We start from the raw sequence: 144,179 nt of genomic DNA on the forward strand, positions 1-144,179 counted from the left end.
TTGAATACTTTACTTCAGTATTCACCATGAGAAAGGATCTTGGTGATTGTAGTGATGACTTGCAGCAGACTGACAAGCTTGAGCATGTAGATATTAAGAAAGTCACCGGGACCAGTTAAGATGTACCCCAGGTGACTGGGAGGCAAGGAAGGAGATTGCCGAGCCTCTGGCGATGATCTTTGCATCATCAATGGGAACGGGAGAGGTTCCAGAGGATTGGAGGGTTGCGAATGTTTTTCCTTTATTCAAGAAAGGGAGCAGAGGTAGCCTGGGAAATTATAGACCTGTGAGTCTTAACTCAGTAATAGGTAAGTTGATGGAGAAGATCCTGAGAGGCAAGATTTATCAACATCTGGAGAGGAATAATATGATTAGGAGTGGTCAGCATGGCTTTGTCAAGGGCAGGTCGTGTCTTATGAACCTGATTAATTTTTTTGAGGATGTTGCTAAACACATTGATGAAAGAAGAGCAGTAGATGAATTGTATATGGATTTCAGCAAGGCATTTGATAAGGTACCCAATGCAAGGCTTATTGAGAAAGTAAAGAGGCATGGGATCCAAGGGGACATTGCTTTGTGGATCCAGAACTGGATTGCCCACAGAGGGCAAATGGTGGTTGTAGACGGGTCATATACTGCATGCAGGTCGGTCACCATTGGTGTGTCTCCGCAATCTGTTCTGGGATCCTTACTCTTCTAGATTTTCATAGATGACCTGGATGAGGAAGTGGAGGGATGGCTTAGTAAGTTTGCTGATGACACAAAGTTTGGAGGTGTTGTGCATAGTGTGGAGGGCTGTTAGAGGTTACAGCGGGACATTGATAGGATGCAAAACTGGGCTGAGAAGTGGCAGATGGAGTTCAACCCAGATAAGTCTTAAGTGGTTCATTTGATAGATCAAATATGACGGCAGAATATAGTATTGATGGTAGGACTCTTGGTAGTGTGGTGGATCAGAGGGTTCTTGGGTTCCGAGTCCATTGGACTCTCAAAACAGCTGCACAGGTTGACTCTGTGGTTAAGAAGGCGTACGGTCCATTGGCCTTCGTCAGTCGTGGAACTGTAATTTAGGAACCAAGAGGTAATGTTGCAGCTATATAGTACCCCGTTCAGACCCCATTTAGAATACTGTGCACAGTTCTGATCACCTCAGTACAGGAAGGATATGGAAGCCATAGAAAAGGTGCAGAGGAGATTTACAAGGATGATGCCTGGATTTGGATAGGTTGAGTGAACTCGGCCTTTTCTCTTTGGAGCGACGGAGAATGAGAGGTCAACCGATAGAGGTGTATTAGAAGATGAGAGGCAATGATTGTGTGGATAGAACCATAGAAGCGTAGAACTTTACAGCATTGAAACAGGCCTTTTGGCCCTTCTTGGCTGTGCCGAACAATTTTTCTGCCTGGTCCCACTGACCTGAACCTGGGCCATTTCCCTCCAGACACCTCTCATCCGTTAGCCTGTCCAAGTTTTTCTTAAATGTTAAAAGTGAGCCCGCATTTACCACTTCATCTGGCAGCTCATTCCACACTCCCACCGCTATATTCCCTTAATTAGTATTCCCTTTAAACTTTTCCCCCTTCACCCTTAACCCATGTCCTCTGATTATTTTTCTCCCCTCGCCTCAGTGGCAAAAGCCTGCTTGCATTCTCTGTATCTATACCCATCATAATTTTATATACCTCTATCAAATCTCCGCTCATTCTTCCATCCTGCGGTGAATAAAGTCTTAACCTATTCAACCATCTCTGCACTCTTTCAACCTTATTAATGTTCTTCCTGTAATTTTGTGACCAAAACTGCAGACAATACTCCACATTCAACCTCACCAATGCCCTATACAACCTCACCATACATTCCAACTCTTACACTCAATACTTTGATTTATAAAGGCCAGTGTACCAAAAGCTCGGTTTACTACCCTATCTAACTGAGATGCCAATTCTAGGGAATTTTTTATCTGTATTCCCGGATCCTTCTGTTCTACTTCACTCCTCATTGCCCCACCATTTAACTTAGTCACAGGCTTTTTAAAGGGCTGAAATCGTTACCACAATAGAACACACGTTTTAGGTGCTGGGGAGTAGGTACAGAGGCGATGTCAGCGGTAAGTTTTTTTTTACTCAGAGTTGTGAGTGCGTGGAATGGGCTGCCGGCAGCGGTGGTGGAGGCAAATACAATAGGGTATTTTAAGAGACTTTTAGTTAGGTACATGGAGCTTAGTAAAATAGAGCACTATATGTAAGCCTAGTAAATTCTAAGGTAGGGACATGTTTGACACGAAATTTTAATCTACTTCTGCCATTACCGATGCCCAAATGTATTAAGGAACCAGGGTTTCAAGCTGGCAGTGGGTAGTGCAAGATGCATACTCAGCAGAATCATCACAATCCAACATTATAGCTGAGGTAGATTACTCAGTAGCTGACTGACGGACAGGAAGAACAAGGTCTGCCTGGCAGAATTTTCCAAATATTGTGACTTAGTGTTCATTTTCTTGCTGCTCTGTAAAGATGGCAGGTCGCATCTCTGCAAAGATTCTTTCAGAAAATCTCGAGGGGCCAGGAATTAGGTATTGGTCTTTGCAGGTCTTTTCGTCCTGCCGAGCTGGAATTCTCTGACAGGGCATACAGTGGAAATCAGGATCCAAGCAGCACAGGAAGTGCAACCATTTGCATTACCCAGATAAATCAGTCACAATTGCAATGGGGTTGACTTCGAAGGCACAAAATTACAGTGCCATGTCAAAAACCTTTGGGCCCACTTTGTGAAAGAAATCATTGAAATAGAACTAGAGGTAAAAACATTTTAACAAAGGTGAAGGTCTCACTCTATGTAAGAACTGAAACTCAATTGCAGGCAAGGTGTGACAGCAGAAACCTGATTGAATAAGGATTAACCAATCAAGAGGGAGGGCACTGGGGGTTTATACACCACCAGACTAGACATACCAAGGCATCATCCCTGATGGAGATGGCAGAGTTTGTCATCAATACCTGTACCCGGCTGGAAGCCCATGAAGTGTTTATTTATCGTATACGCCGGTGTGGATTAAAATTAAATTTTGAATTAATTTTTGTTGTCAAACTTGAATAGCTGAGTATTGTTCAAAACTGGGTCATGAGAGTGACAGGATAAGGTGCACATGTTGCTTTTCTTCTGCTTGCTAAAAATAGCTGACAGTAGGTTCTTGATTGGACAAGGCATCAACAGTTACGGGGAGAAGGCTGGCAACTGGGGTTGAGGAGGGAAAAAAAGATTCATCAATGATTGCATGGCGGAGCAGACTTGCTGGTCCAAATGGCTTTATTCTTCTCCTATGTCTTATGGTCTTATTATACCAGTCGTGCGGTATTGTCAACATTTGCCTGTCTAGTTGATTTTATGTATCAAGCAGGAACAGATATGATCTGCCTGATACCTAAAAAATGCTTCTCAAAGTCACAGACAAAGCATGTTTAGCGTTTGACTATTGCCCCAAATTTTCTGTCTACATATAAAATGAAACCTGACATTGATGCAGTTGCAAGGCACGGGACTCTAAATGAACCCAACCGTGAGACCTGCTTGAAAGATAAAAGTCAAGACTGAAATGGAGTGAGCCCATTCTTCAGACTGGCTCAAGGTAGAGGTGTCGACACCAGACATGGGTGCCGGAGCTGTCCCAATCTGGCTGGTGACAACCCATGAGTTGGAGTAAAGGACCAAGAGGGGCATTGGAAGAAGGGACACTAAGAGTTCTTGGAGAGTAAATTTAGACTATTTGTAAGAGAGGAGACCTCAGTGTAATGTAGATGTTTGGCCCATTGGGAAGAAGATAATGTAAATATTACCTGTAAAAAGTATTAGATCTCGTACAGTTGTCAAACGATTCTCTCAATATTGACTGGAAGATGAAAATTGGTAATTCTAACAGTACTTTTCAAACATAGAAACATAGAAAACAACAGCAGAATACAAGCGCTGCGGCCCTCAAAGTTGTGTTGAACATGTCCCTATTTTGGAATTTACTAGGGTTACCCATAGCCCTCCATTTTTCTAAGCTCCATGTACCTGTTGAAAAGAATATTAAAAGACTCTAGCGTATCCGCCTTCACCACTATTGCTGGCAGCCATTCCATGCACTCATCACTCTCTGAGTAAAAAACTTACCCCTGACATGTCCTCTGTACGTATTCCCCAGCACCTTAAACCTGTCCCTTCTTGTGGCAATCATTTCAGTCCTGGGAAAAACCCCCTGACTCTCCACATGATCAACGCCTCTCATCACCTTATAACATCTTTTGTCACCTTCAACATGAGAATCAAGGTAAAGGACACGGGGTGAATCATCTCCTCAATCGCAGCCCGCCAATCCTCTGACAAGGGCGCCGATGAATTAGAATACACAAAAGGTGGTCGGAAGGTATAAGAAAATGAAGCAGCTCTTTGGTGGCCCGTTGGTTCCCCTGCAAATTACGTTTGGTTGGAAACAGGAGGTAGCAGGTACTTTTTTCATGATATGTAGTGGTGGCGTTCTGTGGATTGGCTTTATAAACCATATAAGAAATACAGCAGAGAAACAGGCCATCTCGGCCCTTCTAGTCCGTGCCGAACGCTTACTCTCACCTAGTCCTACTGACCCGCACTCAGCCCATAACCCTCCATTCCTTTCTTGCCCAGATACTTAACCAATTTTTCTTCAAATGACAATACTGCCTTTACCACTTCTATTCGAAGCTCGATCCACACAGCTACCACTCTCTGAGTAAAGAAATTCCCCCTCGTGTTACCCTTAAACCTGTTGCCCCCTAACTCTCAACTCATTTCCTCTTGGTTGAATCTCCCCTACTCTCAATGGAAAAAAGCGTATCCACGTAAACTCTATCTATCCCCCTCATAATGGTAGATTTTTATGGTAGATCCTTTGATCTAAAAAGACTCCGTATTGGCAAAATCAATCAAAAGCTGGGAACAGAGATTCTAATTGGGATTTTGAAGATATGAAGTGGCGCTTGTACAAGTTGGAAGAGGCTAAACGGCACTAGCCTCTGAAGGCTAAACCTAAAAATGTGGAAGAACAAATTACATAGAAGGCCGAGGTGCCCTGGTCAGGATTCTTCGCTCCGACCGCCTCACGCAGTGGTCTATATCCTAGAATAGCACCACCTCTCCGTTCTCTACAATATCTGGATAATATGGAAATTGCTGTTGCGGTGTCACAGCATTGTGATAGCTCTTAAACACCAACAACCGCCGAGGAGAGGCTGATGAATAGTTCAGACTCTCTGTTCCAGGCTCCTCAGATAATGGTAGGGAATGTACTGATATAAAAACCCTGGACCCCGGCTGAGGTACCCAGCATGATTAATGAGAAATACCAGTAGCCTTCTGTATTTAGTTAGTCCAGATTTGCCAAGTATTTTATCCATTACATGGAGACATCCAGGCTTTGCTCAAGGTAGCCTGTGGAGCTTCCTTTCTAGGAGTTGAAACAGGATTTCCCAATGCTCCCCCAGACGACTGAGCCCCACCATTGGGGAATGACGGGAATGGTGATGTGAGTCCTACTGATGGAATGAATGGTTGGTTGAACAGGATAAATGATGCCACCCTCAAAGGAACCAGACAATACAGTGACTTTGGAGAAGTAACTAAACGTCAGGATAAAAAAAGGGTAGACGATTACTGATTTTATTGCCCACTTTAAAGATAATTGGAAATCTACCACAGCGATACCTGTTATCGCCTGGTCCGGAGGCCGCGTTCCGGGTCTTGATCCGGTCCGCGGACTCCGGGCTCCGGGTCTTGTAGCCGTCTCTCCTTTCTCCCTTGAGCCAATTAGTCACTGCTGTGGATCATCGTGGCTTGTTTGGACTCAAGGAGGAGCACCTGATGCCCATCGGCTGGCAAGTGTATATAAGGGGCTCGGGACTGAGTCTATTTGGGGGTTAGTTCTGTTTGTTTTCTACGTGTTATTCCGTCCGGTTCGCCTTGCTCGCGCTGTTTGCTGTCAATCCCGTTCCGACCTGGTCGTCCTGTTTGCGCTGGTCGCACTATTTACCCGGTTTTGACCTGTTCATCATGTTTGCCCTACTTGCACTGTTCGCCCGGTTTCGTTCTGTTCGTCCTGTTCGACCCGACTTGGAGTGCCCAACGCTAATCAACTAGTTCTGAGTCAATCTCGGAGTCACCTTGGACCTAGTCCCCTTCCTATCCCTTGCCTCCGTCGGGTACCAAGCCAGATTGCCGTTGCCCGGTGGAGGACTCTGCCTTTTTCCTACCCCTGGCTTTCGACGGGTTGTACTCCGCAACCTGCCCAGGTGCCTTGCTACCTGTCAAGGAGTTATGCGGGCCGTTCAGAGGGCATTGCCCCTTCCCTACCCCTCTCTTCCGACGGATTGTGCCCCGCAACCTGCCCAGGCCCCTGTATTCCTGCCTGGGAGGCCGGGCCCTGCCCAGTAGTTATGCGGCCCGCCCATGGGGCTATTCTCCCAGCATTCCTTGTCCCATAGACCCATCCTCTAGCCTAGCCAAGCTGCTGCCGCCTCGCCCTGAACTCCGGGATCCTCCTGCCTTGCCTGAACTGTCTCTGAACGCCAGGATCACCTTTGAATGACACGTCTGTCACGCACGCCACGGTCTCCCCATCTTGTTCTATCCTTTAGTTGTTCCTGTCCTGCCCCTGGTACTTCAGTGTCTGCGTCCTGCATTTGGGTCCAGTCTCTATGTCCCCCGTATCCAATTATCCAATCTGAAGTGGCATTACCAAAAGGCAGAAAAAGTATTAGGACTTGTAGGAATAGCCAGAGTTCACTCGAAAGGGTAAAGATGGGGACAGTTTGATTGATCAAACTTTTGTTTCTGCAGAGAACTCACCTCTTAATTTGATTGAACAGCAAGTATCAACTTAGTGCTGTTACTGGTTGTACTTCCGACTGATTGTATCTTGAAATCCCTGGGAATAAATTACCTGAGCTCCACACTATAATGCTGCATGAAGCTGAACAAACAGAATGTTTAGTTGTTCTCCACAGCCGGCAAATCGGGCGAATTCCTGGGAAGACTGGCTGTGGCAGCAAATAGAAATCTTCATTAAAGTGGGGAAATCTTGGATGATTTTATCAGACCTTGATTAGATGGAGCCTGGTGCTGAGACCGGCTGAGGATCGGTGACGTCTCAGTCTCGCTGGTTGGGTGGGCAGGGATGTGTTTTCCTTAGACTAACGCAGCCAAGGAAACGAGAGGGGATTCGGGTGAAGAATTCTGAGCTCTGCTCAGAGGGAGGCTGGTAATGGAATCAGAGGCTCTTAGCACCAACTACTGAGAGACAAAGCAGTCATGCAAGATTCCAAGACCAGGCCCAGCAACGTTAGTAGAACCTGGCTGGACTACCAGAAAGCATGCGAGTCAATGCCCCACACATGGATCCCAGAATGTCTGTCTCTGTACAAGGTCAGCTCAACACTATGGATGTTCATCGTCACCTCAGCGAGCTGTTGGAGGACAATCTTAAATGTTAACTTAAAGGCAATAGCACAAATGCCCAACCGAAGTGGAATATTCCCCTCAGAAAATAATAAGTTTTATGAAGAGATTAAAAGCGTGGATACGAAAAGAATAGCTCTCATTAGAGCTTAGCAGCACTATTTGCTCTTTAGTTGCGCATGTGCATGGGCACGTAGTAACTTCAATGCTCCAGCGCACAGCGTCTTTCTTTTGTTTAATGTTATTTTTTTTTACATAATGTTCATACAAATTACCACGCAGTTGTCAGGCTGTGAAAAATCTTTCTGTCTCTGAGCAATAGCTTGGCCAGGCGGCTGTAATTAAAACTGAAAATTAGAGGGACCATTGATTTGAAGGACGCTTTAAGCCTTGAAATACAGATGACGAACTGGACCTATAAGGTATTTTAGAGAACGATCATTGTTATCGTAGATTTCAAGGGAATCATTATTAGTTAGGGAAGCGGGCTGTGGAGGAACAAATAGCATTATCAGACTATGCCACAGATTTCTGTGTGATGCCCTGCCATTTCTGCTCCCACTATATAAGCAAAGTTAGCTCAGCAGAGGAATATATAAAATTGAAGACAAGAACAGCAAACGACCCATCAAAATGTCAGGGAAGCTGTCCGATGATCTACGGAGACACAAAGACTTCATTCTCTAAAATGCAGGTCAGGCAGCCTCTCTGAGGGAAGCTCAGCCACTCAACAATTGTAATCACACAGAAAAAGAATGGTGGGGGGGGGGGGGTAAACAGCTGTATCTCAGACTTCAGCTGGAGAAGCCGACAAACACATCCATCGCTTTTTACCAATATCTCTATGCAGATTGGAAAAGTCACCCCGAAGTGGCAGGAGGCGAGTAGCTCTCAGGTGAAATGGAAATGTGAATAGGCAGTTAGCGCTGAGCACTCCTGCAGCCATTCCCATCAAAATTAAGTATACAATATTGGATACTATTGTGGGGGATGCCATGGAGAGCAGGCTACAGGGTCTGAGTATGGGGACTCGATATTCAGAGGAACAGAGAGGAGATATTGTGGGCATGAACGGGACACCCGGATGGTATGTTGCCTCCCAGGTACCAGGGTCATAGACGTGTTGAATCGCATCCACAGCATTTTAAAGAGAGGGAATGCAGTCTGACGTCTTGGTACATATTGCTACCAATGACACAGTAAGGAAAAGAAATGAAGTATTGAAAAGAGATCTTAGAGAACTAAGCAGAAAGCTGAGAAGCAGGATCTCCTTAATAACAATTTGTGGATTCCTACTTGTGCCACATGCTAGTGAGAGTAGAGCTAGGATTATTTGGCAGATACAAGTGTGGCTGTGAAGCTGGTGCTAGGGGCAGGGCTTCAGGCTCTTGGATCATTGGGATCTCTTCTAGGGGGCGGGGTGGTACTACCTGTACAAAAGGAATGGGTTTCACCTGAAACAGAGGGGGTTCAATATTTTCGAGGACAGGTTTGTTAGAGTTGTTCGGGAAGGTTTAAATGAATTTGGCACGGGACCGGAAACATAATGAAGGGACTAGGATAGGATGAATGGCGAGAAAGCAAGGATAGCGTGCAGTCAGACTGTCAGGCAGACAGATGATAGGACGACATTGCAGCCAGCAAAATGTGTATCAGTGCACGAGGGATTCAAAATCAAAAAGAGTTGCAAATACAACACTCTAAGTGTTAAATCTCCATGCTCAGGGTTTAAGAAATAAGATGGATGATCTTGTTGAACTATTACAGATTGTCAGGCATGCTGTTGTGGCAATCAGTGAAACATGGCTGAAGGATGGTTGTAGTTGGGAGCTGAATGTCCAACATTGCACATGGTATTGGAGAGATAGGAAGTTAGGCGGGGGAGGCGTTGGCATGGCTCTGCTGGAAAGAATGGCATCAAATCAGTGGAAAGATGCGTCAAAGGATCAGAAGGTATTGAATTATTGTGGGTTGAGTTAAGAAACTGCAAAGGTATATGGACCCTGATGGCAGTCATATACAAGCCTCCCAACAGCAGCTGGGAGGTGGACCACTAATTACGACAGGAAATAGAAAAGGCCTGTTAAAAGGGTAATGTTATGATAGAGGAGAAAAAAAAAAAATCCCTTATCTCCGAGTGGAGTCATCGGGACACCATCATGAGGGCGTTTCTTTAGCAGGCTTTCTTGGTCTTACGAGGTCAAGTTGCTAGTTCAATGCTCAACCCTACACGGATGGAAAGCTCCAAAGTCCGGCTCTGATGATACTACACCGTCAGCCAGCCATGTTATGATAGTCATGGGAGATTTTAACAAGCAGGTTGATTGGGGAAAATCAGGTTCGTAATGCATCTTAACAGAGTGAGCTTGTTGAATGCCTATGAGATGGCTTTTTAAGAGCAGTTTGCCATTGAGCCTAATAGGGGATCAGCTGGATTGGATGTTAAGTCGTGAACCGGAGGCAATTCGGGAGCTCGAGGTAAAAGAGCCTTTTTCAGCCAGTGATCACAATATGATTGAGTTCAACTTTGGATTTGATAGGTAAAAAGTAAGGTCTGACATAGCAGTATTTCAGTGGAGTAAAAGTAATTACAGTGGTATGGAGAAGGAGATGGCCAAAGTAAATTGGGAGGAGCTGCTGGCAGGTATGACAGCAATGAAGCATTGGCGTCAGTTTCTGTGAAAAATGAAGAAGATGCAGAATAGATGTATTCCAATAATGAAAGAAGTACTCAAATGGCAATATAGTACAAGCATGGCTGAAAAGGAAATTCAGAGCTAATGTAAAAAAAACACTAAAGAATGGTCATACAACAAAACAAAGAATAGTGGGAAGGCAGAGGATTGAAAAACGTTTAAAAACCTATAGAGAGCAACTAAAACAATCATTAGAAAGGAAAAGGTGAAATATGAATGGAAGTGAGCAAACAATATTGAATGGAGATTGAAAGTTGTTTCAAGAATGTAAAAAAAATAACAGATATGAGAGTGGATATAAGACCGAGTGGGTATAGCAGTTGAGACGGTCCACAGGCGGTTCACAGGGATGATTCCAGGAATGAAGGTTAATATATGAAGAAAGTTTGATGGCTCTGGGTCAGTACTTACTGAATTTAGAAGGATGAGGGGGGATCTCATTGAAACCTTTTTACTGTTGAAAGGCCTGGACAGAGTAAATGTGGAAAACATGTTTGCAGTGTTGGGGAATCTGGGATAAAAGGGCACAGCCCTCAGGATAGAGTGGTGTCTATTTAAAACAGAACTGTGGAGAAACTTCTTTGGCCAGAGGATGGTGAATTACCACAGGCAGCTGTGCAGGCCATGTCGTTGGGCGCATTTAAGACTCTTGCACTGTCTCTATGCATCCTCTAGAGGGAGGGGTTGTGTTGACTTGGACTTTACTCTCTGGAACATAGAAGACTGAGGTGTGAACTGATAGAAGTATTCAAGATCTTCTGGGGCATACACAGGGTAAAAGTGCATAGTCTAGTTTCCAGGGTAGGTGCGCAAATAGCAAGAGATTATTAGCTTCTGATCAGAGTTGAGAGATAGTAAAGAGACTTCTGAGGCAGCAGTTTCTTCATAAAAAGGCTTCTGTTTGTTTGGAATGAGCTGCCAGAAACAATGTTTGAGGCAGGCACAAGAGCAACATTTTAAAAACCGTCGAGATAAGTAGATAGAAAGTGGAGTTTAGACGCTGTGGGCCAAACTGTAACAAGTGGTATAGCTCTTTCCTCCGCACCATTCAGAAACTGAATGAGCACTTACAGGTGAGGCTTAGATCGTCCACCTGACTGTTTCTCTGGCTCTGGCCAATTTGAGAAGCGCGACTCGTCCATGAGCTGATGTGTTTCCACAAAGAACCAGAAATTCCTGAAGTCAGTCGTGGAGCAATTAATTTACATTCTGCATGTACAGAATCGGAGTAGTCATGCTGGGAATCCGTGTTCATACAGAGATTTGTAATCGATTTATTTTGTAGACTTTATTTATTGTTTTGGCCGATTTTTCAAATTTCAGTATTTTTGGTGATTGACAGTTATTTTCCACGCTTCTCTTATTGCCGCTGATCATTGGAGAACCGAACAGCTCGCTGATTGGGTTATTCCAGATAACCAATCTTAGTAAACGTCGCACCACCAATCGTAAGTATCCTTCCTCATTCCCACAGGAGCTAGATAAACGGCGAATCCGGAAGCTTTTCCCATTCTTTGTGAAGGGCTTTGCAAGAATGTGTGGACGAGGGAAAACCGGTGGTAAGGCTAACAGCAAGCCTGTCTTGTTCCTCCCGGACAGGACTGCAGTTCCCGGTGGGCAGTGTTCATAGGTTCCTGAGAAAGGGAAATTAAAGAGGAAATTCTCTTGGGCTCACCCCAGTATTTTCTGGAGCAAAGAAGAGCGGTGAAGTCAGCGAACGGACCGATTCACCAATGAATAGGTAAGAAAAAGAAATTCTCCAAACAAACTTCAGTCCCCACAATATGTAAATGTCGCCAAGATGATAATTGTATCCATTAATCAAAAATAAACATAGATGTGTGAACAGGATTTCACCGTTGAAGTCCCCACTCATTTACGGTAGAAACCGTGTGTGGATTCATCACATAGGAGAAGTTTAATGTTGCTCCACTTCCCAAATCCACTTGTAATCTGTTGGAATAAACTTCTGTTTCACAGAGTGCAACCAGGTTAGTCCACTATGTAGAACGCATCAGCTTCAAACGATTTATAATATAGAGGTGTATTCACAGCAGCCAAATAACCTCAGCAACTGCTAACACCTTCAGCTCAATCCATTCTATGTGTAAAGCTTTGTGTGTGAAAATCGCGGCAAACTGACGGAAGTGAGTGAGCAAAATGTCCTTGTTAGACCAGTGGGCGCGAACGGCGACAACGGGATTGTACGGAGCAATGAAAGGATAATCAGCATAAAAAATAAATAGATTTACCTCTAATGACAAGCTTGTATCGATCCAATATCGAATCATTAGTACAGCTCTTCAATGGAAACTGTGAGTGGCTCTTAAAAGAGCCTTTGGGTTTGTCTTGGCACTCTGCTTCTTCACTAGGAACTAGTTCACTTGGTCACCCCTTTGGTCCTTACCGACACAGCGTGCTTGGCCAGTTCCCCGGGCAACAGCAGGCTCACGGCTGTCTGGATCTCCCGGGAAGTGATGGTCGATCGCTTGTTATAATGGGACAGGCAGGAATTTCGCCAGTGATGCGCTCGAAAATATCGTTCACGAATGAGTCCATGATGCTCATTGCCTTGGAGGAAATGCCCCCATTACTCCCACTCTTGAGACGTTCTCCGATTATTTTTATGCAGAGGATGGTCGGTGCAAGAAAGGAAGTGCAGTAGCAATGCCTGGGGAGCATATCCACTGTTGCCTCTCTTTTACTCTTTATACATCTGAAAAAGATTTTGGTATCCTTTTTTATATTATAGGCTACCTTTGCTTCATATTTCATCTTTTCTCCCCTCATTGCGTTTTGGGTGCCATCTGTTAGTTTTTAAAAGTTTCACAAACCTCTACTTTCCCATATATTTTTGTTATGTTGTATGCTGTCCCGTTTGCTTTAATGTTGTCTTTGACTTCCATTGTCGGCCAAGGCAGTGTCATCCTCCCTTAGTATACTTGTTCTCCTTTGGACCCGCGCCTTCCGAATTGCTCCCTGAAAATCCAACCCTTGATGTTCTGCCGGTCATTCCTTTTAATGACCCCTTCCAATGAACTTTGGCCTGTTCCTTCCACAGGCCTCCGTAGATCCCTTATTCCATTGTAGCATAGATACATCTGATTTTAGCTTAATTCAATTGTACTGCAGGACGAATATTATGAACACATCTTCCCTTGCCTTAAGCTCCGAACCAAATCTATTACAGAAAATAAAATCCAAACCAGAATTGTCTTTTCCCAGGTTGGTTCAATCACAACCTACTCCAAAAACCATCTGACAAATTTCTTCTCTGGGATCAACACAAGCCTGATTTTTCACATTTTACCTGCATATCAGTAGTCTTTTAAGAGACCCCTGGATGGCTACATCGAGCTTAGAAAAATAGAGGGCTATGGGTAAAGACTAAATAGTTCTAAGGTAGGGGCATGTTCCGCACAGCTTTGTGGGCCAAAGGACCTGTATTGTCCTGTATGGTTTCTATGTTTCTATAACAATGTGCACATTTTGGACAGAGATGACAGGTGGTTTTAAAGAAAGGTTAAAGAAGCCATCTCTGTCAAACTGAAAAACCCGTCCTTGAACAGAGGGGATGGGGGTACGACACCACCTATCAGCTAATTGCAATGCAGTCCTAACATCTCTACCCGTGTCTCAACAACAGTTCACACCTCCATTAATAGAAAGATAAGACTAATGACCCCCTTATTACTACTATGACTCTAAAAGTCTCCCGTATGTTTGCAATACCTTTAAACACCTCACAGATTTTATAATCTGGAAAACTATGCACCATGGATAGAACTGACGAAGCCTCTCAGATGAGTGGCAAAATGTCTGCTAGACAACGCAGCAAGTTCAATTGTGTTGATTTACTACTGCTGAATATCACGGTAATAGCAATGTCTGGAATTCCTAAGTGCCCAGGGTGTATTTCAGGCCCAACCTTCTTTGTTGGATCATCGTGGTTCCTGGGCGGGTAAAACTCAGAAGTGATAATTATAGCAAAGACAGAGACAATAATTCACATGGAATAAATTGGATATAGTTTCAGAAGCTAGTCAATTTATTTATAGAAATTTAGAAACATAGAAAAACTACAGCACAATACAGGCCCTTTGGCCCACCAAGGTGTGCCAAACATGTCCTTACCTTAGAAATTACCCATGGTTACTCATAGCCCTCTATTTTTTCGAAGCTCCATCTACCTATCCAGGAGTCTCTTGAAAGACCCTATAGTACGCACCTCCACCAGCTGCCTTCATCAATGTGTTTAGCCACATCCTGAAAAAACCCAATCAGGCTCGTAAGGCACGACCTGACTTTTAGAAAGCCATGCTGACAATTCCTAATCATATTCTCCTTCTCCAAATGTTCATAAATCCTGCCACTCAGGATCTTCTCCATCAACTTACCAGCTACTGAATTAAGACTAACCGGTCAATAATTTCCTGGGCTATCTCTACTCCCTTTCTTGAATAAGGGAACAGCACCCCCAACCCTCCAAGCTTCCGGAACCTCTCCCGTCCCCAATGATGATACAGTGGCTCAGCAATTTCCTCCCTCGCTTCCCACAGTAGAGTGGGGTACATCCTGTACAGCTCCAGTTCATTATCCAACTTGATGCTTTCCAAAAGCTCCAGCACATCCCCTTCCTTAATATCTACGTGCTCAATCTTTTCAGTCCACTGTCAGTCATCCTTACGTGCCAAATTCCTCTTCCGTAGTGAATACTGAAGCAAAGTATAAAGTACCTTTGCTCTCTCCCACGGTTCCACACTCAATTTTCCACTGTCATGCTGGATTGGTCCTATTCTCTGACGTCTCCTCCTTTTGCTCTTCATATACATGTAGAATGACGTGGGGTTTTCCGGAATCCTGTTCATAAAGGCATTCTCATGGCCCCTTCTGGCTCTCCTAATTTCATTCTTAAACTCCTTCCTGCTGTCCTTATTATCTTCTAGATCTTTATAATTACCCAGTTAATTGAACCTTTCGTAAGCTGTTCTTTTTCTTCTAGACTAAACTTACAACAGCCTTTGTACATTATGGTTCAGGTACCCTACCATACTTCCACTGTCTCACTGGAATGTGGCTCTGCAGAACCCCACACAAATATCCCCTGAACATTTGCCACATTTCTTCCGTACGCTTCCCGGAGAACACCTGTTTCCCATTTAGCCTTCCTTCCGTTCTTTATCTATCAATTTTATGTATTTGTTTATCCATCTATTTATCTATTCATCCATCCATTATCCATTTATTTATTTATTTATCTATCTATCTATCTGTGTCTGTCTATCTGTCCATATGTCTATCTCTCTGTATAGATATTTATCCATGAATCTGCATATTGTTCATTAATGTATTGAAATACAGTGCGGAATAGGCACTTCCTACCCTTCCAGCCGCGCAGCCCAACCATGCCCCGTTTCAATCCGAACCGAATGACGAGACCACTTACAACGACCAATTAAGCTACCAACCCGTGTGACTGTGGGAGGAAACCAAAGTACCTTGAGGAAGCGGGGGAAATGCACATTTTTTTTTACAGGCAGGGCGGGATTTGAACCCGGGCCGCTGGTACTGTAAAGTGTTTTTGTAGGCGCTACAGTACCCTGGCGCCCCAATTGATACGCATGTTGATAAAGACAATGAGTCAAATGAACTTGATTAATTATATGCATTTCATAATCACTTGAAGCAAAAATCAAACAGAAAATCCTCCCGAAAGACATAACAATCAATAGATGTGTAAATGTCAGAATAACATTTCCATTAACTCTAAAATCAGGGTCACAGTCAATCAGCCCCTAAAACCAATTGGTTCCTGGACCAAAATGTAGACCCAAGGTTTAGCAACACTGTAACAACATTTATCACGTTTCTCTGGATGTTTTTGTTCCACTTGTGGTCGTTCTTAAACACATTGTGTATAATTTATGTTTATATTTTATTTTCTTGTGAATGATGCTTATATCTTGCCCTGGGCGTGTGATGCTCCTGCATGTAAGTTGATCATTGCACCTGCGCATATATGGACTTGTGCAGTTGAGTATAAACTGAACTTAGCCATTGACTCTTCCTCAACAGGTTGTAAACATCTGAGTATCATACAAGTAATCAGTTATGTTCAGTTGTCATCAATTTAATTATTATTGTATCTGAAAATCGTTACATGTGCACCTGGCTTTTATCTCGATTTTGACTTGGAACTGCTTTTGGAATAAGTTTCTACACAACTGTGGGTGTCGAATCGAAAAACATACAATGAAGTCCAGTCATTTGGATTTCGGGTCGACAGTAGTTGTACCCAGTGATATTGCATTAGCACGAACAGGTGGCGCTGAAGGAAATGAACAGCCATGATCCTGATCAGTGATTGGCCTGGCACCATGATGTAATTTGACTGCTTCCGTTACCATATTTCATTACAAAACACTTAGATCTGAATTCAAATTCTGGGACTGAACCACTGTGTTGGCTCTTAACGGAAGCGGCATACTTCACTGTATGTTTAAGTTTATAGTGCTATAAATAAATTACTGTGAACCTGAATCTTAATATGAAACTGAATCAGGCTCCATGGCCTGTTCCTGATGCAACGGACTTGGATCAGAGTCCAAATGAGGTGCACAGAAGGTATGAGAGATAGTAATGGTTCAATTTAATAACAGAGAACGTATTCAGTATACAACCTGAAATTCTTACTCTTTACAGGCATCTACAAAACTGCAAAAACCCAAATAATGAATGACAGAAAAGTTCCCCACCCACCCACGCTAAAGCAGCAGCAAAATATTCAGTATTTCTCGCCCTCCCCTAGCTTCGCTTGCTACAGCATAAAAAAATCAACCCTCCATCACCCGCCATGAAAGCAATAGTAAAGCTTCCAGAGACCATGATCTAAAGTCCATTAAAAGCTATTGTCCATTCTAACATTTCGACATCACAGACAGTCTCTGTGTGTCTCACTCTCTCACAAGTGTGGGTGACAGGGAGTCATTGCTTCTGCCAGATGAGAGTGGACACCAATAGCTCGCAGTTTTGATGTTACAATTTCAATGGTCGTTCATCCAGGCCCCCGACTCGAAGACCATCAGACTCTCACAGGAGAGAAAATGACACAGAGAGAGAGATCAATCTAATGGGCGTGTGTGAGAGAATGCGTGTGTGTGTGTGTGTGTGGGGGGGGGGGGGAAGGAGAAGAGCGAGAGAGGTAAAGACAGTGTATTTATGGACGTGTGCAAGAGAGAGAGGCAAGGAGTGCGGGCAGAGACAAAGTATATGGGTGTGTGTGTGAGAGAACGTGTGTGTGCATTTGTGCGGGGGCAGGAGGAGAGTGAGAGCGGCAGAGACGGTATTTATGGACGTGTGTGAGTGAGAGGCAGGGAGTGCGGGCAGAGACAAAGTATATGGGTGTGTGTGTCAGAGAACGAGTGTGTGCGTGGGAGGGGAGAGAGAGTGTGAGAGTGACTGACGGAGAGGCAGAAACAGTGTATATTTGGGTGTCCATGTGTGTGAGAGAGTATGTGCATATGGGGATGTATCTGTGTGTGTGAGAGAGAGAGCGCGAGAGAGATTTTTCGATTGCAGGGACCTCGGATGGCTACGCACACCACCCGCTGTCTCGGTGTTTCAATCTCCTGCGACGCTTCCATCGACGACATCGGCGAGGAATCTTGTCGTCCTCAGGGTCATATCGCAAAGATGCGCACAAAACATCGAAACATGGAGACATCGAAACATCAGGATCGCTCGGCCATTTCGGAAAGCAAGAACCCAACAGCCATGTAGAACCGTAGTTTGAGCTGCATCTGCAAATTATGGTCTCCAACAGGACCCCAGCCATCTTGAAAAGGAAAAAAAAGAGACACGAGTAGAGAAAAAATATAAACCGTGTCGGTCAGATCCGGAAAAACCTCTGGCGTCATCTTTAGTTCCTCCCACTCCTATTGCGGTGGAGATGGCAAAAGGTAATTCAAATATGGGATTATCTATGGCAGTCAAGAGAAAATCTGCAGATGCTGGAAGTCTGAGCAACAGACACACAATGCTGGAGGAACTGAGCAGGCCAGGCAACATCCTGATTTCCTCCAGTATTTTGTATGTTTATCTGGCAGTGTTAAATGGTGGGACAGAAATCCAGGAGTTCGAATAATTAACTTTTTCCCCCATTCTCTTTTATTTTCTATCAACCGAGAACACATACGTCACATCCCTTGAGAAAAAAAAAATGAATGAAACGATGAATCAGCCGGTGACCAGATCGCAAGGCACATAGGTTTGTCTTTGTGCTATGTTTTCAATGGATTGTCAGAACGTTAAGATGAATTTGCCTACTTCACACATTTCAAAATTGTTTGCAACTAGTAAATATTCGTGGGTAATATGGAGCAGTCTAAATTCCACTTGATCATTGTCTTGATCAGCACCTTACCTCTTGGTGAATATCGAGAAGCCTGTTGTCCCTTCTACAGCTTGATGTCTGCATAGACCGTGCTGTCATCGGCGTGGGTTTCAAAGCGTTCTTTCTTGCCCTGAATGTCGAAATTCGTTAGTGAATCATTTGGACGTATCTTTATCTGTTAACGGCTGAAAACCATTCTATGGACAGATCAGCGGTTACAAGTGGCATCAACAAATTGCTTATCGTGGCACAATGATAGCGCAGCGGTTAGTGTGACGTTTTTACAGTTCAAGGTATCCCCAGAGATCGAATTCAATTTCCTGCGCCGTCTTTTAGGAGTTTATACGTACACCCCGAGGACCTGGCGCATTTTTCCTAGAGGTTTCTTCCATCAGTCAAAAGGTGTATCGGTTAGTAGGTTAATTGGTCATTGTAATTGTCCTGTGATTGACCTCGGGTTAAATTAGTGTGTTGCTGGGCAGCGCGGCTTGTTATCCTGGAAGGGGCTGTTCCACGCTACATCGCAAAATAAATAAAATATTAAATAACAAAAAGTCTAAGCGCTGTCAATCACAGAGGTAGTCGGTTAACCCAGTGCAAGGTTGTCCTGGTAAGACCAAAGTGGGATCAGTTTCTTTCACGAGCATATGAATATGACCCCAATAAAATGATCAATCCTCAGCTGTTGGTCTCACAGCCTTAACGAAACAGATGCACTAATTCTTAGTCCGAAGAGCTTTGAAAAAGTTAATATTTGGAATAGGACAGAGATAACCCAAGTAACTATTGCAAAAGAGTGTTTCAGTCAGTGAAAGCATATAATTGTGCCGTTTACTGGAGATTATCCTGCGCGTTAGGATAACGTGTTCCAGATAGTAAGGATAGTCTGGTTGCAAATACAGAGACTTATCTGCACTTTAACCCCGGGTGGCCTGTTACCCTCCAAAAAAATCTTGCAGATCAATTCCTACTGATGACGCAATATTACAAGTCAGCGAATAAGCGTCGCTCACAATCGAGTCACGTATAGATTGTGAAATGACGCATGTGCCTCCACGTAATTCACTTCTCCATGTTAGTATGATGTTCCATCCAAATGTCTTCATTAAATAAAAACAAAATGCATGCATTTTCAAACATAATACTGGAAGAAACCTACTGGGCAGCCCGAAGATGAATAGACAACTCTCTCAAAGAAAGGACATAAATCATAAATTATAACAAAAGGAGGATTTTCAACTCACTTTTTGTTTCTTTGTTCGCGCTGTTAACTTAAGATCAGCATCTGTACAAAATTAAAATCATGGCATCAATGCTTAAAATACTACATTCAACATCTATTGAAATGTGGTTAGGTGCAGCCCTGTTGCAGTTTCCAGTTAAACTATAAACCTACACGCGTATTTTTTGCAGGAGGAAAGAAATGGGATCACCCTAAAGAAAGGACGTGCAAACTAGATGCAGATAGCGCCGGAGGTCAGGACTGAACTGTGAACAAAAGTTGAGGCATCTGCGTTCCCGACATCATGAACGGCTATCTGGTCTATTTGGGAACCTCTGCGAGCTGTTTGGCGGAGGTTACATACACATTTGCCTTAAGGCATATGAGCAGAACAAGGCTATTTTGCCACTCTCAGTGCGATTCGTTTATGGTTGATTTATTTTTCCTCCCCATCCCTTTCTTCCTCCACTCTGTAACCTTTGACGTTCATCCTAATGAGCAACCTTCCAAGCTTCGCGTTAGCTGTAGCCAATCACTTCATCTGTGCAGCTGTCCTTGGCAAAGAATTGCACGGAATCACCGTCCCATGCATAACAAAATCCCGTCTCATCTCAGTTTTATGCACTTCCCTGCACTGCATTCTCTCTGTTACATCTTTGCCCATTCTCCTAATCTGTCAAAATCCTCCTGAAGACTCCTTATTTCCACACACTGCCTGCCCTTCCACCACTCTTAGTATGACCTCTACCCCTTGTCCTATTTGGCAAAGGTGAGCCAAAGCATAAAGTGCTGACTCCAGCCAACATAGGTCTTTGGGTCATTGAGGCACACAAGCCTCCAAATCCTACAACAAGGTTGTAGTGCTCTTGGAGGAGTCAACCAGAAAGCCACCCCCATTCTAACACTTTGCCTCCGGCCAGTCAGCCAACATTTAAGTATTTATTTTATTCAGCATTGCAATGCGCAGTAGTACCCTTTGATCATGCTATCCTTTCCTATATTGCCATGGACCTTACGTTCAGACCTTGTCAACGGCCTTCAGAACATTCACCGATTCTCATTTCCTTGAGAATTCCTCAAAGAATTCCTGCAGGCTGGTCACGCAAGATTTCCCCTGAAAGAAACTATGTTGAGTTCGGCCTACATAATAATTAATGTGCTTCCAAGGGAGTAAGGAAATGACTAACGATATCAGCCCACTTGGGTGGATTTTGCACCTACTTATTCCAGACAACACAGGCAAGAGTTTCTTTTTCAGCATTTCTACCTCGTCAAACCTTCTGAGGACAACACTTCAGTGTAGCAGTTAGCATGCGACTTTGGAGCCCCAACGACCAGGGTGCATTTCCCACCGCTGTCTGTAAGGAGTTTATACGTTCTGTCCATAACCATGTGGTTTTCCTTCCACAATACAAAGAAATACGGTTGAGGAGGTTTAATTGCTGACGTGAGTGTAATGGGACGGTGTAGGCTTATTGTGGCAGAAGAGGCTGTAATGGTGCTGACTGTCTAAATAAATAAAATAAAAATAAAAAAAGAAGTCATCTCAGAGTAGAGTAAAGAGTAGAGACTCAGATGATGTTGGATCAAAGTCTACCTATCCCAGAAACCGCTCTGATGAGGAATCACTACAATCTCTCTCAGGAGTAAATATATAGGTTGATTCAAGGAACAACATCTGCATGTTATATTTTCAGAAAGGACACATATAAATCTAGTTAAGAATGAACGGGCCTCGCTTAATCAGAGGAGCAGTTTTTGTGGGACAACTCTTAAAGAACAAAAGCTAATTGAGAGAATTGTCAGTATCCCTTTGCCGCAATTCTGCAAAAAGCAGAGGGGTCATAAATACTCAGCAGCCCAGTCAGTAAGCACAGAAATGACAAGAAGGTCAACATTTCAGGTCAGATTCATTTCCCCAGGTGCTGACGGACCTCCTGAGCTAATCCAGCATTTTCCATATACTTTCTTCCACATTAAATGCGATCGGCTTCTTTCGTTCCCTCAAGTTGCTAATTGAGCGCCAGGCATAAAATTTGTGGCGTATGCTGCGCTTTTTGCTGAGAGGGCAAAATGCCAATTCCAGGTACTGGATCCTTAACACAGTTCATTGCGTACTCACAAGATGTCAAGCACGTTGTAATGTCACTTGTATTCTGATAACACCACCCGCTCGCTGTACTTAATAAAACAACAAACAAAATAAAATTAAAATCTCATGAAAATCTAGCTGTCACGCAATACTTACATACGACATTGACATTGCTATTGGGACTGTCATTAGGTGGAGGAACGGCCCTGAAAGGAACATACATTTACAAGTCAACTTACTTTAATTGGGCAATACTGCAAAGATACTGATGGTGGCTGGAAAGAAATTGCAGGAGATCTATCTGGTTGATATGTGACTGCGCGATTAGTGATCTGTCCCTAACGGGGACAGATGTGATTAAACGAGAATAAAGTGCAATTGTGAATGCTAGCGGGAGAACGAAAGCGTGGTGCACTTTACAAACGGCGGAAGACTTAAGTGTGTCAATGCTGGGCGCGCCCAAGGGTCCCCTGTGATTATGATGCAATGCAAAGAATTAGAATACAGATATTATCCGGACAAACATGACGGATGGGAGGAGCAAAAGTATGGCAGTCCCTGTCACCAGACAGATCTCATAATGTATGAAGCACCAGTTAGTGATATACTGTTTACATTGTTAACTTGTGTAGTAAATGCATCTTATTATTTGCTAATTTATTTGCGGTAATATGCAATTTATGTGTGTTGTGGGCGAGTTAAAGTATACGTACTCTACTGCGCGCCTTGATCTGGAAGAACATTGTCTCTTTTGGCGGTATATATGTACATGGTTAAAATGACAATAAACTTGATGTTCAACTTGACTTGAACTTGGGATGACTCAGGGAATATTCTCAATATTAGCATGTAACGCTCGGGCAATTCTGACTTAGGTCAATCGATGTAAGACCTTTACTGCTTTCAAAAACTACAATCGGATAACGGCAAGAGGTGTACCATACGAGATCGAGGCGGGAAGAGGACATGGAAAGATTGTGGCTTGAAAAGTGGAGCGAGAGAGAGGTGAGTGGAAGAGGTCAAAATGGTATTAAGAGGAAAGCGAATAAAATTGCGTTAAGAGCAAAATAAATGATAAACAAATGGAGAAAGCACACTAAGATCCCACAAAGGAGTGAAAAATCAAAAACTGGGAATGTAAGTTATGAGGAAAGTCAGCAAGAACTAATTATGAACCATATCAGATCGATTAAGATAATGTAGTGAGTGCGTATGCGGACTATCAATTGCCCGGTCAATCGATTGGGCCTCCTACATGCGGGAAGCATTTTCTTTTGCAGAAGTGTGCATGTCTTTCGTTTCAGTGGGCGCGGTTCCTGGATCTCATACCGTGTGGTGTCCATCGTGTACCATCATTAGCATACACAATATAAGCGCTGAACCATACTGCTCCGTTGCTGTTCTTACTCTGCGGAAACACTACAAGAGGAGTCAATGTGATCTATTTGGAGAGACTCTTTCGGGAGCTGCCACTGGGGTCAATGATCTAAAGCGAATTCAGTTGCGCCATGACACCACTCTACAATTGTCACCCCTGAATACTGGGTCAAAGCATTTTGAGGTGACGCTCTGAATTCTAAAACTTTACCCAAATTTGAATATGAATGTCATATACATTTAGTTCTGCCAAAATCATGTTCTCACCTGAATTCTTCGCGGCCTCTGGACTTCCCTGTAAATGATAGGGAGATTTAAAAGAAGTTTATAAGAAGCATCAAAGAGCCATACAGAGAACAGCAGGCTTGTGTGAAGATTAGCAATTCCTACTTCTTCCCACAGAATAAAATCCTGACTAAATCCACAAATGTTTCAAAAATACAAACGTGGCCCCTAATGTGAGAATGAGATTGAAATTAAATCGACTAACAGAAAATAAAAAGAAAATAGATAAACATCACTTAGATGCTGGGACTTTGCCGTTAGATTTCAAGTAGAAAACTCATCGTCAGAACTGGATTATTGTGGTGATCATTAACACGATTTTGTGCTGTGTCGTATTGCAAGTGCGATCACGGTCTATCCATGGTCATAGTTGTCGGAACATTTATCCATCTCAGTGGTTTGCCATTGCCTTCTTCTGGACAGTGCCTTCACAAGATGGGTGACCCTAGCCATAATCAATATCCTTCTGAGATTGTTTGCCTGGCGTCAGTGCTCGCATAACCAGGACTTGTGATCTGTACCTGCTGCTCTTACGACTATCCACCACCACTCCCATGGCTTCAGATGAACTGATTCGGGGGGGGGGGAGGGGAGGGGTTGGGGGTCTAGGCAGGTGGAGCACCTTGCCCAAAGGTAACCTGTAGGCTAGCGAAAGGAAGGAGTCACCCCATCAACAACCTGTCAGAAATACTGGGGCATAATCGGACTCAGGACTTGATGAACTGGGCTTTGAAGATCTGCATGATGACCAGGGCGCACTGTTACCTTTCAATGTTATAATGTTCATACTTTTCTTACAGTTGTTTACACAAGGGAGTTAGGGTGGGGAGAGAGGAAGAGAGGGAGAGGGAGTGGGAGAAAGAGAGAGGCAGACAGAGAGGAGAAGACAGAGTATATTGTGTTTGTCAGAGATGGAGTCAGAGACAGTCAAACAGACAGAGACAAGAAGATAGAGAGAGTATATAGAGAGAGATTGATTACAGTCTTATGTCGATCAAGTACGTAATGAAGATGGAATATATTAAATAGTGAACTGCCAATGCCATAGATACTCAAAAACGAAAACGGGGCCAAGGTATGCATCTACCGGACAAGGTTGTGACAAGTGTGAAACCCTGAGACAATCGACTAAGGTGCCTACCACATTCGGAAGATACTTAGAGCCATCTTATGAAAAGATAATGTCGGTAGTATTAAACCTGATTCTGACTCTGAAATTTGCCCTTAAACTGAACGAGTGGTCCATTTAATTGTTATCCCTACATTAAATCTCCTGTAAATTCAGCTTTTTGTATTTCGCATGGTAATCTATAATCTTTTGTCATTTATGGCCCACGTTTAGGCGATGAGAGGCAGGCCAGTGCAAGAGGGCCTCAACACCAGCTTCATAGCAAAGAAAGCCCAGTGGCGTCTCTACTTTCTGCAAAGGCTGAGGAAAATCCATCTGCCACCCCCTATCCTCATCATATTCTACAGGAGTTGTATTGAGGGCATCCTGAGCAGCTGCTTCACTGCCTGCTTCGGAAATGGCACCATCTGGGATTGCAAGACCCTGCAGTGGAGAGTGAGGTCAGCTGAGAAGATCATCGGGGTCTCTCCTCACGCCATTACGGACATTTATGCTACACGCTGCATCCGTAAAGTAAACAGAATTATGAAGGACCCCACACACCGCTCCTACAAACTCTTCTCCCACCAGTCATCTGGAAAAGGCACCGGAGCATTCGGGCTCTGATGACCAGACTATGTAACAGTTTCTTCCCCCAAGCTCTCAGAGTCCTCAATGCCCAGAGCCAGAACTGACATGAACTTACTGCCCTCTTCTGTGCCTGTTGTCTTATTTATTATTTATTGTAATGCCTGCTCTGTTTTGTGCACTTCATGCAGTCCTGGGTAGGTCTGTGGTTTAGTGTAGTTTTTTCTGTGTTTTTTTAAAAAAGTAGTTCAGTGTAGTTTTTATACTTATTCATGTAGCACCATGGTCCTGAAAAACACTGTCTCATTTTTACTGTGTACTGTACCAGCAGTTATGGGCGAAATGACAATAAAAAGTGACTTGACTTGAAGTGAGAAAACTATCTTCTTCCTGCTTTCTGTACAATTGGTTCTTATTCGTTGGCATTGCCTACCTTTTTTCCAGCAGTAAACACCCAATACTCCAAACATTAACACCAGGGCCACGACAGGTAAAGCTGGAATCCATGGCTGAAAGGACTTTGCTAAAACAGATAAATAGGCGAGATTAGGTCAGGGTTGGTGTTTTGCGACAGATGCTTTCGGCAAGAAAGCAGAATAAGGTGAGGCATCTGTTGAAGAAAATTCAAAATTGTCTACATTCTGTCTGAAGTTGACTGTTAGTCTCACTTCACAGGGTTCTGTAGTTTTCAAAGAATATGCTGAAATATTTAACATGCAAAAGATAAACTTCTACTTTTTGGATTATAGTTCATTCCCAAAGGAGGCAAAGTCTTAGCCCATTTCATTATGGCTCATATGTGTCCAGTCGTTTCTTTAATGTGTTTTTGTTTACTAAAAGGAATACAGGTAGAAATGTTTGGTAACACATTCTAGACTGCTGACACGCTTGTCGGTATCAAGTGCACCTTGATGGACAAGGAACTTCGTTATAACAGCGCATCAGAGCAAAAGCGCATGAAGCACGTGGTCGGTCGAAATTAGATACACGAGCATCTTGTTACATTATATAGATATACAGCGTGGAATAGGCCCCTTCGGCCCCTTGAGCTTCACCATCCAGCAAACCCCCGACAACCCCAATTAAACCCTAACCTGATCACGGGAAATAGTACACGGTACACCTTTGCACTGTGAGAGGAAACTGGAGGACCCTGGGAAACCTACACATTCTATGGGGAGTACCTAGAGATCCTCCTTACAGACGACGCCGGTAATGAATTCTGAACTCCGGGGCAATGCCGTCGCAATAAACGCTATGCTCCTATGCCGAGAACAGGGAGAAAGAATGGCGGGGATGGATAGCAGATGGAAAAGAGAGAAGCAGTTGTAGTTGTAGGTTGAAAGCCATCTAACCCCATGAAGTGTTAACTTCCTAGTAAATTGAAGACGCATAATTTCAAGAAGATGACAGAGTATTCACTGAGATAGACCAATGGAACTATTGTCATTCATGGACATACCTGCAGTATGTTTTGACTCATGTCAGTGGAGTAAAATAATTCACATTCAACAAGAAATTGAAAAATAAATTTTGAAAATCTATGCTTTTCGGGAAGATGAATTTGCAAGTTTGGTTTGAATGTACTTACCGTGTACAGAGAGAAACACAGCATCACTGGGCGCCGACATTAGATTCCTGGGTCCTTTCAACAGTTGATAGACACATGTGTAATTTCCACTATTTCCTGGTTCTACATTCTGGATGGTGAAAGTAGCTGATTTGTTCTGTGCATCTGCACTCTGGGGAACCGTGTCATTCAATTGAACGCCGTTCTTGTAGAAGTAGAATGTTCCGACCGAGGTGCTTTTTGTGAATGTGCAGTTAAACGTAACGTCTTCACCTTGAGAAACATGACTGGGGACTTGTGATATGTTTGGTCTGGGCAGATCTATCAATGGAAAACAAAACACAGGGGTTCCAAACTTAAATTCAAAGATCAAAGTATATTTATTATCAAAGTATGTATATATTATACAACCTTGGGATTTGTCTTTTAATAGGGAGCCAGAAAACAAGAAACCCGAAAGATCCCATTAAAAATAAAAAAAATGTCAACCACGCAATGGGCAGAGAGAAAAAAATCATGCAGTCAATAACGGAAGCAAATAGCTGCGGCACACGACTATTTCGATGAAGCTAGATACAAGAACATGATATAGTAGTAAAATGAGATCTTTTGGAACATAAATCTACTCCGCCACTCCTGATCTATTATCCCTCTCATCCCGATTCTCCTGCTTTTCTACCACCATCTTTGACTTCTATACTAATCAAGAACCTACCAAGTTCCCATTTAAACATACCCAAATGACTTGGCCTCCACTGACGACTATAGAAATGAATACCACAGATTCATCACTCTCTGGGAGAAGAAATACCTTCTCTTCTCTGTTCAATGGGACAATCCTTCTACTATGAGGCTGTGCCCGCAGGTACAAGACTCTCCGACTTTGGGAAGGTCCTCTCCACATCCACTCTGCGTAGGCCTTTCAAATTCAAAACCTTTCAATGAGATCGCACACGCCTCATTCTTTAAAACTCTAGCCAGTGGGGCCCAGAGGCTCAACCACTGCGTTTACGTTAACTCTTTTATTTGCTGAATCTGTCACGTGAAACACTATTGGATTGTCTCCAATACCAGCAAATCATTTCTGATATTTGCCCTCCAGTCCCAGACCCTCCATATATAATTTACCAGAAAGTGCATGTAATTTTATCGATTACAAAACAAATCGGATTTAGTGTGATTTGTGATGCAGGAAAATGACTTTCGCAAGGACAGAAACACTGAGCAGACAATTGCAGATGGGAGTGAAACCTGACATTGAAGAACGTTAGATTTAAATTCGGAGCATGAGGGAGATTAAATATGAATACTCTATAAAGCAACTCAAGAATAGTGATAGGACCTTTTTTAAAATACTTTGAACAAACCAGGAAATTAGCTCAAAGTGACACTGCCGGAAAATATAGAGAAGGCTTGACTCAAAAGCAGAGCAGAGAAAACAGGTTAACAACAAACAAAATCATTAGTAATGTACAAGCCACCGGGGGGAGTTAACAGGAGACAACAGAAACAAAACACAACAGGTAACAGAGTAAACTTTAGGCTGGAAGAGTGAAGATGAGGAACAACTGGTTGAAGTTGGATAGTTTAATGAGTGAAAAAGGTCCTCCTCCTCCCAGAAATTTAAATGATCCACCCCTTTCTAATTCTATCCCATGCATCCTTAACTTCTCTCCTACCTCAAATTTTTCCTGGTGAAACACACAGTTTGAGATTTTTCTACTGAAAATCTACATCCCCAATCATAACCCCAATCCACCGCTTCATCAATTGCTCCTTGTATCTTCCTGATTATATGCTCCATGTTCCTACCTCTTTTCCACAAGGCACCATCATCCGCAAACAGTGACCTACCTATATTCAATGGTACCTTTGTGAAGACATCACTGATCATAACGATGAAAAGTAACGGGCTAATCACACTACCTTGAGGTGTGCCATTTTCGACTATGCACTGATTTGATAATTCTGACCCAATTCGAACTTGAATTTACCTCCCGAACAGAAAATATTTTATTCAATTAAAAACTCCTCCACCAACCCCCATCTTGAGCAGTTTAATTAACAGTCCTTCCTTCCACATCATGTCATGAGCTTTTTCTATGTCAAAAAACACTGCAACTACTGATTCTTTATTTGCCTGGGTCTTTCTTATTTCAGTCTCTAGCTTTATCACTGAGTCCATGGAATTCCTTCCCTTCCTAAAACCACTCTGATAACTTGCCAACATTCCCCTCTTCTCAAGATCATACGATGACTTTTCTGTTATCATCCTTTCCATTATCTTGCATATATTTGATGTTAATGCTATTGGCCTGTAGCTAGTGGGTTTTGACAGATTCTTGCCAGTTTTCCTTATTGGAACTACTACTGCTTCTTTCCATGCACTTGGTAATCTTCCCCCTCCCACACTCTGTTGTAAAGATGCAGCAACTTCAAGAGCGCTCCTTCCCCTGGAATTTTTAGCATTATATAGCACATCAGATCTGTCCCTGGGGAGGTTAGTCTCGATATCTTTATTGCTCTCACCATCTCTGCCAACGTCATCAATTATATCATCAGTTTCTTCCCTCCTGTTTAACACAACTGGGAGTTGACTCATTGTTCTTTCCCTTCTCCTTCTCCACTCTTTAGTCAAATGTTTTTGAACTATGTATCTTTACAGATGACATGGCCATGATTTCAGCCTTATCCCTACTGGAGACTGCTGTTTCCTCCTCAGATATCATTACTGGATATTCCCATTCCCTTCTATCTCCTCTTAATCATTCCCCATACCTCTCCCACAGGTGTCATCCGTCCTATTTTGTTGCAAAAACTCCTCCAACTTGCCCTTTTAACTTGATGTATAGTTCTTCTCATCACTGCCTGCACCTTCTTATATTGAATCAAATGCTGCATATTATGGGTTCTTTTAACTAGTCTGAACACTCTATTTCTGTTTTTTTTTTATATACAGCCTGACAACATTACTCTGTTCACCATGGTCCCAGTTTTCTATTCATCTTATTTTTACTCCTGGGTATAGATCTTTCTGCTGCCATAATAATTGCTGAAGTCACATGACTTTTTAATTCATCTATATTTCCAGAAATGTCAATCCTTGTCAATGCTTGTTCACTCAACTTCTGGAACTTACTCCAATCTGCTTTTCCAAACACCCACTTTGGGATTCCACCACCTGATCTTACACCCATTGATCATGAAACTGGGTAGTGATCGCTGCCTACTGTTGAAGCAGTGCAAACTCCCCAGTTACTAACTCCAGCCAAGGTATTAAACACTAATGTCATATTTAATACTGACTTAGTTCCTGTTGTTATGTTTATCCTTGTTCCTCGACCATCATTCATACATACTAAATCCTTTTCTTCCATCAAATCTGCAATTACCTTTCCATTTGAATCTGTAAATTAATCCCCCTATATTGTGCTGTGAGCATTGAAATCTGCAAACATCACTACTATATGTCTGTTTTAACCTTGTATCCTCACTAGGCTGTCCAAATCCAACCTTTTACATGAATTGTATTAGTTAACTATAACCACTTACTCCTCTTTCTCCCACACTTCCACCACTATGTATTCCTGATCATCTCCCTTTTTGAGTACCCTATATGGTATACCTTGTTCGACTAATATAGCACAACGCCCTCCTCTCCCTAGATTTCTATATTTTCTTATCATTGTATATCCATATACTGCAAAGTCTAAAGTTGGTTTCAACCAAGTCTCCTGAATACACACTGCATCCGGTTTTATAACGATTTCTTTAATAAACTGCTTGAACTCCTGACTATTGGTCAGTAAGTTCCTTGCATTCCATTGCAAAAGAATCACCATAATTAGTATTAACCAATCCATGACAATTCCTGGTTTGACTGATAAGTGATGTTCTCCATCACTTCTTCCCATGTCAATCCTACTAACCCTAAATGGTTCATTGCTGGTTTGACAACCAGGTGAATTTTTCACTTTTTGACTTTACCTCCTCTGTACTATTAATCACTCCTGCAATGAATGTTACTAGAGCCTTTTTGTCAACATAAATCCCATCATTTGTTCTTTGTTGCATCTCTCACATCCCTCTTGCTCACTGTTCATTACAAGCATTATTCTGTTCTCTTGACATACTTACAGCTTCTGCATAAGTGATCTGTCTTTTCACTCATACTTCTTGAATTTTATTCTCCCGTCTCTTAACCTCACACCCACTATATGCCACATTATGAGCTCCTCCACAATTACAGCATTTTGGTTGCACTCCTGTTCCACACTTTCCATATTCATGATCACCCCCATATCCAGCACGTCTCCTCTGCCTACTACAGTTTTTAGCTATGTGTTCAAACCTTTGACAATTATAGCACCTCAATGGATTTGACACATACACGCTTACTGGGTAACCCCTGAAACCCAGGAACACTTTCCCTGGCACTCTTTCTTCAAATCCAATCAACACCGATTCACTTTCCTTGTTCAACTCCCTCCTTTGTTGTTTTCAGTCTTTGAGCATTCATTACTTTTCCTCCTTTGATATTCCTCTTCAACTCCTCCATATTTATACTCATTGGTACTCCCCGTGATCACTTCTTTACATCCACCACCATTTCGTGCTCCCATCCTGTGTATTCCACCTTACGTTTTCCTATCTCTCTTAATTTGAGTGCTTTCTAAAGTTGTTCCTTATTCGCATATCTTACCAATAGGTTGCCATCATTAAGGACTTTTGCAAATACTATTTCCACTATCTTATTTGCCAGTGTTGTTGTTAGCACCAACAGGTTAATTTTTTGCATGTTTCCTTAAGCCTTCTCATTAAATCTTATTATGACAACACCTTCACTCTGATCTCGTTCATCTTCCTCACTTTCAGAGCGCTTTCCACTACCATTTTTATTCTTTTACTCCCTTTGTCTCGGTTTTCATTCATCCGTCCCCTCACTATCTCCTCATTCCCTTTACTTCTCCCTTCACAACCACCCATTTCTCCCCAGCTGCCAACCTCTGATCGGCTCACCCCTCAGTAGTTCAGCAACAAATCCTCAAGCTCCCCCAGGGCACTGCTCTCGGTTCCAACTAATACAGCACCTCTAGGCTCCAGCACAGCGCCCCAACCTCTATGGTCTGGGACACATCGCCGACTGCTCTCCTGCCCACCAAGGCCCCTGTGAAGACCCAGAACCAACACCCACCTCCAAGTCGTGAAAAAGAGCTGGAGGTGATAAGGGAATAAATAGGCTGTAGGTGATGAACCTGGAATAAGTGGCAGAAGACTGCCATTAGCTGCATGGAGACTGGGCGGGGTATGTATTTGTAGGCTGGGGAATGGGAGTGGGAGATGACGTAATAGTTATGGCATGGAAACACGTGGAAATAGCCGGTAGAAACATTTAACTGCCTTGGATTTTTATCACAGTCCAGAAAAATATACCACGAGATACATGATGAAACTTGGGAGAAGATCTTACAGAATTTCCCATGGGAAATCCTCTTCCATATCAATAAACGCAGCGAGAAATCAATAAAGGTTAAGAGGTGTGGTTCTCTTAAGTAACTACATAGTTATTCTAATATGCGCCCAATTTGGATAGCGGAGCAACAGATCCACATCAGAGGCCATGTCATTGGCTCTTCACGCAACCCAAGAACATCTGAACAACACATTTGCACACATAAGGATATTCTTTTCGACTACAACTCCGCCCTCGATACCATCACCAGCACAAAAGTAATCAAGACCTTGGCCTCGTTGTGCAATTGTATCCTCCATTTCTTCACTTGTACTTCCAAATTCAAATTGGCAGCAATATCTCCTCCTCGATTTCCATCAACGGCTATTTTGTGCAGGACATTTTAGAGGGGGCAACTAAGCTCAACAAACCAAATAGATGTACAGAAGGGATAAGCGGAGCGACCATTGTTGGGAGTGGGCCAGTGATGAGAGTAGAAGCAACAGGCTTTTTCTCATCGAGGTTTCGGAGAAAGGGGGCTTTGACAAGGTAAGTGAGTAAGTGGACTTCGTTTTTGGTTTTTCTTTGCATTTTTTGGAGGAACAGAAAGTATGAAGGTAGGATTAATACTTTGCTCTGGGTAACGGATGTGGAAATCCAGGGAATCTTCCAGTCTCCCAGATAGCACCATCTGCGCCAGCTGCGCCGAGATGCAGCTCCTGAGAGACTCTGTTAGGGATCTGGAGCTGCTGTTCAATGACCTAAAGTTAATTAGGGAGAGTGAACTGGAGAGAGAGAAGAGCTACAGGGAGTTCATCACCCCGAGGCTGCAGGAGTTAGATAAGTGAGTGACGGTTAGGGAAGCAAGGGAAAAGAGCTCAGATAGTAGAGAGCACCCCTGTGGCCACCCTCTCAGTAATTGTTATCTTCTGTTAGATGCTGTTCGGGGGATGACCTGATAAATGACAACTGCAGCCATCGGATCTCTGGCACTGAGCCTGGATCCGTGATGCAGAATGGGAAGAGGAATGCAGTAGTCACAGGGGATTCTAGAGTGAGGGGAACAGACAGGAGTTCTGTCAGCCTGATAGAGATACTGCATGGTGTGTTGCCTCCCACGTGCCATGTTATAGGATGTCTCGGACTGGCTGAAGGGAGCTGGTGACCAGCCAGATGTCTTGGTACATGTTGATAACAACGACATATGTAGAAAAAGGAGGAGGTCGTAAAGAGACAATTCAGGGAGTTAGTTAGGAAGCTGAAAGGCAGAACCTCTGGGGTAGTAATCTCAGGATTGCTGCCTATGCCACGTGTTAGTGAGCCATGACTCGCATGATCAGGTGTATTAATGTGTGGCAGGTAGTCTGCTGTAGGGGGCAGGGCTTTAGATTCCTGGATCACTGGGGCCTCTTCTGGGGGAAGAGCAACCTGTACAAAAAGGACGGGTTACACCTGAAACAAAAGGAGTCCAATATCCTTGCGGGCACATTGAAGAGAGCTGTTAGGGAGTGTTTAAACTAATTTGGCAGGGGATGGGAAGCGGAGTGATGGGGCTGAGGAAGGAGAAAACTAAAATAATCAAAGATAGCGTGCAACATAAATTATAGAAAGAATAGGCAGGATATGAGGCTTAACCAAAACCAGTGTCATGAGTTACAGGGCAATCGAGGCATGGTACAGTTAAAAGAAGAGAAAGCAACACATACTGGACTGAAAGTGTTGTATTTGAATGCAGGCAGCATACGGAATAAAACAGACGATCATGAAATTCAGCTCCAGACTGGCAAACATGGCCTTGTGGCCCTCTGACTAACTGAAAACTGACTGTCATTGGAAGCTGAACGTCTGAGGATATATGATCTATCGAAAAGATAGGTTAGTAGGCAGAGGAGGTGTGTGTTCTGTGTTTTAATTTTAAATCATTGGAAAGAGATGACATAGGATTTGAAGGTGTAGAGTCTCTATGGGTTGAGTTAAGAAATAGCAAGGGGAAAATAACTCCAGTGGCAGTTGTATACAGGCCTCGAAACAGCAACCGGGATGTGGATTACAAATTGCAGCAGGAGATAAAAATGGTGTCTCACAAAGGCAATATCATGATAAGAATTGGGGATTTTAACATGTAAGTGGATTGGGAAAACCATATCAGTACTGGACATCAAGAGACAGAATCGGCAGAATGTCTAAGGGATATCTTTTTAGAACAACTTGTTGTTGACCCCATGAGGGGATCGGCTATGTTGGATTGGGTGTTGTGCAATTATCCTGAGGTAATAAGACAGCTTAAGGTTAATGATCACCTAGGAAATAGTGATCACAATATGAACGCGTTGACACAGAAATTTGAGAGGGAAAAATAAAATCAAATGTGTGTATTTTAGTGGAATAAAGGAACTTACAATGACATGAAAGAGGAGTTGGCCGAAATTAACTGGAAAGGGACATTTGCAGGAAGGACAGCAGAGCAGCAGTGGCTCAGTTTCTGTGAAAAATGAGGGAAGCGCAAGACAGATCTATCTGAAATAAGAAGAATGTTTCAAAGGGAAGAAGAATACTACCATGGCTGAAGTCAGAGCCAAAGTAAAAGCAAAGAAAGAGCAGACAAGGAATCCAGAGCTAGATGGAAGATAGAGGATTGGAGAGCTTTTAAAAACTTGCAGAAGGTCATTTGGAAGGAGAAAATGAATTATGAAAGGAAGCTGGTGACTAATATCAAAGATACTAAAAGCGTTTTAAAGTACATAAAGGGTAAAAGAGAGTCAAGGGCAGATATAGGACCAATACAAAATGAAGCTGGAGATACTGTAATGAGAGATGCAGAGGTGGCAGAGGAACTGAATGCGTATTTTGTATCAGTTTTCACAGAGGAAGACATCTGCAGTATACCGGACATTTGAGAGTGTCAGGGAAGTGAAGTTTGCGCACCGTAAATTACGACTGAGAAGGTGCTCAGGAAGCTTAATGGTCTGAGGGTGGATAAATCTCCTGGAACTGATGGAATGCACCCTTGGGTTCTGAAGGAAGTAGCTGGAGAGATTGTGGAGGCATTAACGTTAATCTTTCAAGAACCAATAGATTTTCACATTGTACTGGATAACTGGAAAATTGCAAATGTTACTCCAGTATTTAACAAGGGTGGGAGACAGCAGAAAGGAAACTTAGACCCATTATCCTAACATCAGTGGTTGGGAAGCTGTTGGAATCCATAGTTAGGAATGAGATTATGGAGTACCTGGAGGCACCTGACAGAATAGGCCAAAGCCAGCATAGTTTCCTGATTGGAAAATCTTGCCTGACAAACCTACTGCGTTTGTGTGTAAAAAAAAAACTACAAGCAGAGTAGACAACAGAGTTGCAGTAGACGTAGTGTACTTGGACTTTCAGAAGGCCTTTGACAAGGTGTCACACACGAGGCTGCAAAGCAACATAGGAGCCCATGGAATTATAGGCAAGTTACTAGCGTGGGTGCAGAATAGGCTGGTCGGCAGAAAACAGAGTGGGAGTAAAGGTATCCTACTCCGGCTGGCTGATAGTTACCAGTTGAATTCCACAGGGGTCGGTGTTGGGACTGCTGCGTTTTATGATTATGTCAATGATTTGGACTACGATTTTAATGGATTTGTGGCTAAAGTTGCCGATGATACAAACAGTGGTAGAGGAACGGGTGGTGCTGAGGAAATAGAGAGCCTGCAGAGACACTTAGATACTTAAGAAAAATGGGCAAAGAAGTAGCAAATGAAATACAATGTTGGAAAGTACATGGTTATGAACCTTGGAGGAAATAAATGGACAAAGTATTATATAGATGGGTAGAGAACTCAAAATGCAGAGATGCAGAAGGACTTGAGAGCCCTTGTGTAAGATACCCTAAAGGTTAATCTCCAGGTTGAGTCAGTTGTTAAGAAGGCGGGTGCAATCTTGGCATTCATTTGTAGTTGTATAGAATATAAGAGTTGGAATGTGATGTTGAGGACCTATAAGGCAATCGTGAGACCACAATTGGTCCATTGTGTGCTGGTTTGGGCTCCTTATTTTAGAAAGAATATACTGACATTGGAGAGGGTTCAGAGAAGATTCGCGAGAATGATTCCAGGAATGAAAGGCTTACCGCATGAGAAAAGTCTGGCAGCTCTTGTGCTGTATTCCCCGGAGTTTAGAAGAATGAGGGGAGATCTCATAGAAACATTCCAAGTGTTAAAACACCTGAACAGATTAGATATGGCAGCATTATTTCCCATAGTGGAGGATTATAGGACAAGAGGGCAAGAATTCAGGATCAAAGAAATGAGATGTGGAGAAATTACTTTAGTCAGAGGGTGGTAAATCTGTGTTTTTTTTTTGCCATGAGCAAATGTGGAGGCCAGGTCATTGGGTGTATTTAAGGCAGTGTGAAATCTGTTGTTGATTAGCCTCTGCACCTATTCTTATGGTCTGATGGTTCAACAACGGTGCAGCACAAGGCTCTCTGCGCAGACCCCTGCGCAACGCAATTTACACGTATGAGTGTATGGTTATGCACAGCTTCAACGTCACATTCAAATTTACTGACAATACCACGGTCGTAGAGCGCATGAAAAGTGGTGACGACTCAGCGTACAAGAGAGAGATTAAAAATATGGCTAAAGCGTGCCATAACAACAAAGCATTACAGAATGAGAAAACGAGAGATCTATGAACCAGACTTTAATTACGAAGAAGCACTGCAGAACCTCTACTTGCTTTTGAGTACGTAAAGTTTCGGCATTACATCTAGAACTTTGACGAACTTCTGAATCCCAACCACCGAAATCATGGACTACCTTGAACGGAAGATCCCAGAAAAAGGATTGGATATGCCCAGTCTATCACGGGTAAAATCCTCAACACCATGAAACATATCTGCACGAAGAATTGTCGCAGGAAATCAGCATCAATCATCAAAGACGCCACTCTCTAGCACTTACGTACTTCCCGCTGCTTAATCAGGAAGAATATACAGGACCCTCAGGATTCACACCACTATCTTCAGAAACAGTTACTACCCTTCAATCATCTGCCTCTTGAACCAAAGTGAACACCTTCCCTCAACGTCGCTTGCCCCGCCCTTGAAATATTTCCACAGGCTATCAACTCACTTTCAATGACACTTCATCTCATGTTCTTGAGAGGCAGATTTTGTATTAATCGTATTATTTCTTTTTGTATTTAGAATTTGTTGTCTTTTGCACACTGATTCAGCATCCACATTGGTATGGTCTTTCATTGATTCAATTATGGTTGATATTCTACTGTGGATTTTATGAACGTGCTCGCAAGAACCTGTACCTCAGGGTTGGATATGGTGACATATATTTACTTCAATAATGAACTTACTTTGAACATCAAACTTTCAATTGTGCCCATCATGTCCGAATGTCTGCAAAAAAAATGTGATTCACGAGGAGAAACGGGAAGATTGAAGGAAGAGTTATACTTGGCCGTAGTACACAAGCGTCAAACCAAGGTGAGTGTGAATGTAAATTTTGTTTGCTGTACCATAGACTAGACCTCTCAGTCATAATATTATTGTTCTAATCGAGAGCATATATCACCTGGTTGAACTGGAGAACAAATTAAATAACTCACCCACGACCGTTATCTTTATTCTGTTGCTTTCTGGTGATGATATGGTTCTACCGGACACCGTGCGTGTGTAAACACAGGAGTAATCCCACGGAGCAACTCCTCCGTTTGCGAAGGTGAACGTCGCGCTGTTTTGCTGTGACAGCTTTTCCTTTACCAGGAGTCCATTGTTGTACAGGCGAAAGGTGTCACCGGAATATTCCTGATCAGTTTTCTGACAAGTAAGTATGACCGACTCATCTGACACATAGACCTCATCAGGTCTGTTACTTGATATTTGAGGTTTTTGTGGCCGAGCTGCAAGGAAAGAAAATGAATTGATTCAGACTGTGTACAAGATACGTAATCAATGTTCTCATTAACTCCCGCGCAAAACTCGTGTGCAACTATATATTTCTGATGCATAATTACCATTATATAACTTGCCCCATCAGAAGATGTATTTGCAGAAATAGTATTTCCTGGAGGCAATAAGTGTGGTATGTCTGTATACTTGAATGAATGATCCACAAGAAAGCTTTGCTAAGTTAAATGATTGCACCTCCAGAGTTATTACCTTGTCAGGAAGCTGAAGCAGAGATCCAACCACAGACCACATACAGTGCGCACTATAATATTTCCAGAGTAGCAAATCCGGGGGTTGGGGGCAACAAAGTCGTCGTCAAAGTTCAGGAGGAGACTAAAATTGCCAGAGAAATCCAGAATCGGGCAACGGAGAGAGTCGATATTGAGACAGACAGAGTTCAGATATCAATGCTGGAATGGCTCAGGAAAACTCACTGGCACAATCTGACAACAAACAGGTGAAAATCCAGGACTGAAATACACTGAGAAATAAACAGAGAGACAGATGACAGGTGCAGCACAATGAGACCCAGTTAGATAGATAGATAGATAGATAGATAGATAGATATATAGATAGATAGATAGATAGATACTTTATTCATCCCCATGGGGAAATTCAACTTTTTTCCAATGTCCCATACACTTGTTGTAGCAAAACTAATTACATACAATACTTAACTCAGTAAAAAAATATGATATGCATCAAATCACCATCTCAAAAAGCATTAATAATAGCTTTTAAAAAGTTCTTAAGTCCTGGCGGTAGAATTGTAAAGCCTAATGGCATTGGGGAGTATTGACCTTTTCATCCTGTCTGAGGAGCATTGCATCGATAGTAACCTGTCACTGAAACTGCTTCTCTGTCTCTGGATGGTGCTATGTAGAGGATGTTCAGAGTTATCCATAATTGACCGTAGCCTACTCAGTCAGTTGGCAGGAATAGAAGTAATAATGAGAAACAGATGAGAGACCGAGTATTCTGTAATACAGGGTCCGGAGTAGAGCAGGAGCGGGGACAGAAGCATGTGACAATACAAAACCACAGGCTGACAGCTAAGGTAAAAGAAAAAAAATGTGTTCAGCTGGAGGTACTGACAGACCTGCACGATTGCTGCTTGTGCCTGTTTTAGAGAAGGCAGAAATATGAAGATATTACAGTTTAAAATTAATTTCTTCATCTGCTGTTTCTGCTCTGGCTGTAAATGTGCTAGTTTCCCATCAATATTTTCCAGAATGGTTGAATTTGGTAACCTGACAGAAACAATGTTGGATTTAGAATGAAATTCAGATGAATCATCTATCATGTTCCTAGTTAAATCAAATTCATTATCGTTAACCACAACAGTCACAGTATCAGTTTGCTTCTCATAATATGGTTTTATCATATTTATATGGCAAAGTTGTGTTGGCCTTCTACGATCTGATGTTTTTATCAGGTAATCCACATAATTGATTTTAGACACAATTTCATAAGGACCATGAAATCTAGCTTGTAAAGGATTCATTTGCACTGGGAAAAGAACCAGCACTTTATCTCCAAGCTTAAACATCCTCATCCTACCTTCTTTATCATACCAAGTTTTCATTTTCTCCTGAGCCAATTTTAAATGTTCCTTGGCTAAGCTACAAACTTTATGTAACCTGTCCGTAAATTTCAAAACATAGTCCAACAAATTAGTGTGTACTTCCTTACTAATCCACTGTTCTTTTAATAAAGCTAAAGGTCCTCTAACTCTATGCCCAAATAGAGTCTCTAGCTTTATCACTGAGTCCATGGAATTCCTTCCCTTCCTAAAACCACTCTGATAACTTGCCAACATTCCCCTCTTCTCAAGATCATACGATGACTTTTCTGTTATCATCCTTTCCATTATCTTGCATATATTTGATGTTAATGCTATTGGCCTGTAGTTAGTGGGTTTTGACAGATCCTTGCCAGTTTTCCTTATTGGAATTACTACTGCTTCTTTCCATGCACTTGGTAATCTTCACCCTCCCACACTCTGTTGTAAAGATGCAGCAACTTCAAGAGCGCTCCTTCCCCTGGAATTTTTAGCATTATATAGCACATCAGATCTGTCCCTGGGGAGGTTAGTCTCGATATCTTTATTGCTCTCACCATCTCTGCCAACGTCATCAATTATATCATCAGTTTCTTCCCTCCTGTTTAACACAACTGGGAGTTGACTCATTGTTCTTTCCCTTCTCCTTCTCCACTCTTTAGTCAAATGTTTTTGAACTATGTATCTTTACAGATGACATGGCCATGATTTCAGCCTTATCCCTACTGGAGACTGCTGTTTCCTCCTCAGATATCATTACTGGATATTCCCATTCCCTTCTATCCCCTCCCATCCTCTTAATCATTCCCCATACCTCTCCCACAGGTGTCATTCGTCCTATTTTGTTGCAAAAACTCCACCAACTTGCCCTTTTAACTTGATGTATAGTTCTTCTCATCACTGCCTGCACCTTCTTATATTGAATCAAATGCTGCATATTATGGGTTCTTTTAACTAGTCTGAACACTCTATTTCTGTTTTTTTTTATACAGCCTGACAACATTACTCTGTTCACCATGGTCCCAGTTTTCTATTCATCTTATTTTTACTCCTGGGTATAGATCTTTCTGTTGCCATAATAATTGCTGAAGTCACCTGACTTTTTAATTCATCTATATTTCCAGAAATGTCAATCCTTGTCAATGCTTGTTCACTCAACTTCTGGAACTTACTCCAATCTGCTTTTCCAAACACCCACTTTGGGATTCCACCACCTGATCTTACACCCATTGATCATGAAACTGGGTAGTGATCGCTGCCTACTGTTGAAGCAGTGCAAACTCCCCAGTTACTAACTCCAGCCAAGGTATTAAACACTAATGTCATATTTAATACTGACTTAGTTCCTGTTGTTATGTTTATCCTTGTTCCTCGACCATCATTCATACATACTAAATCCTTTTCTTCCATCAAATCTGCAATTACCTTTCCATTTGAATCTGTAAATTAATCCCCCTATATTGTGCTGTGAGCATTGAAATCTGCAAACATCACTACTATATGTCTGTTTTAACCTTGTATCCTCACTAGGCTGTCCAAATCCAACCTTTTACATGAATTGTATTAGTTAACTATAACCACTTACTCCTCTTTCTCCCACACTTCCACCACTATGTATTCCTGATCATCTCCCTTTTTGAGTACCCTATATGGTATACCTTGTTCGACTAATATAGCACAACGCCCTCCTCTCCCTAGATTTCTATATTTTCTTATCATTGTATATCCATATACTGCAAAGTCTAAAGTTGGTTTCAACCAAGTCTCCTGAATACACACTGCATCCGGTTTTATAACGATTTCTTTAATAAACTGCTTGAACTCCTGACTATTGGTCAGTAAGTTCCTTGCATTCCATTGCAAAAGAATCACCATAATTAGTATTAACCAATCCATGACAATTCCTGGTTTGACTGATAAGAGATGTTCTCCATCACTTCTTCCCATGTCAATCCTACTAACCCTAAATGGTTCATTGCTGGTTTGACAACCAGGTGAATTTTTCACTTTTTGACTTTACCTCCTCTGTACTATTAATCACTCCTGCAATGAATGTTACTAGAGCCTTTTTGTCAACATAAATCCCATCATTTGTTTTTTGTTGCATCTCTCACATCCCTCTTGCTCCCTGTTCATTACAAGCATTATTCTGTTCTCTTGACATACTTACAGCTTCTGCATAAGTGATCTTTCTTTTCACTCATACTTCTTGAATTTTATTCTCCCGTCTCTTAACCTCGCACCCACTATATGCCACATTATGAGCTCCTCCACAATTACAGCATTTTGGTTGCACTCCTGTTCCACACTTTCCATATTCATGATCACCCCCATATCCAGCACGTCTCCTCTGCCTACTACAGTTTTTAGCTATGTGTTCAAACCTTTGACAATTATAGCACCTCAATGGATTTGACACATACACGCTTACTGGGTAACCCCTGAAACCCAGGAACACTTTCCCTGGCACTCCTTCTTCAAATCCAATCAACACCGATTCACTTTCCTTGTTCAACTCCCTCCTTTGTTGTTTTCAGTCTTTGAGCATTCATTACTTTTCCTCCTTTGATATTCCTCTTCAACTCCTCCATATTTATACTCATTGGTACTCCCCGTGATCACTTCTTTACATCCACCACCATTTCGTGCTCCCATCCTGTGTATTCCACCTTACGTTTTCCTATCTCTCTTAATTTGAGCGCTTTCTAATGCTGTTCCTTATTCGCATATCTTACCAATAGGTTGCCATCATTAAGGACTTTTGCAAATACTATTTCCACTATCTTATTTGCCAGTGTTGTTGGTAGCACCAACAGGTTAATTTTTTGCATGTTTCCTTAAGCCTTCTCATTAAATCTTATTATGACAACACCTTCACTCTGATCTCGTTCATCTTCCTCACTTTCAGAGCGCTCTCCACTACCATTTTTATTCTTTTACTCCCTTTGTCTCGGTTTTCATTCATCCGTCCCCTCACTATCTCCTCATTCCCTTTACTTCTCCCTTCACAACCACCCATTTCTCCCCAGCTGCCAACCTCTGATCGGCTCACCCCTCAGTAGTTCAGCAACAAATCCTCAAGCTCCCCCAGGGCACTGCTCTCGGTTCCAACTAATACAACACCTCTAGGCTCCAGCACAGCGACCCAACCTCTATGGTCTGGGACACATCGCCGACTGCTCTCCTGCCCACCAAGGCACCTGTGAAGACCCAGAACCAACACCCACCTCCAAGTCGTGAAAAAGAGCTGGAGGTGATAAGGGAATAAATAGGCTGTAGGTGATGAACCTGGAATAAGTGGCAGAAGACTGCCATTAGCTGCATGGAGACTGGGCGGGGTATGTATTTGTAGGCTGGGGAATGGGAGTGGGAGATGACGTAATAGTTATGGCATGGAAACACGTGGAAATAGCCGGTAGAAACATTTAACTGCCTTGGATTTTTATCACAGTCCAGAAAAATATACCACGAGATACATGATGAAACTTGGGAGAAGATCTTACAGAATTTCCCATGGGAAATCCTCTTCCATATCAATAAACGCAGCGAGAAATCAATAAAGGTTAAGAGGTGTGGTTCTCTTAAGTAACTACATAGTTATTCTAATATGCGCCCAATTTGGATAGCGGAGCAACAGGTCCACATCAGAGGCCATGTCATTGGCTCTTCACGCAACCCAAGAACATCTGAACAACACATTTGCACACATAAGGATATTCTTTTCGACTACAACTCCGCCCTCGATACCATCACCAGCACAAAAGTAATCAAGACCTTGGCCTCGTTGTGCAATTGTATCCTCCATTTCTTCACTTGTACTTCCAAATTCAAATTGGCAGCAATATCTCCTCCTCGATTTCCATCAACGGCTATTTTGTGCAGGACATTTTAGAGGGGGCAACTAAGCTCAACAAATGAGGGCTACTCGCAGGTCAGAGGCGGTGATTTAAAACAAGAGCTTCGCGGGCGTTAGCTCGACAAACCAAATAGATGTACAGAAGGGATAAACGGAGCGAACATTGTTGGGAGTGGGCCAGTGATGAGAGTAGAAGCAACAGGCTTTTTCTCATCGAGGTTTCGGAGAAAGGGGGCTTCGACGAGGTAAGTGGGTAAGTGGACTTCGTTTTTGGTTTTTCTTTGCATTTTTTGGAGGAACAGAGAGTATGAAGGTAGGATTAATACTTTGCTCTGGGTAACGGATGTGGAAATCCAGGGAATCTTCCAGTCTCCCAGATAGCACCATCTGCGCCAGCTGCGCCGAGATGCAGCTCCTGAGAGACTCTGTTAGGGATCTGGAGCTGCTGTTCAATGACCTAAAGTTCATTAGGGAGAGTGAACTGGAGAGAGAGAAGAGCTACAGGGAGTTCATCACCCCGAGGCTGCAGGAGTTAGATAAGTGAGTGACGGTTAGGGAAGCAAGGGAAAAGAGCTCAGATAGTAGAGAGCGCCCCTGTGGCCACCCTCTCAGTAATTGTTATCTTCTGTTAGATGCTGTTCGGGGGATGACCTGATAAATGACAACTGCAGCCATCGGATCTCTGGCACTGAGCCTGGATCCGTGATGCAGAATGGGAAGAGGAATGCAGTAGTCACAGGGGATTCTAGAGTGAGGGGAACAGACAGGAGTTCTGTCAGCCTGATAGAGATACTGCATTGTGTGTTGCCTCCCACGTGCCATGTTATAGGATGTCTCGGACTGGCTGAAGGGAGCTGGTGACCAGCCAGATGTCTTGGTACATGTTGATAACAACGACATATGTAGAAAAAGGAGGAGGTCGTAAAGAGACAATTCAGGGAGTTAGTTAGGAAGCTGAAAGGCAGAACCTCTGGGGTAGTAATCTCAGGATTGCTGCCTATGCCACGTGTTAGTGAGCCATGACTCACATGATCAGGTGTATTAATGTGTGGCAGGTAGTCTGCTGTAGGGGGCAGGGCTTTAGATTCCTGGATCACTGGGGCCTCTTCTGGGGGAAGAGCAACCTGTACAAAAAGGACGGGTTACACCTGAAACAAAAGGAGTCCAATATCCTTGCGGGCACATTGAAGAGAGCTGTTAGGGAGTGTTTAAACTAATTTGGCAGGGGATGGGAAGCGGAGTGATGGGGCTGAGGAAGGAGAAAACTAAAATAATCAAAGATAGTGTGCAACATAAATTATAGAAAGAATAGGCAGGATATGAGGCTTAACCAAAGCCAGTGTCATGAGTTACAGGGCAATCGAGGCATGGTACAGTTAAAAGAAGAGAAAGCAACACATACTGGACTGAAAGTGTTGTATTTGAATGCAGGCAGCATAAGGAATAAAACAGACGATCATGAAATTCAGCTCCAGACTGGCAAACATGGCCTTGTGGCCGTCTGACTAATTGAAAACTGACTGTCATTGGAAGCTGAACGTCTGAGGATATATGATCTATCGAAAAGATAGGTTAGTAGGCAGAGGAGGTGTGTGTTCTGTGTTTTAATTTTAAATCATTGGAAAGAGATGACATAGGATTTGAAGGTGTAGAGTCTCTATGGGTTGAGTTAAGAAATAGCAAGGGTAAAATAACTCCAATGGCAGTTGTATACAGGCCTCGAAACAGCAACCGGGATGTGGATTACAAATTGCAGCAGGAGATAAAAAAGGTGTCTCACAAAGGCAATATCATGATAAGAATTGGGGATTTTAACATGTAAGTGGATTGGGAAAACCATATCAGTACTGGACATCAAGAGACAGAATCGGCAGAATGTCTAAGGGATGTCTTTTTAGAACAACTTGTTGTTGACCCCATGAGGGGATCGGCTATGTTGGATTGGGTGTTGTGCAATTATCCTGAGGTGATAAGACAGCTTAAGGTTAATGATCACCTAGGAAATAGTGATCACAATATGATCGCGTTGACACAGAAATTTGAGAGGGAAAAATAAAATTAAATGTATGTATTTTAGTGGAATAAAGGAACTTACAATGACATGAAAGAGGAGTTGGCCGAAGTTAACTGGAAAGGGACATTTGCAGGAAGGACAGCAGAGCAGCAGTGGCTCAGTTTCTGTGAAAAATGAGGGAAGCGCAAGACAGATCTATCTGAAATAAGAAGAATGTTTCAAAGGGAAGAAGAATACTACCATGGCTGAAGTCAGAGCCAAAGTAAAAGCAAAGAAAGAGCAGACAAGGAATCCAGAGCTAGTGGGAAGATAGAGGATTGGAGAGCTTTTAAAAACTTGTAGAAGGTCATTTGGAAGGAGAAAATGAATTATGAAAGGAAGCTGGTGACTAATATCAAAGATACTAAAAGCGTTTTAAAGTACATAAAGGGTAAAAGAGAGTCAAGGGCAGATATAGGACCAATACAAAATGAAGCTGGAGATACTGTAATGAGAGATGCAGAGGTGGCAGAGGAACTGAATGCGTATTTTGTATCAGTCTTCACAGAGGAAGACATCTGCAGTATACCAGACATTTGAGAGTGTCAGGGAAGTGAAGTTTGCGCACCGTAAATTATGACTGAGAAGGTGCTCAGGAAGCTTAATGGTCTGAGGGTGGATAAATCTCCTGGAACTGATGGAATGCACCCTTGGGTTCTGAAGGAAGTAGCTGGAGAGATTGTGGAGGCATTAACGTTAATCTTTCAAGAATCAATAGATTTTCACATTGTACTGGATAACTGGAAAATTGCAAATGTTACTCCAGTATTTAACAAGGGTGGGAGACAGCAGAAAGGAAACTTTAGACCCATTATCCTAACATCAGTGGTTGGGAAGCTGTTGGAATCCATAGTTAGGGATGAGATTATGGAGTACCTGGAGGCACCTGACAGAATAGGCCAAAGCCAGCATAGTTTCCTGATTGGAAAATCTTGCCTGACAAACCTACTGCGTTTGTGTGTAAAAAAAAACTACAAGCAGAGTAGACAACAGAGTTGCAGTAGACGTAGTGTACTTGGACTTTCAGAAGGCCTTTGACAAGGTGTCACACACGAGGCTGCAAAGCAACATAGGAGCCCATGGAATTATAGGCAAGTTACTAGCGTGGGTGCAGAATAGGCTGGTCGGCAGAAAACAGAGTGGGAGTAAAGGTATCCTACTCCGGCTTGTTGATAGTTACCAGTTGAATTCCACAGGGGTCGGTGTTGGGACTGCTGCGTTTTATGATTATGTCAATGATTTGGACTACGATTTTAATGGATTTGTGGCTAAAGTTGCCGATGATACAAACAGTGGTAGAGGAACGGGTGGTGCTGAGGAAATAGAGAGCCTGCAGAGACACTTAGATACTTAAGAAAAATGGGCAAAGAAGTAGCAAATGAAATACAATGTTGGAAAGTACATGGTTATGAAACTTGGAGGAAATAAATGGACAAAGTATTATATAGATGGGTAGAGAACTCAAAATGCAGAGATGCAGAAGGACTTGAGAGCCCTTATGTAAGATACCCTAAAGGTTAATCTCCAGGTTGAGTCAGTTGTTAAGAAGGCGGGTGCAATCTTGGCATTCATTTGTAGTTGTATAGAATATAAGAGTTGGAATGTGATGTTGAGGACCTATAAGGCACTCGTGAGACCACAATTGGTCCATTGTGTGCTGGTTTGGGCTCCTTATTTTAGAAAGAATATACTGACATTGGAGAGGGTTCAGAGAAGATTCTCGAGAATGATTCCAGGAATGAAAGGCTTACCGCATGAGAAAAGTCTGGCAGGTCTTGCGCTGTATTCTCCGGAGATTAGAAAATGAGGGGGGATCCCCTGGAAACATTCCAAGTGTTAAAACACCTGAACAGATTAGATATGGCAGCATTATTTCCCATAGTGGAGGATTATAGGACAAGAGGGCAAGAATTCAGGATCAAAGAAATGAGATGTGGAGAAATTACTTTAGTCAGAGTGTGGTAAATCTGTGTTTTTTTTTTTTGCCATGAGCAAATGTGGAGGCCAGGTCATTGGGTGTATTTAAGGCAGTGTGAAATCAGTTGTTGATTAGCCTCTGCACCTATTCTTATGGTCTGATGGTTCAACAACGGTGCAGCACAAGGCTCTCTGCGCAGACCCCTGTGCAATGCAATTTACACTTATGAGTGTATGGTTATGCACAGCTTCAAAGTCACATTCAAATTTACTGACAATACCACGGTCGTAGAGCGCATGAAAAGTGGTGACGACGCAGCGTACGAGAGAGATTAAAAATATGGCTAAAGCGTGCCATAACAACAAAGCATTACAGAATGAGAAAACGAGAGATCTATGAACCAGACTTTAATTACGAAGAAACACTGCAGAACCTCTACTTGCTTTTGAGTACGTAAAGTTTCGGCATTACATCTAGAACTTTGACGAACTTCTGAATCCCAACCACCGAAATCATGGACTACCTTGAACGGAAGATCCCAGAAAAAGGATTGGATATGCCCAGTTTATCACGGGTAAAATCCTCAACACCATGAAACATATCTGCACGAAGAATGGTCGCAGGAAATCAGCATCAATCATCAAAGACGCCACTCTCTAGCACTTACGTACTTCCCGCTGCTTAATCAGGAAGAATATACAGGACCCTCAGGATTCACACCACTATCTTCAGAAACAGTTACTACCCTTCAATCATCTGCCTCTTGAACCAAAGTGAACACCTTCCCTCAACGTCGCTTGCCCCGCCCTTGAAATATTTCCACAGGCTATCAACTCACTTTCAATGACTCTTCATCTCATGTTCTTGAGAGGTAGATTTTGTATTAATCGTATTATTTCTTTTTGTATTTAGAATTTGTTGTCTTTTGCACACTGATTCAGCATCCACATTGGTATGGTCTTTCATTGATTCGATTATGGTTGATATTCTACTGTGGATTTTATGAACGTGCTCGCAAGAACCTGTACCTCAGGGTTGGATATGGTGACATATATTTACTTCAATAATGAGCTTACTTTGAACATCAAACTTTCAATTGTGCCCATCATGTCCGAATGTCTGCAAAAAAATGTGATTCACGAGGAGAAACGGGAAGATTGAAGGAAGAGGTATACTTGGCCGTAGTACACAAGCGTCAAACCAAGGTGAGTGTGAATGTAAATTTTGTTTGCTGTACCATAGACTAGACCTCTCAGTCATAATATTATTGTTCTAATCGAGAGCATATATCACCTGGTTGAAATGGAGAACAAATTAAATAACTCACCCACGACCGTTATCTTTATTCTGTTGCTTTCTGGTGATGATATGGTTCTACCGGACACCGTGCGCGTGTCATCACAGGAGTAATCCCACGGAGCAACTCCTCCGTTTGCGAAGGTGAACGTCGCGCTGTTTCGCTGTGACAGCTTTTCCTTTACTAGGAGTCCATCGTTGTACAGGCGAAAGGTGTCACCGGAATATTCCTGATCAGTTTTCTGACAAGTAAGTATGACCGACTCATCTGACACATAGACCTCATCAGGTCTGTTACTTGATATTTGAGGTTTTTGTGGCCGAGCTGCAAGGAAAGAAAATGAATTGATTCAGACTGTGTACAAGATACGTAATCAATGTTCTCATTAACTCCCGCGCAAAACTCGTGTGCAACTATATATTTCTGATGCATAATTACCATTATATAACTTGCCCCATCAGAAGATGTATTTGCAGAAATAGTATTTCCTGGAGGCAATAAGTGTGGTATGTCTGTATACTTGAATGAATGATCCACAAGAAAGCTTTGCTAAGTTAAATGATTGCACCTCCAGAGTTATTACCTTGTCAGGAAGCTGAAGCAGAGATCCAACCACAGACCACATACAGTGCGCACTATAATATTTCCAGAGTAGCAAATCCGGGGGTTGGGGGCAACAAAGTCGTCGTCAAAGTTCAGGAGGAGAGTAAAATTGCCAGAGAAATCCAGAATCGGGCAACGGAGAGAGTCGATATTGAGACAGACAGAGTTCAGATATCAATGCTGGAATGGCTCAGGAAAACTCACTGGCACAATCTGACAACAAACAGGTGAAAATCCAGGACTGAAATACACTGAGAAATAAACAGAGAGACAGATGACAGGTGCAGCACAATGAGAGATAGATAGATAGATAGATAGATAGATAGATAGATAGATAGATAGATAGATAGATAGATAGATAGATAGATAGATAAATAGATAGATAGATAGATAGATAGATAGATAGATAGATACTTTATTCATCCCCATGGGGAAATTCAACTTTTTTCCAATGTCCCATACACTTGTTGTAGCAAAACTAATTACATACAATACTTAACTCAGTAAAAAAATATGATATGCATCAAATCACCATCTCAAAAAGCATTAATAATAGCTTTTAAAAAGTTCTTAAGTCCTGGCGGTAGAATTGTAAAGCCTAATGGCATTGGGGAGTATTGACTTCTTCATCCTGTCTGAGGAGCATTGCATCGATAGTAACCTGTCACTGAAACTGCTTCTCTGTCTCTGGATGGTGCTATGTAGAGGATGTTCAGAGTTATCCATAATTGACCGTAGCCTACTCAGTCAGTTGGCAGGAATAGAAGTAATAATGAGAAACAGATGAGAGACCGAGTATTCTGTAATACAGGGTCCGGAGTAGAGCAGGAGCGGGGACAGAAGCATGTGGCAATACAAAACCACAGGCTGACAGCTAAGGTAAAAGAAAAAAATGTGTTCAGCAGGAGCTACTGACAGACCTGCACGATTGCTGCTCGTGCCATGTTTTAGAGAAGGCAGAAATATAGGAAGTGTTACGGATTCAGCAATAATAAATATATAAGTGAGGCAGGGTTTTTTTTAATAACAAATAGAACATTTATTAAACACTGAAAAACAAACCCCCCAAAGTAAACAAACCACTAACGTAACCGGAAACCAGCTGCTGTGTGGCAGCTTAAACAGTTCTTAAAGGAATAAAGCGAACACAGTTCTTAAAGTGATGTTGTAAAAACAGTTCTTCAAAGTAGTACTGCAAAAGTTCAAAATGTTTACAGTCCATTGAAGGAGTGACTTTTTGAACGAATTAAATTCTCTTTCACGCCGCGTTGTTGCGGTTCCCAGTCGAACTATACTTTTCCCGGAGAATTTACGAAGATGAAAATGAAACGGCTTAAAGGCACTGACCTTTCCTTTAGAAAACTCTATCCAACCCTTTCTGCTATATTTCGCAGGGATTAACACGTGGACAGCCAACAAATTCCTTCCGAATGAGGATCAAACAAGGTCGAACCTGTTTCACCGTCGAAATCGACTTTCCTCGATCTTTTAGCTCCCGAACTCCGATCTTCACTCTCCACTGATTTTTAACTCGCAGTATTATGAAGAAACTGCCGGCAATGACCTTTTAAACTTTAGTCATTAATTAAAATTCCATCTTTCAACCAAACTGTGTCATAATATTGGACCACGCAGTGGCATGGAGTCAAAATGGCAAATCCAGCCACGAACAGCCCCTCCTCACAGGGAGGGGTCCTCCTCTTATACCCTGTAAAGAAAACCTGTCACATGACCTCTACTGGCGGGAAAATGACATCACTCCACCAGCACAAGACCACTACCTTAAGTCCAGTATAGCTTCAACACCACTGTCATGTGACAAGTACAAGATACCCATGGGTACGTAACACCTCCCACCAAAAAAAAAACTTTGGTCTGTCAAGAACAAAATTTTAACAATTGTTTACAAGGAAAAAAACAAATGTATAAATTTTATAACATACACAGTATACATAGTATCATCATATAACGTCTTACAACTTACAATACAGTAGGAGTGTTACAATTGTAAAAAACTACTCCACAAAAAATTACATTGTACATTCAACTTCAAGATAGACAATCAGCAAGCACATTATCTTCACCTCTAATATGAGTTATCACAAAATTGTACTCTTGTAACATCAAATTCCAATTTAATAACCTTCTGTTTTTGTTTTTCATCTTACTCAGAAACACCAACGGATTATGATCAATGTAAACAACAAGTGGTTTTTGAGTTGTACCAACATATATGTCAAAATGTTCTAAAGCTAAAACAAGAGATAACAATTCCTTCTCTATTGTCGAATAGTTTCTTTGATGCTTATTAAATTTCTTGGAAAAGTAAGCTACTGGATGATCAACTTCATCACCCTCATTCCTTTACATTAATACTGCTCCTGCAGCCTCATCACTAGCATCTACAGCTAATGAAAAAGGTTTTTCAAAGTCAGATGCCTTGAGCACAGGTTGTTGACATATCATAGTTTTCAACTTTTCAAATGCTTCTTGACAAGGCACTGTCCACACAATCTTCTGCAAAGGGTTAATTAATGGAAGGGCAACATTAGGAAAATTCTTACAAAATTTTCAATAATATCCTACCATTCCCAAGAATCTTCTGAGAGTTTTTTTTCCCGTTGGAGTGGGAATCTCTAAAATTGCCCGAACTTTTGCCTGAACAGGAGCTACCTTACGTTGACCCAAAACATAACCAAGGTAAGCCACAGTGGCATGTCCGAATTCACTCTTAGCTAAATTAATAGTTAAGTTAGCTTTTGAAAGCCTTTCAAACAATTTCTCCACCGCAATAATGTGTGCTTCCCAAGTATCATTTCCTGTCACTAAATCATCGATATAAGCATCTGTGTCTTTCAATCTCTGAATCACAGAGTTAATCATCCTCTGGAAAGTACCTGGGGCATTCTTCATCCCAAATGGAAGAACATTATATTCATATAGCCCAGATGGAGTTACAAATGCAGAAATCTCTCTACCTCTGTCCATTAGTGGAACACACCAATACCCTTTCAATAAATCAATCTTTGTAAGGAACTTTGCTTTTCCAACTTTATCTACACAATCATCTACTCTAGGAATTCGATATGCATCTGTTTTCGTTACAGCATTCACCTTCCTATAGTCCGTACAAAACCTAATATTACCATCTGGTTTTGGCACCATAACACAAGGTGAACTCCAGTTCGAGTTAGAAGGTCTAATAATATTATTCTCTAACATATATTTAATTTATTTCTCAGCAAGTTCACATTTTTCTATGTTCATCCTATATGGGTGTTGTTTAATAGGTTTGGCATATTTCATAATCTACATCATGTGAATCTATAGTCGTCCTTCTCGAAACATCTGGAAACAAATCCTTATATTTAAAAATTAATTTCTTCATCTGCTGTTTCTGCTCTGGCTGTAAATGTGCTAGTTTCCCATCAATATTTTCCAGAATGGTTGAATTTGGTAACCTGACAGAAACAATGTTGGATTTAGAATGAAATTCAGATGAATCATCTATCATGTTCCTAGTTAAATCAAATTCATTATCATTAACCACAACAGTCACAGTATCAGATTGCTTCTCATAATATGGTTTTATCATATTTATATGGCAAAGTTGTGTTGGCCTTCTACGATCTGATGTTTTTATCAGGTAATCCACATAATTGATTTTAGACACAATTTCATAAGGACCATGAAATCTAGCTTGTAAAGGATTCATTTGCACTGGGAAAAGAACCAGCACTTTATCTCCAAGCTTAAACATCCTCATCCTACCTTCTTTATCATACCAAGTTTTCATTTTCTCCTGAGCCAATTTTAAATGTTCCTTGGCTAAGCTACAAACTTTATGTAACCTGTCCTTAAATTTCAAAACATAGTCCAACAAATTAGTGTGTACTTCCTTACTAATCCACTGTTCTTTTAATAAAGCTAAAGGTCCTCTAACTCTATGCCCAAATAGAGTCTCTAGCTTTATCACTGAGTCCATGGAATTCCTTCCCTTCCTAAAACCACTCTGATAACTTGCCAACATTCCCCTCTTCTCAAGATCATACGATGACTTTTCTGTTATCATCCTTTCCATTATCTTGCATATATTTGATGTTAATGCTATTGGCCTGTAGTTAGTGGGTTTTGACAGATCCTTGCCAGTTTTCCTTATTGGAATTACTACTGCTTCTTTCCATGCACTTGGTAATCTTCACCCTCCCACACTCTGTTGTAAAGATGCAGCAACTTCAAGAGCGCTCCTTCCCCTGGAATTTTTAGCATTATATAGCACATCAGATCTGTCCCTGGGGAGGTTAGTCTCGATATCTTTATTGCTCTCACCATCTCTGCCAACGTCATCAATTATATCATCAGTTTCTTCCCTCCTGTTTAACACAACTGGGAGTTGACTCATTGTTCTTTCCCTTCTCCTTCTCCACTCTTTAGTCAAATGTTTTTGAACTATGTATCTTTACAGATGACATGGCCATGATTTCAGCCTTATCCCTACTGGAGACTGCTGTTTCCTCCTCAGATATCATTACTGGATATTCCCATTCCCTTCTATCCCCTCCCATCCTCTTAATCATTCCCCATACCTCTCCCACAGGTGTCATTCGTCCTATTTTGTTGCAAAAACTCCACCAACTTGCCCTTTTAACTTGATGTATAGTTCTTCTCATCACTGCCTGCACCTTCTTATATTGAATCAAATGCTGCATATTATGGGTTCTTTTAACTAGTCTGAACACTCTATTTCTGTTTTTTTTTTATACAGCCTGACAACATTACTCTGTTCACCATGGTCCCAGTTTTCTATTCATCTTATTTTTACTCCTGGGTATAGATCTTTCTGTTGCCATAATAATTGCTGAAGTCACCTGACTTTTTAATTCATCTATATTTCCAGAAATGTCAATCCTTGTCAATGCTTGTTCACTCAACTTCTGGAACTTACTCCAATCTGCTTTTCCAAACACCCACTTTGGGATTCCACCACCTGATCTTACACCCATTGATCATGAAACTGGGTAGTGATCGCTGCCTACTGTTGAAGCAGTGCAAACTCCCCAGTTACTAACTCCAGCCAAGGTATTAAACACTAATGTCATATTTAATACTGACTTAGTTCCTGTTGTTATGTTTATCCTTGTTCCTCGACCATCATTCATACATACTAAATCCTTTTCTTCCATCAAATCTGCAATTACCTTTCCATTTGAATCTGTAAATTAATCCCCCTATATTGTGCTGTGAGCATTGAAATCTGCAAACATCACTACTATATGTCTGTTTTAACCTTGTATCCTCACTAGGCTGTCCAAATCCAACCTTTTACATGAATTGTATTAGTTAACTATAACCACTTACTCCTCTTTCTCCCACACTTCCACCACTATGTATTCCTGATCATCTCCCTTTTTGAGTACCCTATATGGTATACCTTGTTCGACTAATATAGCACAACGCCCTCCTCTCCCTAGATTTCTATATTTTCTTATCATTGTATATCCATATACTGCAAAGTCTAAAGTTGGTTTCAACCAAGTCTCCTGAATACACATTGCATCCGGTTTTATAACGATTTCTTTAATAAACTGCTTGAACTCCTGACTATTGGTCAGTAAGTTCCTTGCATTCCATTGCAAAAGAATCACCATAATTAGTATTAACCAATCCATGACAATTCCTGGTTTGACTGATAAGAGATGTTCTCCATCACTTCTTCCCATGTCAATCCTACTAACCCTAAATGGTTCATTGCTGGTTTGACAACCAGGTGAATTTTTCACTTTTTGACTTTACCTCCTCTGTACTATTAATCACTCCTGCAATGAATGTTACTAGAGCCTTTTTGTCAACATAAATCCCATCATTTGTTTTTTGTTGCATCTCTCACATCCCTCTTGCTCCCTGTTCATTACAAGCATTATTCTGTTCTCTTGACATACTTACAGCTTCTGCATAAGTGATCTTTCTTTTCACTCATACTTCTTGAATTTTATTCTCCCGTCTCTTAACCTCGCACCCACTATATGCCACATTATGAGCTCCTCCACAATTACAGCATTTTGGTTGCACTCCTGTTCCACACTTTCCATATTCATGATCACCCCCATATCCAGCACGTCTCCTCTGCCTACTACAGTTTTTAGCTATGTGTTCAAACCTTTGACAATTATAGCACCTCAATGGATTTGACACATACACGCTTACTGGGTAACCCCTGAAACCCAGGAACACTTTCCCTGGCACTCCTTCTTCAAATCCAATCAACACCGATTCACTTTCCTTGTTCAACTCCCTCCTTTGTTGTTTTCAGTCTTTGAGCATTCATTACTTTTCCTCCTTTGATATTCCTCTTCAACTCCTCCATATTTATACTCATTGGTACTCCCCGTGATCACTTCTTTACATCCACCACCATTTCGTGCTCCCATCCTGTGAATTCCACCTTACGTTTTCCTATCTCTCTTAATTTGAGCGCTTTCTAATGCTGTTCCTTATTCGCATATCTTACCAATAGGTTGCCATCATTAAGGACTTTTGCAAATACTATTTCCACTATCTTATTTGCCAGTGTTGTTGGTAGCACCAACAGGTTAATTTTTTGCATGTTTCCTTAAGCCTTCTCATTAAATCTTATTATGACAACACCTTCACTCTGATCTCGTTCATCTTCCTCACTTTCAGAGCGCTCTCCACTACCATTTTTATTCTTTTACTCCCTTTGTCTCGGTTTTCATTCATCCGTCCCCTCACTATCTCCTCATTCCCTTTACTTCTCCCTTCACAACCACCCATTTCTCCCCAGCTGCCAACCTCTGATCGGCTCACCCCTCAGTAGTTCAGCAACAAATCCTCAAGCTCCCCCAGGGCACTGCTCTCGGTTCCAACTAATACAACACCTCTAGGCTCCAGCACAGCGACCCAACCTCTATGGTCTGGGACACATCGCCGACTGCTCTCCTGCCCACCAAGGCCCCTGTGAAGACCCAGAACCAACACCCACCTCCAAGTCGTGAAAAAGAGCTGGAGGTGATAAGGGAATAAATAGGCTGTAGGTGATGAACCTGGAATAAGTGGCAGAAGACTGCCATTAGCTGCATGGAGACTGGGCGGGGTATGTATTTGTAGGCTGGGGAATGGGAGTGGGAGATGACGTAATAGTTATTGCATGGAAACGCGTGGAAATAGCCGGTAGAAACATTTAACTGCCTTGGATTTTTATCACAGTCCAGAAAAATATACCACGAGATACATGATGAAACTTGGGAGAAGATCTTACAGAATTTCCCATGGGAAATCCTCTTCCATATCAATAAACGCAGCGAGAAATCAATAAAGGTTAAGAGGTGTGGTTCTCTTAAGTAACTACATAGTTATTCTAATATGCGCCCAATTTGGATAGCGGAGCAACAGGTCCACATCAGAGGCCATGTCATTGGCTCTTCACGCAACCCAAGAACATCTGAACAACACATTTGCACACATAAGGATATTCTTTTCGACTACAACTCCGCCCTCGATACCATCACCAGCAAAAAACTAATCAAGACCTTGGCCTCGTTGTGCAATTGTATCCTCCATTTCTTCACTTGTACTTCCAAATTCAAATTGGCAGCAATATCTCCTCCTCGATTTCCATCAACGGCTATTTTGTGCAGGACATTTTAGAGGGGGCAACTAAGCTCAACAAATGAGGGCTACTCGCAGGTCAGAGGCGGTGATTTAAAACAAGAGCTTCGCGGGCGTTAGCTCGACAAACCAAATAGATGTACAGAAGGGATAAACGGAGCGAACATTGTTGGGAGTGGGCCAGTGATGAGAGTAGAAGCAACAGGCTTTTTCTCATCGAGGTTTCGGAGAAAGGGGGCTTCGACGAGGTAAGTGGGTAAGTGGACTTCGTTTTTGGTTTTTCTTTGCATTTTTTGGAGGAACAGAGAGTATGAAGGTAGGATTAATACTTTGCTCTGGGTAACGGATGTGGAAATCCAGGGAATCTTCCAGTCTCCCAGATAGCACCATCTGCGCCAGCTGCGCCGAGATGCAGCTCCTGAGAGACTCTGTTAGGGATCTGGAGCTGCTGTTCAATGACCTAAAGTTCATTAGGGAGAGTGAACTGGAGAGAGAGAAGAGCTACAGGGAGTTCATCACCCCGAGGCTGCAGGAGTTAGATAAGTGAGTGACGGTTAGGGAAGCAAGGGAAAAGAGCTCAGATAGTAGAGAGCGCCCCTGTGGCCACCCTCTCAGTAATTGTTATCTTCTGTTAGATGCTGTTCGGGGGATGACCTGATAAATGACAACTGCAGCCATCGGATCTCTGGCACTGAGCCTGGATCCGTGATGCAGAATGGGAAGAGGAATGCAGTAGTCACAGGGGATTCTAGAGTGAGGGGAACAGACAGGAGTTCTGTCAGCCTGATAGAGATACTGCATTGTGTGTTGCCTCCCACGTGCCATGTTATAGGATGTCTCGGACTGGCTGAAGGGAGCTGGTGACCAGCCAGATGTCTTGGTACATGTTGATAACAACGACATATGTAGAAAAAGGAGGAGGTCGTAAAGAGACAATTCAGGGAGTTAGTTAGGAAGCTGAAAGGCAGAACCTCTGGGGTAGTAATCTCAGGATTGCTGCCTATGCCACGTGTTAGTGAGCCATGACTCACATGATCAGGTGTATTAATGTGTGGCAGGTAGTCTGCTGTAGGGGGCAGGGCTTTAGATTCCTGGATCACTGGGGCCTCTTCTGGGGGAAGAGCAACCTGTACAAAAAGGACGGGTTACACCTGAAACAAAAGGAGTCCAATATCCTTGCGGGCACATTGAAGAGAGCTGTTAGGGAGTGTTTAAACTAATTTGGCAGGGGATGGGAAGCGGAGTGATGGGGCTGAGGAAGGAGAAAACTAAAATAATCAAAGATAGTGTGCAACATAAATTATAGAAAGAATAGGCAGGATATGAGGCTTAACCAAAGCCAGTGTCATGAGTTACAGGGCAATCGAGGCATGGTACAGTTAAAAGAAGAGAAAGCAACACATACTGGACTGAAAGTGTTGTATTTGAATGCAGGCAGCATAAGGAATAAAACAGACGATCATGAAATTCAGCTCCAGACTGGCAAACATGGCCTTGTGGCCGTCTGACTAACTGAAAACTGACTGTCATTGGAAGCTGAACGTCTGAGGATATATGATCTATCGAAAAGATAGGTTAGTAGGCAGAGGAGGTGTGTGTTCTGTGTTTTAATTTTAAATCATTGGAAAGAGATGACATAGGATTTGAAGGTGTAGAGCCTCTATGGGTTGAGTTAAGAAATAGCAAGGGTAAAATAACTCCAATGGCAGTTGTATACAGGCCTCGAAACAGCAACCGGGATGTGGATTACAAATTGCAGCAGGAGATAAAAAAGGTGTCTCACAAAGGCAATATCATGATAAGAATTGGGGATTTTAACATGTAAGTGGATTGGGAAAACCATATCAGTACTGGACATCAAGAGACAGAATCGGCAGAATGTCTAAGGGATGTCTTTTTAGAACAACTTGTTGTTGACCCCATGAGGGGATCGGCTATGTTGGATTGGGTGTTGTGCAATTATCCTGAGGTGATAAGACAGCTTAAGGTTAATGATCACCTAGGAAATAGTGATCACAATATGATCGCGTTGACACAGAAATTTGAGAGGGAAAAATAAAATTAAATGTATGTATTTTAGTGGAATAAAGGAACTTACAATGACATGAAAGAGGAGTTGGCCGAAGTTAACTGGAAAGGGACATTTGCAGGAAGGACAGCAGAGCAGCAGTGGCTCAGTTTCTGTGAAAAATGAGGGAAGCGCAAGACAGATCTATGTGAAATAAGAAGAATGTTTCAAAGGGAAGAAGAATACTACCATGGCTGAAGTCAGAGCCAAAGTAAAAGCAAAGAAAGAGCAGACAAGGAATCCAGAGCTAGTGGGAAGATAGAGGATTGGAGAGCTTTTAAAAACTTGTAGAAGGTCATTTGGAAGGAGAAAATGAATTATGAAAGGAAGCTGGTGACTAATATCAAAGATACTAAAAGCGTTTTAAAGTACATAAAGGGTAAAAGAGAGTCAAGGGCAGATATAGGACCAATACAAAATGAAGCTGGAGATACTGTAATGAGAGATGCAGAGGTGGCAGAGGAACTGAATGCGTATTTTGTATCAGTCTTCACAGAGGAAGACATCTGCAGTATACCAGACATTTGAGAGTGTCAGGGAAGTGAAGTTTGCGCACCGTAAATTATGACTGAGAAGGTGCTCAGGAAGCTTAATGGTCTGAGGGTGGATAAATCTCCTGGAACTGATGGAATGCACCCTTGGGTTCTGAAGGAAGTAGCTGGAGAGATTGTGGAGGCATTAACGTTAATCTTTCAAGAACCAATAGATTTTCACATTGTACTGGATAACTGGAAAATTGCAAATGTTACTCCAGTATTTAACAAGGGTGGGAGACAGCAGAAAGGAAACTTTAGACCCATTATCCTAACATCAGTGGTTGGGAAGCTGTTGGAATCCATAGTTAGGGATGAGATTATGGAGTACCTGGAGGCACCTGACAGAATAGGCCAAAGCCAGCATAGTTTCCTGATTGGAAAATCTTGCCTGACAAACCTACTGCGTTTGTGTGTAAAAAAAAACTACAAGCAGAGTAGACAACAGAGTTGCAGTAGACGTAGTGTACTTGGACTTTCAGAAGGCCTTTGACAAGGTGTCACACACGAGGCTGCAAAGCAACATAGGAGCCCATGGAATTATAGGCAAGTTACTAGCGTGGGTGCAGAATAGGCTGGTCGGCAGAAAACAGAGTGGGAGTAAAGGTATCCTACTCCGGCTTGTTGATAGTTACCAGTTGAATTCCACAGGGGTCGGTGTTGGGACTGCTGCGTTTTATGATTATGTCAATGATTTGGACTACGATTTTAATGGATTTGTGGCTAAAGTTGCCGATGATACAAACAGTGGTAGAGGAACGGGTGGTGCTGAGGAAATAGAGAGCCTGCAGAGACACTTAGATACTTAAGAAAAATGGGCAAAGAAGTAGCAAATGAAATACAATGTTGGAAAGTACATGGTTATGAAACTTGGAGGAAATAAATGGACAAAGTATTATATAGATGGGTAGAGAACTCAAAATGCAGAGATGCAGAAGGACTTGAGAGCCCTTATGTAAGATACCCTAAAGGTTAATCTCCAGGTTGAGTCAGTTGTTAAGAAGGCGGGTGCAATCTTGGCATTCATTTGTAGTTGTATAGAATATAAGAGTTGGAATGTGATGTTGAGGACCTATAAGGCACTCGTGAGACCACAATTGGTCCATTGTGTGCTGGTTTGGGCTCCTTATTTTAGAAAGAATATACTGACATTGGAGAGGGTTCAGAGAAGATTCCCGAGAATGATTCCAGGAATGAAAGGCTTACCGCATGAGAAAAGTCTGGCAGGTCTTGCGCTGTATTCTCCGGAGATTAGAAAATGAGGGGGGATCCCATGGAAACATTCCAAGTGTTAAAACACCTGAACAGATTAGATATGGCAGCATTATTTCCCATAGTGGAGGATTATAGGACAAGAGGGCAAGAATTCAGGATCAAAGAAATGAGATGTGGAGAAATTACTTTAGTCAGAGTGTGGTAAATCTGTGTTTTTTTTTTGCCATGAGCAAATGTGGAGGCCAGGTCATTGGGTGTATTTAAGGCAGTGTGAAATCAGTTGTTGATTAGCCTCTGCACCTATTCTTATGGTCTGATGGTTCAACAACGGTGCAGCACAAGGCTCTCTGCGCAGACCCCTGTGCAATGCAATTTACACTTATGAGTGTATGGTTATGCACAGCTTCAAAGTCACATTCAAATTTACTGACAATACCACGGTCGTAGAGCGCATGAAAAGTGGTGACGACGCAGCGTACGAGAGAGATTAAAAATATGGCTAAAGCGTGCCATAACAACAAAGCATTACAGAATGAGAAAACGAGAGATCTATGAACCAGACTTTAATTACGAAGAAACACTGCAGAACCTCTACTTGCTTTTGAGTACGTAAAGTTTCGGCATTACATCTAGAACTTTGACGAACTTCTGAATCCCAACCACCGAAATCATGGACTACCTTGAACGGAAGATCCCAGAAAAAGGATTGGATATGCCCAGTTTATCACGGGTAAAATCCTCAACACCATGAAACATATCTGCACGAAGAATGGTCGCAGGAAATCAGCATCAATCATCAAAGACGCCACTCTCTAGCACTTACGTACTTCCCGCTGCTTAATCAGGAAGAATATACAGGACCCTCAGGATTCACACCACTATCTTCAGAAACAGTTACTACCCTTCAATCATCTGCCTCTTGAACCAAAGTGAACACCTTCCGTCAACGTCGCTTGCCCCGCCCTTGAAATATTTCCACAGGCTATCAACTCACTTTCAATGACTCTTCATCTCATGTTCTTGAGAGGTAGATTTTGTATTAATCGTATTATTTCTTTTTGTATTTAGAATTTGTTGTCTTTTGCACACTGATTCAGCATCCACATTGGTATGGTCTTTCATTGATTCGATTATGGTTGATATTCTACTGTGGATTTTATGAACGTGCTCGCAAGAACCTGTACCTCAGGGTTGGATATGGTGACATATATTTACTTCAATAATGAGCTTACTTTGAACATCAAACTTTCAATTGTGCCCATCATGTCCGAATGTCTGCAAAAAAATGTGATTCACGAGGAGAAACGGGAAGATTGAAGGAAGAGGTATACTTGGCCGTAGTACACAAGCGTCAAACCAAGGTGAGTGTGAATGTAAATTTTGTTTGCTGTACCATAGACTAGACCTCTCAGTCATAATATTATTGTTCTAATCGAGAGCATATATCACCTGGTTGAAATGGAGAACAAATTAAATAACTCACCCACGACCGTTATCTTTATTCTGTTGCTTTCTGGTGATGATATGGTTCTACCGGACACCGTGCGCGTGTAATCACAGGAGTAATCCCACGGAGCAACTCCTCCGTTTGCGAAGGTGAACGTCGCGCTGTTTTGCTGTGACAGCTTTTCCTTTACTAGGAGTCCATCGTTGTACAGGCGAAAGGTGTCACCGGAATATTCCTGATCAGTTTTCTGACAAGTAAGTATGACCGACTCATCTGACACATAGACCTCATCAGGTCTGTTACTTGATATTTGAGGTTTTTGTGGCCGAGCTGCAAGGAAAGAAAATGAATTGATTCAGACTGTGTACAAGATACGTAATCAATGTTCTCATTAACTCCCGCGCAAAACTCGTGTGCAACTATATATTTCTCATGCATAATTACCATTATATAACTTGCCCCATCAGAAGATGTATTTGCAGAAATAGTATTTCCTGGAGGCAATAAGTGTGGTATGTCTGTATGCTTGAATGAATGATCCACAAGAAAGCTTTGCTAAGTTAAATGATTGCACCTCCAGAGTTATTACCTTGTCAGGAAGCTGAAGCAGAGATCAAACCACAGACCACATACAGTGCGCACTATAATATTTCCAGAGTAGCAAATCCGGGGGTTGGGGGCAACAAAGTCGTCGTCAAAGTTCAGGAGGAGACTAAAATTGCCAGAGAAATCCAGAATCGGGCAACGGAGAGAGTCGATATTGAGACAGACAGAGTTCAGATATCAATGCTGGAATGGCTCAGGAAAACTCACTGGCACAATCTGACAACAAACAGGTGAAAATCCAGGACTGAAATACACTGAGAAATAAACAGAGAGACAGATGACAGGTGCAGCACAATGAGAGATAGATAGATAGATAGATAGATAGATAGATAGATAGATAGATAGATAGATAGATAGATAGATAGATTGTTACGTACCCGTGACACGTGACAGTGATACCCTTGTCACGTGACTGGGGTTGAAGTTATACTGGACATGAGGTAATGGTGGAGTGATGTCATTTTCCCGCCAGTAGAGGTCATGTGACAGGTTTTTTCTACAGGGTATAAAAGGAAGACCCACCCTGTCGGGTGGGGCAGTTCGTGGCTGGATTTGCCAAGATGACTTCATATCACTGCGTGATTTAAAGGGATGACGCAGTTTAGTTAAAAATGAAGTTTTATATAATGCCTAAAGTTTAAAAGGTCAGAGCCAACGGTTTCTTTGCTAATGGAGAGTGAAGTTTGGAGATCAAGAAAAATCGATTTTCGATGGATTGACTTCGACCTTGTGTGATCCTCATTCGGAAGGATTTCGTTGACTATTCTCGCTGTTGACCCCTGGGATGACCAGAAAGGGTTTGAGAATAGTGTGGAAGAGAGGTCAGTCACTTTAAGTTGTTATATTTAATAAAATTCGACGTGGGAGTTCGACGCTGGGAATCGAAGGACATCGACGTGGAAGAGAATTTAAATCGCTTTAAAAAGTCTCTCCTTTTAAAAGTACCGTGAGCTTTGGAACTGTCGGCATATCGTTCTTTGAACTGTTTTCATTCGGCAATTCGCTTTGGAGAACTGTTTTTTTCAATACTACTTTAAAGACTGTTTGAGACTGCAAAGCTATTAAGAACTGTCTGACCAGCTGTCAGCAGCTGAGCTCGGACCATTGTTTGGGTTTGTTTACATTTGAAGGGGGTTTGTTATCAGTGTTTAATAAACGTGTTATTCGTTATGAAACCCCTTGCCTAACTCATCTATATTATTGTTGCCCGAATACGTAACATAAATATGGGGGCTATGTCCGGAATTGAATTATTTGAGTTTAAAAAGTTTTTTGAATTTTGAGTCGGTGTTTTGGTAACGGGGATTGCTCGGTTTTTTTTTGTTTGATTGGCTTGTGAGTGGTATTCGGCAACGATGAATATTGATGAGTTTCTGGATTCGCCAGTCGCGGATTTGTTAGCGAAGGCGAAAAAAACTGAAGTGTCTGAGATCGCTAATCGGTTGCATCTTAAAGGGATTTTGCCAACTACTTCAAAAGCTGTAATACAGAGAAAAATCGCATCACATTTTGTGGCTTCGGGTCATTTTGAAGAATCGATTTTAGAATCGTTTCCAATAAGTAATCTGGAGATGCAGTTGCAAATTGAACAAATGATGTTAGAAAGGTGTAAATTGGAAATTGAACAAAAGCAGAGAGATTTTGAATATGCAATGGCGAAATTAAGGTCTGTAGAACAGTCTGCTGATTCTAAAAAACCGTTTGTTGCTAGCCAAGAAATTAAATTGGTCCCTCCATTTAGTGAAACAGAAGTGGAGAGATATTTTCAACATTTTGAAACTATTGCTCGGATGTCAGAGTGGCCGAAAGATAAATGGTCAGTGTTATTACAGAGTGTAATCAAAGGCAAGGCACGACACGTTTACACAGCTTTAACTGCTGCGCAAGCATTAGATTATGATATTGTGAAGGAAAATATTCTCAAATCGTATGAATTGGTCCCAGAAGCGTACAGGGAAAGATTCAGGAGTTTGAAAAAGTCTGTGGAAAAGACTTATGTGGAATTTGCCTATGATAAAGCTATGTGTTTTGAGAGATGGGTTTCTTCTAAAAATGTAAATGAGGACTATGATACATTGAGAGAGCTGATTTTGATGGAGGAATTTAAAAGAAGCATTCCTGTTGAAGTAAGGACCTACTTAAATGAGAGGGATACTGATAAATTGCAGGACTGTGCTAGATTAGCTGATGAGTATGTTTTAATCCATAAGAATAAATTTCCTCAGGGTAGAATTTTTAAGAGGAAAAATAATATGGAGACTCAAGGTAAATCAGAAATTAAATTAGAGGTTAATGAGAGAGGTAAGGAGGAAGGAAAGCCTGTGAAGGAAAGACAGTTTGGTCTTATTTGTAACTATTGTAAGAAGCCTGGCCATGTAATAGCTAACTGTTTCAAATTGAAAAAGAAAGAGAAGGAAGCAGTTCCGGATGTTTGTGTGCAACATACTAAAGCACCTGTAAAGTTACAGGGTTTGGTAAACACAAATGAGGATTTGTTAGAGTCTGACAAAGTTAGAAAGGGATATGATCATTTTATAACTGAAGGGTTTGTATCCTTGAAAGAAGGATCTACTCTGGTGCCAATAAAGATTCTTAGGGATACTGGAGCTTCTCAATCACTGATGTTAGATAGTGTGTTGAAGTTTAATGAAGAGAGTGATACTGGTGAGGTAAATTACATAAGAGGTGTTGGAAGTGATTTTATGCCTGTACGTTTACATGAAGTAAATTTAAAGTCAGGGTTAGTTACAGGATTTGTTAAGGTAGGATTACAGCATAGCTTACCTGTGAAGGGTATTTCTTTATTGTTAGGTAATGACTTGGCAGGTGGACAAGTTTTTCCTAAAGTGCATTTGACAATGGAGTCAGAGGTACCTGAGGTGAATTCTAACACAGATTCTTCCTGTGTTGTGACTAGAGCTATGGCTAAAAAGATTGATGTGCAGAATGAGGTTGTTACTCATGACTGTTCAACTCAGGATTTGAGTTTTGAGGATGTGTCAGAGACTTTCTTACCTTCGTTGTTTGAACAAGGTTCTGGGAGTAAGTCTGACTATGAAGATTTATCTTTGTCACGGAAGGAGATGATAGCAGAGCAGAATAGAGATCCTGAGATTGTAAAATTAAGGGAACAAGCTTTACTAGGTAGTGAAATTGAGAAGGTGTCAGTAGGATATTATTTGGAAAAAGGAGTGTTGATGAGGAAATGGAGGTCGCCTACAATTCCTGCAAGTGAGGAATGGAATGTTGTTTATCAGGTAGTTGTTCCTAAAGTTTATCGGAATGAGATTTTGACTTTAGCTCATAGTGTGCCTTTAGGTGGACATCAAGGGGTAAGGAAAACTGTGGACAAGATTTTAAAACATTTTTACTGGCCTGGTTTAAGAAAAGATGTGGCGATGTTTTGTAAGACGTGCCATACTTGTCAGATTGTGGGTAAACCAAATCAGGTTACACCAGTAGCTCCGTTACAACCTATTCCAGCATTTGGTGAACCGTTTTCTAAAGTTATTGTAGATTGTGTTGGTCCATTACCAAAGACAAAAACTGGTTATCAGTATTTGTTGACTATCATGTGTACTTCGTCTAGGTTTCCAGAGGCAGTACCACTTAGGAATATAAAAGCTAAAACTGTGACGAAGGCTCTTATAAAATTCTTTACTTATTTTGGATTGCCTAAGGAAATACAAACTGATCAAGGTAGTAATTTTATGTCTGGATTGTTTCAACAGATAGTTTATAAATTGGGAGCTAAGCAAATTACTTCGTCTGCATACCATCCAGAATCGCAAGATGCTTTGGAGAGGTTTCATTCTACTCTCAAGAATATGATTAGGACATATTGTGTGGAGAATGAAAGTGACTGGGATGAGAGTATAAACTTACTTTTATTTGTAGTAAGGGAATCGGTACAGGAATCTTTAGGTTTTAGTCCATTTGAACTTGTGTTTGGGCATAGAGTTAGAGGACCTTTAGCTTTATTGAAGGAACAGTGGATTAGTAAGGAAGTGCATACTAATTTGTTGGACTATGTTTTGAAATTTAAGGACAGGTTACATAGAGCTTGTAGCTTAGCCAAGGAAAATTTAAAGTTGGCTCAGGAGAAAATGAAGACTTGGTATGATAAGGAAGCTAGGGTGAGGATGTTTAAGCCTGGAGATAAGGTGTTGGTTCTTTTCCCAGTGCAGACAAATCCTTTACAAGCTAGATTTCATGGACCTTATGAAATTGTGTCTAGAGTTAATGATGTGGATTATGTAATAAAAACTCCAGATCGTAGAAGGTCAACACAACTTTGCCACATAAATATGATTAAACCATATTTTGAGAAACAATCTGATACTGTGACTGTTGTGGTTAGTGAGAATGAGTTGGATTTAACTGGGAACATGATAGATGATTCATCTGACTTTCATTCTAAATCTAACATTGTTTCTGTTAGGTTACCTAATTCGACTATTTTGGAAAATATGGATGAGAAATTAGCACATTTACAGCTAGAGCAGAAACAACAGATGAAGGAATTGATTTTTAAGTATAAGGATTTGTTTCCAGATGTTCCGAGAAGGACTACTATAGCTTCACATGATGTAGATGTTGGAGATGCCAAACCTATTAAACAACATCCATATAGGATGAACATGGAAAAATGTGAACTTGCTGAGAAGGAAATTGAATACATGTTAGAGAATGATATTATTAGACATTCTAACTCGAATTGGAGTTCGCCATGTGTTATGGTGCCAAAACCTGATGGTAGTATTAGGTTTTGTACGGACTATAGGAAGGTGAATGCTGTAACGAAAACAGATGCCTATCCAATTCCTAGAGTAGATGATTGTGTAGATAAAGTTGGAAAAGCAAAGTTCCTTACAAAGATTGATTTATTGAAAGGGTATTGGTGTGTTCCATTAACGGACAGAGGTAGAGAGATTTCTGCATTTTTAACTCCATCTGGGTTATATGAGTATAATGTTCTTCCATTTGGGATGAAGAATGCCCCAGGTACTTTTCAGAGGATGATTAATTCTGTGATTCAGGGATTGAAAGATACTGATGCTTATATTGATGATTTAGTGACAGGAAATGATACTTGGGAAGCACACATTATTGCGGTGGAGAAATTGTTTGAAAAGCTTTCAAAAGCTAACTTGACTATTAATTTAGCCAAGAGTGAATTTGGACATGCTACTGTGACTTACCTTGGTTATGTTGTGGGTCAAGGTAGGGTAGCTCCTGTTCAGGCAAAAGTTCAGGCAATTTTGGAAATTCCCACTCCGACGGGGAAAAAAACTCTCAGAAGGTTTTTGGGAATGGTAGGATATTATCGAAAATTTTGTAAGAATTTTGCTAATGTTGCCCTTCCATTAACTAATCTTCTGCAGAAGAATGTGAAGTTTGTGTGGACAGTGTTTTGTCAGGAAGCATTTGAAAAATTGAAAACAATGATATGTGAACAACCTGTGCTTAAAGCACCTGACTTTGAAAAACCTTTTTCATTAGCTGTGGATGCTAGTGATGAAGCTGCGGGAGCAGTATTGATGCAAAGGAATGAGGGTGATGAGGTTGATCATCCAGTAGCTTACTTTTCTAAGAAATTTAATAAGCATCAAAGAAACTATTCAACAATAGAAAAAGAATTGTTATCTCTTGTTTTAGCTTTGGAATATTTTGAGGTATATGTTGGTACAACTCAAAAACCACTTATTGTTTACACTGATCATAATCCGTTAGTTTTTCTGAGTAAGATGAAAAACAAAAACAGAAGATTGTTAAATTGGAGTTTGATGTTACAAGAGTACAATATTGTGATAACTCATATTAAAGGTAAAGATAATGTGGTTGCTGATTGTCTATCTCGATGTTGAATGTACAATGTTTTTTTTGGAGTGGTTTTTTTTTATTGTAACACTCCTACTGTATTGTATATTGTGTATGTTATATGATTTATACATTTGTTTTTTTTTTGTAAGTAATTGTTAAAAATTTTTGTTCTTGATAGACCAAAAATGTTTTTTTTTGGAGGGAGGTGTTACGTACCCGTGACACGTGACAGTGATACCCTTGTCACGTGACTGGGGTTGAAGTTATACTGGACATGAGGTAATGGTGGAGTGATGTCATTTTCCCGCCAGTAGAGGTCATGTGACAGGTTTTTTCTACAGGGTATAAAAGGAAGACCCACCCTGTCGGGTGGGGCAGTTCGTGGCTGGATTTGCCAAGATGACTTCATATCACTGCGTGATTTAAAGGGATGACGCAGTTTAGTTAAAAATGAAGTTTTATATAATGCCTAAAGTTTAAAAGGTCAGAGCCAACGGTTTCTTTGCTAATGGAGAGTGAAGTTTGGAGATCAAGAAAAATCGATTTTCGATGGATTGACTTCGACCTTGTGTGATCCTCATTCGGAAGGATTTCGTTGACTATTCTCGCTGTTGACCCCTGGGATGACCAGAAAGGGTTTGAGAATAGTGTGGAAGAGAGGTCAGTCACTTTAAGTTGTTATATTTAATAAAATTCGACGTGGGAGTTCGACGCTGGGAATCGAAGGACATCGACGTGGAAGAGAATTTAAATCGCTTTAAAAAGTCTCTCCTTTTAAAAGTACCGTGAGCTTTGGAACTGTCGGCATATCGTTCTTTGAACTGTTTTCATTCGGCAATTCGCTTTGGAGAACTGTTTTTTTCAATACTACTTTAAAGACTGTTTGAGACTGCAAAGCTATTAAGAACTGTCTGACCAGCTGTCAGCAGCTGAGCTCGGACCATTGTTTGGGTTTGTTTACATTTGAAGGGGGTTTGTTATCAGTGTTTAATAAACGTGTTATTCGTTATGAAACCCCTTGCCTAACTCATCTATATTATTGTTGCCCGAATACGTAACAAGATAGATAGATAGATAGATAGATAGATAGATAGATAGATACTTTATTCATCCCCATGGGGAAATTCAACTTTTTTCCAATGTCCCATACACTTGTTGTAGCAAAACTAATTACATACAATACTTAACTCAGTAAAAAAATATGATATGCATCAAATCACCATCTCAAAAAGCATTAATAATAGCTTTTAAAAAGTTCTTAAGTCCTGGCGGTAGAATTGTAAAGCCTAATGGCATTGGGGAGTATTGACTTCTTCATCCTGTCTGAGGAGCATTGCATCGATAGTAACCTGTCACTGAAACTGCTTCTCTGTCTCTGGATGGTGCTATGTAGAGGATGTTCAGAGTTATCCATAATTGACCGTAGCCTACTCAGTCAGTTGGCAGGAATAGAAGTAATAATGAGAAACAGATGAGAGATGGAGTATTCTGTAATACAGGGTCCGGAGTAGAGCAGGAGCGGGGACAGAAGCATGTGGCAATACAAAACCACAGGCTGACAGCTAAGGTAAAAGAAAAAAATGTGTTCAGCAGGAGCTACTGACAGACCTGCACGATTGCTGCTCGTGCCATGTTTTAGAGAAGGCAGAAATATAGGAAGTGTTACGGATTCAGCAATAATAAATATATAAGTGAGGCAGGGTTTTTTTTAATAACAAATAAAACATTTATTAAACACTGAAAAACAAACCCCCCAAAGTAAACAAACCACTAACGTAACCGGAAACCAGCTGCTGTGTGGCAGCTTAAACAGTTCTTAAAGGAATAAAGCGAACACAGTTCTTAAAGTGATGTTGTAAAAACAGTTCTTCAAAGTAGTACTGCAAAAGTTCAAAATGCTTACAGTCCATTGAAGGAGTGACTTTTTGAACGAATTAAATTCTCTTTCACGCCGCGTTGTTGCGGTTCCCAGTCGAACTATACTTTTCCCGGAGAATTTACGAAGATGAAAATGAAACGGCTTAAAGGCACTGACCTTTCCTTTAGAAAACTCTACCCAACCCTTTCTGCTATATTTCGCAGGGATTAACACGTGGACAGCCAACAAATTCCTTCCGAATGAGGATCAAACAAGGTCGAACCTGTTTCACCGTCGAAATCGACTTTCCTCGATCTTTTAGCTCCCGAACTCCGATCTTCACTCTCCACTGATTTTTAACTCGCAGTATTATGAAGAAACTGCCGGCAATGACCTTTTAAACTTTAGTCATTAATTAAAATTCCATCTTTCAACCAAACTGTGTCATAATATTGGACCACGCAGTGGCATGGAGTCAAAATGGCAAATCCAGCCACGAACAGCCCCTCCTCACAGGGAGGGGTCCTCCTCTTATACCCTGTAAAGAAAACCTGTCACATGACCTCTACTGGCGGGAAAATGACATCACTCCACCAGCACAAGACCACTACCTTAAGTCCAGTATAGCTTCAACACCACTGTCATGTGACAAGTACAAGATACCCATGGGTACGTAACACCTCCCACCAAAAAAAAAACTTTGGTCTGTCAAGAACAAAATTTTAACAATTGTTTACAAGGAAAAAAACAAATGTATAAATTTTATAACATACACAGTATACATAGTATCATCATATAACGTCTTACAACTTACAATACAGTAGGAGTGTTACAATTGTAAAAAACTACTCCACAAAAAATTACATTGTACATTCAACTTCAAGATAGACAATCAGCAAGCACATTATCTTCACCTCTAATATGAGTTATCACAAAATTGTACTCTTGTAACATCAAATTCCAATTTAATAACCTTCTGTTTTTGTTTTTCATCTTACTCAGAAACACCAACGGATTATGATCAATGTAAACAACAAGTGGTTTTTGAGTTGTACCAACATATATGTCAAAATGTTCTAAAGCTAAAACAAGAGATAACAATTCCTTCTCTATTGTCGAATAGTTTCTTTGATGCTTATTAAATTTCTTGGAAAAGTAAGCTACTGGATGATCAACTTCATCACCCTCATTCCTTTACATTAATACTGCTCCTGCAGCCTCATCACTAGCATCTACAGCTAATGAAAAAGGTTTTTCAAAGTCAGATGCCTTGAGCACAGGTTGTTGACATATCATAGTTTTCAACTTTTCAAATGCTTCTTGACAAGGCACTGTCCACACAATCTTCTGCAAAGGGTTAATTAATGGAAGGGCAACATTAGGAAAATTCTTACAAAATTTTCAATAATATCCTACCATTCCCAAGAATCTTCTGAGAGTTTTTTTTCCCGTTGGAGTGGGAATCTCTAAAATTGCCCGAACTTTTGCCTGAACAGGAGCTACCTTACGTTGACCCAAAACATAACCAAGGTAAGCCACAGTGGCATGTCCGAATTCACTCTTAGCTAAATTAATAGTTAAGTTAGCTTTTGAAAGCCTTTCAAACAATTTCTCCACCGCAATAATGTGTGCTTCCCAAGTATCATTTCCTGTCACTAAATCATCGATATAAGCATCTGTGTCTTTCAATCTCTGAATCACAGAGTTAATCATCCTCTGGAAAGTACCTGGGGCATTCTTCATCCCAAATGGAAGAACATTATATTCATATAGCCCAGATGGAGTTACAAATGCAGAAATCTCTCTACCTCTGTCCATTAGTGGAACACACCAATACCCTTTCAATAAATCAATCTTTGTAAGGAACTTTGCTTTTCCAACTTTATCTACACAATCATCTACTCTAGGAATTCGATATGCATCTGTTTTCGTTACAGCATTCACCTTCCTATAGTCCGTACAAAACCTAATATTACCATCTGGTTTTGGCACCATAACACAAGGTGAACTCCAGTTCGAGTTAGAAGGTCTAATAATATTATTCTCTAACATATATTTAATTTATTTCTCAGCAAGTTCACATTTTTCTATGTTCATCCTATATGGGTGTTGTTTAATAGGTTTGGCATATTTCATAATCTACATCATGTGAATCTATAGTCGTCCTTCTCGAAACATCTGGAAACAAATCCTTATATTTAAAAATTAATTTCTTCATCTGCTGTTTCTGCTCTGGCTGTAAATGTGCTAGTTTCCCATCAATATTTTCCAGAATGGTTGAATTTGGTAACCTGACAGAAACAATGTTGGATTTAGAATGAAATTCAGATGAATCATCTATCATGTTCCTAGTTAAATCAAATTCATTATCATTAACCACAACAGTCACAGTATCAGATTGCTTCTCATAATATGGTTTTATCATATTTATATGGCAAAGTTGTGTTGGCCTTCTACGATCTGATGTTTTTATCAGGTAATCCACATAATTGATTTTAGACACAATTTCATAAGGACCATGAAATCTAGCTTGTAAAGGATTCATTTGCACTGGGAAAAGAACCAGCACTTTATCTCCAAGCTTAAACATCCTCATCCTACCTTCTTTATCATACCAAGTTTTCATTTTCTCCTGAGCCAATTTTAAATGTTCCTTGGCTAAGCTACAAACTTTATGTAACCTGTCCTTAAATTTCAAAACATAGTCCAACAAATTAGTGTGTACTTCCTTACTAATCCACTGTTCTTTTAATAAAGCTAAAGGTCCTCTAACTCTATGCCCAAATAGAGTCTCTAGCTTTATCACTGAGTCCATGGAATTCCTTCCCTTCCTAAAACCACTCTGATAACTTGCCAACATTCCCCTCTTCTCAAGATCATACGATGACTTTTCTGTTATCATCCTTTCCATTATCTTGCATATATTTGATGTTAATGCTATTGGCCTGTAGTTAGTGGGTTTTGACAGATCCTTGCCAGTTTTCCTTATTGGAATTACTACTGCTTCTTTCCATGCACTTGGTAATCTTCACCCTCCCACACTCTGTTGTAAAGATGCAGCAACTTCAAGAGCGCTCCTTCCCCTGGAATTTTTAGCATTATATAGCACATCAGATCTGTCCCTGGGGAGGTTAGTCTCGATATCTTTATTGCTCTCACCATCTCTGCCAACGTCATCAATTATATCATCAGTTTCTTCCCTCCTGTTTAACACAACTGGGAGTTGACTCATTGTTCTTTCCCTTCTCCTTCTCCACTCTTTAGTCAAATGTTTTTGAACTATGTATCTTTACAGATGACATGGCCATGATTTCAGCCTTATCCCTACTGGAGACTGCTGTTTCCTCCTCAGATATCATTACTGGATATTCCCATTCCCTTCTATCCCCTCCCATCCTCTTAATCATTCCCCATACCTCTCCCACAGGTGTCATTCGTCCTATTTTGTTGCAAAAACTCCACCAACTTGCCCTTTTAACTTGATGTATAGTTCTTCTCATCACTGCCTGCACCTTCTTATATTGAATCAAATGCTGCATATTATGGGTTCTTTTAACTAGTCTGAACACTCTATTTCTGTTTTTTTTTTATACAGCCTGACAACATTACTCTGTTCACCATGGTCCCAGTTTTCTATTCATCTTATTTTTACTCCTGGGTATAGATCTTTCTGTTGCCATAATAATTGCTGAAGTCACCTGACTTTTTAATTCATCTATATTTCCAGAAATGTCAATCCTTGTCAATGCTTGTTCACTCAACTTCTGGAACTTACTCCAATCTGCTTTTCCAAACACCCACTTTGGGATTCCACCACCTGATCTTACACCCATTGATCATGAAACTGGGTAGTGATCGCTGCCTACTGTTGAAGCAGTGCAAACTCCCCAGTTACTAACTCCAGCCAAGGTATTAAACACTAATGTCATATTTAATACTGACTTAGTTCCTGTTGTTATGTTTATCCTTGTTCCTCGACCATCATTCATACATACTAAATCCTTTTCTTCCATCAAATCTGCAATTACCTTTCCATTTGAATCTGTAAATTAATCCCCCTATATTGTGCTGTGAGCATTGAAATCTGCAAACATCACTACTATATGTCTGTTTTAACCTTGTATCCTCACTAGGCTGTCCAAATCCAACCTTTTACATGAATTGTATTAGTTAACTATAACCACTTACTCCTCTTTCTCCCACACTTCCACCACTATGTATTCCTGATCATCTCCCTTTTTGAGTACCCTATATGGTATACCTTGTTCGACTAATATAGCACAACGCCCTCCTCTCCCTAGATTTCTATATTTTCTTATCATTGTATATCCATATACTGCAAAGTCTAAAGTTGGTTTCAACCAAGTCTCCTGAATACACACTGCATCCGGTTTTATAACGATTTCTTTAATAAACTGCTTGAACTCCTGACTATTGGTCAGTAAGTTCCTTGCATTCCATTGCAAAAGAATCACTATAATTAGTATTAACCAATCCATGACAATTCCTGGTTTGACTGATAAGAGATGTTCTCCATCACTTCTTCCCATGTCAATCCTACTAACCCTAAATGGTTCATTGCTGGTTTGACAACCAGGTGAATTTTTCACTTTTTGACTTTACCTCCTCTGTACTATTAATCACTCCTGCAATGAATGTTACTAGAGCCTTTTTGTCAACATAAATCCCATCATTTGTTCTTTGTTGCATCTCTCACTTTCCTCTCGCTCCCTGTTCATTACATCAGTATTCTGTTCTCTTGACATACTTACAGCTTCTGCATAAGTGATCTTTCTTTTCACTCATACTTCTTGAATTTTATTCTCCCGTCTCTTAACCTCGCACCCACTATATGCCACATTATGAGCTCCTCCACAATTACAGCATTTTGGTTGCACTCCTGTTCCACACTTTCCATATTCATGATCACCCCCATATCCAGCACGTCTCCTCTGCCTACTACAGTTTTTAGCTATGTGTTCAAACCTTTGAAAATTATAGCACCTCAATGGCTTTCGCACATACACGCTTACTGGGTAACCCCTGAAACCCAGGAACACTTTCCCTGGCACTCCTTCTTCAAATTCAATCAACACCGATTCACTTTCCTTGTTCATCTCCCTCCTTTATTGTTTTCAGTCTTTGAGCATTCATTACTTTTCTCCTTTGATATTCCTCCTCAACTCCTCCATATTTATACTCATTGGTACCCCCCCCGTGATCACTCCCTTACATCCACCACCATTTCGTGCTCCCATCCTGTGTATTCCACCTTACGTTTTCCTATCTCTCTTAATTTGAGTGCTTTCTAAAGCTGTTCCTTATTCGCATATCTTACCAATAGGTTGCCATCATTAAGGACTTTTGCAAATACTATTTCCACTATCTTATTTGCCAGTGTTGTTGTTAGCACCAACAGGTTAATTTTTTGCATGTTTCCTTAAGCCTTCTCATTAAATCTTATTATGCCAACACCTTCACTCTGATCTCGTTCATCTTCCTCACTTTCAGAGCGCTCTCCACTACCATTTTTATTCTTTTACTCCCTTTGTCTCGGTTTTCATTCATCCGTCCCCTGACTATCTCCTCATTCCCTTTACTTCTCCCTTCACAACCACCCATTTCTCCCCAGCTGCCAACCTCTGATTGGCTCACTCCTCAGTAGTTCAGCAACAAATCCTCAAGCTCCCCCAGGGCACTGCTCTCGGTTCCAACTAATACAGCACCTCTAGGCTCCAGCACAGCGCCCCAACCTCTATGGTCTGGGACACAGCGCCGACTGCTCTCCTGCCCACCAAGGCCCCTGTGAAGACCCAGAAACAACACCCACCTTCAAGTCGTGAAAAAGAGCTGGAGGTGATAAGGGAATAAATAGGCTGTAGGTGATGAACCTGGAATAAGTGGCAGAAGACTGCCATTAGCTGCATGGAGACTGGGCGGGGTATGTATTTGTAGGCTGGGGAATGGGAGTGGGAGATGACGTAATAGTTATGGCATGGAAACGCGTGGAAATAGCCGGTAGAAACATTTAACAGCCTTGGATTTTTATCAGAGTCCAGAAAAATATACCACGAGATACATGATGAAAATTGGGAGAAGATCTTACAGAATTTCCCATGGGAAATCCTCTTCCATATCAATAAACGCAGTGAAAAATCAATAAAGGTTAAGAGGTGTGGTTCTCTTAAGCAACTACATAGTTATTCTAATATGCGCCCAATTTGGCTAGCGGAGCAACAGGTCCACATCAGAGGCCATGTCATTGGCTCTTCACGCAACCCAAGAACATCTGAACAACACATTTGCACACATAAGGATATTCTTTTCGACTACAACTCCGCCCTCGATACCATCACCAGCACAAAACTAATCAAGACCTTGGCCTCGTTGTGCAATTGTATCCTCCATTTCTTCACTTCTACCTCGAAATTCAGATTGGCAGCAATATCTCCTCCTCGATTTCCATCAACGGCTATTTTGTGCAGGACATTTTAGAGGGGGCAACTAAGCTCAACAAATGAGGGCTACTCGCAGGTCAGAGGCGGTGATTTAAAACAAGAGCTTCGCGGGCGTTAGCTCGACAAACTAAATAGATTTACAGAAGTGATAAGCGGAGCGACCATTGTTGGGAGTGGGTCAGTGATGAGAGCAGAAGCAACAGGCTTTTTTCTCATCGAGGGTTCGGAGAAAGGGGGCTTCGGCGAGGTAAGAGGGTAAGTAGACTTTATGTTTGGTTTTTCTTTGCAGGTTTTGGAGGAACAGAGAGTATGAAGGTAGGATTAATACTTTGCTCTGGGTAACGGACGTGGAAATCCAGGGAATCTTCCAGTCTCCCAGATAGCACCATCTGCGCCAGCTGCGCCGAGATGCAGCTCCTGAGAGACTCTGTTAGGGATCTGGAGCTGCTGTTCGATGAGACCTAAAGTTCATTAAGGAGAGTGAACTGGTGAGATAGAAGAGCTACAGGGAGTTTTTCACCCCGAGGCTGCAGGAGTTAGATAAGTGAGTGACGGTTAGGGAAGCAAGGGAAAAGAGCTCAGATAGTAGAGAGCACCCCTGTGGCCACCCTTTCAGTAATCGCTATCTTCTGTTAGATGCTGTTCGGGGGATGACCTGATAAATGACAACTACAGCGATCGGATCTCTGGCACTGAGCCTGGATCCGTGATGCAGAACGAGAAGAGGAATGCAGTAGTCACAGGGGATTCTCGAGTGAGGGGAACAGACAGGAGTTCTGTCAGCCTGATAGAAATACCGCATGGTGTGTTGCCTCCCACGTGCCATGTTATAGAATGTCTCAGACTGGGTGTAGAGTATTCTGAAGGGAGCTGGTGACCAGCCAGATGTCTTGGTACATGTTGATAACAACGACATATGTAGAAAAAGGAGGAGGTCGTAAAGAGACAATTCAGGGTGTTAGTTAGGAAGCTGAAAGGCAGAACCTCTGGGGTAGTAATCTCAGGATTGCTGCCTATGCCACGTGTTAGTGAGCCATGACTCTCATGATCAGGTGTATTAATGTGAGGCAAGTAGTCTGCTGTAGGGGGCAGGGCTTTAGATTCCTGGATCACTGGGGCCTCTTCTGGGGGAAGAGCAACCTGTACAAAAAGGACAGGTTACACCTGAACCAAAAGAAGTCCAATATCCTAGCAGGCACATTGAAGAGAGCTGTTAGGGAGTGTTTAAACTAATTTGGCAGGGGATGGGAAGCGGAGTGATGTGGCTGAGGAAGGAGAAAACTAAAATAATCAAAGATAGCGTGCAACATAAATTATAGAAAGAATAGGCAGGATATGAGGCTTAACCAAAGCCAGTGTCATGAGTTACAGGGCAATCGAGGCATGGTACAGTTAAAAGAAGAGAAAGCAACACATACTGGACTGAAAGTGTTGTATTTGAATGCACGCAGCATAAGGAATAAAACAGACGATCATGAAATTCAGCTCCAGATTGGCAAATATGACCTTGTGGCCATCTGACTAACTGAAGACTGACTGTCATTGGAATCTGAACGTCTGAGGATATATGATCTATCGAAAAGATAGGTTAGTAGGCAGAGGAGGTGTGTGGCTCTGTGTTTTAATTTTAAATCATTGGAAAGAGATGACATAGGATTTGAAGGTGTAGAGACTCTATGGGTTGAGTTAAGAAATAGCAAGGGTAAAATGACCCCAGTGGCAGTTGTATACAGGCCTCGAAACAGCAACCGGGATGTGGATTACAAATTGCAGCAGGAGATAGAAAAGGTGTCTCACAAAGGCAATATCATGATAAGAATTGGGGATTTTAACATGTAAGTGGATTGGGAAAACCATATCAGTACTGGACATCAAGAGACAGAATCGGCAGAATGTCTAAGGGATGTCTTTTTAGAACAACTTGTTGTTGACCCCATGAGGGGATCGGCTATGTTGGATTGGGTGTTGTGCAATTATCCTGAGGTGATAAGACAGCTTAAGATTAATGATCACCTAGGAAATAGTGATCACAATATGATTGCGTTGACACAGAAATTTGAGAGGAAAAATAAAATCAAATGTGTCCGTATTTTAGTGGAATAAAGGAACTTACAATGACATGAAAGAGGAGTTGGCCGAAGTTAACTGGAAAGGGACATTTGCAGGAAGGACAGCAGAGCAGCAATGGCTCGGGTTTCTGTGAAAAATGAGGGAAGTGCAAGGCAGATCTATTTGAAATAAGAAGAATGTTTCAAAGGGAAGATGAATACTACCATGGCTGAAGTCAGAGCCAAAGTAAAAGCAAAGAAAGGGCAGACAAGGAATCCAGAGCTAGTGGGAAGATAGAGGATTGGAGAGCTTTTAAAAACTTGCAGAAGGTCATTTGGAAGGAGAGGATGAATTATGAGAGGAAGCTGGCGACTGATATCAAATATATTAAAAGCTTTTTAAAGTACATAAAGGGTAAAAGAGAGTTGAGGGCAGATATAGGACCAATACAAAATGAAGCTGGAGATACTGTAAAAGAGATGCAGAGCTGGCAGAAGAACTGAATACGTATTTTGTATCAGTCTTCACAGTGGAAGATGTCTGCAGTATACTGGACATTCGAGAGTGTCAGGGAAGTGAAGTTTGTGCAGTGAAAATTACGACTGAGAAGGTGCTCAGGAAGTTTAATGGTCTGAGGGTGGATAAATCTCCTGGACCTGATGGAATGCACCCTCTAGTTCTGAAGGAAGTAGCTGGAGAGATTGCGGAGGCATTAACGTTAATCTTTCAAGAACCAATAGATTTTCACATTGTACTGGATAACTGGAAAAATGTAAATATTACTCCAGTACTTACCAAGGGTGGGAGACAGCAGAAAGGAAACTTTAGACCTGTTAGCCTGACATCAGCGGTTGGGAAGCTGTTTGAATCCATAGTTAGGGATGAGATTATGGAGTACCTGGAGGCACCTGACAGGATAGGCCAAAGCCAGCATAGTTTCCTGATTGGAAAATCTTGGCTGACAAACCTACTGCATTTGTTAAAAAAATTACAAGCAGAGTAGACAAAGGAGTAGCAGTAGACATAGTGTACTTGGACTTTCAGAAGGCCTTTGACAAGGTGCCACACACGAAGCTGCAAAGCAACATAAGAGCCCATGGAATTATAGGCAAGTTACTAGTGTGGGTGCAGAATAGGATGGTCGGCAGAAAACAGAGTGGAAGTAAAGGTATCCTATTCTGGCTAGCTGCTAGTTACCAGTCGAGTTCCACAGGGTTCACTGTCGGGTCTGCTGCTTTTTACGAGTATGTCAATGATTTGGACTACGATTTTAATGGATTTGTGGCTAAAGTTGCCGATAATACAAACAGTAGTAGAGGTACGGGTGGTGCTGACGAAATAGAGAGCCTACAGAGAGACTTAGATACTAAAGAAAAATGGGCAAAGAAGTAGCAAATGAAATACAACGTTGGAAAGTACATGGTTATGCACCTTGGAGGAAATAAATGGACAAACTGTTATATAGATGGGGAGAGAATTCAAAATGCAGAGATGCAGAAGGACTTGACAGCCCTTGTGTAAGATACCCTAAAGGTAAATCTCCAGGTTGAGTTAATTGTTAAGAAGGCGGGTGCAATCTTGGCATTCATTTGTAGTTGTATAGAATAAAAGAGTTGGAATGTGATGTTGAGGCCCTATAAGGCACTCGTGAGACCACAATTGGTCTATTGTGTGTTGGTTTGGGCTCCTTATTTTAGAAAGAATATACTGACATTGGAGAGGGTTCAGAGAAGATTCTCGAGAATGATTCCAGGAATGAAAGGCTTACCGCATGAGAAAAGTCTGGCAGGTCTTGCGCTGTATTCTCCGGAGATTAGAAAATGAGGGGGGATCCCATGGAAACATTCCAAGTGTTAAAAAGCCTGAACAGATTAGATATGGCCGCATTATTTCCCATAGTAGGGGATTATAGGACAAGAGGGAAAGAATTCAGGATCGAAGAAATGAGATGCGGAGAAATTAGTTTAGTCAGAAGGTGGTAAATCTGTGGACATTTTTTGTCATGAGCAACTGTGGTGGCAAGGTCATTGGGTGTATTTAAGACAGAGTGCAATCAGTTGTTGATTAGCCAAGGCATCAAAGGGTATGGGGAGGAACCAGGGGAATGGGGATAACTGGAAGAATTGGACAACCCCATGATTAAAGAGCGGGTTTAAAGAGCATGATTAAATGGCCTGGCTCTGCACCTATTCTTATGGTCTTATGGTCCAACAATGGTGCAGCACAAGGCTCTGAGCGCAGACCCCTGCGCTACTCAATTTACACGTATGAGTGTATGGTTATGCACAGCTTCAACGTCACATTCAAATTTACTGACAATACCATGATCGAAGAGCGCATGAAAAGTGGTGACGACTCAGCGTACAGGAGAAAGATTAAAAATATGGCTAAAGCGTGCCATAACAACAAAGCATTACAGAATGAGAAAACGAGAGATCAATGAACCAGACTTTAATTACGAAGAAGCACAGCAGAACCTCTACTTGCTTTAGAGTACGTAAAGTTTCGGCATTATATCTAGAACTTTGACGAAATTCTGAATTCCAACCACCGAAATCATGGACAAACTTGAACGGAAGATCCTAGAAAAAGGATTGGATATGCCCAGTCTATCATGGGTAAAGTCCTCAACACCACGAAACATATCTGCACAAAGAACTGTCGCAGGAAATCAGCACCAATCATCGGGGACGCCAGTCTCCAGCACTTACGTTCTTCTCGCTGCTTATTCAGGAAGAATGTACAGGACCCTCAGGATTCACACCACTATCTTCAGAAACAGTTACTACCATTCAACCATCAGTCTCTTGAACCAAAGGGAACATCTTCCCTCAACGTCACTTGCCCCGCCCTTGAAATATTCCCACAAGCTATCAACTCGCTATCAATGACTCTTCATCTCATGTTCTTGAGAGGCATATTTTCTATTAATCGTATTATTTCTCTTTTGTATTTGGAATTCGTTATCTTTTGTACACTGATTCAGCATCTACATTGGGATGGTCTTTCATTGATTCTATTATGGTTGATATACTACTGTGGAATCAGTGAGTGTGCTCGCAAGAAAGTGTAACTCATGGTTGGATATGGTGACATATATTTACTTCAATAATGAAGTTACTTTGAACATCGAAATTTCAATTGTGTCCATCATGTCCGAATGTCTGCAAAAACCATGATTCACGAGAGGAATGGGGAAAATTGAAGGAAGACGTATAATTGATCATAATACACATGTGTCAAACCAAGGTGCGTGTGAATGTAAATTTTGTTTACTGTACCATAGGCTAGAACTCAGTCAAAATATTAGTATTCTAATCGCGAGCATATGTCATCTGTTTGAAATGGGGAACAAATTAAGCAACTCACCCACGATATTCTGTTGCTATATCCTGACAAAATCCTTCTACCGGATACCGTGCGCGTGTAAACACAATAGTAATCCCTCGGAGCATCTCCTCCGTTTGCGATGTTGAACGTCGCGCTGCTTTGGTATGAAAACTCTTCATTTACTAGTTGTCGGCCATTGTACAGGTGAAAGGTGCGACCGTAATATTCCTGATTAGTTTTCCGACAAGTAAGTATAACCGACTCATCTGACACATAGACCTTATCAGGTCGGTCACTTGATATTCGAGGTTTTTGTGGCCGAGCTGCAAGGAAAGAAAATGAATTGATTCAGACTGTGTACAAGATACGTAATCGATGTTCTCATTAGCTCCCGTGCAAAACTCCTTGTGTGCAACTACATATTTCTCATGCATAATTGCCATTATATAACTCGCCCCCTCTGAAGTTCTATTTGCAGAAATAGAATTTCCTGGAGTCAATAAGTGCCGTATGTCTGTATGCTTGAATGAATGATCCACAAGAAAGCTTTGCTAAGTTAAATGATTGCACCTCCAGAGTTATTACCTTGTCAGGAAGCTGAAGCAGAGATCCAACCACAGACCACGTACAGTGCGCACTATGCTATTTACAGAGTAGCAAATCTGAGGGGTTGGGTGCAACAAAGTCGGCGTCAAAGTTCAGGAGGAGACTAAAAATTCCAGAGAAATCCAGAATCCGCAATGGACAGAGTCCTTATTGAGATGGACAGACTTCAGATATCAATGCTGGAATGTCTCAGGAAAACTCAACGGCACAATTTGCCAACAAACAGGTGATAAGACAGGACTGAAATACACTGAGAAATCAACAGAGAGACAGATGATAGGTGCAGCTCAATGAGACCCAGGTGGCAGGAATACAAGTAATAATGAGAAACAGATGAGAGACCGAGTACTCTGTAATACAGGGGCCGGAGCAGAGCAGGAGTGGGGACAGAAGCATGTGGCTATACAAAACCACAGGCTGACATCTAAGGTAAAAGAAAAAAATGTGTTCAGCTGGAGCTACTGACAGACCTGCACCATTGCTGCTCGTGCCATGTTTTAGAGAAGGCAGAAATATGAAGATTTTACTGTTCAACACGAGCCTAGGATTTGGTACAGGAGTGAGAGCATGAGATGTTTGGTTCATTGGGCTCCTTACCACCGAAGGTGAGACTTATACAGAAGAGACAGTTTGCAGCTGAGCTGGTTGGGACTAATATTCCATCAGAAAGTTTTGCTAGGCTGCACGGGATCTGGGCAGTGTGTTAGTGAGGATGATCCTAAAGATGGCGGTGAATGGGAACTACGTGCTTGAACAGTTAGTGTAAAGGTTATGGAGATAGATGTTGTTAGTACATCAGACAAAGTCAGGAATCAAAATGCTGAGCTTGGTGCACTTAAGCCCTGAGTAGACAAACAGTACATCCATGAAATAAGTGTCGTACGAAAGACAGATGTGCTCAGGGCATGGAACAACAGCTGGATGTTTGATATTGCAGCTATTAGTGAAACCTTGCTGCAGGACTGGAAAGTCTACATTCCGAGCGTCGGTTGTTTCTCCTGAACATTCTTCTGAACATTCCGAGGTTCAGGAGAATGAGCGGGATCTCAGAGAAATATTCCGAATGTTAAAAGACATGAACAGATCAGATATGACAAAGTTATTTCCCATGGCAGAAGATTATAGGACAAGAGGGCACGACGTCAGGATTGAAGAACTCAGATGCAGAGAAATTACTTTAGTCAGACAGTGGTAAATCAGTGGAATTCATTGCCATGAGCAGCTACGTAGGCCCAGCCATTGAAGGCAGTGATTGAAAAGTTCTTGATTAGCCAAGGTATCAAAGTGTATAGGGTGTAAGCAGGGGAGTGGGATGGACTGGAAGTATTCGATCAGCCCATTATTAACTGGCGGAGCAGACTCGATAGGCCGAATGGCTTACCTCTGCTCCTACTTCTTATGGTCTTATGGTCTAACACAGCTGCAGCACCAGTCTCGCAACATAGCCCCCCGCTCGACTCACTTAACAATTATGACTGTATGGTTATGCACAGCTTCAATGACACATTCAAGTTTACTGACGAGACCACTGTCGTAGAGCGAATGAAAAGTGGTGACGAATTAGCATACAGGGGAGAGATTGAAAATATTCCTGAGGTGTGTCATAACAACAAACTATTACAGAAGGAGGAAAGCACAGATCTATGAACCAGACCTCATCAGTAAGTCAATGTTCGAAAGGGTCAGCAGTGTTTCATTGCTCGATGTTATTCCTTCAGAGGAGACCAACTGTTCTGGGCCTAACATGTAACTTTACTGACCAAGAAAGCACTGCAGCACCTCTACTTCTTTTTGAATTCTCGAGGATTGAGCATTACATCTACAACTTTGACGAGTTTCTGTAAATGTGTAGTAGAGCGTTTATTGACTGACTGCTGACTGTATCACAGCTCACCGAAATCATGGAAAACCTTGAACGGAACATCCTAGAAAGAGGATCGAATATTCCCAGTTTATCATGGGTAAAGCGTTCAGCATCAAGTAACATATTTGCACGAAAAAATTGTCGCAGGAAATCAGCACCAATCATCGGAGACGCCACTCTCCAGCATTTACGTTCTTCTCGCTGCTTATTCAGGAAGAATGTACAGGACCCTCAGGATTCACACCACTATCTTCAGGAACAGTTACTCCCCTTCAATCATCAGCCTTTTAAACCTAAGGGAAAAATTTCCCTCAACATAACTTGCCCCGCCCTTGAAATATACCCACAGGCTATCAAGTCGCATTCAATGACTCTTCATCTCATGTTCTTGAGACGCATATTTTGTATTAACGTATTATTTCTCCTTTTGTATTTGGAATTCATTGTCTTTTGCACACTGATTCTGCATCCACATTGGTATGGTCTTTCATTGATTCTATTATGGTTGGTATTCTACTGTGGATTCGGAGAGTATTCTCGCAAGAAAGTGTACCACAGATTTGGATATGGTGACACATATATACTTTAATAATGAACATACCATGAAAATCGAACTTTCAATTGTGCCCATCATGTCCGAATGTCTGCAAAAAAAAAGTGATTCACGAGGGGAAACGGGAAGATTGAAGAAAGAGGTGCACTTGGCCATAGTACACAAGCGTCGAACCAAGGTGAGTGTGAATGTAAACTTGTTTACTGTACCATAGGCTAGACCGCTCAGTCAAAATATCATTGTTCTAATCGTGAGCATATTATCACCTGGCTGAACTCGAGAACAAATTAAGCAACTCACCCACGACCGCTATCTTTATTCTGTCGCTTTTTACTGACGATATGCTTCTACCGGACACTGTGCTCGTGTAAACACAATAGTAATCCCTCGGAGCATCTCCTCCGTTGGTGATGTTGAACGTCGCGCTGCTGCTTCCGTATGAAAACTTTTCATTTACTAGTTGTCGGCCATTGTACAGGCGAAAGGTGCGACCGTAATATTCCCGATTAGATTTCCGACAAGTAAGTATAACCGACTCATCTGACACATAGACTTTATCAGGTCGGTCACTTGATATTCGAGGTTTTTGTGGCCGAGCTGCAAGGAAAGAAAATGAATTGATTCAGACAGTGTACAAGATACGTAACCGATGTTCTCATTAGCTCCCGTGCAAAACTCCTTGTGTGCAACTACATATTTCTCATGCATAATTGCCATTATATAACTCGCCCCCTCTGAAGTTCTATTTGCAGAAATAGAATTTCCTGCAGGCAATAAGTGCCGTATGTCTGTATGCTTGAATGAATGATCCACAAGAAAGCTTTGCTAAGTTAAATGATTGCACCTCCAGAGTTATTACCTTGTCAGGAAGCTGAAGCAGAGATCCAACCACAGACCACGTACAGTGCGCACTATGATATTTACAGAGTAGCAACTCCGGGGGGTGGGGGCAACAAAGTCGGCTTCAAAGTTCAGGAGGAGACTAAAAATTCCAGAGAAATCCAGAATCAGGCAACGGACAGAGTCGTTATTGAGACGGAAGGAGTTCAGGTATCAATGCTGGAATGTCTCAGGAAACCTCACTGGCAGAATTTGCCATCAAACAGGTGAAAATACAGGACTGAAATACACTGAGAAGAAAACAGAGAGACAGATGATAGGTGCAGCTCAATGAGACCCAGGTGGCAGGAATACAAGTAATAATGAGAAACAGATGAGAGACCGAGTATTCTGTAATACAGGGTCCGGAGTAGAGCAGGAGCGGGGACAGAAGCATGTGGCTATACAAAACCACAGGCTGACATCTAAGGTAAAAGAAAAAAATGTGTTCAGCTGGAGCTACTGACAGACCTGCACCATTGCTGCTCGTGCCATGTTTTAGAGAAGGCAGAAATATGAAGATTTTACTGTTCAACACAAGTCTAGGATTTGGTGCAGGAGGGAGAGCATGAGATGTTTGGATCATTGGGCTCCTTACCAAGGAAGGTGAGACTTGTACAGAAGAGACGGTTTGTACCTGAGCTGGTTGGGACTAATATCCCATCAGAAAGTTTTGCTAGGCTGCACGGGATCTGGGCAATGTGTTGGCGAGGCTAATCCAAAAGATTGCGGTGAATGGGAACTACGAGCCAAACAGTTAGTGGAAAGGTTGATTCAGACTGTGTACAAGATACGTAATCAATGTTCTCATTATCTCCCGTGCAAAACTCGTGTGCAACTACATATTTCTCATGCATAATTACCATTATATAACTCGCCCCCTCTGAAGTTGTATTTGCAGAAATAGAATTTCCTGCAGCCAGTAAGTGTCGTATATCTGAATGCTTGAATGAAAGTTCGACCAGAAAGCTTTGCTAAGTTAAATGTTTGCACCTCCAGAGTTATTACCTTGTTAGGACGCTGAATCAGAGATCTAACCACAGACCACTTACTGTGCACGAGGTGATATTTACAGAGTAACAAATCCGAGAGCAGGTGTGTGTGCAACAAGGTCAGCGTCAAAGTCCTGGCGGAGACTAAAAATTCCAGAGAATTCCAGAATCGGGAAAAGGACAGAATCGATATTCAGACGGACAGTGTTCAGATATCAATGCTGGAAATTCTCAGGAAAACTCACTGGCACAACCTGCCAACAAACAGGTGAAAACACAGGACTGAAATACACTGAGCAACAAATAGAGAGACAGATTATAGGTGGAGCACAATGAGACGCCGGGAGCAGGAATACAAGTAATAATGAGCAACAGATGAGAGACGGAATACTCTGTAATACAGGGGCCGGAATAGAGCAGGAATGGGACTGAAGCACATGGCAATACAAAACCACAAGCTGACAGCTAAGGAGAAACAAAAAAAAAGACTGTTCAGATGGAGGTTCTGACAGACCTGCACGATTGCTGCTCCTGCCATGTTTCAGTGAAGGCAGAAATAAGAAGATTATACAGTCTGACACGTGGCCTAGGATTTGCTACAGGAGTGAGAGCATGAGATGTTTGGATCATTGCGTTCCTTAACACCGAATGTGAGACTTGTACAGAAGAGACTGTTTGCAGCTGAGCTGGTTGAGACTTAAATCCCATCGGAAAGTGTTGCTAGTGCTGCACGGGGCTGGGGTCAGTGTGTTGGTGAGAATGATCCTGGAGATTGCGGTGAATGGGAACTATGTGGCAGAACAGTTAGTGGAAAGATTGTGGAGATAGATGTTGTTAGTACCTCAGACAAAGTCAGGAATCAAAATGTTGAGCATGGTGCACGTACGCCCTGAGATACATAAGCAGTATGCCCATGACAGAAGTGTCGTACGAAAGACAGATGTGCTCAGGGCATGGAACAACAGCTGGATGTTTGATATTGTAGCTATTAGTGAAATTTGGCTGCAGGATGGGAAACTCTACATTCCCAGCTTCGGTTGTTTCTCCTCAACATTCCCCTGAACATTCCGAAGTTCAGGAGAATGAGGGGGTATCTGAGAAATATTCCGAATGTTAAAAGGCCTGAAGAGATCAGATATGACAAAGTTATTTCCCATGGCAGAGGATTAGAGGACAAGAGGGCACGACTTCAGGATTGAAGCACTGTGATGCAGAGAAATTACTTTATTCAGAGGGTGGTAAATCAGTGGAATTTGTTGGCATGAGCAGCTATGTAGGCCCAGTCATTGGTTGTATTTAAGGCCGTGATTGAAAAATTCTTGAATAGCCGAGGCATAAAAGGGTATAGGGTGTAAGCAGGGGAGTGGGGTGGACTGGAAGAATTCGATCAGCCCATTATGAAATGGCGGAGCAGACTTGATAGGCCGAATGGCCAACCTCTGCTCCAACTTCTTACTGTCTTATGGTCTAACACAGCTGTAGCACCAGTCTATGAGCTTAGTCCCCTGCTCGACTCACTTTACATTTATGACTATATTGTCGTGCACAGCTTCAATGTCACATTCAAGTTTACTGATGAGACCACTGTCTTGGAGCGAATGAAAAGTGGTGACGAGTTAGCACACAGGAGAGAGATTGAAAGTAAGGCTGAGGCGTGCCATAACAACAAACTATTACAGAAGGAGGAAAGCTGACATCTATGAACCAGACCTCAGACAATCGAAGGTGGAAAGGGACAGCAGTGTTTCATTGCCCAGTGTTATTCTTTCGGATGAGCCCAACTGTTCTGGGCCGAACACGCAACTTTAATGTCGAAGAAAACACTGCAGCACCTCTACGTTTTGAATTCTCGAGTACTGGGCATTAGATCTACAACTTTGATTAGTTCCTGTACATGTGCAGTGGAGCATTTATTGACCGACTGCTGACTGTATCCCAGCCCAACGAAATCTCGGACTACCTTGAACGGAACATCCTAGAAAAAGGATTGGATATGCCTAGTCTATCACGGGTAAAGCCCTCAACACCACGAAACATTGCTGCACGAAAAATTGTCGCAGGAAATCAGCACCAGTAATCAGGCACGCCACTCACCAGCATTTACGTTCTTCTCGCTGCTTATTCAGGAAGAATGTACAGGATCCTCAGGATTCACACCACTATCTTCAGGAACAGTTACTACCCTTCAATCATCAGTCTCTTGAACCACAGGGAACATTTTCCCTCAACGTCACTTGCCCCGCCCTTGAAATATTCCCACAGGCTATCAACTCGCTTTCAATGACTCTTCATTTTATGTTCTTGAGATGCATACTTTGTATTATTCGTATTATTACTCCGTTTGTATTTGGAATTCGTTGTCTTTTGCACACCGATTCAGCATCCACATTGGTATGGCCTTTCATTGATTCTATTATGGTTAATATTGTACTGTGGATTCGGTGAGTGTGCTCGCAAGAATGTGTACCACAGGGTTGGATATGGTGACATATATTTACTTCAACAATGAACTTAGTTTGAACATCGAACTTTTAATTGCGCCCATCATGTCTGAATGTCTTCAAAATAAAAATGTGATTCACGAGGGGAAACGGGAAGATTGAAGGAAGAGGTATACTTGGCAGTAGTACACAAGCGTCATACCAAGCTGAGGGTGACTGTAAATTTTGTTTGCTGTACCATAGGCTAGACCTCTCAGTCAAATTATTATTGTTCTCTTTGCGAGCATATATCACCTGGTTGAACTGGAGATCAAATTATACTACTCACCCACGACCGTTATCTTTATTTTGTCGCTTGCTCCTGACGACATGCTTCTACCGGACACCGTGCGCGTGTAAACACAATAGTAATCCCTCGGAGCATCTCCTCCGTTGGTGATGGTGAACGTCTCGCTGTATCGCTGTGACTGCATTTCATTTACTAGTTCTCCGTCGTTGTAAAGCTGAAAGTTGCCGTTGGAATGTTCCCGATCAGTGGTCCCACAACTAAATATAATCGACTCATCTGACGCATAGACCTTATCAGATCGGTCACATGATATTCGAGGTGTTTGTGGCCGATCTGCAAGGAAAGAAAATGTATAGATTCAGATTGTGCACAAGCATACGTAATCAATGTTCTCATTATCTCACGTGCAAAACTCGTTGTGTGCAACTACATACTTCTCATGCATAAGTAGTTGTATTTGCAGAAATAGAATTTCCTGCAGCCAGTAAGTGTCGTATATCTGAATGCTTGAATGAAAGTTCGACCAGAAAGCTTTGCTAAGTTAAATGTTTGCAGCTCCAGAGTTGTTACCTTGTTAGGACGCTGACTCAGAGATCGAACCACAGACCACGTACTGTGCACGACGTGATATTTACAGAGTAACAAATCCGAGAGCAGGTGTGTGTGCAACAAGGTCAGCGTCAAAGTCCTGGCTGAGACTAAAAATTCCAGAGAATTCCAGAATCGGGAAAAGGACAGAATCGATATTCAGACGGACAGTGTTCAGATATCAATGCTGGAAATTCTCAGGAAAACTCACTGGCACAACCTGCCAACAAACAGGTGAAAACACAGGACTGAAGTACACTGAGCAACAAATAGAGAGTCAGATTATAGGTGGAGCACAATGAGACGCCGGGAGCAGGAATACAAGTAATAATGAGCAACAGATGAGAGACGGAATACTCTGTAATACAGGGGCCGGAATAGAGCAGGAATGGGACTGAAGCACATGGCAATACAAAACCACAAGCTGACAGCTAAGGAGAAACAAAAAAAAAGACTGTTCAGATGGAGGTTCTGACAGACCTGCACGATTGCTGCTCCTGCCATGTTTCAGTGAAGGCAGAAATAAGAAGATTATACAGTCTGACACGTGGCCTAGGATTTGCTACAGGAGTGAGAGCATGAGATGTTTGGATCATTGCGTTCCTTAACACCGAATGTGAGACTTGTACAGAAGAGACTGTTTGCATCTGAGCTGGTTGAGACTTAAATCCCATCGGAAAGTGTTGCTAGTGCTGCACGGGGCTGGGGTCAGTGTGTTGGTGAGAATGATCCTGGAGATTGCGGTGAATGGGAACTATGTGGCAGAACAGTTAGTGGAAAGATTGTGGAGATAGATGTTGTTAGTACCTCAGACAAAGTCAGGAATCAAAATGTTGAGCATGGTGCACGTACGCCCTGAGATACATAAGCAGTATGCCCATGACAGAAGTGTCGTACGAAAGACAGATGTGCTCAGGGCATGGAACAACAGCTGGATGTTTGATATTGTAGCTATTAGTGAAATTTGGCTGCAGGATGGGAAACTCTACATTCCCAGCTTCGGTTGTTTCTCCTCAACATTCCCCTGAACATTCCGAAGTTCAGGAGAATGAGGGGGTATCTGAGAAATATTCCGAATGTTAAAAGGCCTGAAGAGATCAGATATGACAAAGTTATTTCCCATGGCAGAGGATTAGAGGACAAGAGGGCACGACTTCAGGATTGAAGCACTGTGATGCAGAGAAATTACTTTATTCAGAGGGTGGTAAATCAGTGGAATTTGTTGGCATGAGCAGCTATGTAGGCCCAGTCATTGGTTGTATTTAAGGCCGTGATTGAAAAATTCTTGAATAGCCGAGGCATAAAAGGGTATAGGGTGTAAGCAGGGGAGTGGGGTGGACTGGAAGAATTCGATCAGCCCATTATGAAATGGCGGAGCAGACTTGATAGGCCGAATGGCCAACCTCTGCTCCAACTTCTTACTGTCTTATGGTCTAACACAGCTGTAGCACCAGTCTATGAGCTTAGTCCCCTGCTCGACTCACTTTACATTTATGACTATATTGTCGTGCACAGCTTCAATGTCACATTCAAGTTTACTGATGAGACCACTGTCTTGGAGCGAATGAAAAGTGGTGACGAGTTAGCACACAGGAGAGAGATTGAAAGTAAGGCTGAGGCGTGCCATAACAACAAACTATTACAGAAGGAGGAAAGCTGACATCTATGAACCAGACCTCAGACAATCGAAGGTGGAAAGGGACAGCAGTGTTTCATTGCCCAGTGTTATTCTTTCGGATGAGCCCAACTGTTCTGGGCCGAACACGCAACTTTAATGTCGAAGAAAACACTGCAGCACCTCTACGTTTTGAATTCTCGAGTACTGGGCATTAGATCTACAACTTTGATTAGTTCCTGTACATGTGCAGTGGAGCATTTATTGACCGACTGCTGACTGTATCCCAGCCCAACGAAATCTCGGACTACCTTGAACGGAACATCCTAGAAAAAGGATTGGATATGCCTAGTCTATCACGGGTAAAGCCCTCAACACCACGAAACATTGCTGCACGAAAAATTGTCGCAGGAAATCAGCACCAGTAATCAGGCACGCCACTCACCAGCATTTACGTTCTTCTCGCTGCTTATTCAGGAAGAATGTACAGGATCCTCAGGATTCACACCACTATCTTCAGGAACAGTTACTACCCTTCAATCATCAGTCTCTTGAACCACAGGGAACATTTTCCCTCAACGTCACTTGCCCCGCCCTTGAAATATTCCCACAGGCTATCAACTCGCTTTCAATGACTCTTCATTTTATGTTCTTGAGATGCATACTTTGTATTATTCGTATTATTACTCCGTTTGTATTTGGAATTCGTTGTCTTTTGCACACCGATTCAGCATCCACATTGGTATGGCCTTTCATTGATTCTATTATGGTTAATATTGTACTGTGGATTCGGTGAGTGTGCTCGCAAGAATGTGTACCACAGGGTTGGATATGGTGACATATATTTACTTCAACAATGAACTTAGTTTGAACATCGAACTTTTAATTGCGCCCATCATGTCTGAATGTCTTCAAAATAAAAATGTGATTCACGAGGGGAAACGGGAAGATTGAAGGAAGAGGTATACTTGGCAGTAGTACACAAGCGTCATACCAAGCTGAGGGTGACTGTAAATTTTGTTTGCTGTACCATAGGCTAGACCTCTCAGTCAAATTATTATTGTTCTCTTTGCGAGCATATATCACCTGGTTGAACTGGAGATCAAATTATACTACTCACCCACGACCGTTATCTTTATTTTGTCGCTTGCTCCTGACGACATGCTTCTACCGGACACCGTGCGCGTGTAAACACAATAGTAATCCCTCGGAGCATCTCCTCCGTTGGTGATGGTGAACGTCTCGCTGTATCGCTGTGACTGCATTTCATTTACTAGTTCTCCGTCGTTGTAAAGCTGAAAGTTGCCGTTGGAATGTTCCCGATCAGTGGTCCCACAACTAAATATAATCGACTCATCTGACGCATAGACCTTATCAGATCGGTCACATGATATTCGAGGTGTTTGTGGCCGATCTGCAAGGAAAGAAAATGTATAGATTCAGATTGTGCACAAGCATACGTAATCAATGTTCTCATTATCTCACGTGCAAAACTCGTTGTGTGCAACTACATACTTCTCATGCATAAGTAGTTGTATTTGCAGAAATAGAATTTCCTGCAGCCAGTAAGTGTCGTATATCTGAATGCTTGAATGAAAGTTCGACCAGAAAGCTTTGCTAAGTTAAATGTTTGCAGCTCCAGAGTTGTTACCTTGTTAGGACGCTGACTCAGAGATCGAACCACAGACCACGTACTGTGCACGACGTGATATTTACAGAGTAACAAATCCGAGAGCAGGTGTGTGTGCAACAAGGTCAGCGTCAAAGTCCTGGCTGAGACTAAAAATTCCAGAGAATTCCAGAATCGGGAAAAGGACAGAATCGATATTCAGACGGACAGTGTTCAGATATCAATGCTGGAAATTCTCAGGAAAACTCACTGGCACAACCTGCCAACAAACAGGTGAAAACACAGGACTGAAGTACACTGAGCAACAAATAGAGAGTCAGATTATAGGTGGAGCACAATGAGACGCCGGGAGCAGGAATACAAGTAATAATGAGCAACAGATGAGAGACGGAATACTCTGTAATACAGGGGCCGGAATAGAGCAGGAATGGGACTGAAGCACATGGCAATACAAAACCACAAGCTGACAGCTAAGGAGAAACAAAAAAAAAGACTGTTCAGATGGAGGTTCTGACAGACCTGCACGATTGCTGCTCCTGCCATGTTTCAGTGAAGGCAGAAATAAGAAGATTATACAGTCTGACACGTGGCCTAGGATTTGCTACAGGAGTGAGAGCATGAGATGTTTGGATCATTGCGTTCCTTAACACCGAATGTGAGACTTGTACAGAAGAGACTGTTTGCAGCTGAGCTGGTTGAGACTTAAATCCCATCGGAAAGTGTTGCTAGTGCTGCACGGGGCTGGGGTCAGTGTGTTGGTGAGAATGATCCTGGAGATTGCGGTGAATGGGAACTATGTGGCAGAACAGTTAGTGGAAAGATTGTGGAGATAGATGTTGTTAGTACCTCAGACAAAGTCAGGAATCAAAATGTTGAGCATGGTGCACGTACGCCCTGAGATACATAAGCAGTATGCCCATGACAGAAGTGTCGTACGAAAGACAGATGTGCTCAGGGCATGGAACAACAGCTGGATGTTTGATATTGTAGCTATTAGTGAAATTTGGCTGCAGGATGGGAAACTCTACATTCCCAGCTTCGGTTGTTTCTCCTCAACATTCCCCTGAACATTCCGAAGTTCAGGAGAATGAGGGGGTATCTGAGAAATATTCCGAATGTTAAAAGGCCTGAAGAGATCAGATATGACAAAGTTATTTCCCATGGCAGAGGATTAGAGGACAAGGGGGCACGACTTCAGGATTGAAGCACTGTGATGCAGAGAAATTACTTTATTCAGAGGGTGGTAAATCAGTGGAATTTGTTGCCATGAGCAGCTATGTAGGCCCAGTCATTGGTTGTATTTAAGGCCGTGATTGAAAAATTCTTGAATAGCTGAGGCATAAAAGGGTATAGGGTGTAAGCCGGGGAGTGGGGTGGACTGGAAGAATTCGATCAGCCCATTATGAAATGGCGGAGCAGCCTCGATAGGCTGAATGGCCAACCTCTGCTCCTACTTCTTACTGTCTTATGGTCTAACACAGCTGTAGCACCAGTCTATGAGCTTAGTCCCCTGCTCGACTCACTTTACTTTTATGACTATATTGTCGTGCACAGCTTCAATGTCACATTCAAGTTTACCGATGAGACCACTGTCTTGGAGCGAATGAAAAGTGGTGACGAGTTAGCACACAGGAGAGAGATTGAAAGTAAGGCTGAGGCGTGCCATAACAACAAACTATTACAGAAGGAGGAAAGCTGACATCTATGAACCAGACCTCAGACAATCGAAGGTGGAAAGGGACAGCAGTGTTTCATTGCCCAGTGTTATTCTTTCGGAGGAGACCAACTGTTCTGGGTCGAACACGCAACTTTAATGTCGAAGAAAACACTGCAGCACCTCTACGTTTTGAATTCTCGAGTACTGGGCATTAGATCTACAACTTTGATTAGTTCCTGTACATGTGCAGTGGAGCATTTATTGACCGACTGCTGACTGTATCCCAGCCCAACGAAATCTCGGACTACCTTGAACGGAACATCCTAGAAAAAGGATTGGATATGCCTAGTCTATCACGGGTAAAGCCCTCAACACCACGAAACATTGCTGCACGAAAAATTGTCGCAGGAAATCAGCACCAGTAATCAGGCACGCCACTCACCAGCATTTACGTTCTTCTCGCTGCTTATTCAGGAAGAATGTACAGGATCCTCAGGATTCACACCACTATCTTCAGGAACAGTTACTACCCTTCAATCATCAGTCTCTTGAACCACAGGGAACATTTTCCCTCAACGTCACTTGCCCCGCCCTTGAAATATTCCCACAGGCTATCAACTCGCTTTCAATGACTCTTCATTTTATGTTCTTGAGATGCATACTTTGTATTATTCGTATTATTACTCCGTTTGTATTTGGAATTCGTTGTCTTTTGCACACCGATTCAGCATCCACATTGGTATGGCCTTTCATTGATTCTATTATGGTTAATATTGTACTGTGGATTCGGTGAGTGTGCTCGCAAGAATGTGTACCACAGGGTTGGATATGGTGACATATATTTACTTCAACAATGAACTTAGTTTGAACATCGAACTTTTAATTGCGCCCATCATGTCTGAATGTCTTCAAAATAAAAATGTGATTCACGAGGGGAAACGGGAAGATTGAAGGAAGAGGTATACTTGGCAGTAGTACACAAGCGTCATACCAAGCTGAGGGTGACTGTAAATTTTGTTTGCTGTACCATAGGCTAGACCTCTCAGTCAAATTATCATTGTTCTCTTTGCGAGCATATATCACCTGGTTGAACTGGAGATCAAATTATACTACTCACCCACGACCGTTATCTTTATTTTGTCGCTTGCTCCTGACGACATGCTTCTACCGGACACCGTGCGCGTGTAAACACAATAGTAATCCCTCGGAGCATCTCCTCCGTTGGTGATGATGAACGTCTCGCTGTTTCGCTGTGACTGCTTTTCATTTACTAGTTGTCCGTCGTTGTAAAGCTGAAAGGTGCCGTTGGAATGTTCCCGATCAGTGGTCCCACAACTAAATATAATCGACTCATCTGACGCATAGACCTTATCGGGTCGGTCACATGATATTCGAGGTGTTTGTGGCCGATCTGCAAGGAAAGAAAATGAATTGATTCAGACTGTGCACAAGCATACGTAATCAATTCTCTCATTGGCTCCCGTGCAAAACTCATTGTGTGCAACTACATATTTCTCATGCATAATTACCATTGTAGAACTCGCCCCCACTGAAGGTGTATTTTCAGAAATAGAATTTCCTGCAGGCAATAAGTGCCGTGTGTCTGTATGCTTGAATGAAAGATCCACAAGAAAGCTTTGCTAAGTTAAATGATTGCACCTCCAGGGTTGTTACCCTGTTAGGACGCTGAAACAGAGATGTAACCACAGACCACGTACTGTGCGCGCGATGATATTTACAGAGTAGCAATTCCGAGGGCAGGGATGAGTGCAACAAAGTCAGCAACATAGTCCAGGCGGAGACTAAAAATTCCTGAGAAATCCAGAATCGGGAAACGGATAGTGTCGATATTCAGACGGACAGAGTTTAGATATCCATGCTGTTAATTCTCAGGAAAACTCACTGGCACAACCTGCCAACAAACAGGTGAAAGCACAGGACTGAAATACACTCAGCAATAAACAGAGAGACAGATTATAGGTGGAGCACAATGAGACCTAGGTAGCAGGAATACAAGTAATAAAGAGAAACAGATGAGAGATGGAATACTCTGTAATACAGGGGCTGGAATAGAGCAGGAGGGGGACAGAAGCACATGACAAGACAAAACCACAGGCTGACAGCTATTAGGAAACATAAAAAAGTGTTCAGATGAAGGTACTGACAGACCTGCACGATTGCTGCTCGTGCCATGTTTTAGTGAAGGAAGAAATAAATAGATTATACAGTTTAACACGAGCCTAGGATTTGGTACAGGAGGGAGAGCATGAGATGTTTGGATCATTGGGCTCCTTACCACCGAAGGTGAGACGTGTACAGTAGAGACGGTTTGCAGCTGAGCTGGTTGGGACTAATATCCCATCGGAAAGTGTTGCTAGTGCTGCACGGGGCTGGGGGCAGTGTGTTGGTGAGAATGATCCTGGAGATTGTGGTGAATGGGAACTACGTGCCAGAGCTGTTTGTGGAAATGTTGTGGAGATAGATGTTGTTAGTACCTCAGACAAAGTCAGGAAACAAAATGTTGAGCATGGTGCACCTACGTTCTGAGCTACATAAACAGTATGTCCGTGAAAGAAGTGTCGTACGAAAGTCAGATGTGCTCAGAGCATGGAACAACAGCTGGATGTTTGATATTGTAGCTATTAGTGAAACCTGGCTGCAGGACTGGAAACTCTACATTCCGAGCTTCGGTTATTTTGGACACAGCGGAGCGGTTGAGTTGAAGGATCAGGGGTAGTGTTTGTTGTCAGAGAAAATGTCACACCAGTGCTGTAAGAACAGACTGGAGAACATGTTTAATGAGGCTTTATGGGTTGAGCTTAGGAAGAAGAAAGGTATGACCATGTTGACAGGTTGATATTATAGACCACCACTCTCCCCCCCCCCCAACAGTCTGACCAATCTAAAGAAAAATTTTGTAGAGAGATGGCAGATTGTTGCAGGAAATTTCAGCTTTAATTGAATCATATCAGAATATTACTCCAGGTTTATGTGAATCATATCAGAGCCGTGGAAAAATTAGAGACACCAGATAATGTTCCTTTGATCAAGTAACACCGACCAAACAGCAAGATAGAACTGCGGCATTCAAGGAACAATCTATAACATTTATTGTATTGTTATCATAATTTTCCAAATTTTTGGCATGGACAGCAATTTCTGCAACTTCCTGTAACATTTTGCCATCATTCTCCTTCTTCAATTCCTCACTCCGGCCTCTTACCTCTTGCTGTCACATGTCTATCACATTCCATGATGTCCCGCCTTCTTCCATTTAACGCATAGTCCACTCTCCTCCCCTATCAGATTACTTTTTCTCCAGGCCTCTCCCATCTATCTATATTTTATTTAGCGTCGTGGCGCGGAATCGGCCTTTCATGTCTGATATTGTCACTTGCGTTGGTTCTGGGATTATTCTTCCCCAGGACTCTTAAATGCTAATCTTGAACTCTACCCTGTGAGTAACAAAGCCTACATATTTTTACGCAATTTCAGTTTCCTTTAGACATCTTATATTTCATAGTGGATGCATGTTCCCTTTTACAAGTTGGCTAGCATTCGTTATTTTTTTTTGGGGGGGGTGGTGGGGATTGGCGTAAAACACATATGCTAAGGATTTAGACTGCACAGGTTCCAATGTACACTATACATTCCTCTTCTCGTGCCGTTGATAGGTTCTATATCAGCATTTGCGTTCATTAACCTGGTATGCTCGGAATTAAATTATTGCAGAAATTCCTTCATTTGGAACTGTGGAATTATAACCTCTACTTTCCAATGTTGAGAACATTTTCTGTCCAATCTGATCTTTCAAATTGACATTTTAAACAATTTCTCATTCAGAATGCACTCTGCATCGGTGATGCTATCTTATAATCTTTCTTCCTTATTTCCCTAAAATATCATTTCCATTAACTCAGTGAAGGAATAGCAGTTGCCCGTGATGCTTGCTCTTGATAGCAGTAGGCTTGTATTAATCATATCAGAGCCGTAGAAAAATTAGAGACAGCAGCTATTGTAAGTTTGATCACATAATACGTCAACGAAACAGCAAGATAGAACACCAGCATTCAAGGAACAATTAATAGCGTTTATCACTCACCTAGATCATTTTCTCCCTGGGTCTTCACGACCACTGTAAATAGAAAGTTATAATAAATTACATCAATTGCACATCATACCTGCATGAAATGTTCAAAGCCGCTGTACAGAAGAACCCTGTCATTATTCCGTGACTTCCTATTGGCAGTGCCCTCTTCTCACAAACGCTATTCAGTCCTCCCCATCTGATCAAACAGCAGCTTTAAAACTTTGATGTCTGTCAATCAGGCACCGCCATTTTGAGATCATGGCTGATCATCTACTATCAATACCCGGTTCCTGCCTTGTCCCCATATCCCTTGATTCCCCTATCCATAAGATACCTATCTAGCTCCTTTTTGAAAGCATACAGAGAATTAGCCTCCATTGCCTTCCGAGGCAGTGCATTCCAGACCCCCACAACTCTCTGGGAAAAGAAGTTTTTCCTTAACTCTGTCCTAAATGACCTACCCCTTATTCTCAAACCATGCCCTCTGGTACTAGACTCTCCCAGCATCTAGAACATATTTCCTGCCTCTATCTTGTCCAATCCCTTAATAATCTTATATGTTGCAATCAGATCCCTTCTCAATCTCCTTAATTCCAGCGTGTTCAAGCCCAGTCTCTCTAACCTCTCTGCGTAAAACAGTCCTGACATTCCAGAAATTAAGCAAATACTAAAAACACAAAGATTCTCAGTATTTCCAAGCAATGAAACTGATAATTTAGATTAGATTAGATTCAACTTTATTGTCATTGTGCCGAGTGGAGATACAAAGCCAATTTGTACCATTTATGGGAAGGAGAGTTCGGTCATGACGTATATAACCTGTACACATTAAAAGTCTCTTTCCATATCTATCTATCTACATTTCTATCCAGCCAGATTTCACTCAGTTATTTGGTTGGCCGGGACTCAGAGGAGACCAGCAGGTAGCGCGACAGACACCCAGTCTGAACAACGAATCGGACCAATATAAACGCTAGTACTCGGCGGAAGCAACACTGAATGCCAGTTCGACTGGTAACAAAACGTTTTTGACCTGCCTGACCTCCAGGCTCGGCGTAAAACGTTACAATCAAAGAGCAACCCGAGCTACCAATCTTATCTTCCATCTGTCTGTCTCTCTGTTTGTCTGTCTGTCAAACAATCAACCTATTTATCTATCGATTTGTCTATCTTTCTAACTATATTTCTATTTGTCTATCTATCTACCTGGCCATCTATCTCTCTCTGTCTACCTATCTATCTGCCTGTCTATCTATCTAACCATCTCTCACTCTCTACCTACGTAACCATCTATCCGTCTGTCCATTTATCTACTTACTTCTCTATCTCTCTGTTTAATTAAGGTTCAGCAACCTGAATAAATTTTGTTTGAAAAGCCTCATCACGTGATGTGGACTAAACGAGGACTATCTAAAGCACATTTGTATTTGCACGAAACGTAGCAAATATTTACTTCAATTTCTTTGGAGTAATCATATCCGTTTGGACTGTGAGAGCGAAAGCCTTTCTTCTCACACCGTCATCCTTCCTTGCAGCCAACCTTCCTTGCATTTAAACATGCTGGATAACATTATGCACGGATCTGTTTGCTCTGAGAGAGAGCTGGAGCAAGTGAAACGGCGAAGTGAGGAGAGGAAAGCAAAGTGTTAACCAGATTGACAGTAAGGCGGTACATTGGTTTAAACAGGGGTGGGATTACTTGTTGAAACGTTACTTTTTCTTAGAAGCACTAAATTCGAATGCGGGCATATTAGCTAATCCCACATTTCGCAACAAATGTTAAATTCGGAAGTTTAACAAGTAACTATTGTAGAGCTTCAGCATTGTCACTATTAGCTACATTTTTCTTCCCCGTTCTGTGAAAATACCTCCTTCAATTAGTAATGTCGAAAATATTGAATAGGTTACATGCAAAGATTTAGAAAATACCATTTGTGCAAGTGACTGTTGGATATTACTTTTCCAATTTTTGAGGCTCGTTTCAGCAGTGCATGATCGCGTGACTCAGCTACAGGAAACAGGGAAGTAAAAGTAATGATTGACATTGAAAGTGGATGATTTGATAGCAAATGATTTATAGCCCTGGGAGTAAGTTTGCTGCCTCTCGTGAAATTGTTGTGCGTCTGAAAATGAGGCAACTAGACGCTGAGGGCAGATTAATTTTCTCTAACCGCATCCTTTTCGCACGACAGATTCTCTTTCTCTTCATTGCATCTATCAACCTGTCTTCCTTCCTTCCTTCCTTGAATATCGTTCTTTTGTCTGCCTCTGTCTCTCTGTTTCTTCTTTTCATTCTTTCTCTCATACTTCATTTCTTTCTCACTTCCTTTTTTGCTCTTCATTCTTTCGCTATTTTCATATTTCTCTCTTCTTTTGTTTCCTCTTCATTTCTTCTCATCCCTGTCATCCAAAATCAATTTATCCATGAAAGGATTTAGTTTTGTTGAAAATTACGGGAACATCTGGTATTCTGAATGGAAATAAGTTGTTCGTTGTCTAAAAGATAACTGATTATTTCAGCAGGTCGCTGTGATACTATGTTTTCTAAAGTATCCTGGGTTCTCACCCCTCTGCTAGCAGATCTATCTCTCGGTGAGCCGCCTTTGCAGACACAGTAAGGAAGTGAGTTTAGATGCGTTTTAGGGTATACCAAATCTCTTAGAGATATTCCATGTGTTCTGTAGTGTCACATAAATCTTCTGGATGATATACAGGAAAGAAAAAAAGCAACGGGAAAATTTTAATGAAAAAAATAAAGCTTTCAACTGATAGTTTTAACCTGTAGCGTTCATCTAGAAAGCTATGATAACGGCAATCAGTGGCTTTATCTCAGTCAGGTGCTGATGCAAAGAAGACCGCGCCGTCGCAAAAAGGTTTCACAGAACAATCAACGGAAAACTATTTTCAGAAATATCCGGTCTCTGTATTTAATGTATATTCGTCACTGTGTAAATTGCTGGTCACAAGAGGAGGTTGTTGCACACAATTGCTTCCGACTACCAGTGCTCATTTCACAGAACTGAACGTGGGGTCAGTAATTGTTTCTGACAATTTTTCTGTAAATTTGACCTCTGCGACGATGTTATCGCAGCTCCATTAACCGGAATCTGCTGTTTGCTGGACTTTATTTCTATGCTCTACTGGCTTCCGTCTATGAACCACTGATCGGTTGATCGTGACTGCGTCGTTTCCACAGTTTGATTTGTCAATAATCACCTTAATACCCATTCTGCAGAATTACAACTATATCAACAAACTATCAAAGCAATAGTTTTACTTTTTTAAACAAAAATTTCCGATGCGTCTATTTCTGGTGATGCGGTAGAGAATTGCAATAATCTGGAAACCGAACTACTTTAGAATTCGTTTTTTAAACATATTTTCTTACCCCTTATTGGTGGAGTTCATGTGCACTTTTCTCTCCATCTTGGGTCCTTTACCAGAAGCCGGGGACCTTGAGGGTTCGGTGCAGTATCCTTGCTGTTCCCAGTAGTGCTCTCTTCTGGACCGAGACCTCAGATATTGTTTCCGGGATTTGTTAGAACGACTCTCCTTGTCCAGGTGGCACAGCTCCCAGTGCTTCTCTCACCACCGGTATTACTCTGGATATAACCTTCCACACTCTTTCTGTCTGCTCTTTCAACCTCTGGTATTTCTCCAAGTTCTCACATTCTTTCGTCCTGATGTTACTATCATTCGGAATTGGCATGTCTATTACTATTGCTTTCTTCTGTTCCCAGTACCTGTTTATCAGTCGGTGTTTGAAAGTCCCACACCCACTTAGATTTGTCAATCTCCACTACATTCTCGGGTGTTTGCTATTTGGATTTGGGAGTGTCCACTTCCTGTAACTTGATTCTGCTGCTCGGTGAATGTTGTCCCTGCCTGCATCTTGCATCCTGCTACTACCTGCTGGATGGTTTCCGCGGATTCCTTGCACAGTCTGCATCTTGGGTCTTGTCTGGAGTGAAAGACTTCTGCTTCTAATGTTGCTGTGCTCAGCACCTGTTCTTGTGCAGCCATAAGCAGCGTCTCAGTTCTACCCTCAGCCTGCCATTTCCAGTCATTGGTAGGAATTTCTTATGTCAGCCACCTCTGATATCTGGCGATTGTACATCGCGTTCGGTGGCTTTTCCTGTCATGGCCTCTGATCCTCTGGCTCTCTTCAATTACACACATGTCCCCTGCTTGCTATCTGAGTTATTCTCCTAGCTGGTTGTCCATCGACGCCAGTTTCCTGACATCTTCACAGATGTTTGGTATTTCTTCCAGAAGGGAGTCTTTCACCTTTATCCCGGCAGCTGTACATTCGCTCGACGTTGGACTTCGAAAGCAATCCTCCATGTACTGTTAGCATTTTCGCTTATATAGTGTTATGGAAAAGTGTGGGCACCCCGGTCAAAATTTTTGTTATTGTTAATAGTTAAGCGAGTAAAAGGTAAACAGATTTCCAAAATGCATGATGACACATTTCTTCAATATTTTAAGCAAGAAAACGTATTCATGTCCATCTTTTACCATTTCAAAATTACAAAAAAAAAAGGAAAAGGGCCCGAAGAAAAAGTTTGGGCATCCTGCATGGCAGTACTTAGTAACACATCTTTTGGCAAGTATCACAGCTTGCAAACGCTTTTTATAGCCAGCTAAGAGTCTTTCAATTCTTGTTTGGGGGATTTTCGCCCATTCTTCCTTGCAAAAGGCTTCTAGTTCTGTGAGATTCTTGGGCCATTTTTCATGCACTACTCTTCTGAGGTCTATCCACAGATTTTCGATGATGTTTAGGTCAGGAGACTGTGAGGGCCATGGCAAAACCTTCAGCTTGCGCCTCTTGAGGTAGTTCTTTCTGGGTTTTGAGGTGTGTTTAGGATTATTACAAACCCTCCTCTTTTCATTTTCGGCTTTTTTTTACAGATGGTATGACGTTTGCTTCCAAATTTTCTGGTATTTAATTGAATTCATTCTTCCGTCTGTCAGTAAATGTTCTCCATGCCATTAGATGCAACATAAGCCCAAAACATGATCGATCCACCCACGTGCTTAACAGTTGGAGAGAGGTTCTTTTCATGAATTTCTGTACCCTTTTTTCTCCAGACATACCTTTGCTCATTAAGGCCAAAAATTTCTATTCAAAAGATTCAAAGGAACATCTAAACAAACCTGATGCATTTTGGAAACACGTCCTGTGGACTGATGGAATTAAAATAGAACTGTTTGGCCGCAATGAGTAAAGGTATGCTTGGAGAGAAAAGGGTGCAGGACTTCATGAAAAGAAACCCTTCTCCAACTGTTGAACACAGGGGTGGATTGATCATGCTTTGGGCTTGTATTACAGCCAGTTGCACGGGGAACATTTAGTGGGAGAGGGAAGAATGAATTCAATTAAATGCCAGCAAATTCTGGAAGCAAACATCACACCGTCTGTAAAAAAAAAGCCGAAGAAGAAAAGAGAATGGCTTCCACAACAGGATAATGACCCTAAACACACATCAAAATCCACAAAGGACTACATCAAAAGCCGCAAACTGAAGATTTTGCCATGGCCCTCACTGTCCCCTGACCTAAACATCATTAGAAATCTGTTGATTGACCTCAGAAAAGTAGTGCATGCAAGACTGCCCAAGAGTCTCAAGGAGCTAGAAGCCTTTTGCAAGGAAGAATGTGCGAAAATCCCCCAAACAAGAATTGAAAGACTCTTAGCTGGCTACAAAAAATACTTGCCAAAGGGGGTGTTACTAAATACTGCCATGCAGGGGCCCAAACATTTGCTTCGGGTCCTTTTCCTTTTTTGTTATTTTGAAACGGTAAAAGATGGAAATAAAAAAAAAAAGTTTCTTGCTTAAAATATTAAAGAAATGTGTCATCTTTAACTTTATGCATTTTGGAAATCAGTTCATCTTTTATTCGCTTAGCTATTCAAAGTAACAAATATTTTAACCAGGAGTACACAAACTTTTGCATGCCAGTGTATATATAGTATTCCCGGCATTTTTCATGAGACATGCCGAGAACATAAGTCAAAATAAGATAGGTTAGACAATGGAGATGCTAGCAGAATTTTTGTAGTCGTTGTAAGAAAACAAAGTGTTGAAGCGGAAATGCGGCTTGAGCTCAGATACACATCATGCCGGATGAACTGGGGCAAGTGTGTATTTCAGCAACTTGTTAGCAAAGTAAAACAAATGCACACATTTTGCAGTGTAATTTACTGAAAGCAACTGAATAATGGAGGTGGAGGATGCACAGGACAGAAAATGAATTTGCAGTAGAAACAGCAGCAGTAATGTAACAAGTTGAAATGAAGCTACAAGATTATGCTTTTAAGGTTTAACCCGAATAAATATTAACGTCATGAATAATACACGCATTGTGAAAATGATTGTATCTGGTACAGCGTTAAAAGTGCTGGATGTCATAAAGTAAAGAGGCAGTATTAACTGAAAATAACAGTAACTCAGAGAAAGAGGAACTTGTCCCCACAAGGTACGATATTAGATAGAACACAGCTAAATGTAGAGTAAACTATCCACCGACACTGGGAAACATCTTGCATCATTTCTTCCTCTTTGAACTCCATGCATGCACATTTTCTACCATCAAAAAGCAATAAGCTATCGATTGTACAGTGGAAAATTTTGCAACCCATAGTTTGGAATTTAGTTTCGCCGCTAAGCATCCCTCAGTATTTCCTCTTGTACCAAAAAGCAGTAGTATTTTTTTAAATTCAGTACAGAAACACAAATTGCCAAAGAACAGCGATGCGGGTGTAGAAGAGCAAAGTAAAAATGAAGCAGGTAAACGTATCAATAATGCAGAAAAAAAACCTAACAGCGTTTAAATGCCTGTTCGCGGGACAGCAGTTGGAGAAATTCCATAAATTTGTATCGACATGTTGGCTATATCCCTAGTTTGATGCTCTAGGATAGCTTACGCGGAGCATTTAGCCTGCACACTCCGGCTGTCAGGGTAAGTTGCCGGTACTGAATACATTCGTTCAAATACAGATAGTTTCACAACTCACCAAATAACAGCAACAAAGCGGCCGTGATCATGATCTATTTTGTACCGCTTGGACACATCAGTATTCTGCGCGGAGAAGATTCTGAGACTGCTGTTACTTCCAGGAACGGTTAAGAGTATGATTGCAGAAGGGAGGAGCTGAAAGGAGCACGTGACCTCGGACAGACCACGTGGGTGCAGAATTCGGTAATTCGGCGCATTGAATCTGCTCCACCATCCCATCCGGGATTTTTTATAATACCTCTTAAACCCATTCTCCTACTTTCTTCGGGGAACCTTTAATTTAGTTACTGGGCAAGAACCAATCAACATACAATTTAAAGGTACCCAATATCATGGACGCCTCAACTACGTCAAGCAATGAATTCTACAGAGTTGCCATTCTATTGTCAAGGAAATTGCTCCTGATCTCTGTTGTAACAGATGGATACACAATTGTCCCCAAAGGAACTAACAGTGTGACAGTAACATTACAAGTGCACAGATATATAGAAATATTAGAAGACAAGTAAAAATAATAAAAAAGTTACCTCAAGCATTCTAACAGGAGGTAAATCATCACTTCTTCTGCTATAGGTTGACTCATTATTGACCCTAAGAGCCGAGGTAAGGATGATCTCATGGCGCTCTTTGGAGCATGGAAGTTGTAGCAGTCTATTAATAAAGACGCCACTGTGTTCAGCCAAAGTGGTATGCAGGAGGGGAGAAACATTGTCCAGATTTGCTAGGATTTGACTTAGGGTCCTTTGTTCTTCCACAGGCTCCAGCGTGTCAATTTGACTCCTGTAACAGAGCCAGCTTTACTGATCCGCTTGTTGAGCCTGTTGGTATCACACATGTTGATGTCATTACCCCAACACAGCACACATAGAAGATTGTACTGTCAACAGCACGTGGGTAGAATATGGGAAGGAGCTGCTTGCATACTCCAAAGGATCCCTATCTCCTCAGGAAGTAGAGGCGACTGTGGTCCTTCGTGCACACAGTTTTGGTGCTTCACGCAGGTCTGTAAACCAGGTGCACACCGAGGTACTTGGAGGTCCTCACCACATGCAATGGCATGAGAGTGGAATTGGCCAAGGTTGACTGTAAAGGGACAATAGCAGGAAAGATAGAAGAACAGAAATGGCAGAGTTTCTGCGAAAAATGCGGGAAATGCAGGACAGATATATTCCAAATACTAATAAAATTTCGAATGAAAAAAGGACACTACCATGTTTGAGAAGTGAAGTCAGAGCCAAAGTAAAAGCTAAAGAGAGGGCATACAATCAAGCCAATGCTAGTAGACAGATAGCGGATTGGGAAGCTTTTACAAACTTGCTGAAGGAAACTAAAAAGGTCAGTAGGAAGACAAAGATGGATTATGGAAGGAAGCTGGCGACTGATATCAACGAAGTACTAAAATCTTTTCTATATAAGGGGTAAAAGAGAGTTGAGTGTAGATATAGAACCAATAGAAAATGACGCTGGAGAAACGCAGAGATGGCAAAGGAACTGAATGTGTATTTTGCATCAGTCTTCACAGTGGAAGACATCTGCAGTGTACCGGACACTCAAGAGTGTCGGGGAAGTGAAGTTTGTACAGTGAAAATCAGGACTGAGAAAGTGTTCAGGAATCTTAATTGTAAGAGTGTGGATAAACCTCCGAGAATTGATGAAATGCACCTTCGGGTTCTGAAGGATATAGCAGGAGAGATTGCGGAGGCATTAAAGATGATCTCTCAAGAGCCGATGGATTCTGACATTGTACTGGAAGACTGGAGAATTGCAAATGTTACTCCGCTAATTAAGAAGGGTGGGAGGCAGCAGAATGGAATCTATAGACCCTTTAGCCTGACATCAGTGGTTGGAAAGTTGTTGTTATCGATAGTTAGGGATGAGATTACGGAGTACCTGGAGGCACATGAAAAGATAGTCCAAAGCCAGCGTGGTTTCCTGCAATTAAAATCTTGCTTCAATAACCTACTGCAAATTTGTGAGGAAATTGCAAGCAGGGTAGACAAAGGTGATGAAGTGGATGTGGTGTAATTGGATTTTCAGAAGCCCTTTGACAAGGTGCCTTACAGTAGGTTGTTTAGCAAGATAAGAACCCATGGAATTGCAGGGAAGTTAATAGCATAGGTGGAGAATTGGTTGTTCAGCAGAAGCAGAGAGTGGGAATAAAGGGATCCTTTTCTGGCTGGCTGTCGGTTACCAGTGGAGTTCCACAGGGATTGGTATTGGGACCGCTGCTTTTTACGATGTATCACAATGATTTGGACTATGGGATTAATGGATTTGTGGCTAAATTTGCCGATGATATAAAGATAGGTGGAGGAGCGGATGGTACTGAGGAAACAGAGAGCCTGAAGAGAGACATAAATATTTTAGGGGAATGGGAAAAGAAATGGCAAATGAAATACAGTTTGGAAAGTCTAAGGCCATGTAGTTTGGTGGAAGAAATAAATGGGTAGTCTGTTATTTAGATAGAGAGAGAATTCAAAACGTAGAGGTGTAAAGGGTTTTGGGAGTCCTTGTGCAGGATGGTCTAAAGGTAAATTCACGTTGAGTCGCTGATGAAGAAGGCGAATGAAATGTTGGCATTCATTTATAGAGGTATAAAATATAAGAGCAGGAATGTTGGGGATCAAAAGCCACTCGTGAGACCACAGTTGAAGTATTGCATGTAGTTTTGGGTTCCTTATTTTAGAATCGATATACTGACATTGGGCAGGGTTCAGAGAAGATTCACGAGAATGCTTTGAAGAATGAAAGGGTTACAGTATGAGGAACGTCTGGCAGCTCTTGGGCTGTAGTGCCTGGAGTTCAGGAGAATGAGCGGGATCTCATAGAAACATTCCGAATATTAAAGGCCTAAACAGATGAGATATGGCAAAGTCATTTCCCATTATAGCGGAGTCCATGTCAAGAGGGCACAAATTCAAGATTGCAGGACGTCCACTTAAAACAGAATAGCGGACAAATAACTTTAGTGAGAGGGTGATAATTTTGTAGAATTTGTTGCCACGCACGGCACTGGAGTCCGAGTCATTGGGTGAATTTAAAGCAGAGATAGATAAACTCTTTATTTGTCAGGTCATCAAAATGTATGGGGAGAAGGCAGCTGAGTTGGGATGGCTTGAAATGAGATGATTGGATCAGTCATGATTGAATGCTGGAGCAGATTCGATGAGCCGAATGTCTCCTTCTGCTCCTATATCTTATGGTCTTATGGTTTTATGGTCATCCACATCCTCACCATTAACAGTATCAAGGAACAGTGCAAGCTTAGTCTTCCTGAAGTCCATCATCATCTTTTTTGTCTTACTGATGTTGAGCTGCAGTTGATTCAGCTTGCACCATTTAACAACATCTCCACCAGTGCCCTACATTTATCCTCCCGTCCTCCCTTCCTTTTTTGGAGTCATCACAGAATCTCTGCAGATGACGTGACTCAGTGTTGTATCTAAAGTCTGAGGTATACAGGGTAAAAATGAATGTAGTCAATACGGTCCTCTGTGGGGCCATGTGCTGCGTAGAGCCATATCTGACATCCATCTGTGTAGCCGCACAAACTGTGGTTCTCCAGTCATTATCCAGGATGATATAGAAGTGCCAACCTACACTGACCGGAGCCCTTTCCCCCAGCAATGAGGGCTGTATGGTATAGAAGGTACTTGAGAAATAAAGATAAACAAGATTCTCACAGTGCTGCCGTGCTGAGCTCTTCTCACCTACTCAGTAATGAGGGTTGATCTGTGGAGTTTGGGGAGTTGGTGGACGGTGGGACTGGTGGGGTGGAGTTCAGGAAGATATAAGTTGGAATGTGAAGGTATGAATAGATGGTTCATGGCCAGGAGGGTATGTAGACGCTGTTGTTCATCCATGAGTTGAACGAGACGAGGTAGGAGGGAAGAAATGAGGCGGTGGTGCTGAGGGAGCATTTTGTGTCTCGACGCCTAGATTGGTGTGCTGACAGGGGAGTGAACAGAAGGGCAATTGTCAATTGTATTAAGAATAGGTTTTCTGCCATCTCAATTCTTAATAAGTGCAATTTTATAGACCTTCACTGTAATTCTAACTCAGGAATACCCTATCACTACTACATTCCGTTTATTTCCCATTCCTCTCAGAGTCACAGAGGCAGACTCAAGTGCCAGAGATTCAGTTGCCGCCGACGTGGATCGTCCCTCCTCACGAAACAGTATCGAAAGTGGTAGACTTATTAATGAGGGTAATGATCAGAAGGGTAGTCTGCACTCCTTCAATTACTTACCCCTCTCTTTACTAGCTGCTACGTGGATTCTGCAACCTAACGGCGACTGCAACCTTTTAGCTCCTATTTATCAGATCTTCGTTCTCCCATACGAGGCGAAGGTCAGCCACATTGAGCTGCAGTTCCCTAACACATTTGTAAGGAGCTGCAGCTGGATTCACATCTTGGAGCTTTAATTATATTATATAACATTTAACTTCGAGAGTTCATACTTATAAATATGAATCAGATCTGCAGCTGAGATATGGGAGGTTAATCACTAAATGGAGGGAGATCAAATCGAAGTAAAATCATTGAAATATGTCAGAGCTCCTCGTGACATACAGGGAGACCATTCGGTCCGTCTATTAGAACCATACAGCATTACAGCACCGAAACATGCCTTTTGGTCCTGCTTGGCTGTGTCGAACCATTTATTTTCTGCCTTGTCCCACTGATCTGCACCTGGACCATATCCCTCCATAGACCTCTCATCCATGTACCTGTCTAAGTCTTACTTAAATATTAAAAGTGAGCCCGCATTTAGCACTTCATCTGGCTGCTCATTCCACACTCCCACCACACTTTGTGTGAAGAAACAGCCACACCCCCCCATGTTCCTTTAAACTTTTCCGCCTTCACCCTTAACACATATCCTCTATTTTATTTCTCCCCTAGCCTCAGTGGAAAAAAGCCTGCTTGCATTCACTCTATCTATACCCATCATAATTTTGTATACCTCTATCAAATCTCCCCTCATTCTTCTACGGTCCAGGGAATAAAGTCCTAACCTATTCAACCTTTCTCTGTAACTCATTTTCTCAGGTCCCGGCAACATCCTTGTAAACCTTCGCTGCACTCTTTCAACTTTATTGATATCCTTCCTGTAATTCGGTGACCAAAACTGCACACAGTACTCCAAATTCGGCCTCACCAATGCCTTATACAGCCTCACTGTAAGATTCCAACTTTTATACTCAATACTTTGATTTGTAAAGGCCAATGTACCAAAAGCTCTTTTTACTAACCTATCAAACTGTGACGCCACTTATAGGCAATTCTGTATCTGCATTCCCAGATCCCTCTGTTCTATTGCACTCCTCAATGCCCTACCATTTACCTTGTATGTTCTACCTTGGTTTTTCCTTCCAATGTGCAATACCTCACACTTGTCTGTATTAAACTCCATCTGCCATTTTCAGCCCATTTTTTCAGCTGGTCCAAATCTCTCTGCAAGCTTTGAAAACCTTCCTCACTGTGGACTACACATCCAATTTTTGTATTATCAGGAAATTTACTGATCCAATTTACCATATTATCATCCAGATAGACAGATATACTTTATTGATCCCGAGGGAAATTGGGTTTCGTTACAGCCGCACCAACCAAGTATAGAGTAGAAATATAGCAATATAAAACCATAAATAATTAAGTAATAATAAGTTAATCATGCCAATTGGAAATAAGGCCAGAACCAGCCTATTGGCTCAGGGCGTCAGACACTCCCAGAGAGGAGTTGTAAAGTTTGATGGTCACAGGCAGGAATGACTTCCCATGACACTCAGTGTTACATCTCGGTGGAATGAGTCTCTGACTAATGTACTCCTGTGCCTAACCAGTACATTATGGAGTGGATGGGAGACATTGTCCAAAACGACATGCAACTTGGACAGCATCCTCTTTTCAGACACCACCGTCAGAGAGTCTAGTTCCACCCCAACAACATCACTGGCCTTACGAATGAGTTTGTTGATTCTTTTGGTGTCTGCTACCCTCAGCCTGCTGCCACAGCACACAACAGCAAACATGATAGCACTGGCCACCACAGACTCGAAGAACATCCTCAGCATCGTCCGGCAGATGTTAAGCAACCTCAGTCTCCTCGGGAAATAGAGACGGCTCTGACTCTTCTTGCAGACAGCCTCAGTGTTCTTTGACCTGTCCAGTTTAGTGTCAATTCGTATCCCCAGCTATTTGTAATCCTCCACCATGTCCACACTGACCCCTTGGATGACCCAGCACTGATCCCTGTGGCACACCACTAGGCACAGGCCTCCACTCAAAGAAGCAATCCTCCATTACCACTCTCTGACTTCTCCCATTGAGCCAATGTCTAATCCAAATTACTACCTCACCACGTATACCTAGCGACTGAATCTTCCTAACTAACCTCTCAATCGGGACTTTGTCAAAAGTTTTACTGAAGGCCATGTAGACAATTGCTTTCCCTTCATCCACTTTCTTGGTAACCTCCTCGAAAAGCTCTAACAGGTTTGTTGAACTTGACCTACCACGCACAAAGCCGTGTTGCCGCTCCCTAGTAAGTCCTTGTCTATCTAAATACTTGTAGATCCTATCTCTGAATACTCCTTCCAATAATTTACCTACTTCCGACGTCAAACTTACCGGCCTAAAATTTCCCAGATTACTTTTAGAGCCTTTTTGAAGCAAAGGAACAACATGGGCTATCATGCAATCCTCTGGCACCTCACCCGTAGATACCGAGATTTTAAATATATCTGCCAGGGCCCCTGAAATTTCAACACTAATCTCCTTCAAGGTCGTAGGGAATACCCTATCAGGTCATGGGGATTTATCTACTCTGAGTTGCCTCAAGATAGCAAGCACCTCCGCTTCAATCTGTATAGTTCCATGACTTCGCTACTTGTTTGCCTTATTTTCATTGACTCCATGCCAGTTTCCTTAGTAAATACAGATGCAAAGAAAAACATTTAAGATCTCCCCAATTTCCTTTGGTTCCATACATAGCCGACCACTCTGATCTTCAAAAGGACCAATTTTATCCCTTACGATCCTTTTGCTCTTAATTCACCTGTTGAAGCTCTTTGGACTATCGTTCACCTTGACTGCCAAAACTACCTCATGTCTTCTTTTAGCCCTCCTGATTTCTTTCTTAAGTATTTTTGCACTTCCTATACTCCTCAAGCTCCTTATTTGCTCCCTGTTGCCTATACAAGTCACACATCTCACTCTTCTTCTTAATCAGGGTTCGAATATCCCTCGAGAGCCAAGGATTCTTATTCTTATTCACTTTGTCTTTAATACTGACAGGAATATGCACACTCAGCACTCTCAAAATTTCTCTTTTAAAGGCCTCCCACTTACCAACCTAATCCTTGCCAGAGAACAGCCTGTCCCAATCCACACTTTTTAGATCCTTTCTCATTTCTTCAAATTTGCCCTTTTTCCAGTTTAGAACCTCAACCCGAGGACGAGATCTTTCTTTATCCATGATCAAGTTGAAACTAATGGTGTTATGATCACTGGAACCAAAGTATTCCCCTACACACACTTCCGTCACCTGTCCTAACTCGTTTCCTAATAGGAGAACAAATATTGCATCCTCTCTAGTCGGTACCTCTATATATTGATTTAGAAAAAATCCTGAACACATTTTACCAGCTCTAGCCCTTTAACAGCATGGGAGTCCCAATCAATATGTGGAGAATATTCAATATTCTATCAGAGTTATTCAATCTATCAATGCTTCCCATTTTCCCAATGACATTATCTCAGCAAAATCCTACTGAAAGCCAAAGCGCTCCGATGCACATGAAGAAAACTTTTACAGTTATTAACAAATCTATACTGAGTTTCCAATAGATATATGAATATAGTTTATCATCCGCTGTGAGCTGTGTCGGAAGCTGTCTCGTCTTTGTCTATTCCCTCCATTGATGCTGCCTGGCCTGCAGTCTTTATGCAGAATGTTGTGTAGCTTTCCCTCAGTGTTCATCAGCCCTTTTAGAAGCTGAATTTTAAAGATTTCAAAGTTAACATTTTTCTCAAAATACATAAATATCTCCATATACTACCCTCAAATTCATTTTTTTTACAGATATTCAAAGTAAATTAAAAAAAAAACACTATTCTACCAATAAGAAAACTACACACAACGAAGCACCGGCAAACAAATAATCAACAAAATACAATCAACTGTGTACCTCGCTATCAGGTGAGGGTAAACGTGCCAGACGAGGGTCACCAATTGAACAAAAACAAATGGTAAGCCGCAACTGCACGTTAGTGGAAAGGGGTTTAACTTAGTGCCAGGTGGGGAAAAAAGAGCAAAAACTGCACAAAAGCTGTGAAGAATAAAAGTTTTTACAATTAGACAAATGAAATGAAACGTGAATGCATAGAAATTTACAGAGGCTTTCTCCATAACACAGTTGGTTGTTAACTTTCCAATATATTATTCACCAGCCGTCAGGTCCACCCTCTCGGCAAAGCTGGACTAAGTGAACAAATTTCCCTGCGTAGTATGTAGTGCGCCTGCTCCTGCTAATCCAGGAAATATTTTAGAATGCCCAATCTGTCCATAGGGCCTTTTGGGACCAGTCTGCTGTCTACAAACCTATATAACACTGTGAGTGAAAATAAATGAAACTATCTGAAATGCCTGTGTCTGGAATCCTTATTGTTATGAGTTTTAAACCTGTAGAGGACGTTAACTGAAGGGTTTGTATTGATTAGCCAAGCTGGCGATGGTTTTACGTTTGGGGCGTGTAAATGCTGAACTCCCAAGAACTGCAGAATGGGAGGGCAAAGTGTGTGGACTACAGGGGAAATTAAACCAACAACAGAACAATGGGAATTAACCGGGCAAAGGAGCAAGTTTTTCGGGAGAATTAGGATTACCAAACTGTTTGGCCTGCTCTTCTAGATTGCACATGGTGGACAATCGAGAGAGATATTTTGCCATGACGTTGTGCTGCCCAGCCTAATGACGAATGTTGAAATGGAACGGTTGTAGAAGCAGGTACCATCTCATTGTGCGGTCATTGTGGTGTTTCCAGGAGCGGAGCTAGGTGAGATCTTGGTCTCCAGAATGAATACGCTGCTAAAAGATAATACAACAGGGTCACCAAGGCCCTTTTATGGAAGGAGCTTCCTTATCAACAGTGTCTTTATCTTACCTGGTAACAGCTAAGGACTAAACCGCAATACCGGCTGTTCTTCTCCCTCTTTCCTCTGGGCGAGACCTGCTCCAATCCCCACTGTTGAGGCGCCGACTTGGACGGTGAATGATTTGGTGAGGTCTGGATTGATGAGGTCCTGCAGGGAACTCAAATTCTCCTTCAGGTGCAAAGAGCTCCTCACATTCTATGGTCCTCCGGAACGATTTTTTTGTAGATTTTAGTGTCGCTTCTGTTAGTAGGACCGGCAAGCTGGCAAACTAAGGGATAAAAGAGCGATACCACCAATTAACGCCAGGAAGGGCTGGATTTGTTCCTTCGCGTGTGGCCGGGGACTATTTGTGATGACCTCGACCTTGTCGACCAGTGACTATAGACATTAGACAATAGGTGCAGGAGTAGGCCATTCGGCCCCTCGAGCCAGCACCGCTATTCAATGTGATCATTGCTGATCATCCACAATCAGTACCCCGTTCCTGCCTTCTCCCCATATCCCTTGACTCCGCTATCTTTAACAGCTCTATCTAACTCTCTCTTGAATGCATCCAGAGCATTGTCTTCCACTGCCTTCTGAGGCAGAGCATTCCATAGATCCACAACTCTCTGGGTGAAAACGTTTTTCCTGAACTCCGTTCTAAATGGCCTACCCCTTATTCTTAAACTGTGGCCTCTGATTCTGGACTCCCCCAACATCGGGAACATGTTTCCTGCCTCTAGCGTGTTCAATCCCTTGATAATCCTATATGTTTCAATCAGATCCCCTCTCATCCTTCAGAATTCTCAAAATTTAGAAAAAATCCTCAAATATTCCAGAAGATTAGTTTAGCATAATTTCCTCTTCGTAAATCCATGCTGACTCGGACCGATTCTTTTACTGCTATCCAAATGTGCTGCTATTTCATCTTTTATAATTGACTCCAGCATCTCCCTACCACTGATGTCAGGCTAATTGGTCTGTAATTCCCCGTTTTCTCTCTCCCTCCTTTCCTACAAAAATGTGGGATAACATTAGCTACCCTCCAATCCTCAAAACTGACCCTGAATTTATAGAATATTGGAAAATGATTACCAATGCGTCCACGATTTCTAGAGCCACCTCCTGAAGTACCCTGGGATGCAGACCATCAGGCCCTGGTGAGTTATCAGCCTTTAGTCCCATCAGTCTACCCAACACCATTTTCTGCATATTGTGAATTTCCTTCAGTTCATCCGTTTCCCTAGGTCCTCTGGCCACTATTATATCTGAACTAGTTCTAGCCCTAGAAGCTAGCCCAGTTAACGTGTTTTAGTGCGGGCCCACTTTATTTGACATCTTCACCCCCCTGGGTTCACTTACCCCAAGGTAATTGTAATCGCATCAGAGAGTCGTATAATAATATAGCATAGAATGAGTCTCTTGGTGCGTAAGTCAAATTGGTGAATACCTTTGACACGTAAACTTTGACCGCTCGGCCAAGAGACAATCGGGGTCTCTCTTGAGGAGCTGGAAAGAGAAGGAATAAGTCGATTTAGACTTCTGTAAGGTGACATGTAAGAGCACATTCTTTCCGAGGAGCTGCATGTTTTTCATGTTTGTGTCCTTCCATTTTGAAATATTATGTACAACAATTGGCTTCCCTGGAGACAAGATGTGACATACATCTGGATGTTTGCAGACGGGCTGTACTTATGCAATTTTCCCTCCTGGCAAAGGCAGAAGGGGGCAATAGACTGTGGTAGATAGAATATTGTACATCTGCAGATTATATCTGCCCTTTCAAATATTTTTTTTCTTCAAACCGCGTGCGTCATTGCGTACTATTCATACTGAAGTCCATAAACATTAAACTCACCTACATTTATCTGTACTGTGTACTGTTAGCCGATTCGACATTTCTCCCAAGCACATTGCATGTGTAAGCACAGTTGTAATATTCCTAGCCGTACAATGTTGCCAAGATAGTAAAATTGGCGCTGTCTCGCTCAGTATTAGTGGGTTCAATTGATACATCTGCCCCCTCTTTGTACATGAGAACTGTATTGTTCAAATGTAGACTCTTCGCTGTTTTACAAGTGAAAGTAATCACTTCACTGGACACATAGACTCCGTCCTCACGGTCAGATGACAATATAGGTTTCTCCAGATGAACTGCAAATACAGAGAATAAATCGATTCAGACCGCGCAATGCTGGCTCAGGGAAATCTTTACACGTGTTTAGCTAATATTAATATGTTATTTAAAGTCTCGTCTGAATTTTCTACAGACCCGTTATTTCCGACGCTTTGTCACATTTAGTAAGTTTTCCCCGCGGTGAACAAAATCTATCTGCGTCTGTCGAACATAGTTAACTGTTGTAGCAACGTGAAATCATTCTGTTGTGTTAGAATGGAATATTATCATAACGTTACTTGTTTTGTTTTCATAATTATCCAAACTGATGGCGTGAACATGATTACTTCAACTTCCAATAACATTTTGTTTGCCATTCCCCTTCTTTCTTCTTCAATTCTTCAACCTGGCCTCTTACCTTTTGTCTATACATGTCTGCCATCAGTCTTTGATGCTTCTTCTCCTCCCCTTGCTCCTATAATCCACTCTCTTCACCTATCAGATTCCTCTTTCTCCGGCCGTTTACCTTTCCCATCTGTCTATAACTTATTTAGGGATTGGCACGGAATAAGCCTTTCTGGTCCCTTCAAGCTGCTATGATATTGTCACGCGCATCGGTTCTGTGATTGATTCTGCTTAAGACTTTTAAAAGCTGATCTTGAACTCTACCTTGTGAATAATAAACACCACATTATTTAAAGCAATTCCAGTACCTTCTAGAGATCTGAAATTACATAGCGGATGTCTGTTTCTTTTCACAATCCTGCGACAATTCAGTTTCCTTTGGGTTGGCATAAAACAGATATGCTGAAAATGTAGACTGTACAGGTCCCAATGGACCTTATACATTTATCTTCGTGTGACATAGATGGGTTCCATATTGACACTTGCGTTGGTTGCCCTGTTATGTATGGAATGAAATTGATTTCAGCAATTCCTTTCCCTGCAACTGTGGAATTATAACCTCTGAATTTGAAAGTTGAGAAAATTTGCACCCAATTTGATACTTCGAGTCGACTTTTATTAACAATCTCTACTTAAGAAATGCACTCTGGATCTATGCTATCTTATAATCTTTCCTTCCTGAAATCTATCTCCCTAAAATATCATATCCGTGAACTCAGCCAAGGAATAACAGTTGTCTCTGGTGTTTACTCTTGATAGCGGTAGGCATCAATCATATCAGAGCCGTAGAAAAAAGTAGAGACAACAGCTAATGTTGGTTCAATCATATAACACATCGATCAAACAGCAAGATACAACAACGGCATTCAAGAACAATCAACATTTGTCACCGACCTTGAACATTTTCACTCTGGGCCGTTACCACTGTATAGAGAAACTTATAACAACTTAAAACAATTCTACATTCTACCCACCTCCATATTTAGTTCAAAGCAGCTTCGCAGATGAGCCCTCGTCATTATTCCATGACTTCCTATTGGCGGCGCTGTCTTCCCACAAATCCCATTCCCAGTCCTTCCCATCTGTTTAAGCATCAATCAGCTTTGTAACTTCTATTTCTGGCAATCAGGCACTCTCTCCACTAGACATTATTCGCACATAGAACATATGACGAAACATTTGCGACCTAACCTCCTGGCTCAGCATGGATCTCTACAAAACTCCCTTCCCGAGCTACCAAACTTCTCTTTCATACATCTACCTATCTGTGTATCTATCTATCTACCCAACAATCTCTCTCTCCCTCTTCCATCCCTCTATCCTCCCCCTCTCACTCCCTCTCCCTCTCTCTGTCTGTCCCTCTACAATTTATCAAACTGAATAGATTCTGTTTTAAAATCCCTACCAAGATGATTAACTGAACGAGTTCTATAAAGAAAAGATATTTGTATTTGCAGGAAGAGAAAGGAATATTTACTTCAGTTTCTTCAGAATAATCACTTTGATTGGGATGTGAGGGTAAACGCTTTTGTTCTGTAGATTCTTATAGCCGGACAGTTTGAGGCTTCCGCATATATCTCACTCGGTCTGTACCCAACCGCCAACCAACCTTGCAGAACGTTTAAACATGCTGGGCAATGCTGTGCATCGATCTGTTTGCTCTTTCGGAGAGCTGGAGCAAGTGAAATGGCAAAGTGAGGAGAAGAAAGCAAAGTGTTAACCAGATTGACAGTTACGTGGGAAATTGTTTGAATCTGAGTTGGGAGCTTGTACTTGCTGAAAAGTTACTATTCTTAAAAACATCAAGTGGGCATTTTAGTCAGTCCCACGTTCCTCAACAAATGTTAAATGCAGAAGATTAACAAATATCTATTGTGGAGGTTCAGCATTGTCTGTGTTAACTACATTTTCCTTGCCTGTGCTGATAGATTCTCTTCCAACTAATTACGTCAGACATACTTGAATAGTCTATGTACCAATATTTAGAACAGTCTCTTTGTGCAAGAGGCTGTTGTGCAGTACTTTTCCTAGTATTGAGCCTCCTCTCAGAAGTGCATGAACCCGTGAGTCATCTACAGGGAAAAGGGAAGTGAAAGCAAACATTGACATTGAAATTAGAAAAAAAAAGATAGAAAATTAGTTATGGCCCTGCGAGTAAATTTTGCCTCTCTTGAAATTGTTGTGCATCTGAAAATGATAGAACTAAACCCTGAGGGTAATTAAATTTTCTCTAACCGCGATCTTTTTGCACAAAGTTTTTACTCTCCACTGCATATATCAACCTGCCTTACTTTCTTCTATTTCCTCCTCTTTTTCTGCCTGTCTCTCTCTCTCTCTTTCTTCCTTTTATTCTTGTTTTCCTCAGTTTCATTCTTTCTTTCGCACTTCATTTCTTTCTCTCTTCCTTTGCTATTCCATTCATTCACTATTTTCATCCTTCTCACCTTCTTTGTTTTCTTTTCTTTTCATCCCTGTCCAGAAAGAAAACTTTCTCCATGAATCTAAATAAGCACACACACAGAAAATGCTGCAGGAACTCGGCAGCCCAGGCAGCATTTATGGGAAAGAGTACAGTCGACGTTTCAGGCCGAGACTCTTCATCGGGACTGGTGAGGGAAAACAAATCCTTTAGAATAAGCATTTTATTTTGTTAAAAATTACCGGAGCATCTGTAATAATTTGTTCATTGTCAAGAGATAACTGCTGATTTCAGAGGTGGTGCAGCACTGTGTTTTCCGAAGGATCCTGTCCTCACACCTCTCTGCAGATCTGTAGCTCGACGTGTCACTCTTGAAGACACAGAAAGGAAGTGAAGTTTAGGTGCATTTTAGGATACACCAACTCTATTAGAAATACGCCACGTGTTCTGAATTATCATACAAGTCCTCTGGATGGTAAATAGAAAATGAAAAAGCAACAGTAAAATTTTAAGGAAAAAATAAAACTTTAAACCGACAGTTTATCTGTAAATTCATTCAGAATGGCATGATAACGGAAATCAGTGGCTTTATCTCAGTCAATGTCTAATACAAAGAAGTCAGCGCCACAGCAGCAAGATTTCACAGAGGAAACAACTGAAAACTATTTTTCAGAAATATCCGCTCTTTGTCTTTAATGTATATTCGTCACGGTATAAATTGCCAGATACACGGAAAAATTGTTCCATAGAATATTTCACAGAACTGAACATGGGGATAGTATTAGTGTCTGACATTTTTTCCAGTAAATTTGGCTTCTTCGACAATGTAAACACAGCTCCAGTTAATGAGATCTGCTGTTTGCTGGACTTCATTTCTATGCATTTCTGGCCTCCGTCTATGAACCACAAACCATTACTTCTTCGTTGATCTGTGAAAGCAAAGTGTTGAAACGGAAACGTGGTTTCAGCTCAGGGACACAACATGACTGCTGGAATTGAGCAATACGTGTATTTCAACAATTTATTTGCAAAGCAAAACAAATACACACATTTTATAGTATAATTTTCTGAAAGCAATTTTTTGTGTTCTTTTTTAACCAGATTTTCTTGTTATAAGATGCAGATTTACCCGCCAAATTTAAGTCATCATTACTTTATCGATGTGATAAAATGTCTGAATATGTGCATTCAGTGACAACGTGCTAACAGAATAATATGGGGGGGGGGGAGGGTGAGGCTAGGTGGTTGGGGGATGCACTGGGCGAAGATGAATTTGTAAGAGACGAAAAAGTAGTAATGCAACAAGTTTAAATTGAGCCACCTGATTAAGTTTTTAAGGAGTAAATCCAAATATATATTATTATTTTTAATAATGCATGCCCTGAGAAAATGATTACTTCTTATAGAGCATTAAAAGAGCTGGCTGTCATAGAGTAAGAGGCAGTTTTAACCAAAAGGAACAGTAATTCAAGGAAAGAGGAACTTGTCCCCACCAGGCACGAATTTACACAGAAGAACACAGATAAATATAGAGTAAACGATCCACCCATTTCGGGGAACATCTTGTACCCTTACTTGCTGTTTGAATTGAATCAACTTTATTTCTTACATCCTTCACATAGATGAGGAGTAAAAATTTTTACGTTACATCTCCATCTAAATGGGCAATGTGCACTCATAGTAATTTATAATAAATAGAATGGACAATGTAAGGGGGAGTACACTCAAGTCAGCGTGAGTTCATCAGTCTGATGGCCTGGTGGAAGAAGCTGTCCCAGAGCCTGTTGGTCCTGGCTTTTATTCTGCGGTACCGCCTCCCAGATGGTAACAGCTGGAATAGATTGTGGTTGGGAAGGCTTGGGTTCCCATTGATCCTACGGGCCCTTTTTACACACCTGTCCTTGTAAATGTCCTGAATCATAGGAATTTCACAACTACAGATGCGCTAGACTGTCCGCACCACTCTCTGCAGAGTCCTGCGATTAAGGGAGGTACTGTTCCCATATCACGCAGTGATGCAGCCAGTCAGGATGCTCACAATTGTGCCCCTGTAGAACGTTGTTAGAATTTGCGGGCCTGTATCAAACTACCTCAACCATCTAAAATGAAGTACTCTCTGCATGCATATATTCTGCCGTCATTGACCAGGGGCAAATTTTAACAGTTTTTTATGAACCATATTTTGGAATTTAGATTCGCCACTAAGCATCCCTTAGTATTTTATTTTGCAGTAAAAAAAGTAGTGTTTTTTTATTCAGTACAGCAACACAAATAGCAGAAGACTGCAACGTGGTTGTAAGACGAACACAATAAAACTGAAACAGCTAAATGTTTCTATATTGCAGAAAAGCCTAACAGCGTTAAAATGCACGTTGGCGGAACAGCAGAAGGAGGAATTCCATAAATCTGTACTGAAATGTTAGTTATTTCCCTACCTACCTGAACTACCATAGCTTAGACGGAGATTTAACTCTACACAAGCTGACGATCCGGGCAATTTGCCGGTACTGAGTACAGCCGTCCGATTATAGAATAATTTTATGACTCACCAAGTAACAGAAACAAAGTGGCGGTGCTTTTGATTGAGTCTTTACTGTTGTTCTGTGCAGAGAAGATTCTGAGACTGTTGTTATTACCAGGAATTGTTAAGAATAGGATTGCAGAAGGGAGGAGCTGAAAGAAACACTTGACATATTAGTATTTGAGTCTGCTCCACCATTCCATCATGGCTAATTTATGTCTCTCAAACCCATTCTCCCCGTAACCTTTGACACTGTTACAAGGGAAGAAGCGATCAACATCCAATTTAAATATACCGAACATCTTAGCCGTGACAGCTGTGTGAATCAATTAATTCCACAGATTCACCACATTCTGTCTAAATAATTTCCTCGTCAACTCTGTTCTAATGTATTCTGAGGCCACGCCCTGTGCTCTATGTATTCCTGACTATATGCAAATATCTCCTCCACATCCACTCTACCAATGCCTTTCTGTATTAGAGATGTATTAGAATGAGACCCCCCTCATTCTTTTAAACTCTACCCAGCATAGTCCCAGAAGCAGCGCACGCACCTTTCTTTCCCGGAATCATCCTCCTGAACCTCCTCTGAACCCTTTCTAAAGCCAAAACATTCTTTCTTAGATAAGGGGCCAATGTTGCCCAAAATACTCCAAGTACGATCTGGCCAATGCACCATAAAGCTTCAGCATTACATTCTCGTTTCATTCCATTTGGCTTCCTTCCAAGCAACTCAACCTGCAAGTTAACTTCAAGAATTCTGTACGAAGACTTCAAAGTCTCTGTCTCTCTGATTTGTGTATGTGATTCCCACCACCACTGAACAGATGACGCCATTGATATCACAGTCCATCTGGCCCTAACCCACCTGGACAAAAAAAAAAAGACACATACGTTCGGATGCTGTTCATAGACTTCAGTTCAGCATTCAACACAATCATCCCTCAGAAATTGATTGGGACGCTGAGCCTACTGGGCCTGAACACCTCCCTCTGCAACTGGATACTGGACTTCCATACTGGGAGACCTCAGCCAGTCCGGATCAGAGGCAGCATCTCCAACACCATCACACTGAGCATGGGGGCCGCCCCAGGGCTGTATGCTCAGTCCACTGCTGTTCACTCTGCTGACCCATGACTGTGCTGTAACTACCAGCTCGAACCATATCATCAAGTTCGCTGATGACACGACTGTGGTGGGTCTCATCAGCAAGAATGATGAGTAAACACACAGAGAGGAGGTGCAGCAGCTAACAGACTGGTGCAAAGCCAACAACTTGTCTCTGAATGTGAACAAAACAAACAAGATAGTTGTTGACTTCAGAAGGGCACGGTGCGACCATTCCTCACTGAACATCGACGGCTCCTCGGTAGAGATTGTTAAGAGCACCAAATTTCTTGGTGTTTACCTGGCGGAGAATCTCACCTGCTCCCTAAACACCAGCTCCAGAGCAAAGAAGGCCCAGCAGCGTCTCTACTTTCTGCGAAGGCTCTGGAAAGTCCATCTCCCAACCACCCCCCCCCCCCCATCCTCATCACATTCTACAGGGGTTGTATTGAGAGCACATTGAGCAGCTGCATCACTGCCTGGTTTGGAAACTGCACTATTTCAGATCACAAGACCCGGCAGCGGATAGTGAGGTCAGCTGAGAAGATCATCGGGATCTCTCTGCCCGCCATTATGGAAATTTACAGTACACGCTGCATCTTTAAAGCAAACAGCATTATGAAGGACCCCACGCACCCCTCATACAAACTCTTCTCTCTCCTGCCATCTGGGAAAAGGCAACAGAGCATTTTGGCTGTCATGACCAGAGCATGTAACAGATTCTTCCCCCAAGCTATCAGACTCCTCAATACCCAGATTCTGGACTGACACCAACTTACTGCCCTCTACTGTACCTATTGTCTTGTTTATTATTTATTGTAATGCCTGCACTGTTTTGTGTGCTTTAGTCAGTCCTGGGAAAGTCTGTAGTCTAGTGCAGTTTTTTTTTCTGTGTTGTTTTCACGCAGTTCAGTGTAGTTTTTGTACTGTTTCATGCAGCACCATGGTCCTGAAAAATGTCTCATTTTTACTGTGTACTGTACCAACAATTATGGTCAAAATGACAATAAAAAAAATTGACTTGACTTGACTTCTGTTCTGAGGCAAATCAGTGTGGAGAAATCCACAGAGACTGACAAAGTTTGGACCCTATGGGAGGCAAGTGCAGAAATTGCCAGGGCTCTGGCAAAGATATTTTGGAAACAGGAGAATTACCAGAGGACTGGTGGATAGCCAAAGTTCTTCTGCTGTTTAATAAAGGCTCTAAACATAATCCAGGAAATTATAGGCTTGAGAATTTGATATCTGTAGTGTGAAAGCTATTGGGAAGTATTCTAAGAGACTAGATAGAAACATAGAAAATAGGTGCAGGAGTAGGCCATTCTGCCCTTCGAGCCTGCACCGCCATTCTGTATGATCATGGCTGATCATCCAACTCAGAACACTGTACCTGCTTTCTCTCCATACCCCTTGATCCCTTTAGCCACAAGGGCCATATCTAACTTCCTCTTAAATATAGCCAATGAACCGGCCTCAACTGTTTACTGTGGCAGAGAATTCCACTAATTCACCATTCTCTGTGTGAAGAAGTTTTTCCTCATCTCGGTCCTAAAAGGCTTCCCCTTTATCCTTAAACTGTGACCCCTCGTTCTGGACTTCCCCAACATCGGGAACAATCTTCCTGCAGCTAGCCTGTCCAATCCCTTTAGAATTTTATACGTTTCAATAAGATTCGCCCTCAATCTTCTAAATTCTAATTGTATATCTTCTAGATATACAAGTATTGTGATAGACATTGACTCATTAAGGATAGTCTGCATGACATCATGCATGGTAGGTCATATCTAACCAATCTTATAGAATTTTCTGAGGAGGTTACAAGGAAAGTGGATGAAGGCAAGATAGTGGATGCTGTCTACATGGTACTTAACAGCACACTTCTCAGGTCCACCTTGGAAAGTTGGTCAAAATGGTTCAGTTGCTCAGCATTCAAGATGAAGTATTAAATTAGATTTGACATTGGCTTTGTGGGAGAAGCCAATAAGTGGTAATATATGGTTGCCTCTCTGACTGGAGACCTGCCGCAGGGATTGGTGTTGTTTCCATTGTTGTTTGTCATTTATATCAACAATCTGCATAAAAATGTGATTAACCGGATCAGCAAATTTGCAGATGACACCAAGATTTGTGCTGCAGTGGACAGCAAGGAAGGCCATCATGGCTTGCAGAAGTATCTGGATCTGCGAAAAAAATGCTGATAAATGGCAGATGGAACTTAATGCAAACATTAAAGATACAGGACATAACTGCCAGCACAGAGCAGACACACATCTAGGGTGTGGAATGGTAGTGGTTGTGTTTAATAGGTCTGTGTACATAAAGTACAGTGAATGGGTTGTCTTACACTATAAGACCTTAAGACATATGAGTAGAATTCAACCATGTTATGATTGTCATGGGAGATTCTAACATGCAAGTCAATTGGAAAATCAGTTTGGTGAGTAAGTTTGTTGAATGCCTGTGAGGTGGCTTTTTAGAGTAGTTTGTCATTGAACATACTAGGGGATCAGCTATTTGCAGAATATTTGGTATTATGTAGTGAACTGGAGGAGATTAGGGAGAATAAGGTAAAACAGCCCTTAGGAGCCAGTGAATACAATATGATTGAGTTCAACTTGAAATTTGAAAGGGAGAAAGTAGGTTCTGATATAGCAGTATTTCAGTGGAGTAATGGAAATTACAGTGGTATGAGAGAGGAGCTGGCCAAAGTAAATGGGAAGGAGCTGACGACAGGGATGACAGCAATGAAGCAATGGTGTGAGTTTCCTGGGGAAAAAATGAGGCAGGACAGATGTATTCAAAAAATGAAAGAAATACTCAAATGGCAAAATAGTACAACTGTGGCTGACAAGGGAAGTCAAGCTAATGTAAAAAACAAAAGAGAGGTCCTACAACAAAGCAATGATAGAGGATTGCAAAACTTTTAAAAACCTATAGAGAGCAACTAAAAGATCATTAGAAGGGTAAAGATGAAATATGAATGAAAGCTAGCAAACAATATTGAAGTGGAGTTTGAAAGTTGTTTCAAGAATGTAAAAAGATAAAAGAGAGATGAGAGCTGATATAGGACCGAGAGAGTATAGGAGTTGAGAGGGTCCAGAGGTGCCTTACGGGGATGATTCCAGGAAAGAAAGTCATGATATGAAGAATGTTTGATGGCTCTGGGTCAGTGCTCACTGGAATTTAGAAGGATGGGAGGGTGGGGAGGGGATCTGATTGAAACCTTTTGAACGTTAAAAGGCCTAGATAGAGTAAATATGGAAAGGAGGTTTACAACGGTGGGGAATCTAGGATAAAAGAGCACAGCCTTATGATAGAGTGGTATCTATTTAAAACAGAACTGTGGAGAAACATCTTTAGCCAGAGGATGGGAATTTGTTACCACAGGCAGCTTTGCAGGCGAGGTCATTGGGTGTATTTCAGACTCTTGCAGTCTCTCTATGCATCCATTAGAGGGAGCGGTTCTGTTGACTTGGACTTTACTCTCTGGAACGTAGAAGACTTAGGGTTGAACTGATAGAAGTATACAAGATCATGTGGGGCATACGCAGGGTAAAAGTGCATAGTCTATTTACCAAGGTAGGTGTGTGCAAATAGCAAGAGATTATTAGCTTCTGATCAGAGTTGAGAGATATTAAAGAGACCTCTTAGGTAACAGTTTCTTCATAAAAAAGGCTGCTGTTTGTTTGGCATGAGCTGTCAGAAACAGTGGTGAGGCAGGCACAAGAGCAACATTTAAAAAACCATCGAGATAAGCAGATTGAAAGGGGAGGTTTAGAAGCTCTGGGCCAATCATTGACAAGCAGGACTAGCTTTTCCCTCTCCACCATTCAGGAACTGAATGAGCGCTTCCAGGTGAGGCTGAGATCGTCTACCAGGCTGTTTCTGTGGCTCTGGCCATTTTGAGAAGAGCGACACGTCCATGAGCTGATGTGTTTTCACAAAGAACCAGAAATCCCCGAATTCAGTCATGGAACAATTAATTTACATTATATATGGGCAGAAGCGGAGTAGTCATGTAGGGAATCCGTGTTCATACGGAGATGTGTAATTGATTTATATTGTAGACTTTTTATTCATTTTTGGCGGGCTTTTCAAATTTCATATTTTTTGGTGATTGACAGTTATTTTCCGCGGTTCTCTAGCTGCCACTGATCATTGGAGAACCGGACAGTTCGCTTATTGGGTTATTCCAGTTAACCAATCCGAGAAAGCAACCAATCGTAAGTATCCTTCCTCATTCCCCCAGGAGCTAGAAAAAGGGCGAATCCGGAAGCTTTTCCCATTCTTTGTGAAGTGCTTTGCAAGAATGAGTGGACGAGGGAAAACCGGTGGTAAGGCTAACAGCAAACCTGTCCTGTCTAGTCCCGGGCAGCACTACAGTTCCCCGTGGGCCGTGTTCACAGTCTCATGAGAAAGGGAAATTAATGAGCAAATTCTCCTGGGCTCGCCCCAGCACTTTCTGGAGCAGTGCAGAGCGCTTAAGTCCGCGAACGAACCTATTAACCAATGATCAGGTGATAAAAAGATTCTCCAAACTAACTTCATTCGCCACAATATGTAAATGCCGTCAAGACTATAATTAACCCATTAGTCAAAAATAAAGATAATAGTGTGAACAGGATTTCAGCGTCAGAGTCCACACTTATTTACGATAAAGACCGTGCGATGATTCATCACATGAGAGATTTAGTGTTTCTACACTTGCCAAATCCACTTGTAATCTAATGGAATAAAGGCTAATTCACAGAATGCAACCAGGTTAGTCTAATATGTAGAACACATCAGCTTGTAGTCTTGTTACCACTTACAAACTGCAGTCGGACAGAAACTGTCGGTTCTGTGAAAAGACTCGAGTGAATCTATTGTGATCGCGAGTTGAGATACAATTCAAACCATTGATAACACGCGGTGTATTCACAACAACTATATCACTTCAGCAACTGCTAACATCTTCACCTCAAAAGCAAACACGAGGAAATTCACCTCAATCCGCTGTGTGTGAAAATCGCGACAAACTGACGGGAGTGAGCAATATGTCCGTGTTAGAAAAGTGGGCAGGAACGGCAACGACGGGATTATACGGAGCACTGAAAGAACATTCAACATAAAAATAAATAAAATTACCTCTAATGTCAAGCTGGCAGCCATCCAATATCAAATCATTAGTACAACTCTTCAACGGAAACTGTGAGTGGCTCTTAAAAGAGCCTTTGGGCTTGTCTTAACATTCGGCCGCTTCACTTGGAACTAGTGTACTTGGTCACCGCTTTGGTCCCTTCCGACACAGCGTGCTGGGCCAGTTCCCCGGGCAGCAGCAGGCGCACGGCGGTCTGGATCTCCCGGGAAGTGATGGTCGATCGCTTGTTATAATGAGCCAGGCGGGAAGCTTCACCAGCGATGCGCTCGAAAATGTCGTTCACGAATGAGTTCATGATACTCATTGCCTTGGAGGAGATGCCGGTATCAGGGTGAACTTACTTCATTACATTATAAACGTAAACGGCATAAGTCTCCTTCCTCGCGTTTCTTGCCTTGTGCTTTGGACACGGCTTTCTTGGCGCCCTTCTTGGAAACTTTCGACGGCTCAGGCATTTCTTTATTCAGCTTCAAGCACAGAAATAAAGTGGACGACCTGCAGCGCGGCTTAAATAGGCAGTGTGTCCCCGCCCTATGCTAATGAGGAATCGGCAAAGTTAGGTTCCCATTGGTAGATTTTGACGAATGAAAATTAGTATTTCAATCTAACATTTTGAATGGGTAATGTGAACTGGCGAAACACCCATCCCAGGGTGACACAATTAGCAAGGTTTATTGGCAATAAGAGGACTTGCCATTATTGGCAACAGTAATAGAGTGTTGGGAGCAGTTCATTCCTGAGGTCTTTCGTTCTGGGTGGAAACGAAATGAATGGACACAAAATATTGTCTTTTTATTAATGTGGAATATGTTCATTGTGTATCTCTTTCTATCATTCCATGATTTTTCCCCTTTGCCTGTGGTTGATTTCAGCTTTTGAGAAAATATCAAGATGAAGAATGATTGTATATCAGTAGCACAGGTGGTTCAGTGATACGTGCAGACATTGTGGATTCTTACACTGTACAAAGATAGTTTGAAAGTTCCAGTCACCCATTGCTTTTCTGTTTATGTTCTTAAGTTTCAGGTGACTATTAAGAAGATTATCAGTTTAAGTATTCAAATTCATGCCTGAGATATCTTCTATCATTTTAGTCTTGGAATTGGTTGAAGAAGTTTGCCCTGATTCTGTACATCTGTGCTTTGATTAGTTTTCAATTTTGTTCATTATGCAAAGACACACATGGCATTAGCGATCAGTCTTTCCATGATCATGACTGCTCTTAGCAATCTTTTCCACAGCAGTAGACTGCAATTACCTTCATCTGGGCAGTGTCTTCACAAGTTTTGGTTTTGACATCTATTAAAACAGGTATACCGAAGTATAGGCCAAACATTATTTTTGGCTTCGTTGAGGTTGCGGGGTGGAGGCAGCTGTATATAATTGTTATGGGTTGCTGCCCATGTTGGAGTTGAACAAAATGAAGTAGCAGATATTCTAGCGAACCAATCAGTTAATTTTAAGGATATCAATATCATGATGCCTTTGCATATAGGGGAGATGAAACATATAACTAACTAAAACATCAATTTGATCACTGTAGCAACAATGTTTGGATAAAGAAACTCTAGGATGGCATTTATATCAAATTGAGATGATGGTGAAAACTCAGATAATGTGTATAAAAGGAGGGAAGAAGTTATATTTTCACGTTTACATTTTGGAAGTACTAGGTTGAATAACTCCTTGTTCACAATTAATATGCACGATATGAACATTTGTATGGAGTGCACTTCACAGGAAATTGTGCAAAATCGATTGAATAAATGCAATTCCCATGAAATGCAAAGGAAGCATCTAAATTTAACATGGAAAGCTTGTTAGGATATCACTGCCATTGTAATCTATGTCTGTATTTGATGTTCTGAAAAGCAATAAACATTTCGATATTTTTTTGAGGGAGAATTTAATTGGTATTCTTCCTGTCTCTTTCCTCCACACTCCAGGTCAGGTGCTGGTAATACACCTCGTGTTACTCTGCCCACTGCCATTAAAACTTACAAGAAGAACAACGATTAGAAAGGACATTTTTTCCTTTAAATCTCATCAACTTGATTTCATTGGATATTTTTAAGAGGTAAAAATATATACTGATGAGGGTAGTTTCTGTGTTTGACTCACCACCTTCAGGGAAAAGTTCAAGGTATATGTATTGGTATTACTGTGGAGTAACAGGAATTACAAAAGCATAAGAGAGGTGCTGACCAAGTTGACTGAAAGGAGAGGCTGGAGTTTTTGGTAACAATTTGGGAGGAACAAGATAGATACTTTCCAAAGTTGAAGAATTTCGCTCACAGTTTACTTTGTTCCATAGATGCTGCTTGGCCTGCTGAGTTCCTCCAGCATTTTGTGTGTTGCAAGCATGGATAGAAGATTGGCTGATTGGCAGGGGGCAAAGAGTGTGAATAAAAGGAGCCTTTTTTTTCTGGGTGTCCTACTCTTTTAGTAGTGCTTTCAATTGTTAGGAAAACTATTAATGCTATCCTTGAAACAGGAAGTTTTCCAGATGCCTTCAAAACTGTGGCTGTCAAACCTCTACTAAAAAGACAAACCTCGAAAGTGAGGTACTAGCTAGCTGCAGGACTTTCTCAAAACTTCCCTTCCTGTGTAAGATACTTGAGAAAGTAGTATTCTAACAACTCAACATTCTGAATGAGAACAACATTTGAGAAAGTTTCAGACAGGCCCTTACAAAATCTGTCAGAAACCTTAGGTTCACCACTGAGAGAGGAAGGAAGTGAACATTTCAAGTCAGAATTTGGAAAGTGAAGCAAAAGCAAGTTTGTTTTAAATTTGCAGAAAAGATTGGAGAGAGCTCGATGGGATGAAATTAGTAACGGTATAAACCAATACCAGGTGGAACAGGCTTATGGAGGCAGGGAAGAACAGTAAATATGATTATCATTGATCAGGTTTCTAGTAGCAGAGTATGTAGAAGGGCATACTACATACTACATACTACAGAGTCTGCTCCACCATCCAATACGGGGTGTTTTATAATAACTCTTAAACCCATTCTCCTACTTTCTCCGGGGAAACTTTGATTCAGTTACTGGGCAAGAACCAATCAACATCCAATTGCAGTATACCCAATATCATGGTCGCCTTAAATATGTCAAGCAAAGAATTCCACAGAGTCGCTACACTATGTCATGGTTCGGCATGAAGTCTGCGTTCCCGCTCACGGTCCGGTCGGTCGACACCAGACTCCGGGTCTTCCGGCTGTCCTTTATCTCATTTGGGCTTAATCGTAGGCACCTGATTCTCCTCTTGGGTCCGGGAATATAAGTGGCCCTGGGTTCGAGTGTAGGTGCTGGTTCGTCTCGTCAGTATCCTGTCCTTGCCTCTGTGTGGGTTTGTCCCGTCGGTTTCCTGTCCTCGCCTCCGCTGGGTAAGTCAGGCCGTCATTGCTGTTACGGTCATGCTGGACTGTTCCCTTCCTTCCCTCTGAAACCTGGCCTGAAGCCCTGCTGGAGTCTGGAGCCTTGCCCTGCAACCCATGTCGGAATCTTTGCATCTGCCTGGAGCCTTGCCTCGCCACGCCTTGCCTCGCCTTGCCTGTGTCTGCAGCCTCGCCCTGTTTGGAACTGTCTCTTTCTGTCCACGCCTTCGCTAGGCAGGTCCGGCCGTTTGCTGCTACCTAATGTTCGAAACTGTCTCGTCGTGTTCAGCGTTCTGTGTAATGAGTCCCGGCCCTACGTCCTTTACCCAAGGAGAGGTCCCAGACTCTGTGTTCTGCGTTCCTGCTCTCCCTCGAACCAGGCTCTGTGTTCTCGTTTTGTCCATGTGCCTCGCCCAGCCCAGGAGCACCTTGCCCAGCCCGGTGCTGGGATTACCTCGTCCTGTGCTGGGATTCCCTTGTCCTGTCCAGGAGTCTCACGTCCAGCCCTGTTGTCTCTCCTCGTCTTGTAGCCACGTCTTGTCCGAGCCTGTTTCTAGAGTCCGAGCCCCAGAAAAGACCCAGGTTCTGGGTCCTTGCCCAGTTTCTGGCTCGATGTCCAAGCCCATGTTCCTAGTTCCCAGTTCTATGTCCTGGTTCTGCTATGTCGTCAAGTCCTAGCCCAGGCTCGGGAGTCCTTGTCTCGTCCAGGGCTTATGTCGTGTCCAGCGTCCTTTCTTCCTCTCTTCCATTGTTTCTTTCTCACGCCTTGTCCTGTTCCTGGTAGTTCAGTGTCTGTGTCTTGCTTTTGGGTCCACTCCCAACGTCCCATGTATGACAGTCTATTGTTAAAGAAATTACTGCTTATCTCTGTTCTAATGGATGGATACACTTTTGACCCGAAAGGAAATAACAGTGTGACAGTAGCATTACAAGTGCACAGATATATAGAAATATTAGAAGACAAGTAAAAAGAATAAAAAAAAAGTTACATCAAACAGTCTAACAGGAGTGAAGTCATCACTTCCTCTGCTATAGGTTGACTCATTATCGACCCTAATAGCCGAGGTAAGAATGATCTCATAGCGCTGTTTGGAGGAAGGCAGTTCTAGCTGTCTATTACTAAAACTGCCCCTGTGTTCAGCCAAAGTGGCATGAAGGAGGTGAGAAACATTGTCCAGAACAGGTCAATCTTTTTTTTACCTTTAATTGATCAGGTTAAACAATTGCTTACTAAAAGGTCCCCATTGTCTTTATCATTAATTGGTTGAATCAATGCTATTAAGATGATTATTTTACCTAAATTTTTATATTTATTTCAAGCGCTACCAATTTTTATTTCTAAATCCTTTTTTGTTTCGTTAACTCTAAAACTTATTCATACATATGGCAGAATAAAAATCCTATGTTAAGTAAAACATATTTACAGAAGTCGAAAAAGGATGGTGGTTTGGCATTGCCGAATTTAAGATTTTATTACTGGGCAATTAATATCCGATATTTAATATTTTGGACACAGGACTTGGATGTAATTCAAAGTCCACAATGACTAAACCTTGAATGTAAATCTGTACAAGGGTTTTCATTGGGATCTATTTCAGGAACTTTGCTTCCCTTTGTTCTTTCTAAATTGAATAAACAAATGTTTAAAATATACACTACGTATAGAAAACGAAGGGTGTAACATGCTTTCGGGACTTCTTCTTGGATAACCGTTTCATGTCTTTTGAAGAGTTGTCTCATAAACATAAGCTGCCCAGGTCCAATTTTCAGATAGTTACAAATTAGAAACTATTTAGGTAATATGTTACATACTTTTCCGAATTAATCTCCAACTGATATCACGGAAAAAAATAGGTTTAAACCCTGATCAGAAGGGTTTAATCGCAACTATTTATGATATGATTATGAAAATACAGCCAGGCACATCAGATGAAATTAAAAATGAATGAGAAAAGGAACTTCAACTTTCCTTATTTACAGAGAAACGGGAGAAATTTTTCCAATTAGTTAGCTCTTGCTCTATATGTGCTAAACATGCGCTGATACAATTTAAGGTGGTGCATAGGGCCCACATATCTAAAGACAAGCTAGCTCGTTTTTACTCTCATATAAATCCTGTCTGTGATAGATGTCATTCTGAGGATGCTTCTTTGACTCATATGTTCTGGTCTTGTCCTCTTTCAGAGAAATATTGGCAAGACATTTTTGGTATTATTTCAACAGTTTTGAGTATTGATTTACATCCTCATCCTATTAATGCAATTTTGGCTTACCAATGGTGGAACATAGTTATTTATCCTCTTCAGCTCGTCAGATGATGGCATTTGTTACATTAATGGCTAGAAGATCCATTTTATTGAATTGGAAAGAAATTAATCTTCCGACTACATTCCATGGTTTTACCAAACTATACCTTGTTTAAATTTAGAAAAAATATCAGAAGTGTCACTTTTGACCCTTCGGTTAAGTTCGAAGAAACTTGGAGACCATTTATTCAACACTTTCATATGATGTAACTTGACCTTTTCCGAATCCTTTTTATTAACCTTGGATAGAGGAGCGGAGTTATTGACATTATTGATTGTATCCAATGTAATATAATAGCCTAGTTTGGTTTGGTTTAGTTAATTTAGTGTTTTTTTAATTTCCAATTTGTTTTTTTATATATGTTTTCATTTTTTTCTACCGTGTTTAATTAAATTAACAGCTTGGGAGGCTTAGTACATTTGTGTTATGTATAGCTTTTACTCTTATGTATTTCAAAATTTCCCCCATTACCTCAAATAAGATTTACCTCATCGGTGTCCGTTTCATCATTAAACTTTAGAACACTGACTGATATAAGTGACTGAGATGCCCCAGTATCCCGAAGAATTTTTACTTGTACTTGTACCGGGGAAGACCCTTCATTCACTGACACTAATCCTTCAGATATAAAAGGAGGTTAAGATCGCAATTAGGGGTTGAACTTCTTTCGAATATCCTGAACCCTGTCGGGTTTTGTGTGCTTCAATGTTTTGCATACAGTCATCTGGAACGTCCTCCTTTTTCTTCTTCTTCATACTGAAACAGTTAAACATAACATGCCCAGATTTCTTACAATAGTGACAAATAGGACCGAAAGGTTTTCCCTTCACTTGCCTCCCTTCATCCTAACCTTTTTCACTAGTCCCCACTTTAATTTCCGGTTTACACTGACTATCCATGTTACTTTTTTTGGAAGGTTTTATTTGGTGTAAGCTTAGCTCTGTGAGTTAGGGCAAACTCATCCGCCAATTCAGCTGACTCTTGTAATGTGGTAGCGTCCTTCCCATTCAAATGTGCCTTTATGTCGTCAGGGATGCACCTTTTAAATTATTCAATTATAACCAACTATTATAAGTTGTCAGAAACATCACCCACATTTTTGGATGTGCACCATCTCTCAAAACACATAGATTTCTCATAGGCAAATTCTACCTAAGTTTGGATCAGAGAATTCTTTAAGATTACTAAACAGTCTATAAGCTTCTGGAACCAGCTCATAAGCCTTAAATATAACCTGCGTCACAAAATCTTAACCGGCTGCCTGCTTAACGGATGAAGTCGTATAAATTTGTTGTGCTTTACCTTTAAATACGCTTTGTAAAAGTATTGGCCATCTATCTTTCGGCCACTGTAAACTCTGAGCAACTTTCTCAAAATGTTGGAAGTATTTATCAACTTCTGCCTCATTAAATGGAGGAACCAATTTAACTTCTTGACTAGCAACAAACGGTTTCCTAGAACTAGAAGCCTGATTCTCGGACATTAACCTCGCTATTGCTAGCTCAAATTTTCTCTTTTTATCTGCTTCTCTAGCTTCAAATTCCCTCTGTTTATTTGTTCCTCTTTCCACCACCTCCATTTTAAATTTCTCTAACTTAATTTGCTCCAGTTGTAGCTGCATCTCAAGATTACTTACTGGAAACTTCTCTAACAACTCCTCATCACACACATCTACAACTACATATTGCTCAGCTATCTTCCTTTGAATCATCGATTATGTCGTAGCCGTTATTATCCCTGTAAGTTTAAATTCCCTAGCAATTTCAAGCACCTCACCATTTTTCGCTTTTCCTAATGCCGCTGGGGTTGGTGATTCCAGAAAACTCCCAACGTCCATTGGTGCTGAATGCCACACACAAACCAATTAAACAAAAGGAATTAGGTATTTCCCCTTTCCCCAATTAGATCATTAATTAACCAATAAACTCCAAATTGCTCTTATCGTGTAACGAGCCCCCGATTTTATGTTACGTGGAAGCAGCAATAGTAGATGTGGAATGGAGTCAGGATATTATCGAAAAACAACAGAATTTATTAACACTGAAACAGAAACATAGAAAAGTAAACAAGCGAATAACTTAAAACGAAGCTAACACCGCTATGCCTGTTTTATCTGTTGTTCTTTACCTTGTGCGTCTATAGCTCCCAGACGTTAAACTTAGAAACAATTCGTAACAGAGTCTTGTGGAGCATAGTCTCAGAATGTCAGTACCGAAAGTTTCGAAGTGCAGCGAAGAGACGATCTTGAAGACGGAGATTCAAAATGCAACGAAGAAACGAGTCTCGCAGACATACGCCAAAACCGGCCACCGTAACTTTCCAAAGGCGATTCCGCAGAGGCATCAGCACCTTTTGAACGGTAATCTCCCAAATCGGCCACCGTACCTTTACAGTGGCAGCGAGTTCACAATGCGGTCTGTTTCGAAGAGTCCACAAAAAAAAAGTGCGATTTTCACCACGCAACTGACAGGAGAAGTCCCTTTTCCAGGACTGGTCACCACACACCCGAGACCTTGCAGGGGTTTACCGAAGTGGTGCTAAAATCCACGTTTGAATTATGAAATGTCAATCACCTCCAAAATATACAGTGTCATCGACTATCCACTTCCTTTTAGGTTCGATTGAAGCTTGGACTCTTCACTCTCACGAAAGACTCTGCTGTCCAAACACAACGACTCTCCACCAAAGTAAATCCCTGGAGAAATCTGCGCTGCTCCTTTTATACTGTTGGGGTAGGTCATCGCGTGACATTCACAGAAACATAGTCACAGTTTTTCAGTACATCACGTACTGTCCCAAGAATTGATACTGGGTTACATAACACGCAGATTCCCAGTACGTCACGTACCGTCCCAGGTGTTAAAACTGGGGTTCATAGCACACCTTAGATCAAGAGTCGTTGTATATCTGAATGACAAGGGACGCTCCTGTGATAGGATCTTGGCAATTGTAGGGATGACTTGCAGTGGACTGAAAAACTTGAGAATGTAGATATTAAGGAAGAGGATGTGCTGGAGCTTTTGGAAAGCATCAAATTGGATAAGTCACAGGGACCGGACAGCATATACCCCAGGGTGCTGTGGAATGCGATGAAGAAGATTGCTGAGGCTCTGGCAATGACATCTGTATCATCAATGGAGACGGGAGAGGTTCCGAAAGACTGGCGGGTTGCGGATGTTGTTTCTTTCTTCAAGAAAGGGAGAAGGGATAGCTCGGGAAACTATAGGTCAGTGTGTCTTACTTCAGTGGCTGGTAAGTTGATGGAGAAGGTCCTGACAGGCAGGATTTATGAACATTTGAAGAGGCAGAATATGTTTAGGAATAGTCAGCATGGCTTTGTCAAAGGCAGGTCGTGCCTTACCAGCCTAATTGAATTTATTGAGGATGTGATTAAACACATTCATGAAGGTAGAGCCGTAGACGTAGGGTATATGAATTTTAACAAGGCATTTGGTCGGTACCCAAAGCAAGGCTTATTGTGAAAGTAAGGAGGCATAGGATCCAAAAGAACATTGCTTTGTTGATCCAGAACTGGCTTGCCCACAGAGGCAAAGAGTGGTTGTAGACGGGTCATATTCTGATTGGAGGCCCGTGACCAGTGGTGTGCCTCAGGGATCTGTTCCGAGACTCCTAATGTTTGTGATTTTTATAAACGAACTGGATAAGGAAGTGCAGGGATGGGTTAGTAAATTTGCTAATGACGCAAAGTTTGGGGGTGTTGTGGATAGTGTGGAAGGCTGTCAGATATTACAACGGGACATTGATAGGTTGTGAAACTGGGCTGAGATGTGGCAGATGGAGTTCAAACCAGATAAGTGTGAGATGATTCATTTTGGTAGGTCAAATATGATGGCAGAATACAGCATTAATGGTAAGACTCTTGGCAGTGTGGAGGATCAGAGGAATCTTGGGGTCCGAGACCATAGAACACTCAAAGCTGCTACGTAGGTTGACTGTGTGGTTAAGAAGACATTCGGTGCATTGGCCTTCATCTATCGTGAGATTGCGTTTAAGAGCTGAGAGGCAATGTTGCAGCTATCTGGGACCCTGGTCAGACCCCACTCGGGATACTGTGCTCAGTTCTAGTCACCTTACTACAGGAAGGACGTGGAAACCATTGAAACGATGCAGAGGAGATTTACAAGATTGTTGCCTGGAAATAGAAAAAGCATGCCTTATGAGAATAAGTTGAGAACTCAGCCTTTTCACTTTGGAGCGGTGGAGGATGAGAGGTGAGCTGATAGAGGTGTACAAGATATTGAGAGGAATTGATCGTGTGGACAGTCAGAGAATTTTCTCCAGGACTGAAATGACTAACACGAGATGTCGTCACGGGGACGTTTTTTACGCAGACAGTGGTGAGTGCGTGGAATGGGCTGCAGTTGGCGTTGATGAAGGCGGAAACGATAGGGTCTTTTTTCTGAGACTCCTGGTTGGCTACATGGAGCTTAGAAAATAGAGGGCTATGGGTAAGGGCTAGGTCGTTCAAAGGTAGGGACATGTTCGGCACTGGTTTGAGGGCCGAAGGGCCTGTATTGTGCTGTATTTTTTCCATGTTTCTAAAACAATGTGCGCATTTTGGACAGGGGTGACAGGTGGTTTGAAAGAGAAGTTAAAGAAGACATCTTTGTCAATCTGAATATCCCTTCCCTGATCAGAGGGGGTGGGGGTGCGACACCAGCTAATCACATTGCAGTCCTAACATCTTTACCTCTGTGTCTCCACAACAGTTCACACCTCCATTAATAGAAAGATAAGATTAATGACTCTCTTATGACCACTACAACTCTAATTGACCCTCATCTGTTTGCAATACATTTAAACAACTCACAGATTTTATAAACTGGAAAACTATCCTCCATGGATAGAACTGACGAAGCCTCTCGGATGAGTGGCAAAATGTCTGCTAGACAACACAGGAAGTCCAATTGTCTTGATTTACTGCTGCTTGATAGTACATTAATAGTAATCCCCGAAATTCCTCCATGCCCAGGGTGTATTTCAGGCCCAACCCTCTTTGTTGAGTCATTGTGATTCCTGGTCGGGTAAAACTCAGAACTGATAATTATGGCAAAGATAGAGACAATAATTCACATTGAATAGATTGGATATATTTTTAAAAGCTGGTCAATTTATTTATAGAAATATAGAAACATACAAAACCTACGACACAATACAGGCCCTTCGGCCCACCAAGCTGTGCCGAACATGTCCTTACCTTGGAAATTACACAGGGTTACCCGTAGCCCTCTATTTTTCTAAGCTTCATGTACCTATCCGGGAGTCTCTTAAAATACTCAATTGTACCACCTCCACCACTGGTGCCGCAGCCCATTCCACGCACTCACCACTCTCTGCGTAAAAGACGTATCACTGATATCTCCTCGGTACCTACTTCCAAGCAACTTAAAACAATGCCCTCTCATGCTAGCCATTTCATCCTTGGGAAAAAAGCCTCTGACTATCCATCTTGCGTCTCGTCATCTTGTACAATGCGTCTCATCATCTTGTACACCTCTATCATGTCACTTCTCATCATCCGTCGCTCCAAGGAGAAAAGGCCAAGTTCACACAATCTATTCTTTCAGGCATGCCAGAGTTTCAGAAATCTCCTCCCACGCTTCCCACAGTAGCCTGGGGCACATCCCGTCCGGTCCTGGTGACTTATCCAACTTGATGCTTTCCAAAAGCTTCAGCACATCCTCTTCCTTATTATCTACATGCTAAATCTCTTCGCTCCGCTCTAAGTCATCCTTACAATCGCTAAGATCCTTTCCCGTAGCGAATACTGAAGTAAAGTATTAAATACCTTTGCTATCTCCTCCTGTTCCACACTCAATTTTCCACTGTCACACTTGATTGGTCCTATTATCTTACGTCTTATCCTCCTGCTCTTCGCATACTTGTAGAATGCCTTGGCGTTCTCTCTGCAAAGGCCTTCTCATGGCCCCTTCTGGCTCTCCTACTTTCATTCTTAAACGCCTTCCTGCCGGCCGTATAATTTTCTAGATGCCTATCACTACCCAATTTTTAAACTTTTCGTAAGCTCTTCTTTTCTTCTAAACTGGATTTCAAACAGCCTGTATACACCTACCATCTTTTCCCTGACTGATTGGAACGTACCTATGCAGAACCCCACGCAAATATCCCCTAAACATTTGCCACATTTCTTCCGTACGGTTCCCCGAGAACATTTGTTTCCAATTTATGCTTCCATATTTATCTATCTATCTGTCTGTCTGTCTCTCTCTCCGTCTGTCTATCTGTCTCTCTCTCCGTCTGTCTATCTGTCTATATGTCTATGTCCCTGTATAGATAATTATCTATCAATACGGATATTGATTCATTAACGAATTGTGATACAGTGTGAAATAGGCACTTCCTATTCTTCCAGACGCGCCGCCCAACCATGCCCCGTTTAAATCCAAACCTAATGACGAGAAAATTTACAACGACCCATTAAACTAAAAACCGGTGGGATTGTGGGAGAAAACCGAAGTACCTGGAGGAAACACAATTGGTTACGGGAAAATTGCAGTTTTTTTTTAACAGACTGCGGCTGGAATTGAACCTGCTGGTATTGAAAGCGTTTTTGTAGACGGTACCGTACCTTGGCGCCCCAATTGATGCACATGTTGTTTAAATGCAATGCGTCAAATGAAGTTGATTAATTATATGCAATTCATAATCTCTTGAAGCAACAATCAAACAGAAAATCCTCCCGAAAGAGCACAACATTCGATGAACGGGCAAATGCAGAATAATAATTTCATTAACTACAAAAACATGGTCATAGTCAACCAGTTCCTAAAAGCAAATGGCTTTTGGACCAACATGCAGACCCTAGGTCTAGCAATACTGTGACAACATTGATCACGTTTCTCAGGATGATTTTGTTCTACTTGTTTCCGTTCTCAAACAGATTGTGTATAATTTATGTTTAATTTATATTTTATTTTCTTGTGAATGATGCTTATATGTTGCCCTGGGTGTGTGATGCTCCTGCTTGTAGGTTTATCGTTGCACCTGCGCATATATGGAGTTGTGCAGTTGAGTGTAAACTCAACTTACTCACTGAATCTTCTCCGAAAGGTTGTAAACATCTGAGTATCATAGAAGTAATCAGTTATGTTCAGTTGCCATGAATTTATTCTGGGGTTATCTTTGCATCTGAAAATCGTTACATGTGCACCTGGGCTTTTATCTCGATTTTGACTGACACAACTGCGGGTGTTGAATCGCAAATTAGACAATGAAATCAAGTCATTTGGATTTCGGGTCGACTGTTGTTGTATCCAGTGATATTAGATTAGCACGATCAGGTAGTGCCGAAGGAAATGATCAGCCATGATCCTGATCAGTGATTGGCCTGGCGCCATGACGTAATTGGACTGTTTCCGTTACCGTATTTCATTACAAAACACTTAGATCTGATTTCAAATTCTGGGGCTGAACTACTGTGTTGGCTCTTAACGCAAGCAGCATACTTCATTGTATGCTTAAGTGTACAGTGCTATAAATAAATTACTCTGAACCTGAATCTTAATATGAATGTGAAACAGGCTACATGGCCTTTTCCGGATGCAAAGGACTTGGATCAAAGTCCAAATGAGGTGCACAGAAGGTACCAGAGATATTATTGGTTCAATTTAATATCAGAGAGCGTATTCAGTATACAACCTGAAATTCTTACTCTTGGCAGGCATCTTCAAAACAGCGAAAAAACCCAAATAACGTTTCCCTACAGAAACATTACAACCCCAAGGACACCCCCCCCCCCCCCCACACACACACACGCAGAAGCAGTAGCAAAATATTCAGCACTTCTCCCCGGTGCAATTGCTGCAGCAAAATCATCAACCTTCCACCACCCACCATGAAAGCAATAGTGAAGCTTCCAGAGACCATGATCTGGAGTCCATCAAAAACTACTGTCCATTCAATCACTTCGACATCTCAGACAGTCTCTCTCTATCTCTCCTGCCATAGGAAAGTGGACATCCATAGCTCGCAGTATTAATGTTATAATTTAACTGGTCACTTGTCCGTGCCACCGAAACAGACAGACAGAGACAGAGACAGAGAGACACAGAGACAGACAAAGACAGAAACAGAGACAGACAGCCAGAGAGACAAAGAGAGACAGCGAGACAGAGAGACAGAGACAGTACTGATGGGTGTGTGTGTGAGAGAGCGAGTGTATGCGTGTGTGTGTGCGGGGAGGACGAGAGCGCGAGAGGGAAAGGCAGAGTATACGTGGACTTGTGTGTGTGCGCGTGAGAGAGAGAGGCAGAGAGAGGGGGCAGAGACGGTGTGCATGGTTGTGCGGAGAGAGGGAGGGAGAGAGGGAGAGAGGGAGAGAGGGAGAGAGGGAGAGAGGGAGGGAGAGGGAGAGAGAGGGGGAGAGAGGGGGAGAGGGAGGGAGAGAGGGAGGGAGAGAGGGAGAGAGAGAGATCGATCTCGATCTCGATCTCGACTGCAGGGTCCGAGGACAGCTACGCACACAGCCCGCTCTGTCGGTGCTTCAATCTTCCGCGATGCTTGAGTCGGTGATATCGGCGAAGAATCTTGTCGTCCTCAGGGTCGCATCCCGAAGATGCGTGTCGTAACATCGAAACATGGAGACATCGAAACGCCAAGACGCTCGGCGAGTTCCGACAGCAAAAACCCACTATTCATGTAGAACCGTAGTTTGAGCAGCATCTGCAGATTATGGTCTCCAACAGGACCCCAGCCACCTTGAAAAAAAGTAAAAAAGAGACTCGAGTAGAGAAAAATTAAACTGTTTCAGTCAGATCTGCAAAAACCTCTGACGGCATCTTTAGCTCCTAACACTCCTATTGCAATGCAGATGTAATTCAAAGGTAGGATTATCTATGGCAGTCAAGATAAATTCTGCAGATGCTGGAGGTCTGA

General features: G+C 41.9%; 1 protein-coding gene across 1 annotated transcript; it reads right to left on the bottom strand.

Moving 5' to 3' along the window:
* Positions 1-16,815: 16,815 nt before the first annotated feature.
* On the bottom strand, positions 16,816-104,058 carry LOC140715758 (uncharacterized). Its single transcript, XM_073028128.1, has 18 exons — positions 103,989-104,058; positions 99,714-99,746; positions 96,729-97,022; positions 93,445-93,738; positions 90,161-90,454; positions 85,821-86,117; positions 82,537-82,820; positions 77,447-77,579; positions 62,410-62,703; positions 48,912-49,205; positions 37,854-38,147; positions 26,819-27,118; positions 25,661-25,750; positions 23,514-23,541; positions 22,026-22,075; positions 19,800-19,840; positions 18,586-18,685; positions 16,816-17,997 (listed from the first exon to the last, which is right to left on the bottom strand). The coding sequence occupies exons 1-17, from the start codon at positions 104,056-104,058 to the stop codon at positions 18,620-18,622; spliced, it is 3,156 nt and encodes a 1,051-aa protein (XP_072884229.1). The 3' UTR covers positions 16,816-17,997; positions 18,586-18,619.
* Positions 104,059-144,179: the final 40,121 nt, after the last annotated feature.

Source organism: Hemitrygon akajei, chromosome 24 (assembly GCF_048418815.1).
Source record: "Hemitrygon akajei chromosome 24, sHemAka1.3, whole genome shotgun sequence".
NCBI classification, from domain to species: domain Eukaryota; kingdom Metazoa; phylum Chordata; class Chondrichthyes; order Myliobatiformes; family Dasyatidae; genus Hemitrygon; species Hemitrygon akajei.

Bases quoted from the DNA above. Each gene is read 5' to 3' on its own strand.
- LOC140715758 (XM_073028128.1), bottom strand. From the start codon at position 104,058: ATGCTAACAGTACATGGAGGATTGCTTTCGAAGTCCAACGTCGAGCGA. The intron at 97,023-99,713 runs GTGAGTGATAAA...CTTTCCTTGCAG, and splicing joins CCAGGGAGAAAATGATCTAG to ATCGGCCACAAACACCTCGA. The intron at 19,841-22,025 runs GTAAGTATTGCG...AATTTTGTACAG, and splicing joins TAGCAATGTCAATGTCGTAT to ATGCTGATCTTAAGTTAACA.